At 38.2% G+C, this 143,585-nt stretch overlaps 12 protein-coding genes and 6 pseudogenes across 12 annotated transcripts in view; 6 read left to right on the top strand and 12 right to left on the bottom strand.

The window, feature by feature from the left end:
- The window catches only part of LOC148728337 (uncharacterized), a 6,373-nt gene extending 5,484 nt beyond the window's left edge, over positions 1-889 (bottom strand). Inside the window, exon 1 of the mRNA XM_088724942.1 lies at positions 1-889. This exon is cut by the window's left edge and continues 1,647 nt beyond it. Coding sequence (XP_088581068.1) covers positions 1-889 — 889 coding nt within the window.
- Positions 890-3,696: 2,807 nt separating this feature from the next.
- Positions 3,697-6,183, top strand: LOC148728336 (uncharacterized). Its single transcript, XM_088725549.1, has 2 exons — positions 3,697-4,018; positions 4,092-6,183. The coding sequence occupies exons 1-2, from the start codon at positions 3,768-3,770 to the stop codon at positions 5,158-5,160; spliced, it is 1,320 nt and encodes a 439-aa protein (XP_088581675.1). The 5' UTR covers positions 3,697-3,767; the 3' UTR covers positions 5,161-6,183.
- LOC148728335 (uncharacterized) lies at positions 6,028-8,146 on the bottom strand (annotated as a pseudogene).
- An 865-nt stretch (positions 8,147-9,011) lies between these two features.
- On the bottom strand, positions 9,012-22,659 carry LOC148728334 (uncharacterized; annotated as a pseudogene).
- A 13,487-nt stretch (positions 22,660-36,146) lies between these two features.
- On the bottom strand, positions 36,147-36,932 carry LOC148728333 (uncharacterized; annotated as a pseudogene).
- A 3,174-nt stretch (positions 36,933-40,106) lies between these two features.
- Positions 40,107-43,216, top strand: LOC111319032 (uncharacterized; annotated as a pseudogene).
- A 221-nt stretch (positions 43,217-43,437) lies between these two features.
- Positions 43,438-44,801, bottom strand: LOC148728332 (uncharacterized). Its single transcript, XM_088724589.1, has one exon. It carries the CDS (start codon positions 44,591-44,593, stop codon positions 43,691-43,693), a length of 903 nt encoding a protein of 300 aa, XP_088580715.1. The 5' UTR covers positions 44,594-44,801; the 3' UTR covers positions 43,438-43,690.
- A 4,160-nt stretch (positions 44,802-48,961) lies between these two features.
- Positions 48,962-59,384, bottom strand: LOC148728331 (uncharacterized; annotated as a pseudogene).
- A 2,464-nt stretch (positions 59,385-61,848) lies between these two features.
- On the bottom strand, positions 61,849-66,463 carry LOC148728330 (uncharacterized). The gene is made up of 5 exons (XM_088763220.1): positions 66,205-66,463; positions 64,617-64,690; positions 64,170-64,276; positions 63,749-63,858; positions 61,849-62,736 (listed from the first exon to the last, which is right to left on the bottom strand). Exons 1-5 carry the CDS (start codon positions 66,445-66,447, stop codon positions 62,350-62,352), a joined length of 921 nt encoding a protein of 306 aa, XP_088619346.1. The 5' UTR covers positions 66,448-66,463; the 3' UTR covers positions 61,849-62,349.
- A 339-nt stretch (positions 66,464-66,802) lies between these two features.
- On the bottom strand, positions 66,803-78,599 carry LOC148728327 (uncharacterized). The gene is made up of 2 exons (XM_088763219.1): positions 78,461-78,599; positions 66,803-68,274 (listed from the first exon to the last, which is right to left on the bottom strand). The coding sequence occupies exons 1-2, from the start codon at positions 78,493-78,495 to the stop codon at positions 67,248-67,250; spliced, it is 1,062 nt and encodes a 353-aa protein (XP_088619345.1). The 5' UTR covers positions 78,496-78,599; the 3' UTR covers positions 66,803-67,247.
- Positions 68,263-71,094, bottom strand: LOC148728329 (uncharacterized). The gene has a single exon (XM_088763218.1). It carries the CDS (start codon positions 70,676-70,678, stop codon positions 68,915-68,917), a length of 1,764 nt encoding a protein of 587 aa, XP_088619344.1. The 5' UTR covers positions 70,679-71,094; the 3' UTR covers positions 68,263-68,914.
- Positions 71,355-74,287, top strand: LOC148728328 (zinc finger protein 862-like). Its single transcript, XM_088763217.1, has one exon. It carries the CDS (start codon positions 71,928-71,930, stop codon positions 74,013-74,015), a length of 2,088 nt encoding a protein of 695 aa, XP_088619343.1. The 5' UTR covers positions 71,355-71,927; the 3' UTR covers positions 74,016-74,287.
- LOC148728326 (uncharacterized) lies at positions 74,169-80,134 on the bottom strand. Its single transcript, XM_088763216.1, has 2 exons — positions 79,708-80,134; positions 74,169-78,561 (listed from the first exon to the last, which is right to left on the bottom strand). The coding sequence occupies exons 1-2, from the start codon at positions 79,794-79,796 to the stop codon at positions 74,319-74,321; spliced, it is 4,332 nt and encodes a 1,443-aa protein (XP_088619342.1). The 5' UTR covers positions 79,797-80,134; the 3' UTR covers positions 74,169-74,318.
- Positions 80,135-80,390: 256 nt separating this feature from the next.
- LOC148728325 (uncharacterized) lies at positions 80,391-85,120 on the top strand (annotated as a pseudogene).
- A 5,001-nt stretch (positions 85,121-90,121) lies between these two features.
- On the top strand, positions 90,122-93,135 carry LOC148728324 (uncharacterized). The gene is made up of 2 exons (XM_088725807.1): positions 90,122-90,232; positions 91,957-93,135. The coding sequence occupies exon 2, from the start codon at positions 91,957-91,959 to the stop codon at positions 93,118-93,120; it is 1,164 nt and encodes a 387-aa protein (XP_088581933.1). The 5' UTR covers positions 90,122-90,232; the 3' UTR covers positions 93,121-93,135.
- A 3,445-nt stretch (positions 93,136-96,580) lies between these two features.
- LOC148728323 (uncharacterized) lies at positions 96,581-102,751 on the bottom strand. Its single transcript, XM_088725611.1, has 4 exons — positions 102,474-102,751; positions 101,621-101,757; positions 99,420-99,791; positions 96,581-98,640 (listed from the first exon to the last, which is right to left on the bottom strand). Exons 3-4 carry the CDS (start codon positions 99,768-99,770, stop codon positions 97,822-97,824), a joined length of 1,170 nt encoding a protein of 389 aa, XP_088581737.1. The 5' UTR covers positions 99,771-99,791; positions 101,621-101,757; positions 102,474-102,751; the 3' UTR covers positions 96,581-97,821.
- Positions 102,752-116,329: 13,578 nt separating this feature from the next.
- Positions 116,330-118,453, top strand: LOC148728322 (uncharacterized). The gene is made up of 2 exons (XM_088725848.1): positions 116,330-116,815; positions 117,616-118,453. The coding sequence occupies exons 1-2, from the start codon at positions 116,417-116,419 to the stop codon at positions 117,628-117,630; spliced, it is 414 nt and encodes a 137-aa protein (XP_088581974.1). The 5' UTR covers positions 116,330-116,416; the 3' UTR covers positions 117,631-118,453.
- A 17,800-nt stretch (positions 118,454-136,253) lies between these two features.
- On the bottom strand, positions 136,254-141,830 carry LOC148728321 (uncharacterized). The gene is made up of 5 exons (XM_088725610.1): positions 141,590-141,830; positions 141,229-141,368; positions 139,570-139,637; positions 138,468-138,825; positions 136,254-138,307 (listed from the first exon to the last, which is right to left on the bottom strand). The coding sequence occupies exons 4-5, from the start codon at positions 138,816-138,818 to the stop codon at positions 137,489-137,491; spliced, it is 1,170 nt and encodes a 389-aa protein (XP_088581736.1). The 5' UTR covers positions 138,819-138,825; positions 139,570-139,637; positions 141,229-141,368; positions 141,590-141,830; the 3' UTR covers positions 136,254-137,488.
- Between the last annotated feature and the right edge of the window lie 1,755 nt (positions 141,831-143,585).

Genomic DNA, 143,585 nt, shown 5'->3' with positions numbered 1-143,585 from the left:
TGACGAATACCAAGTCTAAGATATTTCCGTTGCGAGTTGGGTCTTTGACCAGCTGGAATAGAAAATTGTCGTGTATGATATCTGACAAAAAAGTAGCGTTAGGTGAATCCACAGAAGTGCAGTCGGTGTTCCAGTCGAATTCGGGAATATTAAAGTCGCCAACAAGGACCATCTCTGGGTTTTGTGATGAAGAAAGCACAGTATCAAGAGCCGTTTGTAGATCCAACAGGCAGTTAATGCTACTGTTAGGCGGCCTATAGAAGACACCTAGACTAATTTTTCTATTCGCCAGGAATAAAATATCGACAAATAATAATTCGGAATCGAAATTAACATCTTCTCTCACAGACGCACGCAACGTATCGCGTACAGCTATCAAAATACCGCCACCGCGTCGACCATTTTGAACACGATCACGCCTGAAAACCGTATAAATAGAAGGGAAGAGTTCACTATCCAAAATAGAGCTGTCCAAGTGAGTCTCTGTAAATACCATGAGATCATATTGATAGGTAGCAATCTCTAGTTCCAGCTGATTAATCTTGTTAACCAAACTCCTTGAGTTGGCGTAAAAGACAGATACATCTGACCTAGGATTTACATACGCCATGTTGTTTCCCTCACTGCTAACTCTCAAATTCCGATCACCAGTCTGTGGACCTGGATGGGGATGGATATTGCCGCGGCAGCAAATAAACTCGATGTTAAAGGTTGAAACATGGTTACTGTAATAAGGTAACCGGCTGTAGGTGTAACCTTTCTTCTTTCTTCGTATAAATCGATCGAAGTAACGAAGATGGCGGGCGATGCGGAGTTGTTCAGTACAAATTGTCTCCGTAAACAGCGAATGTCGCATTGAAAAGCTTCTAAAACCAGGCCTAACGTCCATACCACATTTGTGGCCGTAACAACTATGTTTCAGAGATAATACAGAGAAACCGCTAGCGCAAAAAAGGAAAAATATTACACAGGCGTGTCGTGAACGTCCGGTCGCATACATGAAGATCTAATTATATGCACATAAAATTAGGTTACATATAATTATACGTGAAATGACTGGTCTTCACACCTGTTGAATGCCACAACATGTTAACACTGTATGGTACTGTGTCTGCCTAGTTACAATACAGTTACTTACCAACCACAACCAAGAGAGAGAAAGAGTTAACGAGAGCATGAGAATGGATGTATGCTTGCATTTCACTGAAATGATTCATCTGCATGATACCGTATTAAAATAATCATAAAGTAAGTTTCTCCTGCATTTATTTATGATTGGGCTGTTTCAATATTATGGTAATTAAAATAGTATAGTTTCACTTCTCAATCCATAAATAGTCATTTTTTAGCTATGTTTTTAGCTATGTCTTTGGCTTTCCACTGGTACACGATACAGCCTTTGCACATTTTTCCCAAAAGACAGTGTCTTTCAAAGTGGGCTGACTAAATCACTGGTTCTCAGGTAAAGGAGTGAAAAGAGCAATGTATTCCACCAAGGCTCTTCTCTCCTCTGTTGACCAGGAATGGGGCTGAAGAGATTGATCATTCTGAAAGCAAGGAAAACCAAATTTCTGTTGTAGTTTTTCCAAATTCAGTGTAACATAAGATATGTAGTTTTATCTTATGACCCTTGTAGAATCAGACACTATTTATTGCATATGTAAATGCTATGTGGCTGCTCTATGTAAAAAGTAGGTACAGGGTATTAAAATTCTTTGTTTAAAGTGATAGAGAGGGTGTTATTCAAATTGTGTGTAATTGCTATGACTTTTGCTATATATTTTGATAAAAAATCCTATTTTTTTACTAGTCAAATGGAACCTTTACATAGTGTAGGTAAAAGCTATGTAATACACATTTGAGCAGGCTAGCATAGAAAATGAAAGACAGCATATAAATAGCATCTCCATAGATGGGAAATGCCAATTCACATAGTATTTAAATAGGAGCAAGTTACATATACATATATACGTTAGTTGACCACTCCCCATGGGGGCTTTTCAGGGCCATTTCCCACCCATCCCACCCCAAGGGAGGACATCCACAACACAGTATTCTCTTGCGTGGGAAATTAACGTCTCCTACCCCTAACCCTGCAGGAGACGGGGCCTACGGTTTATTCATCCTTATCCGAGAAGACTAGAATATCTATCCATTTCTTGATTATAGAAAGGTAGCAAATTCTCCTCACTTATTTTAAGACCATGAGTATCGGTCTGGCCGGGGCTCGAACCCTCGACCTCCCGCACAACACAATCCGGCGCTCTAACCAATTGAGCTAACCGGGATATCAAGTTGAGGCTTAGACAACTGAAAATAAACTTAATAGCCTTTTAATAGAATTAAAATAGAGTAAAAATAGGTTACCAATAGTCTTTTTAAGGTGAGTTAAATACAATTTATATAGCTTTTTACCTGTGTAAATGCTATGTGGCTGCTCTATGTAAAAGTAGGTACAGGGTATTAAAATTCTATGTTTAATGTGACAGAGGGGGTGTTATTCAAATGGTCTGTAATTGCTATGAGTTTTGCTATATATTTTGATAAAAAATCGTACTTTTTTACCAGTCAAACAAAACCGTTACATAGTGTAGGTAAAAGCTATGTAATACACTTTTGAGTAGGGTAGCGTAGAAAATTAAAGATAGCATATAAATTGCATCTGCATAGGTTTGAAATGCCAATTCACATAGTATTTAAATAGGAGCAAGTTGAAGCAGAGACAACTGAAAAATAAACTTAATAGCCTTTTAATAGAATTAAAATAGAGAAAACATAGGTAACCAATTGTCTTTTTAAGGTGAGTTAAATACAATTTATATAGCTTTTTAATAGCATCAGTGAACAAGGTAAGTACTAAATTGAACTAGTGATCACACACCTTTTAAATAGATTTTACATACCATATACATAGTGCTAATTAGGATTTGAAGGAGGGGTTTGTTGATTAAATTATGCACTTGAATGGAATGGACCATGCCACAAACCTATTTAGGCAGGAACATGCATGTATTTAGAGAATTGCATTCAAAGTAGCAATAATATAATCATTTGATGGTCAAAAATATGCTTATAATCCAACAAAATCAAAAGGTGCAATATTAAATTATAAAATTTATTACCTGTACATCTGTCTTTTTTGTAACAGGAATTACTTTAAATTATTTTACAGACACTTTTCAGATAAAAAATTATAATATTATGTATTAAAATGTCAAACATATCGACCCTTTAACTGCAGAGATCTGAAAACTAACTCACTCAAACAAAAAACTTTGTAGTCCACCATTGGTAGTGCTAAAAGTATGTGACAACGCTGTAGTCAAAAAGGTGACAATAATTAAACTCTAGTCTTTGGATGACTTCATTACAACTCTGATTTTACAGCTAGAGTACCTTAGTTTACAATAGTTGGGATTTACCCAGATACCTTTTTCTGCAAAAGGTTCTGCTTTGACTTTTCATAGTTACTGTAATATTCTCCCATCAATAACCTTTGTCTGTTGATTCTCATAACATTTGTGAGTCGAGCTTGTAATTTTCTTGTAAAAAGGAGTGAATTAAAGTATGTCATCCTGAACAGCCAATGTGAATTTGTCAAAAAAAAGAATGATTGAGGATTCTTTTCATTTTTCATTGTCATCTCATCTTGCATCCTTTAAAGAAAATAAGAGAAAAATTTCCTTTACAAACATTTTTCCATTTTATTATCAATGGCAGATATTAGATCTGAGCCCGCACTTCAGCTGTCTCTCCCATTGTAGTGCATGGAAACGAGACACTTGGGTCGAAAATGCAAGATGGACGAAGGAATTGAAGCTCAGAGTAGCGATACAAACAAAAATTTAGATCCTCCAAATGCTTTTTTCTCAAATGAGCAGACAGCACAAATGCTTGGTGGGGCTTGCCCTCGAGGACTAACGAAAAACTGCTTAAAACAATGGCTCAGTTATCGAAAAGGAACGTCGCGAGATGGGAGTGCTGCACCAAACGATAACAAAACAGAGTTGTTTCGGAGGTTTGTAGGTTGTTACAAAACTGTATTACTTTATTTTCAATAGCTCGATCATAGCTCAATCATTCTTTTACAGAGTTGTGTATTACATAAGAAACAAGTGGGACAACGATTTCGTGGAGAAATGGAGTCACCTTTTGCCTGCAGACGATGCGAACCAAACTGCTACCCCAGCAACAGCACAGCAAGGCAACAGAGTAGAGTTTCCAGCTGGTGCAGAATGGCAATTCTTAGTAGAAGCGAACGACAAATGCCCATCATTTACGATGCAGAACATGTTAGCGTATTTTGTGGAAAGAAAAACACTGGACGATCGAGAAAACAACGACTACAAGAACATTTGTTCGAAGGCTTATGGTTTATTTAAACACGGACATGTTCAGAACATTCAGCTTACCACTGAAGAAAATCACATCCATATTCGTGCTGATTGTCTCCCGGAAATGAAGAAGACGCTCAAGTATAAACTTAACCTTTCTCTTCAAACATCTGGCGATGTTGTCTATGCCAGTTGTACGCCTTGTCCTGCAGGAAAGGGCCCCTATGCTTCATGCAAACACATAGCTTCTTTATGTTATGCACTTGAAGAATTTAGCCGACTTAAAAATGTAAGAGATTTTCAAACTTGTACAGATCGTTTACAAACCTGGAATCAATCACGGAAAAGAAAACTAGATGCTTCAACAGTCTATGAAATAGACTTTTCAAGGAAGGTTTATGGTAGAGAGACCAAAGAAAATGACACACTACATGACCCAAGACTTCCCTTCTTCCAACAAGCAGATCCAACAGAAGCAAACAGACAACTCCTTGAAGCAGTCACAGCTCACAAACCGATCTGTGGATTTTTTTATCTACTCTCAAATGAAAAAAATGAAGACAGCAGTTCATTGTATGAAATTGCACCACCTATTTACCAACCACTATCAAAGAGAGAAATTATTGAGAGAGCATCTCAAATCAAAGAAAAGATATACATCGACAAGGATACTATAGAAAAAATCAGAAAAACAACAAAAAATCAAAGTGAGTCTGAAGAGTGGTTCCATCACAGAAAAGCAAGGATTACAGCTTCCAAATGTAAACGAGCATTGTTGAGGCCAAATACAAGTCCAGTCCAACAAAAGCTATTGGTGAAATACTAGGTGTCAACAATAGTTTCCAGAGTGATAAATGGCACAAGGACTGAAAGATGAGGATACAATCATTAGAGACTATGAATGCATATTAGGCTGCCATGTAGAAAAGGCTGGGTTTAGCATCTCTTTAACCCACCCATTTCTTGGTGCCTCACCCGATGGTGAGGTTGATGGGGGACTTGTTGAGGTTAAGAGAGTTTTTCCAAGTAGTTTGCAAAATTTACATGATGCAGTGTTTTCAAGGAATATTTGCAATGAGACTAATAATGGACTGGCTATTAACGTCAACCACAAGTTCTATTATCAAATGCAACAGCAAATGTTTTGTACTGGAACCAACTGGACTGACTTAGTAATCTCTGACTTGAAAGACATGATTATTATTCATGTAAAAAGAAACAACAAGTTTTCACGAAACATTGTTCCCAAGCTTAAGGATTTCTACAATAGACATATCTTACCAGAGCTTGCATATCTTAGGATTGCTTATGGTTTGAGCAGAGTTAGCAAGCACCTAGATGATGCCAGATAATTGTGAGGAAAGGTTTTCATAGTAACCAATTGTTATTGATTTTTTAACTTGATATATTATTTCATGATGCTTTTCACTAGTTTCACTGTGTTTGTAATTAGCACCCTATATAGGTATTGTTTGCACCATATTGTTGTGGTTCATAGAAGTTTGCAATGAAACAATAAATATAAGTATTAATTACAGTGCAGCTAACAGAAATGGGGCCAATTTGATCAATTACATATGCATAAATTGCAATGAATGAGCACTATTAGCTCTACAATCTGCATATGTTCTCTATGTTTTGATTGGTTTAACTTAACTGGGTCCATTTTGTTAGAAGCACTAAAACTAAAAAATATGATTCCCAAGGTGATTTACCAATGGTTGAGTTATTATTGATAACAAAACAATATGTCATTCAGTAAAATAAAGTACTACATTTACATAGTGAATCAGTTTTCATGAGTATTAGTTTAAAGTAAAACAATAAACACATCTTGTATGATGAACAATACATAGTAATGTGTTGGTCACTATTCTTGGGTTCATGTTATATAACAGCTGCCATTTTGGATGATGATAACCAAGCATTCCTTATTAGTTTCACTTGTCTGTTCAGCCAACATGGCAGCTACAACTGTTTTCTCAAATCTTTGTTCTTTTAAGGATTCTTGGTCATGCTGTGAAAATCCAACAATACTAACCATTAACGAGAGGAGTTTGGAAATTTGTTAACATTGCACATACAAAGAAAACCATGTCAATAATCCCATTCTTACACATACTTATTGGCACAAAGTCCAAGATATGGTAGTTTTTTATTCTTTCTATAGCTCTTTCAACATGGATTCGTAGGGTTGCTATCCTTCTAGTCTGAATCATTTCTGTTTTATTAAATTGTCCAGAGGCATTCATAAATGGGGGGGAGATTAACAGGAACCCCCTTTTCAGCTAAATCAGCTCCAATATTAAAACCTGTCAGCCATTACAGCATGTCCACGTTCCACTTTATCGATAAGACCTGAAAGCTGAGTGATTTCTCGATCTGAAATTGACCCACCATACAGACTTGATACAAATGATATAGGCCCTTTTGGAGTTATTCCAACCAATGCCTTTAGAGTGTTGGTGTTCTTGTAGGTTGAGAATGTTAGTTGCTGTGCAGACGGATTGCTTGGCTTCTCGATGTAGATATCTGTTGCATCAATGATTAATGTAGTGCTCCTATACTTGTGGTTAAAGCATTGTGGTCTGTGAGTATCGATAATTTCCTTACTAGGAAAAATGTCAAGTTCTTTAAATCTATAGAACATAAACTTAGTCCAAGTGCTGATGACCTGACTAACAAGGCCTTGGGATACAGAGAACCTGTGACATAAATCTTCTTCGAGTAAACCTACTTTATATCTGCAAAGCACCATAAAAAATTCATTTTCCACAGAGAAAGCCCTTGCACGTCCTGAATTTCTAGTTGAATTGCTATTTGATCTATCTTTGTTTTGATAGTTTAAGTTGGCAGCTGCGTCACAACCTAGAAAGTCAAGCACCATACAAAGTGTTTCATAGCTATCAAACCCAGTGTAGAAACGAATAAGTTTGTTGTTACTCTTAATGTTTTCTAATCTGAATACATTCTTCTCCAGAATTTCCTCCAGCTCTTGTCGAGCCTCCCTCTCTTCTTGAGCCTCCCTCTCTTCTTGAGCCTCCCTCTCTTCTTTGAGCTGGCTTTCAAGCGCCTCGACTTTCATTTTCATCTCTTGCTGTAGGTCTTTCAGTTGTTGTTGTAGATCACGTAAGTTCATATCGCCATCATGATCAGGCGCCATTTCGTTGCTGTTGTTTAACGGAATTTCATTTGCATCTTCTATCAAAATATCTCCTTCATTATTACTAGCTGAGGATTCCTGATGTTTAGTAATATTTTGACGTACTTCATCATCAATCGAGCGTCTTTCCTTCGGAGCCTTCCTTTTGGTTTTCTGTTCGGAGAAACTGAATATTGTCGGAATTGATTCTGACTTAAGACTTACGTTCCGGCCAGCAAATGACTTGCAAAAGCATTCCTTTTCAAAATGTTCACTGCGTAAAAATGAATTTTTACTTATGGGTGTGTTTTCCTGTTTGATCTTAACTAGCCAAGTCGCCAGAAGTTTCTTGTTGTTCAGTAGCAGTGAATGCCATGAAAGATGCTTGCAATGTGGTTTATCGCTCCGGTTGTTGAATCCGAATGCAACACAATGTCTAACCATTGCTATCTTTGCCCATAGAAAGAGTTATGCTTCGCCTTTTGGAATATACAGTAATACCTTTAAGAAAATTTACAAATCCATTGACCCGAGTGCCTCGATTCCGTGCGTCTTTAAACAAAACTGCTGAAGTGCGGGCTCAGATCTAATATCTGCCATTACCAAAACCTTTGACCTTCTAATCATGTTTATCTAGCAATCTTTCCTTCCTGACACTTTAAGGAAACAATTGCACTCCTGTTTGCAATTAAATTCACTAAATTTTCTTTGGCCATATTTATCATGGCACATGCTTTTTTATAACAATTTGTCATTTGATACCTTCTTTTTCTGCAAGGAAATAATGGTATTGCACTTCATTCACATTGCCTGCTTTATTCCACTGCGAGAGAGTGGAGACTGTGCAGGCTTCCTGTCGTCTCCATCTTTTGTTTGTCTTGGTTTCGGGTCTTTAGTAAGTTTAGCAACCATGGAAAAATCTGCAATTTTGTTTAAGTGGAAATGTTATTTTAAAAACAAACATGGTATTAGGTATTTAGTTTTAATTTGAATTCAACTATGTAGTATTTATGCTTCTGAAAAAAGAGCATTCCTTTTATACTTTGCAACACCACTGTTGAGCAGCTACCTGCCCAGTGACCACCTTTTCCTTCTCATGTTGCTAACTGGTGGGGTATTCAGACTGCTTAAACAGTCAATTGCACAATGAGAATTGCAAGAAGCATGCACATATTTGAAGCTGTTCACTGCGCAATCTCCTGTTTTTTATGGTAAGATTTGTGAAGGAAATGCTATGTTTGTTTTTATTGATTCTGCAAGTTGAATTGAGAGATTTCTTCTTAAGTTGGACCACAGGCAGCCCAAGCTCACTACAAGAAAAGCGGACGTGACTCTTACCGTGTTGCGTAACATTTTATATTTATAAAGGTTTGTATGGGATGTTATCGGTTTGCATTAAAAGAGAGAAAAAAATGTCTTGTTTTGAAATAAAATGGGCTTACCTTATTGCCTTGTTGTTTTCTTTGTTGATTCCAAGCGTCTCAGGCCATTTTGAAGCGTTTTCGGCGAGTTAGCGCTATGTTGGTGTTCAACTGCTAAAAGAAAGACAATTCTTCATCTCCTTTTAGCTCCATCATGGCCTTTTCGACCATTTCGTCACGGGCTCTTTTCAAAATATGTACATTCAGCAACTCAACTCGCCTCTGCTCTAAATGCAGAAAGATAAGGTATGCCTCATCGCAAATGTGAATGAGACCCCTTTCGCAAAATTGTCTTCCTTCAGTTACTTCGAGTGTTTCCTTAAACTTCGAACTTTCAGACAACTCAGAATAGGGTTGAATAATGTTCTCCTCCAGCAATTGGCAAAGAGTTTGTTGGTTTTCGACTGTTGCAAGGGTTGTGCTGCTCTTTGTATAGACTTCCTTCTGGATGTATTTCCTGGCACGAGTCAAAACTTTCCTCACCGCCCAACCACCAACATGAGGCACCTTAGATCTCCCTACTCCACTCATTTGCTCCACTTTAAACAAAACAGTCTCTTCTCGTCATTGTTGACCAACAACGGAAATCAACATTTCTACAACGTGCCAATACACCTCAGTTGAAAACTGAACGGCGATTGCCCTCTGGGGTGGTTTGGTTTTGCTAACGTTAAACAAAGTACAGACATAATTTGTAGAATCACTGCCGGTGAAAAATTCGTGCACACTGGAAGTAACTTCCGTAAAGACTTGACGGCTTACATTAACCACAATCTCTTCTGCATTCTCCACAATATCGTTTTCTAACATCAAGAAACAATGAAACCATATTAGCTGGACGAAAGTCTCAACTTTGTTGGATGACCTTTCATTCAGCAAGATGTCAATAGCGCTGTTCTTCTCTTCGAGAAACATGGATACTACATTGCTTTTTTTCTGCGATAACAAAAAGTCTCGAATCTTTCGAAAAAAATGGGCCGGTGGACTCACGGGTTTAGATTCATGCACCAAAAACTGTTGATAGATTTCCATCAGTTCCATTGCAATGGGCACTTCATCCTCAAGCGAAGCTCTCACTGGGCCTTCGAAAAACTGTAATGGAAATGAAAATGGTTCATCACACTCTTCGCACCCTTGAAATCGATCTTTCACTGGCATGAGTTGCTCCCTTTCTCAATTTTTGTTGCGGCAACAGGATAGGTCTGCAATGGGAGCATGTAAATGTTGGGAAGTGCAATGTTCGACAGCTCGAGTGTCAGGTTTTAACAGCTGCCGAGGACTGAAATCCAGAATTTGTATGTGTTCAGGAGACGTAACCCTGGATACGGCGACATAAATTAATCCAGAGACGTATTTGCGTGAACAGTGCACAATTGCAGAAGCAAGTGTTAGCCCTTGAGATTTATGACAAGTTACCGCGTAAGCCAAAACAAGAGGATACTGAGTGACACTTCCTGTGCGATTTCCTGTCCTGTTTCACCTGATCCAAGTTTCTTTTGAGATGTTCACCAAACCAGTGCTTTCAAAGAAGACCTGAAGATCATCGCCCTGCACTCCAGTAAAAACACCTTCGCTTCCATTCTTTAGGTCGTCTGATTTATTCCAGATAAGCATAACCTTGCAGCCTCACTTCAGCTGTAAGACTGGTACCCCCGGCCAGCTCATGCTTCTGGAATTCTCATTTTCATATGAGGCGTGATAAAGAAAAAGTTCTCCAGGAATTTTCTGAAGTTCTCTCCTATTCCTTATTGCTACGGGTATTTTGCGAAAAAATAAATGCGTAGCACTTTGTTCCAACACTTCAGGTAAGTTCCTTTTCAGGGAGTAAAGATATTCCTCGGATTCCATGCTACAAACACCCAACCTTATTTCTGTCAGCGCTTTCAAAAAACGCTGGTCTTCTTCGGACTGGCGCATCAGTTTAGTAAGAGCGAAGCGATGGCTTATCGCAATGTCAAATAAGGCAGACTCGAACATGTAACATCCTTCGTCAAACATGTTAGCTACAGTTTGAAGCTGTAAAAACTCCCCAACCAGCATGATCTGTTTTCCTGCAAATGGAAGGGTTTGATCTATTGGTCTGTCTGCCAACTCATGGTGCATTAAGTTCACAAGCTCGAACATTCTTCGACTGGACATACTGGGTTCGTCCCATATCGCATCTACGGCCTTGACACGGGCGTTTACTATGGAATTGCTGATCGATCTGTCGATCAGTTGACGCCATGGTAGATCAGCTGTCATAAAACCGTAGAACAAGTGAACAGTTGAAGCTAAACCTTTACCATATACTTGGCATGCTATACCACTGGAGCATACGATACCGACATTCCTTCCACGAGCATTTAAGGTTTTTATTATCTGCTTAACAACTTCTGATTTCCCCACTCCCGCTTGTCCTGTAATCAACAGATTGTGGCCTTCAGCAGCAAAATCAACAATTCTTTGTTGATCTTCATTTAGTTGAACCCTGAAAACCGGCGAGAAATCATTACAGTAAACCAGCAAAATAGCGTGAAATATTATTAACGAATGTCTGAACACAACTGTCCATTCCTGAAACTTCTGTGTACAGAGAGCCTCATAAAACAAATGGCAAGATAACGTACTTATGTTGTTAAGCAAGGGGAATTTCGCCTCAGGTTTCGTTCATTGCTTGACACTCAGGAACGTGCACATGGCGATCGATCTCGGGTTTCCACTGAGATATTTTAATTAGTAAACACATTTCCATTCGATGTTGATTGGTCGATCAAATCAATGCGGTCTTGACAAAACCTCTCGAGGGGACCAGGGGAGCTAACGGGTTTGTTTTTGGACTGCAGGCCGCTGGCTACCCTCGCCGGGCTTATTTTTGTTACCCAACATACTGTGCAATCAGCGAACAGGCCGCGAACGTTTCAAGCAGCCAAATTCGAAATTGGAAAGCCGATCGATCTGGAGATAAAAGTATCACTAGTGAAAGATCTGTGGGAGGAATTGTGAATCGAGTGAATGGAAAATGGAACTGCAACATCTCTGCTTTGATTTTCTGGAGGAATCGAGCCTGGTGGTAATTTTGTAGCGGAATGATTCACTTTGGGCGATGGACGCTTCTAAAAGAGGTTTCCGGCCTTGTCTTTCTTTTAGCAGTTGAACACCAACATAGCGCTAACTCGCCGAAAACGCTTCAAAATGGCCTGAGACGCTCGGAATCAACAAAGAAAACGAGGCAATAAGGTAAGCCCATTTTATTTCAAAACAAGACATTTTTTTCTCTCTCTTAAGGCAAACCGATAACATCCCATACAAACCTTTATAAATATAAAACGTTACGCAACACGGTAAGAGTCACGTCCACTATTCTAGTAGTGAGCTTGGGCTGCCTGTGGTTGGACTGAACACTCTTGGGAGTGAAAGGCTGTTAAATAATTGATTTTTTAAAATCAAATTCTTGTTGTAACTGTAATAATTAATTGCATTGAAGTTATCCCAAACTGCAGGCAAAGCATAAATTTAGCATAAAGTTATCCCAAACTGCAGACTTAAGCAGCTGTTTGTCTTTTGTCTGCTGGGCTCACAGCTTGCCAAACGCAACAAAAATAATCCTGAAACCTTTAGCCTACGGATAGATATATTTTATTGTAAAGTGTAAACTTAAGAAACTGTGGCATGCAAGTGACCGATTCGCTTCTCAGGTTTGATCAAGTACCTAATATCGTAATTTGTACCCACCACAAACTTTCAGAATCCGTTGCTTTATAAATGGCCGCTCAACTCTTGTACCTGCCAGTCGATAACTGTTGTTCTTTCTTTTAACTTCACGGCGCCGACGACTTGCTTTCCATTTACAACGCTCGTGCAATTCTCTTTTTTCCATTGAACAATGGTAAACCACATCTTTAGAGATGTTATGTTAAGCAAAACAGTCAAGAAAAGACTAGAAATAAATTAACGAGCGATCAACGGATGAAAAGTACATTCAAAGATGAGCGAGAAATGGAGTTTTCTTTGTTATTGGTATGATCACGTGGACATTTTGGGAATTGTCATTGGCTTGTAAAGAGAATCCACTGGCTTACCTGATTGCAGTGTTAAGAGGACGCGCAAAGGTTTGAGTGATGGACGGTGGATGTTGACAATGGTTTTGCCTTGGATCCATGTTCTGAAGATGATCTAAGTAATGATGTGAACTCACTCTACGTAGAAATAATCGAGAAGAATCAAACGTACTTCAAATGCAAGATCTGTGGCCGAAACCTGTGGAGGAAACAAAGACTCGAAACCCTGACTTGAGTTATGTTCATGGCAAAGGTGAGAAACAACAGAAGGCATGCAATCACAATTTTGAAAAGTGATTACAAACGTGTTTTACCCTCATTATTATGACAGATGGATACCATTTTAGGAGATATAAGAGCTTAGTAGCCTAGATGTTCACAGTGTACCAGTAACCAAATCAACGAAGTTGGACCATAACCGAGCTCCAAAACAGCCATCTCGACTCCTCAGTCTTTCGCTTCCTCTGCATGAGCTAGCAGTGGTGCCAAAAGCATCATTGGTGCATCTTATAACAAAGAAACATTTGTACAAGAGAAGAAAGCGATTAAAGTACGTTAGAATTCTTGCCTACAAATGAATGTGCACAGTCCGAAGCGTTGGCCCATCCTTATTATTATGTTTATGTATTATGATTTTGGCACATCTCCGGACATGAGACATTTTGCATCACAATATAAACTTTTATTACCGTGGAATCCAAGAGGCCATTGAGGTTAGAAAGCAAATCTGTGATATGACTACATTGGATTTAAATTGACAATTTGCACTTAATGTAACTGACTGCTGCTTTATGAAAAAATGTATATTAACGTTAAGATTTACTAAAACTTAGTTTAAATAATAAATCTCATGATAAACATGTACAGGTATATACATCTCCTGGTATATTTGTGTGAGACTTTTAAAGTATACTTGTACCCTACATCAACAACAAAGAAAATGATTTTCACTCGAGCAGTATACTTAAAGTATACTTGAATCCAACATCAACAACAAAGAAAATGATTTTCACTTGAGCAGTATACTTAAAGTGTACATCAGAAAGGGTACTGCAGATGTACTTAAGTAAGTGCAGTACTATTGAAGTATTGTTAAGTATGATTGCAGTATAACCACTACTGATGTAGTATACTTGTTATACAATTAAAGTATACTTCAAGGCCATCTTTTTCAGTAAGGGGTAGCATGAAATGATTTTACTATTGAATCCCAAGACTTTCAGGGTAACAACAAATTTGGTACAAATACACACCTATGCTAAGGTTGAAGAAAAATGTCAGCAAGCAATTTGTGCTTATCAAAAGTGCTGTTGCAATTTGGCCAGTAATTATTATGGCATTATTGAAGTTTTGGAGAGAGATTATGACCAGCTGCCTAAATACCGAGGGAGGACAGTGGTGAACCACACCACAAGAGTTAAAACATCCAAAAGGTACCCTCCTGTCATATTTTAAGACTAATATTATTGGTGTGTGATATTCTGTGGTGTTCTTATTTAAAAGAAAGAATATATTTCTCATGGCGTAAACAGGTGGAGCAAATTTTACAGCACATTAGCTTTTTTAATTGCACAAAATTATTATATTTCGAGTATACAGCTTTTGTTAACTCTCAGAGCCTGGCGAGGTTAAAGGCTTGAGTGAGTAAACCATGAAAATCATTAATATTAGTTAAGTTTGGCAAAGATAGTCAGTTGATTATTTTAATTACAACTAATCTTTCAAAGGGTATTTATCTATTCAGCCTTGCAATGTGGAAGAAAACAAAAAGAACACATTTACATGGTGATTTAAATTATTTTTCTCTCTTTCAGACTAATAGCTGTTCTTGTGGAGAATATATTGAGGAAATTTCTGATAGTGAATATCTCATCGGGATGTTTCTTGTGTATGCTACCAAATCCTTTTGTAAAAGACTGAGAGTAGCAATTTTTTTTTATGTATGAGTAACAGAAAAAATACGTGTTTTAACGCTGCATGTGCACTAGAAAAAATTACAAGGAGCTCTCAATAGCTCCATACTAAGAGATTCAGGGCACCCAGCACAACTCCTATATGAAAAAATTAGGTTTATGTGGTGACCCAGAGGCAAGTGTTAGTTGTCTGAGGTACCTGGGCTGCACCCTTATGGCACATGCAGCCCTGATGTTTAAACCACTTTCTTTGAAATTTTAAATAGCCACTCTTAAGCAATAGGGGAGTCACTTTATGCATTTTAGAGCTCTTGAAATTGAATATCTCCGTGATTTAGAAGGCACAGAAATCTTGTTCTTTTGCTAAGCCTAAATGTTCTTGTTAATTTTGGGCTGTTTTTGTACAGTTTTTTGCTAGGTGGAAAGTATATTTAACAATTATTCCATGAGCGCACATTGGATATGAGATGATAGATAGCTGACGAGGCGCGTAGCACCGAGTTAGCTATAATCATCTCATATCCAACAAGCGCGAGTGGAATAACTGTTAAAAAAAACGCCCCCATGAAATTATTATTTTGTAAGAAGAAAACGGATTTTTAGCTCCCTTTTGATTTTAAGCTGACGTGCATGCTTACCTTGTTTGTAGATTATAGTATATTGGCTCATATACCACAATGGCTAAGCCAATAAAAAGTCTTGAATTGCATTATCCAATGATCCAATTTTTAATAAAGTGCTATATAAATATTTGTTTTACCCAAAGTGATTGATATAAATTGTTACATAGTTAATAAATAAGATGTATTTACAATGTGTGTTAGGGCAATGAGTGACTTCTTCAAACTTAATCACCTGCAGTATAGCAAGTATACATAGCAGTATGTAAAAGCTGTCACCATTTTTCAAAGTTTTGTATTGTTACATAGTAAATAAATAGGATGTATTTACTATGTATGTTAGATCTAAAAGTTACACTTTACATTGTATAGGAAGTACATAGCAGTTTGTAAAAGCTATGTTACTATTTTTCAAAGTTTTGTATTGTTAACTAGTAAATAAATAGGTTGTATTTACTAATGTATGTTAGATCCAAAAGTTACACTCTACATTGCATAGGAAATACATAGCAGTATGTAAAAGCTATGTTACCATTTTTTCAAAGTTTTGTATTGTTACATAGTAAATAAATAGGATGTATTCACTATGTTTGTTAGATCCAAAAGTTACACTCTACATTGCATAGGAAATGCATAGCAGTATGTAAAAGCTATGTTACAATATTTCAGAGATTTTTATTGTTATATAGTAAATAAGTAGGATGTATTACTATGTATGTCAAGATAAAAAATCAGCCCATGTAACACATAGGTAATAAATAGCTATTAAAAAACTATGTGAAGTTCTAAAATAGATTTTACATAGATGTTTAAAACCTATCAATTTTTTCAATAGATTTTTCATAGTATCAACATAACCTTTACATACCCTACACTATGTGGTTTGCATGCACAATAGTATTTACATAGGCAGTCTCAAGCATTGCATAGGTAAAACATAGCTAAACATAGTAAAAACATACTATTAGCATAGGCTTTAAATATGTCTGATGATTGGGCTGTTTCAATACTATGGTAATTAAAATAGTATAGTTTCACTTCTCAATCCATAAATAGTCATTTTTTACCTATGTTTTTAGCTATGTCTATGGCTTTCCACTGGTACACGATACAGCCTTTGCACATTTTTCCCAAAAGACAGTGTCTTTAAAAGTGGGCTGACTAAATCACTGGTTCTCAGGTAAAGGAGTGAAAAGAGCAATGTATTCCACCAAGGCTCTTCTCTCCTCTGTTGACCAGGATGGGGGCTGAAGAGATTGATCATTCTGAAAGCAAGGAAAACCAAATTTCTGTTGTAGTATTTCCAAATTCATTGTAACATAAGATATGTAGTTTTATCTTATGATGGAATAAAGACTATTATTATTATATTATTATTTTTATTATTACTATTAAATTTAAACAAAACTAAAATGAAATAATTAGTATTTGCCACACGATATAGCACCAGCTTAGTGACTGTAGTAATATTTCAGTGCCAGTAGGTTTACCTTTGATGGAACATTTCTTGTCCAAAACACTGAACTGTTTTAATTTCAAAATCTTTATTAAAGGAGATCTGTGTTGACTAAATGGTTGCGTTAAATCTCACAACTTTAAATTTAGTTTATTAAGGTCATTGATCACCTGACTGCAGCAAAGGAATAACAGATACAAGTTCAGCAAGAAAAGCTTTGAGCTCTTTGTAAAATAAGCTCAGAATTGTATAAGTAAATAAAACTACTCAAATTCATTCTAAAACTTCATAGGTTTTCCCTCATTCAATTCCCATACAAGTCAACAATAGTCCTTTTTACAGTTGTGGGCTTGGTGGCCAAGCCTTTGAACAGGAGTGAGGCTAAGGATGACCCTGTTGTGATGGAGACCTGTATCTAGTTAACGTGATAACAAAGAAATTTGCATTTGAAAAGCAGCAACATCTCTATCATAACAAGGTCACCCTTAGCCTCACTCCTGTTCAAAGGCTTGGCCACCAAGCCCACAACTGTAAAAAGGACTATTGAAAGATAAGATTTTACAAAACGTTTGCTAAAATCACTTTAAACCTAGTTCCTTACCTTTTCGGGTTAAAAACTAAATTAGGACTTCCGTGATTTTGGATCATCTGGTGGACATCTATTAAGTTTCTCCTCAGGTTTCCTGGGAGTTGACCCGCTTGGTTTGGCCGACCTCTTCATCTATGATGGCTTCTGTTGCCAAAACTATCAGGGGTAGACCCGGATAGACCCCAGAAATTTAAAAGGTGAAGGGTTGAATTATTCTCTCATCCGTATCAAACCAGAATAACGATCGCCGAGCGAACAAAAAGGTGTGAAATTTAGAAATATGGCAACATGGCGGTCGATCCTACCACATCAACTTTGAGAGTTCGTATAACATTCGTGGAGCTCCAACGCAGTAGTTTAAAATAGCCAAAACAGCGTCTATGTAACTATCTTCGTTTTCCAATTGTTGATTTTCCCAAGAATCACAGCATGTTGCAGGAAAAGGACTTTTCACGAGAAGTCTTCCCTCTCAAGTAAACTGTTCTCTACCGCGAAAGATATTGTTCAAATGGAGCTTACCGATTGGCCGAGAATTGTGACGTACACCACCTGGTAGGGAGGAGTACGTTTTTTTTGGTTGATCCCAAAGATATACTCAAGAAACTTAAAACAATATTTAAGTTTCTGAGGGGTTTCCAAGTTGAACACTTTGAGTGAAGCAAAAAGAGAAAAAAGGCCAGTCATCTGGCAGGCTCTCTCAATTATAATTTCATTTTCTAGAACCACAAATAACTGTACGTTATCCGGATCAATAGTGGCCACTAGATGGCAATTACTACTTAATTTATTTAGGAAGCCTTCAATATTTGCATCATCCTAAAGAAAAAAGGGAATATTTGATCATTAGTCAAATGCAATTTAAGTTAAGTTTTCATTCATTCATGGGCCACTTTAACAATTTATCATGTTTTCAGTCACTGCAGTATTTCAGTAGCTAGTAGGGTGTCACAAAACTAAGACCTAAGATCTAAGACCCCTCTAAAACTGAGACTCATCAAAAAACTTTTGGTTATGGGATGTTTTAATAGAAAGAAGTCTAGGTGATCTTTACAACCTGGGCATAGTTATCAGAACAAACTATGACCTAGACTAAAGCTACAACTTGGGAGATCATGATGACCCAGAAAGCTCACTTTTTCTTTCTGAATCAGATATACAGTGTAAATCTAGCAGCCAAAAGTTTACTTATCCTATATTCAACGTTTAATTTTACTGCTTGGCATAGCCTGCATGTAAACACGACAAGTAAAATTCATGATCTCCCAAGCTGTAGCTCCTCCAGGTCATACTCCATGCTAATAACTATGTGCTTGTAAAAATCACCTTGACTTCTTTCTTTTAAAATCTCCCGTATCCAAATGTTTTTCAATAGGTCTCAGTTTTTGAGGTAGAGGGTCTGGATCAATGTTACTATAGGTAGTGTCAGCTGACATGGCAACCGACATGTTGGTCGACAGTCGGTAGACAGTCAGTGAATAGTCGCCTCCCTGTTAGCTCAATCGATACAGCGCTGGACTGTTGTGCAGAAGGTCGAGGGTTCGAGCCCTGGCCAAACCAACACTCAAGGCCTTAAAATAATTGAGAAGAATTTGCTACCTTTCTATAATATATAACCATAACCGTATCTTTCAAGATATGGTTAGATATTCTAGTCTTCTTGGATAGGGATGAATAAATGGAGGTCCCGTCTCCTGCAGGGCTGGGGTAGGAGACTTTAATTTCCCACACACGAGATTACTATGTGATGGATGTCCTCCCCTGGGGCAGGGGTGGCTGGGAAGGTGGGATCGATAGACTGAAGTGGCTGCCAGAGGCACCTGATATGCTGACGTCTGTTCTCAACCTTACACTGCACCCGTAATTCAGCCCCTGGGCTGCAAGTGGTCGGATATAAACTATATTACTATAGTTGGTCGATAGTAGGTCGTTATACAATGAATTTATGAGGTTCATATATTTTGAACTGCGGTATTAGATAGGTATGATGCACGATCCTCGCAGTAGATGGCGCTATTTATGCAATAGCAAAAATCAGACCTGAAAAAAATCAGGCTCGTACGGGACTCGAACCACTAACCTCTGCGATACTAGTGCAGCGCTCTACCAATTGAGCTAACAAGCCAACTGGGAGCGGGCTGTTAAGTTGATTCGTAATAAACCCGTGAAAGTGATAAATGAGATACGATGAATATATGAAGTTCATATATTTTGAACTGCGGTATTAGATACGTATGATGCACGATCCTCGCAGTAGATAGCGCTATTTATGCAATAGCGAAAATCAGACTTGACAAAAATCAGGCCTGTACACGACTCGAACCACTGACCTCTGTGATACTAGTGCAGCGCTCTACCAATTGAGCTAACAAGCCAACTGGGAGCGGGCTGTTAAGTTGATTCGTAATAAACCCGTGAAAGTGATAAATGAGATACAATGAGTATATGAAGTTCATATATTTTGAACTGCGGTATTAGATACGTATGATGCACAATCCTTTATCACTTTCACGGGTTTATTACGAATCAACTTAACAGCCCACTCCCAGTTAGCTTGTTAGCTCAATTGGTAGAGCACTTCACTAGTATCACAGAGGTCAGTGGTTCAAGTCCCGTACAGGCCTGATTTTTTCTGGTCTGATTTTTGCTATTGCATAAATAGCGCTATCTACTGCGAGGATCATGCATCATACATATCTAATACCACAGTTCAAAATATATGAACCTCATATATTCATTGTATCTCATTTATCACTTTCACAGGTTTATTATGAATCAACTTAACGGCCCCCTCCCAGTTGGCTTGTTAGCTCAATTGGTAGAGCGCTGCACTAGTATCGCAGAGGTCAGTGGTTCGAGTCCCGTACAGGCCTGATTTTTTTCAGGTCTGATTTTCGCTATTGCATAAATAGCGCTATCTACTGCGAGGATCGTGGATCATATGTAGTAGGTCGTTAGTTGGAAAATAGTCAGTCGACACCTCAGTAGACAGTTGGTCGACACTTGGCCGACACTCACTCGACACTCGGCCGACACTTGGCCAATGCTTAAGTGATGCTTCAGTGATGCTTCAATGGGTAAAGGCTAAGATTTTAAGATTCTAACTAAGATGTTAACATACCTCCTAGCAGAGGTATGTTAAAATCTAACATATCACTCGGGCCATGTTTACGTGGAGGTCGTGAAACCCTCCCAGGTAAGGTGATCAGGAAAAGGTTATCAGGAACAGCTCCTAGGAACAGCTTCTTTGTATTTCAATAAACAATAACTTTTACAATTGAAGCAATTTAATATTCATGTTAAAAAAATTCATTAAAAATCATTAACCGTTATTATCACAAATCTAATATTATCTTTACTCTTGCAGGGTAAAGCAACTGAAACATATTATAACAACGAAAATGAGGTCAAGAAGCTGAGGCTCTGTCGAAATCCTGCAGTTACATGTCTGATCTACTGTTTTTTATAATTACCCACTACATTTTGAAATAACCGATTGCTTTCTACGGAACAAAATCTTGAATCAGAATCAAAACTTGCAAAATCGATTTTAAGGTAATCCTTAGTCTGCAAAGTGTGGAAGATATTGTGGCCCCGACCAGTAGAGATTTTGACCAATTTATTTAAGAGCAAGTCAAATACCCAGGGGGAAAGTGTCATTGGATTCGACTCGCATATAAATCAGCCATGATCCACTAATTCTTCAGTCATGCGCACGAACTAACCTTTAGTCTTTTTTTGAGCACACTCTGCTCCTTGTTCATCGTCTTTTGTTTCCTTTTCCCAATGATCGTCCTTGATGAAATCGTCGTCCCCGATGTCAGTATGAGACGTTTGGTCTGTCCCATCGTCAGTGTCCACTTCAGTTGCAGCTAATTTTTGTTCACTCTTGCCCTTGCTAACCTACTCTACAAAAAATATTGCATTTTGAGTTGCAGATACGGTTTGAGGGTGGAATAAAATGGTTTCTCTAGCATTTGGCCAAACTATAAGTCCACGATAGAATTTGTAATTGTCAATTAAAAATTCCTGATATGCTTAACTTTGCCATGTTTTCAACACGTGTTTTTGTTTTCTACAAGAACAACCAACAACAGCAACTTTATTACCCCATAATTTAGAAATCAGTCATTTGTAAAAACTGACTTGATAAGCTTTTTAAGGGTTACCAGCTCCCTGAAATAACTAAGTAGCTAAAAACACCAGAGAGCTGGTTTAAATAGTGTAAATTGAATATTTACAGCGGAGGTAAGACCTAAACTATCACATACACACACACACACATACCCGTGCACACTTACAACATCACCATACAAAGATGATGATAATTACAGCAATAAAGACATTAAGCTATGTGTAAAGTAATCTAAGGAGGATGTATAATAATTAAAATAGCTATGTGTAGAAAGCAATATTTTAATTTAATGTCATCAATATACTATGAAATTCATGAGTAGTATAATATGCAAAATTACTGTTTAAAGGCATATGCTTATCAATGGCCAGATTTGTAACATGTGGAATGTTTGAGACTGGAGAGGTTATGCTTAGGTAAGGCAAGGTTCTCATCTCATTAGCCCTGTCTGAATTGATTTCCCTATTATTTTTTCCACAGGAGCAATGCGAATAACTCATTACCCTGATGAATCATAGTTACTTTACTTAACTTGGATACAGCTTTTTCAGATCGTCCTTGTTGTTGATAGGTATAACCTGACTATCTTGACTTTTCCTCAAGTAAATTCTACCATTTGAAATCCAAATGTATGAGATATTCAGATCCTCTTCGTCTTCACAGACTTGTTGAACAAACCTTTATTTCTTTCTGTCAAGCTCTCGTTTATGAAGATACGCCTCTCGAGTGAAAAGCCAAGGTCACAAGTTGAACGGTTCTTGAGTTGTTTATGGCCTTTGAAATATCTTTCTTTAACATTACGTCAGACAAACTTAGCAATAATAGGAGGTACGGACTTTTTACCTTTGTACTTGCTGCTTGTAGGCAGTCGATGAGAAAGCGAGATATCATCTTCTTTGATTTCAATAGCTATTAGGTCGCCCACTCGCACGACGATCTTGTTTGTGTCTTCATGCTTGAACACAGGAATTCCTTGAATCTCAACACATTCTCTTTGTGAGTACTGCTCCATATCATTGCACAAAATTTGTAACTTTTTTACATGAGAATCCAGTGCATTGACTGTTGACTTTAGGAATTCATTCTCCTTGGTAATTGTCTTGTTTAAGGTCTCTTGGTCTATTAACCTCTTCATACTTATTGCTTGCAAAATCTATAAACTGCCTCAGTTCCGCAATCTCCGTTTTCAAAGGAGCGAGTTTTTTATCGAGTATAGTTCGTAATGCCTCCACAGTAAGTGCATCAGTCTGCATGTTAACACGCAACAAATACACAAGGAAAAAGACAAAAAACCTGTACGTTAAAATGAGAAATATTTGTAAAACATCGGACAAAATAAATCTGCCACCATCTTGTTCCCACCGCTGACCTGACCACTAAAGAGTGCAGTGTGTTTAGCTTGAGGGAAACTAAACAGCAGGGTCGAATCAAGAGCAGCATGCATAACAGACGTAGCTAGCGATTTTGTAACTGTACTCCGAAGGGTACTATTTTGATTGGCAGAGGCTCCCCACTAGGGGGGTCTGGAAAATTTCAAATGTTGGCAGAAATGCCATTTCCTGCATCTTCCGTGGGATACTACAGGAAATAAATGCGTCAATGAAACACAGTAGTTAGTTGTTTATTTGAATTATCTATCAGCCAACTGAATTAAAAAAGAAACAATATACATGAAATAAATTCAAATCAGCCAATCTAAAGATAAGAATGCGTTCAGGCAATGGAAAATAATGTTTTTGTCAGATTGAAAAGAAATTTTCAGATTTCAGCTGGACACACGTGAGTATGTGGTATGTACGCCCCTGAGCGTCTCTGTTCTACACTGTATCTTCGCATTGTGCACAACGAAGTTCCAGCATGTGTACATCTCTACTACATACTCTGTCTTTTTAGTTCAGATAAGTGGCACTCCATTTTGGTGTGCAACCATTCTGCAGTGGACAGAAAATACAACATTTGAAGTTTTGAGGAGGGCCCGGGTATAAGGGTTTGCGTTGATGCAATTTTTGCGTAATTTTTAATGCAGTTTTGCGAAAATTTTCATTTTAACTTGCGGTTTTGTAGTTTTACAACACTATGCAGTTTGCGGTTTCCATACATTTTGATAAAAGTCGATGCGGTATTACTGTTTTAACGTATTTATGCCCGATTTTGCATCTCTTTTTCACGCAGTTTTGTGGTTTTCGGACCCCCCTTATGAACCCCCTTATGCCCTTATGACCCCCTCTTTGAGCGATGTTGCAAGGTATGTCCACCCTAGAATTGTTGCAGGAAACATTTGTGCGCAACTTTTCCTAAGTAGAAAGATAGATGTAATAAATTGAAAAGAGATATTTTCCTGTTAAACCACGCTGAATTTCAAAAGTTTTGATTTCCCAACAATGTTTACACTTTTTCCCCACGTCTGATTCCTACTGTTCTCCCTTCCCTTCCTCTAGTGCCTGTCAGCAGGTGAAAATATAGTCTAAGCATCGAAATAATAGTCAGACGCACCAAATAGTGCCAAATCATTACAAACATGCGTGGATAATTCAGAGAATACTCCCGGACAATAGGACCAATAGCATTGACAAGAAACCGTGCACAAAATTCTACATACCTTAAAGTTGTCAATGGGTCTTTCGAAGGTAGTGACCGTTTCCTGGTATTCCTCCTCCTTCTTCCTTTTGAGTTTTTCCAATTTTTTCAATTGCTTCATAGCAGCCTGCAGGTCATTCTTGGCTTCTTTGAATTTCTTTTCTGGCACTGTCGTTTTCTGGCCTCTTTTGTCCACTTTTTTGCTTGTCCTACACCTGTAAATGCAGTAAGAAAATACGAAAGTAAGAAATAAGGCCTATTCGTTAGGGAGTTAGTGGCAATCCATAATTTTGCTCCATTTATAGACTAGTGCGCCTGTTCATAATTCCACATACTGATAAGGATTAATTTGGATTTTAAATAATGCTGAATTTTGGGTTTGCTGTGATATGAGAGAATCATCATGGTGGCCATTAACACAAGAGCATTTTTTGCAGTATCAAAACATTGTTAAATGATATGGAAAGGCTCAGCGAGTGTTACAATCTTGATGTCATCGATGGAATAGTAAGTCACCTACATTGTGCCATCGATATCACAAATCAGTTAATGCATCTTTCCACCAGAGGCCATGCAGAGTTATCATCTTTGTACCAACACCTTTTGGCTTTCCTTGAGAGATGGCAGAATCATATTTCAAGAACAAATCACTGCAGGAGCATCTCATCAATAGTTCATAACCATCTTTCCCTGGATAATGAAAAAGGGAATGTAGGAAGACCGTAAATCCTCCTTAGTGGGGAGCAAATCAAGTGCCTTGGAAATATAGGATTTTCTTGGCATACCATTCCTGTTATGCTCTGTGTCTCAACGTTATGGTGAAGATGCCGAGAGTTGGGTCTTACTTGCAGCATAACCTATTCAGATATTACAGATGGCGAACTTGACGGTATCATGCGTGATCTTATAACAGCATAACCAAATTCAGGTTTGAGAATATTAAGGGGTCACCTCGAGAGGATAGGCATCCATGTTCAAAGAGAAAGAGCCCGCCTGTCGATGATAAGGGTAGATCCAGTAAATGTTTGCATGAGACGGATGAAGGTAATACAACGGCGTTCCTATAATGTTCCAGGACCAAATGCTCTTTAGCATACTGATGGGCACTACAGTCTTATCAGGTGGAGGCTAGTAATACATGGCAAAATAGATGGTTTCTCCAGATTTATCACTTACCTACATTGCAACACAAACAATTGCGCAAATACTGTATTTATTTCGTGAAGCTATTTCCAAATAAGGGGTGCCTTTAAGGGTTCACTCTGACTGTGGTGGAGAGAATGTAGACATTGCTAACTTCATGATTGAATACGGAGGAATTGATCGAGGTAATCACATAGCTGGAAAGAGTGTACACAATGAGGGGATTGAGAGACTAGGGAGAGATGTATTCTCCCATGTATTACAGCTATACTATTCTCTATTTTATTTCCTTGAAGATAATGAATTGATTGATTGCGAATTGGATACAGACTTCTATGCACTACACAATGTTTTTGTACCAATAATCAACAGAGCACTGAAACAGTTTCAAGGAGCTTATAATAATCACAGCCTTCATACAGAACGTAATTGGACACCTCTTATGATCTGGACCAATGGTATTCTATCATCAGAGCATGCCAGTGAAACTGGTGTTCAAGAATTCTATGACAGTGCCAATCAAGATATTGATACAGAATTCTATGGTATTGACCCAGATGGCCCTGAATCTAATGAATTTGATCTGTCAGATGTAACTGTTCCACCAACAGAGCTCAACTTGAGTCAGCGGTAAACAGATCTAATATCTCTTATAGATCCCCTTCAGCCAGTGAATAATTATGGCATAGAGTTGTATCAACGAGTACGAGAAATTAACCATGTACAGTAAAATGTTCATAAAAGTACTATACTATACATAAGTAGCAAGTTATGAAGTTCAGGGGCAGATCCAGAAATGTTAGAAGGGGAGAGCACTTTTAAGGGAAGGGGACACTTTCTGCCCAAAAGGCCTACCAATAAAATATTTTTATTTTATAAACATTAAGTACAAGTGTTTATAACCACATCAAAGATGCTAACTAATCATGCTAGAATTTTTTGGTTGATTTATTTGCTTCAACAGTAACAACTCCAAAAAGCAAAATTTACAAAGTTTGTTTTGACGCATATAAACATTTTATTTGAACAATGTACCTCAATAGTTTGCACTTCTATGGAATAAGTTCAACAATAACAATTCTGAATTTAAGGAAAATTTAAAAGTCTGCTTTGATGAGTATACAAACATTCTGTTTGAATGATGTATCTAAAAATTTCTGTAATTATCTATATATCTGGAATAACTTAAAAAATACGAACTTCAAAACACAAGTGTACAGTCAACTTCAACATTTTCCAAATCCATACCCCTCTTTCAGTGATTGACACAGCATACTTCTAAACTCCTCAAGGTCAGAGATTCCTCGTGGGAGGTAAAGGCTCAGAGAATGGGTAGAAGATGAGGGAAGTCTTCTCTCTTCTCCAGTTATATCATAGAATTCTACTGTTATCTGACAGATTCACATCAGCAATCTCACCTTCTTCCAGGTCTTTTTGGAAGAGATCAAAACAATAAATTGTTTCCAGCTCCTTGGCCCTTTGGTTGGATTCTAAAGCTGAGAAGTGGACAGTGTAAAGCTTTTTCAAGGACTCAGATGTCAGATGTTGAACTCTGTTACATAACACCTCTTGAAATACTTCATAGTTTTCAAACACAGTGTCCCCAAGTCCCCCAATAGTATTCATTCTATAGCGGAACTGAGACATTTCAGCATGTACTGAATAATTAAATGATTGGTGAAGAAGGGCTTCAATGATATGCTCCTTATCTCGATACATTGCAGTATAGATTTAAGAATAGCCATACTCTGCTAATTCGTCAGCATGCTTATCTTTAATTTCAAGAAAATTGTCTTCATCGGTGTCCCTGAGATCTTTCAGGATACCTTTGAGCTTTGGATCAGATATAACTTCAATCACTTGTGTTTGATCTACTTTTCTTTTGTGTACAGCACAGTAGGCTTCCTCTGCCAGACACTTCGGTCCAGTCCCCCCATGCAAGATACTCCAGGAAACTAGTTAACCTGTAATACAATTAAATGACTTAATTCAATGGATATTGTGGAACTTTAATCTTGAATTTTTTTCGTGTAAAGCAAAAATATGTCAATAGTAAAGATAAATATGTGGAAATTTAAAAATTCACCAAAAAATCATAGACCTTTTCCAGCACCCAGATTTTGAATCACATGTCTCCTCTGCTAAAAACTATGGATTGCTAGGAGTTTAATATTTTATTTAACCATCTTACAATGTTTATACGTTAAAAGAATCTTTGAAAGATGTTGGTGGTCAACTTTAAAATAGCAAACTATTTTTGGATTTCCTCTTAAACATTAGTCTGGACTAAACAAAATATGGAGGAAATGGTACTACAAATTATGGAATGTAAAAATTTAAAATGGCAGCTGTCCTTATAGAATGTGATCTAACAGTATACATTCTGGAATGAACTGTAAGTCAAGGTGTTTTCAAAAGTACTAAAGCTGTTTTACCTGCAAGTTCATACTTTCCTTCTTGTAGAAGATCAACATCATGCACAAACCAATTGCCATCACATATATCCCCATTCCTCTGCATGGTGCTTTGCATCAGTACCATGAAAAACTCTCTCTTTGGACCACCTGCATCAGTGGCATCCTCACCCGAGAAGTTTACAGAAAGTGGCTTGTAAAAACTGAAGCTTTTCCTTTGAATGGCACGCAAGCTTGAATGAAGAAGAGCCTTTCTTGAAATACATATGGTAACCATTTGGTCAGGTCTTTCTTCTAAGGTTTTGGACACAAAGGTTTGTAATATTTCAGCTGCAGATGTTTCACTAGGGCTATCATCTGTAAAATAATGCAGAAATTCATAAACAATTTTTTCATGACTATCCATGAAATGTTAAATAATGAAAATATGAAACTCTTATTTGATGATGAGAATTTACAAAATGATTTTGCTGAATCATATCAAAGTTGCATCTAAGAACAAGATTAATAAAAAAATTCTTGTGAAAATTAAAACGCTTTGAAATTTAATATACATAAATACTTTAATAAAAGGATATTGACAGAAGTTCTCTTACTTACTGTACAGCAATGGTGGTAACACCCTTCAGGGAAGAGGTCCTGAGTTCTTCCTCATTAAAGAGGTGAAACAATATCATTTTCAGGCCATCAAAAGATGAACTTGTATTTTCAACCATCTTAAGTAAGGTACCCTGTGAAGAAAAAGCACGCAAAGATTAACTATTGAATTTTCAAATTCAGTAAAAAGTTTACAGCACTGGAGTTAAATTTTTGCTGTGCACACATTGTAACATATTTCATTCTGACCCATTCTTAAAACACTGCATTTTACTTACCAGTGTGCCTCCCTCATTGCTTTCACTTTCCTCTGACACCTTGTTTGCCTTCACATCACATCAGAAAAGATAATTCAATTTTGTCTACGCATTAATTCTTTACTCCCTAAGAGTGACTTGTGGATTTTTCTCTGTTTAATGCCAGTGGATTTTACCGTCCAACGCGAGGCGATCTTACTCGGTCCAACGCCAGACGATCTTACTCGGTCCGACGCCAGACGATCTTACTCGGTCCGACACCAGACGATCTTACTCGGTCCAACGCCAGACGATCTTACTCGGTCCGACGCCAGACGGTCTTACTCGGTCCGACGCCAGACGGTCTTACTCGGTCCGACGCCGGACGATCTTACTCCGTCCAACGCCGGACGGTCTTACTCCGTCCAAGGCCAGACGGTCCTACTCCATCCAACGCCGGACGGTCTTACTCCATCCAAGGGAGAACCCCTAGGGGTTAATGGGCTAAGACAGAGTTTAAAAAGCTATCATATTTGGGGCTGTGATTTCAGCTTAAAGTTCAAAGCGACTTATTAAATGCCTTGGGCCAAGCCAGTGTTATTCATGTTTTACATTCAGCATTAACTTTTCTACTGCTAGAATGAAACAGGCAGTGGAACATAATGTATTGTTAATTTATTTAAAGTGTGGATGACTTAAAGTATCTCTCTGTGGGGCTTAATTTATGTAGTAAAATAATATCAAGTGTAGAGAATGTTGCTGAAGTGATCAGATGCTCAAAATCAATACTATAAGATTCTGCCCAATGGTAAGATATCTCCATTTTACTTGTGCAAAAGGAATTGGTCCAGTGTGGCATTCGACGTGAGATCATAACTTCTGGAAACAGTGCTGTCTTTCAATAACTAAAAATCCTTTGGAACAAGGATGGTAACACGAGAGTGGTTGTAACCTAACTACAGCAGAATATTTTTCTGCACAAGTATCCTTAGGCTATCTAAATACCGTAATTTCCCTGACTATTTTTCAAAGGGATTTCACTTCCGTGCAAAGGGTGTCAACCTCTGCCTTCAAACTTTCAAATTCCTGTGTGATGTGGGAGGCAAAGGACTCGCTATCCCAGTCACTTCCATGCCCATCACCCACACAGATTTCCTGACTTTTCAAAGGGGCTATGCTAAAAGTGTCATATGATGAACTGCCATATGGTGAACTGTCATCCTCCAGCATTGACATGTATGATGATGAAGGCCTCTATGATGGTGGAGGTTGTTTGTGGTTGTTTGTTGGAGTGCTTGTTGCTCTGAGTGGTATGAGCAATCTGGGCATTGAACTGTGTGCATGTGACTGTAGTTCTGTTGTTGTGGAGGGCAGCACGGTGACTGGAGGTAGAATTGAATTGGTCCTTGGTTGAATTGGTGTATGCGTTGATTTGGAATTGTATTGTATTGTATTGTATTGTATTGTAATCTTTATTTAGACACGATCAATTCATCAGCCTATAAAAATACATATCACATACGCTAAGATATTTAAAATTAAAACTACATACTATAACACTAAAGCTGTTTTCCGTGAATGCCGTGCGTTAGACTTAAAAAATGTCATTGATCTTACGTTTAAATAACCCCAGAGACTCTGTGTTCCTTATATCGCGTGGTAAACTGTTCCATAATGTGGCGCCATTGTAGCTAAAGCTTTTTCTGTAATAATTAGTGCGCGGTAGTGGAACATTAAGCTTATTTTCAGAGTCCCTGAGGTCATAAGCAGAGTCACGCCATGTAAACTTTGAATATAGATACCTTGGAGCTAGCCCGTGCAGACATCTAAACATCATGGTGGCTTTTTTCCTGCTGGCGTGCAAGATTTTTCCACCCTAAAAACTCGAGTAGCTCAGTTGCATCAGCATCATAGTTAGAGAATGTCAACACACGGGCTGCTCTATTCTGCAATTTCTGCAGTTTGTCTCGTAGCGTTTTCCCACAACTACCCCAAACAATGTCACAGTAATCAAAGTGAGGTTTTACTAAAGCTTGGTAGATGAGATGTAAGGTTGATGCTGGGATCAGGTGCCTAATTCGCTTTAGGGCCCCGATACCAGAGGCGATCTTTTTTGTTAGCTTTTCGATGTGACTATGCCAATTGAGTTTATCGTCTATTATTACACCAAGCGATTTTGTAGCTGAAACCTGGCTCACTTGAGTATTGTTCATTCTAATTGTTGGTGAAGCTGTGAGACCCTATTAGCATGAATTCGGTTTTAGTCATGTTCAACGTGAGTTTGTTCGTTTTCTAGGTCTTCATTTAGACAAAACTGAACGTTCTCAAGATTGCTTCCCGCATATGTGAGGTGCGTGTCATCGGCATACATTCTCGGTTTACAATTTGATAAGCAATTTGGAAGATCGCTGATATATAATAAGAACAATAATGGACCGAGAGTGGTCCCTTGAGGGACGCTGCAAGTCAAGGAGTAGCTACTGGATAATGCTGTGAGTATGGTGAGTATTGTTGTGTCTGTTGTGTGTTCCCAGGGTTTCCAAGCACACTTTGGGAGGGAGTTTGGTCCTGCTGAGGATTGAAGCTTGGAGGTATATTCTCCTCTTCTTCATCCCTTATCACTTCACTGACTTCCTTTGGCAACTGGCCCAGTGGGAGGGATCTTTTAGCAAGGATGACATTCACTCATTGGGATTGAACTTCCTGTTGCAGCTGCAAAGCAAAAGGGACAGACTTCCTTTTTTAAAAAAATTGTTGTACATTTAAACAGATTTGTCTCAACAATTTTTGCAGCAATTTGTATTTGTTCTTTTAGCTTGTCTGTTCACATAATGGTTAAACTTAAGGCAAACCTAAAAAAATCAACTTAACCTTAAGTTTTTACATTGGCAGGTACAATTTTGGCATCAGGCGTAATGTTCTATACTTAAGTAAGAATATACAAAGTTTATAAATTCAAAGGCCTGATTTCCCTCATTAGCTGGATTTTCAAGCCAATTATAAGTTTTTTACTTCCAAACGTAGAATCAAAGAATGTTGATGTTGGTATGTTCATTTAATTTAAGCACTAACTGCATGTTTAACTCAAGTTTGAGGTCTATAATAAAAAATGTTGCTGAAAACAAATTTACACATGATGATTGACAAATACTTTGGAGAAGAAAATTAGAATGACATTAGATTTTGTTAGACATTTAAGAATAAACACTAGCGAGAAAAACACAACGTTTCGATGACTCCATGTCATCATTCTCAAGTGAGAAGAGAATAAAAATGAATAGTTAATTTATACCGTACGAAGGTGGCAAACGTAAAAAGTTTAAAATATTTAAAATATTTAAATTAATAATTGTGCGTTTTGAGTTCATAAATGTAAAGTTATTGAGTTCATAAATGTTGAGTTCATAAATTATCAGATCTAAGCAACAAAATCGATCACACCCTTCATCCCGTGTTCAAGAGTCGCGAAATCTGTGAAGATCTCAGAGTACGTGAGCCTAAACCTCCTATAGTTAGCCAACAATGCGTTGTATATAATTATAAATGTGATCTGTGTGATGCAGAGTACGTCGGGTACACCAGCCGGCATTTACATCAACGTATTAATGAGCACCGTAATTCGGCCATCGGCAAGCATCTAAAGAACGACCACGGCCTACAAACCATCGGCGACCTGACCAAGCATTTCAACGTACTTAAAAAGTGCACCAGGAAACTGGACTGTTCAGTTCATGAAATGCTTTTCATAAAGAAGATGAAGCCCTCTTTGAACAAACAATCGGATTCCATACGCGCGAAACTATTTGTTTAATAGTTTACATTTATGAACTCAACACGCGCAATTATTTATTTAAATATTTTAAACTTTTTACGTTTGCCACCGTACGGTATAAATTAACTATTCATTTTTATTCTCTTCTCACTTGAGAAGAAAATTAGTTAAGTAAAGAACTTGCAGGTTACTAATTTTGTTATCTTGATTTGCAGTTTTGCATTTCTTTCCCATTTATTTCTTTTTCATTGATTCTTTCCCATTGATTCTTTCCCATTGATTTGAGTTTTCCTTCTTTTCTCATCATCTTTATTTCCAATCATCAAATTCTTGCTTTTTGTTGTTGGAACTAGAGTGCCTTCATCTTCACCATCATCTGCAAAGAGGCAATTTCATATGATTTAAGTTCCTCAATTAAGAGACACTGAGATTATTGTTGATAGCAACTATATGACTCAGGAGGTTCACCATCTGACGTTTAATTTTATTAAAAGCTTATTGATAGGTTTAAGTTCTAAAGGAGAATCATAATACTCAAACCTTGTTGAACATCATTAACCTTTCTTGATGGTTTCCTTTGTATTTTCAGTGTCTGCTGTTCATCTGTAGGAGTAACACAGGTCCATGCAAGGCTTAATTAATATGTGGAAAGTTAAGCTTGAATGCAGCCACCACTTTCTGTTATCATAAAGAATGTCATTAAAGAATTTCATCTAACCTGAGGAATCCAGTGGCTTAAGAAGGGTTTTTTCGTGGTGCAGTGCTTTGGATTTTGTTGCTGTGGAGAAGAATTGATAGCTATTTAGACATACAAATGTTTTCAGTCTTGGTTGAAGGATATTATGACATGGTCAACTTAAAGTCAATTTCACTGGCCCTTAATTTATGGGTTATAATTGGAAATCTTTCCCTATTAAGCCAATAAGCTAGCTCGCCAAATACTTTTTGCACAACTGCTTGATAGATTTGTGCTTTTCCTTTAGAGTTCTTTGAGACAGTGGCACCTTGCATGACCAAGTCTGATTCCTCGTTGATCTCCCTTTCACTTATAACACTGACACTGTTTTCTCCAATCCACTGAACTACTACCCAAACCATTGTAGGGGAATATGAGTTAATTCATTGAAGAAAAAAAGGATGAAAAGACCACCGTAGAACTGCAGGAATCAACCATGCTTCAAAATTGCGGCTCAGTCAGGTCTAACCGATTGTCAATCACTCCCTATCACGTGACAATAGATGAGCACCAGAATCTTTATTCCTCTGTTTGACCTTTGTTGTTTCTGCGTGCTCAGATCATGAAAACTCTCTGTTCAGCAATTGACCTTTGAAATGAACAACTCACTGTCATCAACCACTTTGCTGACCCTGCAAAGATTCATCAGCCAAAGGTTACGACGGGTGTGTAGAAAACGAAGACCTAAGACCTAAGACTCAAGACCCAAAAACGAAGACCCACCTCAAAATCACTCATAAACATCTAGAGACAAGTATCTTGGCCTCAGATGTGTAAAGAAGACAAGATCTTCAATTATAAAGAATTTTGACCAGGGTCTTCGTTTTCTACACATCCCTCCCATGTGTAGAAAACGAAGACCCCCCTCAAAATCACTTGGAAACAGCTGGAAACTGCTTTTAACGACTCCTAGACATCAAAGGAGTGTAAAAAAACAACACAGCCCCTGACGATTTTCAATTATAAAAAAAATTTCGACTAGGGTCTTTGTCTGAGGTTTCTTCGGAGTCATCTTTTGCTGTAAAGCATTCATGACATTAAATAACCATGTCACTGGGACATCCTAGAGCTGTCGAGTGGTTAAATGCCGAGCCTTGTTTCTATCAACATCAACATTTTTTATCTTTAAACAGCCACAACAACAGTGTGCTCAACAAGAATGTTAACAAAACATAAGCAATTGAGAATCCCTCATTCATGTATCTACCGTGGAACCTCGATGTAACCAACCTCTATATAAAAGACCATTTTCTTTAGCCCAGCAAAAAAGGTACAGTAAAATCTCGATTTAACCAACTGCCGTTTAACAAATTCCTCGTTATAATTCAGGGGCACCCAATGACTCTTTTCGGAGAAATGGTCTGAAATGCCTCTTTATGCTTACTTTATTATGTTTACTTTACTCAAAGTAAACATAAATGAATTATTCAAGTTGCATTGCTTAAAAAATTGGATCTGTGGTCTTCCTAGGAGTGGTTTGAGCCTCTCGAATTTTTTAGGGACGCCTTTCCCGAAAATAACAGTCGACAATACTTTATACTCCTTTGATGTCTAGGAGTCTTTAAAAGCATTTTCCAGCCGTTTCCGAGTGCTTTTCAGGGGGGTCTTTGTTTTCTACACACCGCGGGGATGTGTCGAAAACAAAGACCCTGGTCGAAATTCTTTATAATTGAAGATCTTGTCTTATTTACACATCTGAGGCCGAGATAACCGTCTCTAGATGTTTATGAGTTATTTTTAGGGGGGGCTCTTCGTTTTTGGATCTTAGGTCTTCGTTTTCCAGACACCCCTGTTGCGACCTTAACGTTGACGTCTGATTCAAAAAGTGATTCCCTTATTTTCAAAGAAGAAAGCCATCAGTTTATCGATGTGTGTAACTTCAAGTAGCCTGCCTTTTGATGCAAACCTTAATCCACAGACAGATAAACTCAACAGGAAAAGAGCAGATGGTAGAAAGTCTTTTTAGTTCTGCATTGACAACATCCTCTGTAATGTAAACATAATTAATATTGAAGTAACTGATTTGAGATACATAAACTAATAGCCTATATGGGTAGAGCAAACTGGCTTAACTTTAGCTGTTCAAATTCACTGACGGCTAAACTACAGAATAGAGGGTCACTTTTGAAGGCCTATTTCTCTCAAGTGGCTCATCGGCTCGTCAGTAGATTTCAAGTTATATTACTACCATGGCTTGTCTCTCTCAAGTGGCTCGTCATGGCTCGTCGGCTCGTCAGTCAATTTCAAGGTATATTATTCCTATGGCTCGTGGGCTCGTCAGTCGATTTCGAGGTATATTATTCAGATAGCTCCTCGGCTCGTCAGTTGATTTCAAGGTATATTACTCCAATGGCTCGTTGGCTCGTCAGTCCATTCTTACGTCTTACCATGAAGCGAAGTTTTCAGCCCACCAAAAGTCATAATAATCATGCCCAAGGGTCATGCAGCACTTTTAACGTCCATACTGAGCTTTTACATGTATACTTTTACTTTTAAAATATCTGCAGTTCCAAAAGCATTTTTGATGTTACGAAAAATTCTCAGCGGTACCAATAAAAGAAGACAATACTTTATATAATTGCAGAGTTATGTCTCATCCCTTTTTCAAAAGCTAAATTATCCTTGAACAAGCCTTTACATTATCCTTCATCAAGCACGGATGAAGTAAGATGCACAAAATTGTTTATAAACAGATAACCTTGATGTTTTTACATTTCACCGAGACTTTAATACCACCACTCTATACATTCATGTTATAATTGCCAAATGGTTATCTATTATGATAATCGTAACATACAGTTTTTCAGTTTTCTTCGAGGATCGTGCACCATATGTATACAGTTTTCTATCAAATACAATTATTGGTAATTTCTGTAGGGTGCCTTCCAAGTTAGGGTTAGGGTTAGGGTTAGTGTGATCTTATATGATCTCCCCGTTCTTCCATTACACAATTGAGAAACGATTATTCGAGCATAAACTGAAACAAATGTGCAAATTAAGGTTGGCTTTTTCTCTTACGACAACTTAATTTGAGTTATATAGAGTTTTTACATCAAATAAGAATGTCACGAATAAGTCTTTTTCTTTGTTTACATGCCCCCAAATAAACTCCCTAAGATAGGAAGAGTAGTTGTCCTTGTGAGTGCCAAATACAAGTAACTCACTTTTATGTGCCGCCAGTGTCCTTCCATTTTGCTCGTGTTATCTCCAGCTTCATTAACAAACTCCTTTGATTGGTTAACGGTTTGGTGTGAATATCCATGTTTATCTAAGTTGTGGTATGATTTCCAGCAGTCAGAGACAATTGACATTCCCCGTTCCATAGTCTTTTATGATAGGTAAAAGTGTAGCCTCACTCCGATCTTCCACTGTGACAAGAAAACATCTTCTCAAATCTTCTTCTATACCACCAAAAACCCATTGTCTTTCAACTCTGTGGCCTTGATGGTATTTCCGCTTTCCAACGTTACTTTTATCAACTTGGACCACTTTCCCTTTACCGCCTAACTTTTCACTGTTTCTCTGGATGGTAATTTCACATGTTTCCCGACAAAACGTATCCCAGTCGACAGCTGTGTTGGGATTAATGTTCAACTGTTTCTTAATTACTTCTTGCGTCAGACCTTCCGACCACCAGTAGGTGAACTTAATGATCTCCTCCAGGATAAGATTACTCTCTTTAAACAAACTTTCCTTCCGAATGCTTTCTGTACTTTTATGGCGCTTGTTATTCGCTTGCTTTCTACATTCCCACTTGTAACTGTCGGATCAGTCCATACATTCTACCAGCCCCATGTTTTCACCGCAGATGGGGCAGGCACATCTAGAGGCGATCAGTTCTTCATCCATTAACCATCAGAATAATGTTTCTCTGTTACAGAGAACGGTGTCCTTCAGTTCATTATACGTCCAAGGTAACACTTGTTTTTCGCTGATAGCTTCCGGTTCTGCTTGTGTACTGAGTTCCACAATCTTTTGTATTCAAGCTAGTGCCTGCCTGACAGCCAAAAGTTTTATAAACTTTTCCATCAACTCCTACCCTAAACATTTTCCTTTGTCAGAGATTGGAACACACAACTCAATTTTGACTGGCCACTTTTTGCTCTCGCTACTTTATGATTTGTGGTGCTGCAAAAGTCTCACCTTCAATTCCTTCATTTTCCAACTAAATTTAATACTTAGTAAATCACTCACATGCAACGAGAGGTTTTTCATTGGTTAATTGTTAATGAACTATCACCAGTTCAAAGAAGCTACTTCAATCACTCATGCAAAATGAAATGACTTACATATCTCTTATTTTCCTCCTAATTTTCTCTCTTAATCTCGGCGCGTTGCTCTTTTTAATCTCAGCGCATTGCTCTCTCTTTCCATTCCTGCGAAATTCTCTCCTTTTATTGTTTAATTGTTAATAAACTATCATCAGGTCAAAGAAGCTACTTCAATCACTCATGCAAAATGAAATGATTTACAAATTTCTTTTGTTTCCCCCCTAATTTTCTTTCTTAATCTCAGCATGTTGCTCTTTTTAACAGCTATACACGTATGGATGCTAACGGGACACAATGTCAAATCCAATCGTTTGCCTTTCGCGTCAAAATGAAAATACCTGGGCCTCATTTCATCCTAGACTTTCAGGCATCACTTTGAATTACGAGGATATGTTTTCTGACGCTGTGGTCAAGTTGTTGGAAGCTAAAGCCAAATCCATACGTAGCTCTGTTGGTTATCTGCTTCCATCACTCGTAACCACAACTTCATTTCTGTTAGCCAACACTTACGCGTACTTCCTAAACATTTACACCATGTCTGTCGGCCACCCAGGAACTAGAAAATCCGGCGAGCCCCCAAACTACCCTCTAATATATCTACCTCGTTTTTCAAGCACTAAAACCATTGCCGAGCCACTTTCTTATATATTTACCACATAGTTAAGGCACTATAACCACTGCTGAGCCGTCGAGCCACTCTCTTATATATTTACCACGTACTTAAGGCACTAGAACCACTGCTGATCCAGCAAGCTGCCAAGCCACTCTCTTGGATATTTATGAAGTACTTAAGGCACTAAAACCACTGCCGAGCCACCGAGCCACTGAGCCACTCTCTTATCTATTTACCATGTTCTTAAGGTACTAAAACCACTGCCGAGCCGGTGAGCCGCCGAGCCACTCTCTTATATATTTACTACGAATATAATTTGACAAAAAGACACATACTTCCCTCTAGGTTCAGATATGAAGTACTTACGTGAAGCCTCTCGACGTATCCCTCTTATTAAAGTGCTATCCCCCGTTGTTGTGGCTCCAAGCCGAGCCAGATCTTCGTCAGAGATTTCTCCCCTGCTAATCATGGCTAGTGTTACCTTTTCTTATGGCGTCCACTATAATTTTTGGAATTTACCTCACTTTTAAAATTTCACATCCCTTCAAAGAAAAATACAAAAAAAACCACATATGCTAAATGGAATTAGCTGCTGTTGAATTAAGGCAAAAAGATAACTGAGAAGTTCAAAACCTACCTCGTTCACCTGTGGATTCTCTGCCATCTTGAAAGAAACCATGTGAGTAGTACCCAGGCCCCAAGCTCGGCCCAATGTGAGATTTTTCCCCTCCGCTCTAAACAAATTTTAGCGACAACGAGTAATCTTTAGCCATTGCGTTTCAACCTATCAAGAGCAAATATTTTTAGCGACCATAATTTAAACTTTGAGAGAGCGATTTTAATTTAGCGACAGCGATTTCAACTTTGCAAAAATTAGAGCCTGAGTTTGCTGGCTGTTGCTTGGGAAAATTCCATCTTTCTTCAAATCGAAACGCAATTCTCTCCCATTCAGCTTCTGTTTTAGGGGTTGTTAAGTACTCCTGGCCTAGCGTTGAGTAAATTGCATCACATGTTTCCCTCACAATTGTCTATATCTGCTGGCGTGTTATGCGAAACGAGCACTCCAAGCTTTGGAATTTATCGCCAGTTGCCAGGAATCTGAGCATAACTGCTAAGCGTTCCTCGACTGATATATTGTTGTTGAGGCTGTGGTTTTCGCTGTATCACTGGTCTGATCTTGTTGGCAACAAACTGAAACGGATCTTGCGAGAGGCGAAAAAAACTTTGGTAGCCCTTCTTGTCTTCGAGCATTATCTCCTTTACAAGCTGGTGGAAAGCCTCTCTCTCTTCTCTCCTACGGATCCACTGCCTTGTTGGTTCCTTCTTTTTGCACTTTTGTTTATTTTCTGGTTTTTTGTTGAGCAAACCCAGCAAAATAATAACCGCAGTGGCGCGCTATTAGGGACTTTAATCAGTCAGGACGGCAATGCCATGGAAGACGTCGATTAAAAAATGATTTTCTACTTTTAGTTGGAATTTTGAAAATGGCTGCATGTGTTTACCATCTCATAGGGCGCCAGACCTCAAACTCAACATAACGCATAAAAGTAGTGTTGAGTTCCAAATGGAAATTAAAATAATTAGCCGCTGCGGTTTCGCTTCGCAGACAACGCAAATTATGGTGATTTCACGTTGTTGTTTTGCAAAGGACGGCTAAGAAATGTGCAAAGTTTTAAAACGCACGTGCTGGACTATTGTTCTGCCAATTAAATCTATTGCTTTTCCACGTTCTCGTTGCTGTAGCCGTCATGGTTTGTTTAAAGTCCCTATTGTTGTTCTGATGCCGCCATCTTAGATTCACAACAAGCAAATCAACCAATCAGCACGCTACATTTCTTCAACTCGCAACAAATGTTTTTGTTGCGAGACAAGTTGATCACGCAAGGTGAAAAACGAGAAACATAGACCAAAACTTACAACGAAACAATGTTGCGCGCCAAGTTGAGGGTTTTTGTATCTCGTATTTCGCCGCCTTTAGCGAGAGCGATTTCAACTTTGTGAGAACGATTTCAATTTAGTGAGAGTGATTGACATTAATTGCGACAATGAATTTGGTTTTAGCGAGTACGACTAGATTTTAGCGAGTTTTTAAACATTCAGATGACCATAGATATCTTGCAAGGTCATGGAGAAATTTATTTTAAAGGTAAGCTTAATCTTTAACTTATTATGATAAACCTCTAGCTTGGGGGATTTGTTTTCCCATTGTAGACCATGTGAAGAAACTCTTGAGAATTCTTGCTCTGAAATTTTTAAATAGTTGCATGTTTATGAATGAATAATTTTAGATGGATAAAGGAAAATTCATCACATGGTCAACAATTTTTTATTGGGAAAAAAAAACACCCAATTCAAGCGTAAGCGAGGTCTATTGATCTGGACTTTCTTCTTTTGTCATGGGAAAGAAATGCAATATCTAACAAATTAAAATCAATTGTATTCCAGGTAAAAAATGCACTCCCAACAAAATTAAAGCGCGGTTTTCTGAGATGATGACATATCGTTGAAATCATCTCAAAAACACAAAATTCTGGAAAAGGTCAGAAAAGTTGAGATAAAATTAGGAAAAAACACCGACTATAAAAGACTATTTTATTTTAATTAAATACTTTGGCTTAATTAAAGCCATTGTCCTTTTTGACCATTTTAGTTTAACTATTCGGTCTTTCTTACTCTTGCCTCACAAATCTTGAGTTATGTTGACTTGTTTTTATGTCTGTTGTCACTGATGCAACATATCCAGAGCCTACATTGATAAATAAATGAAAGCTCCCAATTCTTTTATAGTGATAACACCTTGAAGTCTTGTTTAGCAATATATACCAACGCACTTTTGCAATTTCCTAGCTTAAGAAATATGGAATGGCACGTGAGACCAGGCAAATGCCTATGACTGATAACGAAGAGTCTGGGGCTATCAGCACAGTGGAGATAATTCAGCATAAGTTGGACAAAGTGGAAGCTGTGAATTTCAGCAGGGGTAGGCTATCTATCAATAACTGTATTCGAATTTTTTTTATTATTATTTTAGATTGTAGTAAGTTTAAGGTAGACATTGTAGTTACCCAGAAAATGTTATAATGTATTTTATTTTCTCAGGGAAGAAGTTCTTGTCGTGTATGACAATGAGAAAGTGGCAAGAGCTGGTATTTTGATGATTATCTCAGCTCTTTCCACTGTTGTTTAATTAAATAATAATAATTAGTCTCAGTATTATGGATTTAAGCTCACAATTAATATTATTAGCTTAAATTACTAGGTGTATTCTTGCAGACAGCACGGTGATTACATTTTAGATGGCAAGGGCCCATCTTTTATGAATAAAAATATGGTTGCAAGATCTCACCCATCTTATTGCTTATTTTCAGAGTTCTTTTCTGGTCTATTAAAAGATTGAATTACACTTACAGCAAGAAATCATCAGTTAGTTAGCAAATGGCTTGCATGGGGTTAATTTTTTTAACCCATCCTAGAGCTAGAGCAAAGGAAAACTTAATTAGGGCTACGCGTGTAATCTTAACCAAAGTCCTTAATTCTTTTGTTGCAGAGACATATGTCAAACTGAAAATGATGGCAAATTATTGTCACTTAAATGGGCAGAAGAAAATAAAACTGGATGGGCCAAATGGAGAAAAGTTTCTTGAAGTTATCTAGGTATGGTTTTGCATTACATTTTTCAGTTCCATACACTTAATCATGCAGTTGACTTCTAATAAGCTACCACACCTTTGAGACTGAGAGAAAACAACTAAGGGATGTCAGTTAAAGGAGTATATATACAGAACATAGCCAACTACAATAATATTATTAATAATGACTCTCCTTTTAATTTGATCCTGTCTTCTACTCCAACTTGGCAATATTAAATCATATTACAACCTTCTTAATGACTAAGCACATGACATGTTACCAGTACTAGTGAATATCCTAAATGTCCCATATGTCTGACTTGATAATCCTTGAGGAAGCAATTCTGCCACTGTTCCCCATTTCAATGATCATAAAAATTAGTACAACTTTTAAGGGTTCAATAATTTTAGCAGGCCAAAAACTGTCTGAGAAGCTAACAGTTAAGGTAGTTCACAGGTCCTCATTAAAAATCCTGATGAGTAATATGATAATTTATATCCTCTTAGATGATGGCAATAATGCCTCTGTATCTGTATCACCATAAACACTGACAGAGAAGCTGCACCTTTACACGGGTAATTTTCATAACATTTCAGGGTGCAGCTTAACTGCTGATTTTTACAGTATATTGAAAAAGAATTTTAATGTGTGTTCATTTGTATTTACAGAAAAATAGGAAATTTTATGAGTGGAATCAAACAAAAGGGACCTTTTGTAAGGGCAGATCAGGTGGGAAAGGAAATGCCACTTCCTCAAAGGCACATAGTGCCTCACAGTCTCCACCTGTAACACTGGAACAAGAGGATTTAAACTCAACGGCATACCCTGCCTCCATTTTACCACCACCAACACCACTTACAGAAACCAGCACAGAGTTAGATCTAGAACTGCCAAAGGGAACACCACCACAACCCATACCTCCTCAAGCACTGCACAGAACACCACCACTGCCACAATTAACACCACCAACTTCTTGAACCTTAACTCCACAAGTTATTGACCACACTTATCCAACCTTGTCACAGTCAACTACCACATGCACCACTAAAGGAAGGAAAAAGAAAAAATCCCAACCATTGCCGACTTTCATATCGTGAGAGACTGGGGCGAATTTTGCCAATGCAGGCCAGGAAAGTTAAAAGTTATTCTGAACATATAAGAGTGGCAAGTTTCGTATCCTGAGAAAACCTTTGTTTGCAGACATGAATACCTCCAAGAAAGTAGATTCAAAGGGGCTAGATAGGGTAGCAGTGAAATTGAAGGATGCTAATTTAGCTGACTGGAGCATAGGAGATTTAAAATCTGTGTTGACAGAGATGAAACTGAAGGCTGCCGGAACGAAGAAGGAGCCTCTCGATCGGCTGCTTCCATTTGCCAGTGACAACAATCTGTTAGAAAAGAGACTTAAAGAGGTAAAAAAGATTTGTTTTTCAAACAAGTATGGATCCAACTGAAATACCTCCACCATCGTCTGTGTGGAGTACAGACCAATCGCTTTTTCCCCTAGTAGACGCGACAATCATAAGTCAATACACTGGATTCAAGAGACAAGGTCGCAAAGGACAATATCGCAAAGCCCTGAGAATCTTTAACTCGAGGAAGATAAAAACAGTTAAAGTTCATAAGAATAGAGAAGTTACTTTTGTAAACGCCATGATCATCAAAAGTTTCGGGTGAGAGATCACTCATCTGGCTGTACTGGCATTCAAAGATAATTATCCAGTGAAAGTATACTGCGAGTGTCCAATAGGTAAATGTGGAATATGCTGTCACACTGTTGCCCTCTTTTTGTTTTTAAAGCATTACTCCAAGCACAAAGTAATAATAATAATAATAATAATAATAATAATAATAATAATAATAATAATAATAATAACGGTTTATTCACAGTATATCCACATAAAAAGGTGTGGCTCTTCATCTGTGAAGGCCTACGATACTAAAATTTAATATTAAAACTAATTTATAATGACTAACTAAATTGTAACAGAAACTATACATCAAAGTAAATATGCAGAATATATTGGTTGGTGGTGGTGGTTGTTTCTATATCTTTACAAGGAAGACAATGCGCGCGCCTTCAAGAACGCCTTGCAGAGCCTGCAGTATTCTTTAAAATCTGTGCAGTTCCTTATATTTGCTGGCAATTCATTAAAAATCATGGCTGCTGAATGCTGAAAGGTGCCCTGTACAAATGGAACATAAAGCCTTGGAGCAACACTGGAACGGAGATGCCTAACGGGTTTAACGACTTGCAAATTTAAATGGGAGGGCCAGTTATCAGAATACAGTGCTTTAAAAATAGTCTTTAGTAGTGAGTAGTCCCTTAGCTCCAGGATAGGTAGCCAGCCAAGATCCAAAATGGTAGATATACTGTTTACATATTTACAAGTGATGAAACTAGCCATAGCGAACTGGAGCCTTTGTAGTCTAGCTGAGAGAAACTTTGGTAGCGGATAAAAAACAATGTCACAGTAGCTTATTTTAGACAGAATTAATGTTTCTACCAAATGTTTCCGTAGTTTAAAATTATTAAAGTTCCTTATTTTTCTTAAGGTTCTCAGAGTTGCATAACAAGATTTAAGAATAAAATTGGTATGAAATTCCCATTTAAGATTTGAGTCAATGTGTACTCCCAGGAGTTTTGTAACATTTATACGTTCCAGTGGTTTAGCGAAGATTTCTAATCCCAACTCCAGATTTCCGAGAGAGTGAACATGAGCCATCTGTGGAGTTGAGATAAGAATGGCCTTGGTTTTCTTAGAATTTAGGGCCAAGTTTGAGTCATTTGACCAGGCGCCGAGGCCTGCTAGGGTTGCATTCATGCTTTCCGCTTGAGATGTGATCTGCGGTGTAGAACAGCTAGTGTATAATGTTGTATCGTTGGCATATTGGAAACTTTTGACTGTAGGTGGAAGAATATCTTGAAGATCCGCGACGTAGAGATTGAACAACATCGGTCCAAGGATTGAGCCTTGGGGGATTCCAAATTCGGAGAGCACAGGTGACGATTTGCGATCATCAATTTGAACGTAATGTCTCCTGCCGCATAGGTAATTAGCCAGCCATTCGAGGACATACTTTGAAAAACCGAGGTGATGCAACTTGGTTATCGCCGTTTTAAAACAAACGGTATCAAATGCTTTCGAAAAAAAGTCTGCTAGTACCATAAGAGTTACCTCTTTCCTTTTCATGGCACTCACTAGGTCGTCCCTTATACCTAAGAGTACCGGAGAGGTCGAATGCCCCTTATGAAAGCTCGAGATGATGTCTCTAAGGAGAGATTCTCTAGTGCAGAAATCAGTCATTTGCGAAGCAACAAGCTTCTCAAATACCTTAGAAAGTACGGGAAGAATCGACACTGGACGCAAGTGATCTTCCGAGACAGGTGCGTCAACTTTTGGAATGGGGCTGATACGCACGAGTTTCCAGGCATGCGGGAAGTACAACTTTGAAATACAGTTATTGATGATAGTTGTGAGTGGGCCGGCCAAGCATCCAGCAGTCAGCTTTACAAACCGGGCAGGCAATTGGTCGGGTCCAGTCGAATAGTCACTGCGCAGTTGTTTAAGGGTTTGCAGGACTTCTCTTTGTGTAACACTTTCCAGGTGGAAGGCGCCCTCTTTATCCGTAAGACCGCGGATGAACTGGAAAAGTTCATCTTGGTTGGTCGATTCAACATCAAGCGTTCTCCTTGCGGTCGTAGCAAAATGAAGATTAAGCTTGTCTGGGTCGAACCTTAATGGCTGTCGACAGGGGTGGAGTACACGGTGAACCATGCGCCAGACTTCCTTAGATTTGTTGGACAGCAAAGCCTTTTCCATGAAAGCTTTACGAGCTTTACATATAGCGCTCTTTATTTTATTTCGTACCTCCCGGAAAGCAGACCAAGAAGATTCTGAATTTGACTGATGCGCTTCTCACCTCAGTTTGTCTCTTTGTGACTGGAGGTTAAGTATTGTTTCGTTATTCATCCACGGGGCAGGAGAACGTGTCACACAGCACCTTCTGAGGGGTGCGTGCCTTTCAAGGCAGTCGTTAAACAAGGTGTTGAGAGTCTCTAATTGATCGTCAGGGTCATCAGTTGATGTTATTAGCGAAAATGGTAGTGCGGAGAAGTCCTCTAAGAAAGCTGTCTCATTTAAGTTCTTCAGGTTTCTGATGTACTTATATCTTGGCTGATAACGAGCTATGCGGATGTTTACACACGCGAAGGTGCCATCGTGGTCACTCACAATACTGCACGGTATCACACCATGAGATGTTATTTTGGATGGATCATTGATAATAATGTGATCCAGTAAGGTTCGTGATGTTCTTGTTGTTCTTGTAGGTTTGTCAATGATTTGCTTGACATTAAGGGTGTCAAGTAGGGAAATATATTGCCGCGTTGGGGTGTCCGGTATGCCCAATAGATCGAAATTCACATCGCCTGTAAGAAGGAGAAGACCATCCCACTGCGCAGTAATGCAACCGATGAGATCTTCGAACTTGTCCAGCCATACCGGAGGTCTGTGCATGGCTTCTGACCGGTAAAAACTCCCCAGCAAAAGTTTACTGTGCTTGTTCTTTCCTTGAATTTCCAGCCAGAGGTGTTCCATGTCAGGTGGGTGTTCTCGATGTCCTTTCGATGTCCTTTTGTTTGTTTTCCCTAACTTGCACCCAGAATTTGCAAAACTGGCATAAAAAAGGTAGAAAGTCAAATATGGCAACACGCACTCCCCACATACCTCTCAAAGCATATAGAAATGCTTCTTCTTGTAGGAAACCTTTTAAAATCCAGACAGGACAGGAAAACAACGGGTAAAATTGACTGCAGCAGTTAACGGTTGAAAAGGGATGTAGAAGATATCTCAGGTCTGATAATGAAGGATCTTAATAGCCATAGAGTGCAGCAGCATTTCTATAAAACTTTAAGGAAGTATGGAATCAACTCTGGACTTGCAATGCAACTTCATTATAACAATTCTTATTATGCGAGAACTGTGTTCAGTGACCATGATTATTGTAAAGATGTTGAAGAACTTTATGACAAAAAAGTTTTAAGAACAAGGTTTCAAAACTTGGAAAGCCATACATGATGTATGGCACTCAAACCTGAATTATGTGAGCACCTGTGAGGTCACAGATCTAGGTGATGTCAGACTTGTAAAGGAAACAGTTGACCAAAAAGATCAGACTCAAATATTAATGCATGAACACCAACATGAATTAATGCAATGCCAAAAACTGTCAAACAAGTTCTTTTTCACAGAGAGTAACACATAACAATGTTCAGGGATTGAATTGATCATTTAAACATCTAGACTGCATTTTACAAAAGCATGGCCATTTTTAGAATCAAATTGTCGACCAGAACAGTAGCAATATCAATAATGCCATTGTTGTAAACAAAAGCCATGTTTAATGGACTTAAAAATGATACACTACTTTACATTTAACTGCTAAATACAAGTATGTTTCATTCAAGTCAGATCATCTCAGTTCTATGTATTAATTACATACAGATTTCTGAACAATCCCTTTTGGGCCAACAGGACTTTTCAAGGTGTTTACAACATGCGCAAAGATTTTAAAGCAGTAACCTAGCATGTCAATTCGATTCATGGGCCAACAGGTATTCAAGATGGTCCAGTCTCTCATTTGTCCAATGAAATTCTCGTTGTTTATCCTCAGTGTTGCAATGTCAAACAATTTGGTCATGTCAGTTTGTTCATACTGGGAATCAAACTTTAAGGGAGGGCGACTATGTAGTAGTCCCTTATGGTGGCACAGGTCTGCAATGTCAAATCCTTTGTCAGTTAGAATGATTTTTCCTTTGTTCACTTTGTCCAGCACTTCACATTGTTCAGTGATGTCATTATCAGATATTGTTCCAGGGTAAGTGTCACTGCAATGGAGAAGACCACCATGAGGATAAATCCAAACAGATGTCTTCCCAGTCGTGTGGTTTTATATTAGGTGAAGGTGATATTATTTATATCATAATTCTCTGACTGAGTTATCCAAGTTTCTGTCGCATCTCCTAGAGCCTCTGTTTCCACATAACCGCATCATAAAATTCCTGTGGAAGGTATGCTTGGACAAACCCAGGTAAAGGTTTGAGGTCAAGACATTCAAGTACTGTTGATAAGAATATAGCCCATCCAATAAAAGCTCTAGAAATTGTTGGCACACTTGTTTGCACCATCCTAGCCATAATACAGAGGTGTAGTGAGTGTCTACAAACTGTAAAAAAAGCCATGAGTTCAGTTTTTGTGTCTAACTTCCAGCTCTTTATCTCAAGACCTCCACCTTTGCAATCAGGGTGTCACAGTGATATGTGTACCCCTGGTAGGGATACACAAAACACTGAAGCTTTGCACCCAGGCCTCTTAGAGGTTCAAAGAAAACATGGTGGCTACGAGGAACAAATTTTGTGGTTTTATATTTTAAAGTTTCCGATCCAAAATATAAACGGAAGAAGATCACAATGCAACTGAATAACAAGGTAAGAGGTGTTTTTATATTTCCAAAACCTTTAAAATAGTTACATGGATCTCAGTCATCTCGCCAGCATTTAATTTAAGTAGCAACGATTAGTTCGCTCGAGCCACTGCTCGAAACTAGCGTTTGTCCTGTCGTTTGCGACAACTTAAAAGTGTGTTTGCGCAATAAGTTGTTTTTGTGGATTAAAGGTCTGGAACTTTACTGCGTGTGGAAACTATTTCGTGTTCACGTTCCGTAGTTCACATCAATCACTCACTATACATCAAAACCATTTGAATTCATTTTTAAACGGGGCTTCTATGTTGTTGATATTGTTTTTTTTTTGTTTGTTTTTGTTTTGAAATCTGTAGGGCCCTGGACAACCAAGTCCTTATCATGGTAACCGAAGTCTTGGTTTTCCAGTATTTGCCAGTATGGACAGCCTGGATATTTTTCTGCACTGTTTTTGTTGTGTCTAATAAGTGCTCATAAAAACAACAGGCCAACTAATTTGAACTACATGCGAAAGATCCGGTAATTTTATTGATAAGTCAACATGGTTGTATAGATTATGAAAATGATTGTTAACTGATAATATTAATCTACTAGTAAAGTGATATCCACTGCATGGTAAGCGATATCTACTTGCAATGTTTCAGTGTTCCTCAAATGTATATGTACTATCCAAAATAAATATTTCAGAACAAACTTTTGTTCTACTTGATAAATGTCACATATTCTTGTAAAATAGCAGTAAAACTCCAAAAAAAGTTAACATTGTTTCAAAGCCTAATAATGCTGATTAATTTGTGAACAAGCCACCTGTAAATCAGTGGGCAAACTGTAAAACTGGGTTTGTTACAGAAGTGAAACCTATCAGACAATGCAAAAAAATATCAACAAACTCCAAGAAGGGACTTACTCTCTGGAAAAAGGCATTTATGGATAGGCTTGTTAACAATGACTAACAAATGGTGATTTTTTTTTCTTTTTGAAACTGATACTTTTTAATGATTTATTCCATGGTATTGATTTAGCACAATGGCTTCATTGAATTACCATTGCCAAAATCATTTACTTTTCCTTTTTCTTGTGCTAGTATTTTATCCCGAGTTGACATTGAAGTGTTTTGGCCTGACATTTTGTTGAGTGGTGAGACTTTTTCAGTTTTATGAGGTAGGGGGTTTAATAGTTTTCAGAGGGGTCATGTCAGAACAGTTGGTTTGAAAGTGGAGCCAACCAAATAAAAATGGTCAGTTTGGAGAGGAAGGGGTTTAACCCAAATAACTACTCTTAAGTGTCACACAATTATGGTAACAGGGGGTGGGGGCAGGGAAAAATTTTGATGAAAAGGGAAAGTCATCACATATTATAGTGACTATCTACCACCCCACCACATAAAAATTGACAGTCCCTAATATTTTCATTAACCATTTGCCTTAAAAAATAGATGTCTGTATCTAAGCAATTTGGCAGTTATTGCACTTCCATTGAAACCTTTTATACTTGAAAACTTTGTCAGGAATTTTTTGGCAAGCTTGATGGAACCACTTCTTGCAATTGGTGCATTCTGCCATCTGGTCTTTGGTTGGATTGTATGGGAGGCGGCAGTCACAGTACACTAGCATGGCAACAGTCTCTTCATAACCAACGCTTGATTTTTCCTCAAAGGGGAATATACCAATGTATCCATTTTTAAGGGAATCTAAGAGATGTGCCCTTATTGCCCGCCTGTTGAACTTAAGTGATGTGGGGTCCATATTATGGCAGAGTGCTGTGGCAAACATAATCACAAAAACTCCACAGTCTGTCCCATTTGTTTGCTGGTCAACAGGAGGGACACAAATTTCAATAACATTGCTGTCTTGGTTGAAAAGAAGGGCACCAATCTGCTCTCTGGTGAATGGCGCAATTCCACTATAAAGACTGTCATAGAGTTTCACTTGGTTGTTGTGGCTGCATCCAATATTACTGACACAAACCCAGTGATTACCACCAGTGTGTAGCACTTGAATGAAGCTGTTCCGCATCACTGGAAACTGTTCTGCCTTCCCAATTGTTGGAGACAGCAGCCCCTCGATATAAGGAAATTGGCGATGCAACAGTTCTTGGGCCATTTGAATTTGATGGTCTGTAAGCATTGCATTTTTGCCAATTATGTCTACATCTTCTTGATTCAGTTTAAATGTAGGCCTTTGCATTTTAGCAATAGATGCTTGGTCCATCCTAGCCTGTTTCAAGAACTTAACTTCGTCTTCAGCTTCTTTGGCTCCTTGCAGTTTTCTTTTCAAAGCCTTTTTCTTTTTCAAGAACTTTCCTTTACTTCTTTGTTGTATTTTTTGCAGGAATGCATCTGCCTCATGCTTTCCACCACTTTTTAGGAGATCCTCAGCCTGGTTGTGTGTAATTTGTAATTGCTGACAACATAGGGTAATTAGAGCCTCTGGTAAAAGTACCTCCATTAAGTACTTTTGACCGACCTTTGGGAAGTGCTTTGCTATTAGAGTTACCATGTGATATGTTTGATTTTCCTCAAAGTCCCCAAATGGCACATTGAACTTGAGATCTACTCTTTCGATCATCTCTTTATCCCTGTCTGTTAATATTCTTCCATGGAAAATTTCATGTTGCCAGCTTTCCTTGGTGCCACTGAGTACTTCTGAAAGGTGATCTTTGATTACTTTGTCAAAGCAGGAAGCAATGTCCTTCTTTGAAATGTTCTGTATTTTTTTGTTTGGTTCAAAGGGCTGGTATTTTGCCGGCTGCTGAGCCCCTGGCTGATCAGGTGGTTTTGGCTGCCTGGAAGGTGCTTGCTGATTAAGTGATGTTTGCTGTTTGGAAGGTGCTTGCTGATTAAGTGATGTTTGTTGTTTGGTAGGTGCTGGCTGATTCAGTGATGTTTGCTGTTTGGAAGGTGCTGGCTGATTAAGTGATGTTGGCTGGCTGGAAGGTGTAGCTGATAAGGTGATTTTTGCTGGTTTAAAGGTGCTGGCTGATGAGGTGATGTTTGCTGTTTGGAAGGTGCTAGCTGATTAAGTGATTTTTGCTGGTTTAAAGGTGCTTGCTGATGAGGTGATGTTTGCTGTTTAGTAGTAGTAGTAGTCTTTATTTCCACAAGATAAAAAATACATATCTTATGTTACAATATTTGAGTAAAAAGTATGTTTAAAATATCTAAATATATCTAAAATATAAACTCACACAGCTAAATTGTATTTAAAAATTAAGCGATTAATGAAAGAGTTCTTGAATCTATCTGTATTAACTTTCGGATACTGACTTGTTCGATACCTTAAATTGTAAGTCGATACTTTCCTCTCGGGTAATAATCCCCTTAGAGTGTGTCAGTCTATGCCAGATACCTTACAAAATACTTTTCTATCCTGCTTTTCCAGAAGGTGTTTAATAGAAAATGATTTAGATGTATATTTATGTTTGTGACATCTATCCAGAAAACACTGCATTGCTGTCAGCTCCGCCTCAGAAGCACCATATACCGACAACCCATAACTGATGCTAGGAAGCACAATACTTGAAAATAAGTGATCTAACTCCGCCTGAGAATAACCTTCCTTACGTAAGGATCTTAATATAAACAAGCACTTATTCGCCTTAATCAACTTTACACCTAGCTGATTAGGTGATTTTTGCTGGTTTCAAGGTGCTGGCTGATGAGGTGATGTTTGCTGTTTGGAAGGTGCTAGCTGATTAAGTGATTTTTGCTGGTTTAAAGGTGCTTGCTGATGAGGTGATGTTTGCTGTTTGGAAGGTGCTAGCTGATTAGGTGATTTTTGCTGGTTTAAAGGTGCTGGCTGATGAGGTGATGTTTGCTGTTTGGAAGGTGCTGGCTGATTAGGTGATGTCTGCTGTTTGGAAGGTGCTAGCTGATTAGGTGATGTCTGCTGTTTGGAAGGTGCTAGCTGATTGGGTGATGTTGGCTGGCTGGAAGGTGCTAGCTGATTAGGTGATGTTGGCTGGCTGGAAGGTGCTAGCTGATTAGGTGATGTTGGCTGGCTGGAAGGTGTAGGTTGATTAGGTTGTGTTGGCTGGCTGGAAGGTGCTGGCTGGTGATGTTCTTTTGGCTGCTTGGAAGGTGCTTGAAGTTTGGAGCACTTTGACCGCGGCATTGGTGTTGGCTTATTGGGTGGTCCTTTTGGTTGGGGAACCTTTGTCCGTGGCATTGGTGTTGGCCGGTGGTGTGGTGCTGGCTGTTGGTGTGGTGTAGGCTGCTTGGATGGTGCTTGTTGGGATGACATTAACTGCTGTATTGTGGCAGTTTTGGTTGGCGATAGCTGCTGGGATTGTTTTGGCTGCTGCAATGGTGTTGCAGGCTGCATAGATGGTACTGGCTGCTGCGATGGCACCTGTTCTTGATGTTGGGGTGCTGTCGCTGAATGCTGAGAAGAACAGTGAGGATGCTGCAATGGTGGTTGTGCTGTCTGCTGAGCTGTGGATTGAACCCTGTACGCTTTGAGGTCTTTCATGTTCACTATCCTTCTTAGTTTCTCGCCACGTTTTCCATGTAACCTGCAGGTTCCCTTTTGTAAGTCAACCTCTTCTATGGTGTATGGGCCAGTCCACTGGTCTTCCATTTTGTGCCCCTTTTTTGTCTTTTGGAGCTTATTGCGGCGTATAACAGCATCACCCTTCTTCAATGTTCAGTCGAGGCCTCCTTTTCTTTTTAAGAACTGCTTCTTTTGCTTTTCTTGTGCAGCTTCTATGTTTCCCTGCTTTTTTGGGAAAAGTACATCTCTTGTGGCTGTCATTTTTTGCACATGCTCCTGGAGGACATCCTCTGAGTTTAATTCCCTTGCCAGTTTTTCAATTTCGCTGGGGTCGTTATCGACGTGCTTTACACACTTTTGGACTTCAAGAGGCAAACAGGGATGCCTACCATACATTAAATAGAATGGGCTGAACTTGGTGGTGTTTGATCTGTTGGTGTTAATTGCAAAAAGAGCACCATCCGTGTACTCGTCCCAATCCTCATCGTGGTCATCCGCAATCTTCCTAAGGGTACTAATCAAAAGTCACAAGTGCAGTAAATGGCTTGAACCCAGGGGTAACCATTTGTAATAAGGATAGTCGGTACCTGTTCCAATTCCCTTTCCCCTTTTCAGTAGCAAACTCAAAGTTTTTACTGAAACTTTTATACACGAAGGTCTGTCTTTCAGCCAAGGAAAACGATTGTATCATTGTCCATACAAAGCCTGGCTCAGACTTCAAGTCACAGTAGACAGAAAAGGGTTCATTGTTTGAGTCAAAGATCTCGTACTTTCCTGAAGTCGAAGCACCGTATTTTGCGATGTCCTTACAACTATTCGGTTTAATCTTTTCACATCGTTGACCAGTATATTTATTAGGACAGCCACAGGAAAACCGGACGCTGTGAGTGACACAAATCTCCTGACATACTCCTCCGTTGAGACAAGGATTGGGGTTGCAGCATCTGTTGATGCAGCGGTGCTTTTCCGGGATGTATTTGTCTCCACCCTAACGCAATATTTAATATTTCATCAGTTTATGTTTTTTTTTTAATGCTTTTAACAGCACTGATCTTTACCCCATGTCTAGTTTGAAGCGTAACCTCTAAACTCTTTTTTTCAGTCAAGGTTTAAGTCTGTTTCTTATAGGAATGTAGCGTTTTTTACCCTCTTAAGAGAATCATTAGGTTTTATTAGTATTTATTTATTTGTAACTTTATAGCAATTTTAGTTAGCTTTCATCATTAACGTCAAGTTTCATTATTCGTTAAGGGCATTTGATTTTACACTTACGCATTTTGCGCTATATAAAATAGGTGTAATCATTATTATTTATCATTAGTATAATTTCAGAGCTGAGCAAAGAGTCTCCAGCAATCTGATCGGTCGGGCGGTTCCTTATATGAAGCTATATAAACCGCTCCACGCGGTTTATATAAAATGTTAAAATAAAAATGTTAACAAATGTTACTAAAATGTTATGATTTTAGAAATTTCTATGTTGTTCAGCTCTGAAATTATACTAAAACAATTATATGCCTCAGGTTCGGTGGATATTGTCGAATAATCCCCTCGACTTCGTCTCGGGGATTATTGGACGATGTTCACGTCGCCTTCGGCGAATAATTGTTAATTAGCATAAGGCTTACTGAATTTAGTCAACGCACACACCTATGAAAAAATTGAGTGAAGGAGGAACAAGTCAACGGGTAAATTATATAAATGTCTTAGCTGTTACTCGGCAATCAACGCACCGAAATGTGTATAGATAAACAGCTTTTTTCTCACCTTCACTGAGTAGCTTCTCACCAAATTATAATAATTTCCTTCATCTCTCCATTTCATTGCCGCTGGCTCCATGTATTTGTTAGCATCGTTAAGCTCACAATTACTTTCTTTGGACTGGGGTAAATAGTTCATGGATACACACAGGCAGTCATCTTTGCACTTCACGTGACACTGGGTGGGCCTAGAAACTGTCTATCTTTGAAACACGTGACCCTCAAGAATGTGGTTTTTAACGATATCATCATCGATGACAAAGTTAAAATATTGCCGATTTACATCTATCTTTGCCATAGTGAAGAGAGTCAGGTGTGATGCAAACAGCGCCACATGCAGATAGAGGACGATGCCCATCGGGAGACCGTGTGGAGTGATCTGAAACCGAAAGAAAAAAAACGATAATTAGTAAAGACCTATGTCAGTGGACATCTTTGATAAAAATAATTGATTAGTCAACCCGCTAAAAGTGACTCCATGACACTAAATTGGACTTAAATAGAAGCTACAATTTGAATCTGAATACGGTACCTACCGTGATAATTCGACATAGGCAAGAGAGCTTTTCATCTTAATCAAAGATGTCTCCATCGCAAATATCATGCCAGAATTTGGTTCATATAAACACTTTTGTTACATTCTACATTCTAAAATAGGATATTCCAGGTTCTAGTATTTTGTTGCCAGAGATATTGCTTCTCTGTTATATAAGATGCAGACTGGATAAACAAAGCGCACCTTTTTACGAAACAAAAGGATTAAAACAAAACAAAAAAAGCGAGAAACCTTCCAGAGTGGTTTATTGCTGAATGAATTCTAAACAAAGAGAATGTTTGCGCATAATAGTCATCAGCAATTTCCTGGCCGATTGAAAGGTTCTGAAAAAAGTTCTGATGAATTTATGGCTCAGAGCTGCGAGTAGAGAGGCTCCCGACGCTTAGCTGACTAAATGCTCTCCATTCAACGCTCTAGAAAATCTTCATTTGTCTCAGTCACAGCAAGCAAATGTTTAAACTTCTTCCGAATTAGAAGAGGATATTAGGGTCGGTAGCCGCACGCAGTAAGATTTTACAAGTATGTTAATACTTTAATATCTGCATGAAAAACACTGGCTTTTTTTTCTTTCTTAATAAATGTGAATTGTACATCTAAGCCGCTGTAGTAGACAGCCAATTTTTGGCAAAAAATTTATCAAGGGCGGTCCCTAGTAAGATCTTAAAATTGAAATGCTTAATTATTGTGAGATATTTCAATATTCTATTTTAGACCTGAAAACTTCCAAATCATCAAACCCCCGTGGAAACCTATCTCTAGGACGGATCTTCGGATAAACTCACCTAAAGATGTGACGCCGAAGTAAACTGGAGAAACCAATAGATTGTGAATAGAATATAGAGAAAAACTGAGAGCACGTTCATAGTCATCCCCTACATTTTAGTAAAACAAAGTTTTTACCCTGTAATTAATCTATCAGTTTGCTCAGACGGAGAATATTGAATATTAGACCCGTCCGGTTTTCAATTTATTTACTGCACTAGCCTTACGCTGATAATCAAATGACAGTTTGATCTAAAAAAACGTTACGAAACCTTGTTGTTGAAGTCCTAGAGAAAACGAACATTTTTCTTTACCATTTATTTGGCTTGCATAGAACGCTGACACGCCAACTTTAGAATGCTTTTATTTAAATTACTAATACATCCATACTTATAGATATGGCTGTCCAAAAGGAATTATCTCAGCTTACCTTTTCTCTCCTCTTTTGACTTTCCGATGTTTATTCCGCTTTTGAACAGCAGTGTCTCTATAGCTGAGATAGTGAGTTGCAACCTCCTTTTAATTGCCGCGTGAAGAGATGTGTCGAGTCATAGACGTCTTTCAAAAGTCTTGGTAATGAGCAAAGGATTATGGGATGGAGATTTCTAGCTTTTGTTTAAATTGAAATTAGCCTTTCTGGCCTCGTTCTCCAGTACAAAATTCAAGCGAGGCCAGAAAGGCTAATTGAAATTTAAACAAAAGAATATTAATCCGGCAGCCAGTTATGAAAGTGGTCAATGTCTTTTCAATATCTCTAGACACAAACAAAACTATTAAAAATCTTACAATAAGAATCGTTGCAGACCAGAAGCAAACTAAATAAATAAATAATAAATAAATAATAAATTTTAATTAGTTGTATAGCCCTATTTACATGTACAGATCAATAGTGCTTTACACTGAATAAAAATTAAAAACCTTATATATCTAAATAAAAATTTACAATAGTAATGGTAGCTAAAAATACATAAGAATAAATTATTTTAATGTAATATATCTAAGTTAATGATTACAAAAAGCTTCATTAAACAGAAATGTTTTAATAGCTTTTTTAAATTTATCCAAACACTTAATCATTCTAATTTCATGAGGAAGTCTGTTCCATAAGTATGGTGCTGCTTCCTGAAAAGATCGATCACCAAATGTCTTCAGCATCTTACCCTTAGGGGGCTCTAAGTAAAGACCGTCATTAGATCGAAGACAATAAGAAGATTTTGATTTAATAGATATGAGGCTGTTAATATATGACGGAAGTAAATTATGAAGCGCTTTAAAAGTAAGTAGAAGAATTTTAAATTTAATGCGAGCCTGGATTGGAAGCCAGTGTAACTCATATAGAATAGGAGTAATATGCGAGTACCTTCCAACGTTCAATAGCAGTCTTGCGGCTGCATTCTGTACACGTTGTACTTTAGCTATCAGTTCCTTTGAGGCACCATACAAAAGACTGTTACAATAATCTAGTCTATTCGTTATAAACGCATGAACTAAAGTATGGAGACTGTCTTCGTGTAAATATTTCTTAATGCTTCTAATGTTATGAAGATAAAAGAATGCAGATTTGCAAATATTTGTAATGTGCTTAGACATGCTTAGGTTAGCATCCAACCAACAGCCTAGATTTTTTACCTCGGAGCTATTATTAATTACCGAGTTGCCAACGGAGATACTGATTGGCTGTAGTTTAGATAATTGTTGTTTTGAGCCTATTAAAATCAGTTCAGTCTTGCTATCATTAATTAACAGTCTATCATGAATCATCCACTTCCTGATCTTTCCAATACAGTTCTCCATTGTTTGCAAGGCTTGGTCTTGAGATGTAGTATTAGGTTTAAAACTCAGATATAACTGGGTGTCATCAGCATAACAATGAGCACAAGGGAGCTCGTGTTCAATGATCTTAAAGAGCTTAGATGCATATATAATAAATAGAATCGGTCCAAGACACGACCCTTGAGGAACACCGCAGCCTAAATCGAATGGGTTAGATATCGATCCCTCGATGTCAACTTTTTGCATCCTGTTATGGAGATATGACTCAAACCAGCTCAGGGCAGAATCAGCAATACCTAATTCTTCGTGGAGACGTTTGATCAGTATATCATGATTAACAGTGTCGAAGGCGGCACTAAGATCCAACATGACAAGAAGAGTGACCTCTTGTGAATTCATCTTCATTAAGATATCGTTAACAACCCGAAGAAGCGCTGTTTCGGTACTATGTCCTTTTCTGTAAGATGATTGCATTTCTGGATAAACAGAATTGTCTATCATGTGTAAATGAAGTTGATTATACACTGCCTTTTCGGTGAGCTTCGATATGTATGGCAAATTACTAACAGGTCTGTAGTTACTAAGAAGTGGATCAAGACCAGCTTTTTTGAGCAACGGCTTAACAAGTGCACATTTCCAGACATCAGCAAACACACCATCCACGAGGGATAGATTTATCATTTTTGTGATCACGGGAAGCAGGACATCAATGCAGCTAAAAACCAGTGAGGTAGGCATCGGATCAAAAGAACAGCTTTTCTTTGCGCTACCTTCGATAAGTTTCCGTACTTCGAGTTCAGAAAGTGCTGTAAATTTACTAAATTTGGGGGTTGGTGACAATGTACAGTTTAAAAGCAGGCCAGTGGAAAGATCTTGAGCCATAACGTCGAGTCTTGTACCAATATCAGTGATTTTTTGAACAAAGTACGAGCCCATCCTATCAGCTAATTCAAGCTTATCATCGCAAGGTGGTAGCACAGTGTTCTTTTTCTTTTGATTCAAAAGAGTATTCGCAGCTGCAAAGAGCTTTTTTTGGTTTGAACTGTTATCATTAATGAAGTCATGATAGTATTGGCTTCGAGCTTCGTTCATTAATCGATTTGTCGTATTCTTGATCTTTTTGTATGACAACATATCGTCGTGTTTGCCAGAGCAACTAAGGAGGTCGTTAATATCCTCCTGTTGTATTAAAGTTGTCTTACATTGAGAAATTAGATATACTGGTAGTTTGATTTCAAATTTTGTTGTCTCACAAGTTGGCCATAGTATCTTCATACGTTTGCAAAGAGGAATTTAGCTTGCCGCAGTTAAATTACCTTTCCAATGTTTGTTCTACCTATCAAGAGAAGTGACTCAAAAGCTGAGATAAAAAGTTTCACCTTTTCTTAATAGTCGTAGGAGGAGATATGTCGCACTTCGTCTTTTAAATATCCCTGAGTAGTGACGACAAACAAAACAATTTTACAGTTTTCTCTGGAGTAACGATCACAGACAAAACAATTAATATCATAGCAAAAATCCGTAGGGACTAGAAACAAAGAAAGGAGATCGCTGAACAGCTGGGTGTCGAAACTCGTTGTCTCTTAATAAAATGCAAAGAATTGACCACAGTTTCGTACGTTTTCAGAGAGGAATTGCGTTGAGCACATTTGAATTGCCTTGAAAGAAGCAGGTGAAAAATCAACATGAATTATGAAAGATGGTCGCTCCGGCTCGATCTCTTTATTTTTAGGTGAGTTCTGATAAAGTAGCCCACGATCATTATAAGCTCGAAAACATTGAAAAGACCAATTTTGAAATTGCTTCCCATCTTACCTCTGTAGCCGCCACCACTGATTGTATTCCAAATAGGTTTCTTTTTAGTCGTGTGTTCGTTTTTGCATGACTGGCGGTGTGCGTTTTGAATGCCGCAATTAAACAGCATTATTGCCCGAAAAGGAAAGAAAAAAAGAATAGAGAATTTCAAGAAATTTGTAGAGACCGTAAATTGAATTTTCATTGCAGCTAAGGTATTAAAGGTAAACATTTTTTATTTCTTTCAATTTTAGTATTCAAATTTCTTTTTTCCAGTTGTAGAGACCAAGAAAAGCAAATCTCTAGTTATCGGAATACATGTACCCAAAGTTTATTGCCGTAAATTAACCTAAAAAGATGATACACAGATACCTCTCAACTGTTTTATAAACATGACTTGGAATGAATTATTTGAATAAATGATAATTTTGAATAAATGAGACCGCGATGTCGGCGCTTTTTAACAAATAATGTCAGATGGAGATTGAACGATCGGCTTATATCACCGGAGTGGCGGTGTATCGAAGTTGAATAATTTATCACTTTACTCAAACAAAGCGAAAATGAACATATTTTAATCCGTATTAGAAATTACCCACGCCCTCGATGAGGAAGTTAATTGAGGCGTGAAGGATGCCCAAGAAATAAAAAGAAGATAAACCAGCGAAAATGAGAAGCACCAGTTGAGAATGATTGCCAACAACGTTTCACGACGAGTATGATTATATAAAAACCGATCACCTACTGAAAAGCAAAAAATTGTTTGAGTTTGTGAGGTTAGGGAGGATGATGTTAATTTTCAATAATTAATAAGGAATCTTCTTTGTTTTCAATATTGCACATTCAACAGTCATTTTCGTACATTTATTATGATGTATTAGAGTTTTTAGGAAGGGTAAAAGTGCGTGGAGCGAACTTAAGAAGCTCGTAACTTTTTGACAGTGTCGGCGAAGAAGTCGCAAAAAGCGACAGAAGAAAGTCAGAACAAAGGAAAAATTAAATACCCCGTCAAACGATCCTCTTGGGCTTATTGTACTACAAACACAGTTAGCTTTCTTTCCCGGCTCTCGAAATAAACGAGTCATTGTCGATTCGTATAATAAGTAAATATTTTTTCTTTATATCAAATCCTTTAATATTAACCTCTAACTCGGCCAATATCAGCCGTCTTGACCTCACGCTTGGTCAATCAATCCTGAATAAGGTCTATAGTACACCAGCGCTCCTCTTCACAAACACCTGCAACTGTTATAATTACTTTATTTCGTATATATGCGACATTTCAGAAATGTTTTGAAAACAACCGTGATGTTATAAAGTAAGCTGTGATCGTAATAAAGTACGTAAGAGCTGCCGTCCGTAAATAACGCCCGGAAGTGTGCGATATAAAAAAATCGAAAATCACCAAACTTTTCCAGAATATAGGTCTGCATGAAATATTTCTAGAAAAAATACTCTGAGTTCAACTGCATTTATATTTTTCGCAAACGGTGGCAAAATCGGTTTTGTGGCTCTCACGTCAGCTTCACGAGGTTTAGACAAGCATTATTTGAATGAATGAATGAAAGCCTTTATTTAAAGAGGGTAGCACTTAATAGCCAGCACAGCATGAAATTTTGAATTTACGGTTCCGTAAAGACGTCGTAAAGAAAGCGTTAAGATCCTCTTTACTTATCTTTAGGAGCTTCTTTAGACTTTTGTAAAGAAAGTCTTTACGCGATGTAAACGGTTTAATATAAAGATCACGTAATGAGACTATAAACGTTTTCTTTACGCGTATTGTAAAAAATCGTAAAGCAAATGTTTACGATATTTTACGGTGATTGTAAAGTGTTTCGAAAGGCGATCTTTACGCCTATTGTAAAAATTCGTAAAAAGGATGTTTGCTAATTTTTACAGCGACTGTAAAGCTTTTGTAGTTTTCCGTTTTCTTCAGTTTTAATCCGACCATTGCAAATGTAGATTTGAGTTAATTTAACGACATACTCTTATCAAACGCGCATCGTTCAGGGTCTATTCAGAATTTTACGATATTTTACGCTTCAATAAAACGGTCAAACCTCTCAGAATGCACCCAGTCCCAGGAAGAACTACAACACATTTCGCACTTTCCAATTTATTTTATTGTCTTACTGTAACGAAACGTTCATGAATACAAGAAAAGAATTGAAAATTTTATAAATATTCTATTATAGACATTACTGAAATATATATTATCTGTTATAAAAATACATTGTCTCATTGGTGTCACACACCCAGCATACCCTTTGCACGCATGCTTTTCTTTCTTTTCAAATTATGGTACAATGCAGCAAAAAATAACCAGAAAATATACACATGTGGAAGAGATTTCTAAAAGAAAATAATGGTTTCTCCCATTCGAAAATTGGCACTGGTCTGTCTTCTAAATTTACCTGGGAAAAACAATGGAACTGGAACAATAAAAATGTAAAAAATGGTTAAAATACCTATAAATTCTCCTTTCGGATTTGTTGATGGTTGGAAACAACCACTTAAATTGACTTTATTCTAAAAATCATATTTTTTGAAGATTGAAAAATCCTGTGCAATGCCATGTATGTGGATGAAAGTACAGTAGTTATATTACATTATCAGTTTAGCCACAGCTGTTCGTTAAAAAAAAAATACAAAAATAGTAAAAGTGACATTAAATATTTAAGTTATTAGAAACAACAAGAACAGGGATTTTTCTACACCCCATTTGAGAAAATTATTTCTTGAACCTTTTTTTTCTGTTACTTAAAAAAAAAAAAAACACTTTATTGTGGCTGAAGACACTAAACAAGAAAATCGGGTATGAAAGGGCTAGCCATCCTCATTCAGTTATTAATCGCAAAAGCATGAATAAATGACTGACATGTGCCTTCCTTCAGTGATTATTGACTGATTTTTTTCATTTTTAAAAGAAACTTTGGCTTAAAGCAAGAGAAACCTACAATTTACATGCAATTTCACCAATGCGATTTTTTGGCTTCATGAAATTTTTTTAAGACAGTAGCTATAGTTCAAAGTATATACCAAAAATCGAAGGTGTTAATCAAGGTTGCTAGCCCTTTCAAAGCAACACTCCCTGATTAATGTCTTCCCCGTGCGGGAGTGCTAGTAGCCACTGGAGTGGAACCACTGGTACTCTTTAATGCCCATTTTGGGGCAAATGGAGGTGGACCTCTTGCAGACACTCTTTCGGAGACGACTCTTTCAGTTTGGAAGTTCCGAACATGGGGCTTCAGGGACTTCTTATATTTGAGATCAAGCATGTCTTTGAATTCTCTAAGACTTGAACTTTCCCATGCCAACCTTTTCGTCAGGAATCTCTTTCTTTCCGGTCCATTTTCATCATCTGAAACTTCACTTTCATCTGAGCTGGTGTATTCTATAGTTAAAAATTTTTTACCACGCTCCTTTTTTTCATCGTTCCAGTCTGTCATCTGGTCAATTGCTGCAATTCGACGAGCAACTTTCTGAAAAGGAAAGAAAAATTTCTTTATTTAATATTATAAACAAAATAGTGTTTCTTTTGGAAGTTGCTCACACATACTAACAGGCTGCTTATCAAAAGTAAACATGAATAGCCTGTGACTTGCCTTATAATTACACAGGCTTATAAAAAATCAGGTTCTATTCAATACTATTTAGGCAATGGAGAACTTTTTCCGTGTTTACATCGCCTCATCTTAACACGAGGGGTACTGGGAGAATTTGAGGCAGTTATACAAACCCGAGACGGAAAAAGTCCTCTATTGCTTATATAAAATGAGAAAAAGGCAGCGTGATGTCACAACCATGTTTACATACTCTCATCTAAACATACCTATCGACCAATGATAGCATACTTACTTTCTTTAATGTTTTATAAAATATTATAAAATCATCGAGGAACTGCGCGCGCTGTGATTGCCCAGTTCGAGTTCATTATAGCGCCATAAAGCACGCAGCTTACGTCACGCGCGTGCTTTATGGAGTTATAATGCACGCTGCTTACGTCGCAAGTTTAAGCGCGCGCAATTTCTTAACATTTTATAAAAGAAATAAAGAACTTGTCCTTGTGTATTGTTGAGTTATATAAGCACTTGGGAATTCTTAAGAACACTTGACAAGTGCGAGAAGCACCCAGCTACGCCTCGTGCTTCTCTATGCACTTCTCTCATCTTCTTAAAAATTCCCGCGTGCTTGTATAACTCAACAATGCACTCGGGCGCATTTTTTATTTCTTTAATATATTTAGTTCCCAGCAATCATGACCTACAGCTTGTTCATGTAAAAAAAAAATAAAACGATTAAACAAAAAACAGAATCAATACACACTTCCATTGAAACTTAACACACAATAAACTAGCTACCCGAACACACCATCTAAATCTACATGTAAAACTTGATCTCTATCAAAAAATCCATCAAAATTTACAGTTGCAACATTGTTTTACAAAGTGACATACACAACTACATATGTATATACTGTACTTGGTTCCTTACCTCTCTTAATCTCCCCTGCCTTCGACATACAGTCTTGTGGTCAATCTTTCCCGGCACCCTTCTTCTCCTCTGAGTATCCTTCAAAGTTCTCAAGTAAGTTGAAAAGGCACCTGCACAGATTAAATAACTAGTTTAAACCAGATAATGGTTTAATGGTTACACTAGTATCTGTGTACTATGAATAATTTCCTCCTCTGAAGCCTTTTTTTAAACTTTAAATATTGAGGAGTGTATTTTAATCTTCCCAGGCTGTGTGCGCAGTCCCACACAAAATTAACAAATTTTAAAAATGCAAGCAAGAAAATGTTACTTCACAACACAAACATGTTATGTCCCAACCATAAAAGCCAGACAACAAGAAGCTTTTAACACTTGGAGTACAGTGTGCAACAAGCTTTCAATAAGAAAAATGAGCACTAACCTCGGAGCTGGGCAGGGGACCAAGGACATCTTTCCACTCCTCCATAATCATTACTGATAGCATCTGACACTATTGCAAATGCTTCTTTATTCCGTGCAGAGGAAGCACTAAAAACAAAAAGAAGTTGCTTATTTACTACAAAAACATAACTTCAAAATTGGTTAACTGTTTTAAAAGTAAACAAATGAACATCATCTAACAGCAAGGGAAGGTACAAATAAAAGTTACAATTCTATGCAGATCAAAACCTTTGAACTCATATACTCAGCTGGGCATAGAGGCCCATTTGAACCACTCATTATGGAAACAATGTCAAAAGTTCTGACTTATTCTTCAGCAAATTATGTTTATAACTCATTTTTATTCGTGCACTGTAAGCATGTTTTTTTTTTAGTTTTCTCTAGAGGAAGTTGTTAGACACCATAAAGGCTTGCAGCTGTATGTTACCTTTCTTCCAGATAAAACCCTTGGAAGCTAGCATCATCGTCCATGAGGCATCTGTACATTCTCCTAAATTCAGTCTGAAAGGAGATGAAATAATATAATGTGAACATGTTCATTATGTAAGTCAGTTATGTTTGGCCCGAAATCTTATCTTTGATGGAGCAATCTGACTGGAGGATTTAAATCACAGTGGTAAGATACATGTACAATGTAGGGGAGAGGACAGGCAGGTATTGGAAATTCAAATGTTACCACATTCATTTTTCAAATGACCTCAAATTGTTAAGCACATTGTCCCACATTTTTGGTTACCAGAATGATTTTCAAAACATAATGCGACCATCAGTCATGTTTCCTGGTCGATTGAGTGATTGAGTGATTAACTGTCAAATGATATGTTCTACATATAACACTAAAATCAGCTACACCGGCGTATCCAGTTGAACACAGGGCTGTGCTCTAAGGGCGCCCGGTGGCCTCAGGCGACTAACTTTTGCCTCTGGGCGACCAGATAAACTTACTTTTTCCATATAAGCTTTATACTGGGCGACCTGGATTTCATAGTTTGAAACCTTTGGGCTCCTTGTAATTTTTCTTAGAGCACAGCCTTGGAACAGTTCGGCAATCAAACCCAATCACAGACCAATCGTAACCCGACGTAACTAATCGAATATTTGATTAATCAAACTCAATTGAATTCAATCGAACTTAATCACACGATTCGGTTCGATTAAGTTCCATAATCGAACAAAATCGAACTGTCACAAAAGTTCTGAGAATTGGAACTAATCAAACTGTTCGATTAAGTTCGAGTAGTTCGATTGAGTTCGAATAGATTCGATTTTGATAGAAACAAACAGCGGTCAGATAGTATTCTAATTGAAATGGGGCAATACAAGTGGCATAAACGCGGGATTCCCCAAATAGAGAATAAAAAAAAAGAAAATTGCTCTCTTTATTATTATTATAATTCCTGTTCCGTCGGGGGTATGTGAATCCCTGACGACTCTCTCATTTTCCCAGCGTCTAAAAACAAAAAGGCTCTCTTGCTCAGTTGTCCATTTCTTCGATTTCTTTCACCATGTTCTGTACACTGAAAATTTCCAGTCGCGTAGGCTTTACTTAGGCTATTTTAAAAAGGCCCTGCAGGGTCAGGAGTAAAACATAAATTATAGAATCGTTAAGGTGAAGTTAGATTAATTTTCCCAGGTAATTTTCTATTGCCAGTTGAACTGTTGTTCAGTTTTAAAGTCAGTGTATTCTCTCGTTTGCAAAATGGTGAAATCAATGTAATTTCCACTCTAGTGATATTTGTGGTGAAGTTAAGACTATTTCAATGGTGTTCGATTGAGTTCGATTGGGTTCGATTGTGTTTGAAAATCGAACGTAATCGAACTGTCACAGAAGTTTTTCAGTTCGATTTTTTTCGACTATTGAACTAATCCAACCGAATCGTTCGATTAAGTTCGATTGGGTTCGATAAAGTTCGATTACCGAACAGTTCGATTAGTTACGTCGGGTACATATGCAAACAAGCTGGGAATCAATGCATCTGCAACAAATGTATTATAATTTATTACAGCTTACTTACCCGACACCTTGAAGGCACATGGATCTTGGATTGGCCTTTTGATTTTGATTCCTTGTTTACCGATCGTGAGTTGTTCTCGGAGATAAGTTTACACAAAGAGTCGACTTTGTTTGTCAGGTCTTGGAACCTTTCAGCATTTTCTTCATCGCGCTGTCTAAACTGCTCCCGTAATATTTGAGTTTCTTTGAGAGAATCGTCAAGAAGAACAACATAACTATCGCTCAGGCTGATACTGTTTGACATTCTTGATTTCTCGATAGAAAAATAGGTACCCAACGGGTACTTGTGCCTGCTGCAATAGGATGGCGTTTTCACAAAGAACAGTGGCATATGTTACTCCAGTGATTTTTTTAAAAAAAGGTCCGCTATGCTAACATTTGGTAGTGCAAGGTGTTTCCTGGGAGCGGATAGTTTTATTTTATGCAATCAAGTGTAGTACTTCTGTTTCTTTTATACTAGGGTGTTTTTTTTTTTTTGCCTTGTGTTCACTATGTTGTATGTCCATTAGCATTAATATTTTTCAAAATGAACTGCATGTAACATATAAAGGTATGGAAATAAGTGTACCGGAAAAAATCGTAACACAGTGGCAAAGACAATGTGGTAATTCAATTGCTTTTATTAACACAACTTATTTTGTTAAACATTAGTAATTCCACATGGTATATTTATGTTGTAATGAACTGTAACGAAACTTAAGGGTACTTCAAGAACTGTTTAAGGGGCAATAACTGTAACGGAACTACTCAAAGTTAACGAAATTGCCAAAAAATTGCAATAAAGTGTAATCTAATTAATAGCAACTGAACCACTCATTCAATGTTGTATATTGTTACTTTTTGATCGAAATCATTTACACAATGATTTTAATAGGAATAAACTATAACAGCATTTCTGCCTGTGTATACTGTCTTACAGGTTGTATGTGAGCGTAAATCTGGCATTAATAAAAGAACTTTGTAATTTTGTTTGTACAGGTTTGCACTTCCCACGTTTTTGTTTTCAACCTTTGCCAATGATGAGGGAAGTACATGAACAGCTATTCAAATGATATAGGGAGATACCTCGTTTATGATCTTTGATTTATTGTCATATTTTATTTTTAAGATTGGAGCATCTAAGAGTGCTTCTGTTATCTTTTCTTCATCCAGTGTTTGTGGACGTTGTAAGATATTAAAAACTTTTTTAATTTGTTCTTGGAAGAATGTTACAGTGAACTGGTTGTCATCTTGTGAAACTTTAACTTGTGCAAAACAGTTGGTAATACATTTATCTCTTTTTTGCGTCAGATTACAGTTACCACATTTTATAATCTTGGCAGTAAAAGATCCATCTGCTACCTTTTTGTGGCACTGTAAACATGAAAGGTACTTTCCGAATGTTAGCAGACCAATGACTTCAACCTTGGCCTCTGTGGTTGTAAAAGAATCAGGCAGTTCAACAGACTGGGGTAAGGATTCAATGAAGTCCTCTGCTTCCGACACTGTACAGTCATGCATCGTTGTGCCCAAGGCTAGTTTGTCAGACTTGTATTCTTTTATAACTCTAACGTTATGGAATGTATAAGTTTTTCCTTCACTGACTTCATTTATTTTGTCTTCCCAGAGAGTTAATGTTATTGTTCCGGATGGATCGCTGAGGAAGCATTCAGCTTTACATTTTTCTCCATTCGCTGTAGTTACTTTTTTTGTACCACTGATCTTTGTAACTTTCGCTTTAATTGTTATCAGCTGTTGGAAGTGGACACCAGAGAGTGACGCTATGTTATTTGTTTGTGGTATTTCTTTTGGTGTGAATGATACCTTGGTTGCGTCAATTCGGACTTTGTTGTCCATAAGTACTGTATTTGATTTAAGATCCATTTGGAAGTTGCTGAGCTTCACAGGGCTCTTTTTTGAACTTCTGGCTTTCAGGTCATCGTGTTTTTTTGTGGCAAAGCATATTGCTCTAACGGTACTATCAGAGCCAGTTTGAAGTAACATTTCAAAGTAGCTTGATTTTGAGCTTTTCTTCACTGGCGATACAGCATGGAGATATCCTGTTAGTTCATGATTTTTGTCCATGTTAAAGCTGTTGAGAGAAAGAGATTTAAAATGAATACTTTGTAGCAAGATAATAAATTTTAATATATTTTAATTAAAGAAATTGTATTTTTGCGTTGTACATGTAAAGTTGTAATGTAATGTTTAAAGCAAAGTAATACTTGCCTTTGTAAGTTTTAATCAAATGGCGGGGAAAAGAGAGCGTTCAGGGTTACTATCCAAAATTAGACAGCAACCTCAAACAACACAAGAAAATTTAAACTACATGTAGCAGTTCTCAATGAGAAATGAGTGCTGCTGTTAGTTGCATGTTTTAATACTACGTACAATATGTGCTATTATTTGTTTATAAAATACAAGGCGAATATCTAATCCTACTGGAGTTATGACGATTGCAGCTCATTTACAGATGTCAACTCATGCTTTTATTTGTTTATAAAATACAAAGCAAATAACTAATCCTACCCGGCCAAGTTACGACGCTTGGAGCTCATTTACAGATGTGGTATTAAAGCTTCCTTTTGAAACATTTAAGCAACAGAATCCTCTTTTAAGCTCAGTTACACCACACAAAAGAGTTTTATTTTCGATATTTCTAGTTTCTTTGACACTTTTACGGTTAATTTATCGATGGCTTCAAGAATATTGACGGCTGTCTACAGCAGCAATTATGTTCGAATTAATGCACAGATTGCTTTATGATCTGAAAAATATGTTTCTAAAATGTGCAAATTCACCTGTGATTCAGGTAAATTAGTATAAATGTGGTCTATGGTGGTTCTGTTGTCAGTTGTATAACATGATATTAATTGCCTGTAGCTGTTTTCTCTAATGAAGAAATTATAAAGAGGAAGTTTCTCTTTTTCATTTAACCAGTTCACATTAAAATCACCCATAAATAGTTTAAATTGGGAACAGTTCATAGTCAGAAGTTCTGTTAATGCTAAACACATCTGTCGTACAGGCACTCTGGGTGACCGATACACACCTATTATGGTAATTTGTGGTATTTTTTCAAGTTTTACAATAGTTATTTCTACGCCATTTGTGTTCATGCAAACTGGATACCCAGGGATAAAACTTATTTTACTATACACAGCTGTTCCACCATAAGGTCTGGTATTACATGTTGTGCATTGACTGTCATTTCTAAATAAACTGTAGCCACTAATTGTGTATGCAGTATTGCTGTCTAAAGTATATAACCTTGTTTCTGAGAATATACTGACATCAGTATGTGAATAGTTCAAATCTTTGCGTATGTCTTCTATATGTTTATGCAATGATCTTGAATTAAGGAAGCATAACTTAACAGTAGGTTCATGTATTTCATAAATAGGAGTTAAAGAAAAGTGGAGATGCTTTTCTGTCCGTAAGCGTTGCATTTCTGCTTTAACATCATGATTTACAGCTATTTTGTTCTCACAAAGGTCAGTTATGTAAAGCCCTTCTATAGTTGTTACTCTACTTAATCCTACATAATGAATGTGAGGTATTGCTCTCCTGGTGTTAAAGTTAACTACTATTCTTGTCTCAGTGTCACCTTGTGATCTGTGAATGGTTTTAGCAGCTGCAGGTCTCAATGGAAATTGCTTTCTCACAACCTGAGCTGTTCTGTTTCTTCCAACTGCAAATTGTGCAGTGATAGGTTTGATAGGAGTCCATTTGCGTTCAATACCTTCTACAAATAAGTGCCTATAATCATGTCTAGTTTTTCCTCCTACATGTGCTTGGTCAAATTCTACCCATATTATTCCAGAAGGTCTGTTTTTGTCATGTAATTGTATCTTCCTTACAATATTAGCAGCACCATTTGTCATGCCATCATCAGTCCTTAGATTCACTGCGATTTCTGTTCTTTCACCTTCAGCAAGTTGAAGGTTTAAAGGTAATTGCTTAGTTTTTCTAGGATCAAGTGGTACTTGCTTTAAGATCTTATCCCTTAGTTCTGCAGAGTTAGCACCCACAACACTATCTAAGGCTTTAATTGTATACTTTTCACCAGTTGCAGCCATGTGAACTCTCCTATTAAACTCATCAACTTTAGAATTCTGTATGAACAAATGGGGGACATTGATAGGGTAATTTGTACAATTTTCTGAAATGCATCTCTCTTTAAGTTTTGCAATGTCTTCTGGAGTGTGATTACCTTCTCGTAACCTGTTAAGAAGTTGAGCAAATTCTTTGCTTTCTCTTTGTCTCATAATTTCTTCTAATTCAAACATTGTATATAGTTCTTGCCACAAGTTGGAAGCAAGAGCTCGATATTCTGAGTTGTTCATATCTTTAAACACATAACCATCCATAACAGGTTCTAACTGAAATAAATCACCAAGTGCTATCATGCTTACACCTCCAAATGGTTCTTTGCTGCCCATAATATCTTTTAATCTGTTATTTATTTGTACATTAAACATAGTATTGCCAACCATTGAAATTTCATCCAAAAATATTAGTTTCACTGCATGAAGTTTACATCTCAGAGTGTTAAGTCTACTTGAGTCAAGAGGTTTATAAATCTTTAGTGACTGGCTTGCTGGAATTGCCAAGGTACTGTGTATTGTATTACCTTGTATGCCAAAAGCAGCTTTTCCAGTTGGTGCTAATAACAGTATTTTAACATCATTGAAGTCTTCACCAGCTCTGGAGTTGTAATATTTTAGTGCTGCTTGATATAGACATTTGACCAGATGGGACTTGCCCACTCCAGCTCCTCCAGAGAGGAAATAGTAGAATGGTTTGTCTGATGTTTTAACAATATGCAAGATATGATAAAAAAATTCCTTTTGCTTTTGATTTAGTGTTTGCACCAATTGTCTGTACTCTTGGTCTTGTAATTCATTTAGTATCAGTGCAGGGCTCGAACTTGGCGGTGGTCTACTAGCCAAATACCAGTAGATTTTGAGTTTTGGCTAGTGGATTTTCTCATCTGCTAGCCATCTTGGCTAGTTAATTTTCGCCTCTATAAATAACTTAAGTCTTCAAACATTTTCAAAATTCTTTCATTTCAACAACTGCAGGGCTAAAAATTGACGGTCGCACGGTCGCCAGTGGCGAGTTAAAACTGACTAGGGCGACCAAAAGTTTAAGTTTGATCGCCGGATGGGCGACTACATGTACAATCTCGAAAAGCTGTAATGCAATGTAAATTATGAGAAGTACAAAGTTAAAAATAAAACCCAATATGTAGTTTAATCGGACTACCTTTCTCTTCGTTTTTTGCCTGGACTCTAACATCGTCCATTTTAGTAAATTTTTAGTTTTGAAGTGGAAATTCCGAGCCGTTTTCACCCGGGTGTTTTCACGAGCGATCCACATTCAAGGCGCCATTTTGGAATTGCCACGTGACTCTCCCCCAGACTTCCGTGCGGGATGGTTTCGAAACACATGCTACTTCTTTTTGGGATGGGCGACTAAGAATTCAAGTTAACTGGCCCAACTGGCCACCAAGCACTGGAGTTAATTTTTAGCCCTGCAACTGGCATGAAATAAAAAAAAGAAAAATAACTCTATATTCGAAAAATAATTCTTTGTTTCGTTACAAGTCCGTGTTCGTTCGCCGCCATATTGACTTGCTTGATCGAGGAAACATGGGATCAAGTCACATACCCATGATGCAATGCTATCAAAAAACGCTTGTCCGCCATTTTGAAATGCCACGCGTGATTGCTCTCGTTAAGTATGGATATCAGAGCATTTCTGTCGTCATCAAAATCCTCTGAATCATCTCAAACATCTACAACTTCCACTTCAAAGAGAGCAATTGATGATTCTTCGACATCTCAATCTTCATCGAAACGAAAGTTCGTACGGTCGTGGTTGAAAGACTTCACATGGCTAACGTACGACTCAGAAGGAAACCGGATGTTTTGCAAATTTTGTAGAGACAATCCAACTTGCAGTGACTCATCCTCTACCTTCGTGTCTGGCAGTCAGAATTTTAAAATAGAATCTGTGAGAAGCCACGAAACTTCAACTGGTCATACACGTTGTGTTGCGGCTGCTAAAGTTTCTGAGAATCCACAGCTAGCTCCTTTACCACGCGCTCTGTTGTCAATGTCAAAAGAAGTCTCTCAGAAGATGGAAAGATTGTTTGATATAGCTTATTTTGTTGCAAAGAGGGAAATGCCATTTACAAGCTTTCCCCACCTGTGCAAACTTGGAATGAAACACGGAGTTGAGCTTGGAAACACCTACATTAATGACAAAGCATGCAAAACGTTTGTAACGGCTATTGCAGGACAATTAAAGCATGAACTTTCAAGCAAGCTTCAGTCATCAAAGTTCATAAGTGTAATGGCAGACAGTGCATGTGATGTTGGAGTACGTGAGGTAGAAGATGTTTATGTATGTCATTTGGTTAAAGGTGAGATAGAAAATGCATTTGTGGGGCTGAAGGCTTGTGAAAACAGCAAAGCAGCTGGAATCAAAGCAGCTGTGGAAACTGCTATGACAGAGGTGTGTAGGGATTGGAAAGAGAAGACAGTGGCCCTGGGAGCAGATGGAGCAAATGTTATGCTTGGAGAAATAAGTGGTGTTTATGGCTTGCTTAAACAAGAAATTCCTCACATTATTAAGGTACACTGCGTTGCACATAGGTTGGAACTTTCATTTGCAGACACCTTGTCAGATGTTCCAGTTCTTAAAGATGTCAAAGAAATGCTTCAAGGTATTTGGAAGCACTATCATTATTCTGCAAAGGCAGTCCGTGAGCTTAAAGAACTAGCTGAGAGTATGGAAGTGCGAGCATATAAGGCAATCAAAGCAGACGGTACAAGGTGGGTACCACACATGCAAAGAGCACTGAATATTCTCTTGTCAAAGAACTTTCAAGTTGTAGTTTTGCACTTCCAACATACCTCACAAGCAAGGAATGCCAGTAACCAGATGCAAGGAAGGGCTGTGAATTACAGCAAAAAATTCACAAGCTACAAATTTGTTGCCATCATGCATCTGTTACTTGACATCGTAGATGCACTTTCCAAAGTGAGTCTTAACTTCCAGGAGGATGGAATAACAATCTCAAGAGTTCAAGATAACTTAACTGCCCTTTTAGCAAAACTTGAATCTTTCAAGGAAAGACCTGGTCAGCAACTAAACTCTTTCCTTACGGAAGTAGGGGATGGCAACACATTTAAGGGCATAGAGCTTCAAAGGGATGCAGACAGGCAGGCTATTAATGCTATCCAGGCATCTGCGGTGAATGCTGCCATGACATTCATCCAAGAGAGGTTTGAAGGGATGGAAACAGATCCAGTATTCTCAGCAGCAGCTGTCTTGACAAAGCACCGAGGTTGGCCAGTTACAGACAGGCATCGGCTGCTCTTACATGGCGAAAATGAAATCCAGACACTACATGGTCATTTTCAGGTACCTCTAGAGCAGCACAACTTCAGTCTGCATGACTGTCTTGATGAATGGATGAGTCTGAAATTCCATGTACAGCGAGTTAGAGCAGAACTTGAACTCAGGCAAAGCGAATTCTGGAAGAACAAATTTATGTTTTGCAAAGATGATTATCCAAACCTGCTAATTTTAGTGGAACTATGTCTTGTAATTCCTTGCCAGACTGCTTGCTGCGAGCGGGGAAACTCTTGCATGAACAGAATCATGACTGACTGGAGGTCAACCTTGAATGTTTCTACTATTGATGAGTTGATGAGAATAGCTGTCAGTGGACCTTCTCATGAGGACTATACTGCAGTTCTAGCAGTTGGGCGCTGGCTGGAGGAGTCAGAACGGAGCAGACGGCCTACATTGATGGACTGATCATTGCCTTCAATGATCATTCCTACCACTTGGGAACACCTAATTAACTGTTTTATAATACAGAACACTACTAGGGTACTAGGCATTTTGAATGAGCAGCTGCTGTTTGCAGCTAGAAGCTTAAGTCACACAAAGAAGTAATGTCTGCAGCAGTACATGCACAGTTGGGTTTTATTGTTGTCGAGGTAATTGGAATAACGAACAAGCATGAACACATACAATGAATTTTATGTACAGTTGTATAATAAATTGATTACAGTTTGATAGCAACAGCAGTTTTACATTTTTTTGTGTTTGTTTAATCTATAAAAATGATAGTATTGTGCTGTACACTTGCCTAGTAGAAATGCATTTTTGGCTAGTGAATCCTGACCATGTACTAGCCATTCGACTATTAACTTCAAAAGTTAAGTTCGAGCCCTGCAGTGGTTCACTAGTTTCTATTGCTGAAGGAATTCCAACATCTTCTGATAAATCATAGTTTTCATTGAGATCAGGATGCAAATCTTGAAGACCCTCAGCCTCATCCTGGTATTCTCTGTTTTGTGTAAATGGTGCTATTGAGTCAAAATGATCATTGTCTTCATCAAGATGAATCAAGTGTTCATGGATTTTGTCTAAGTCTTCACTGCAAACAGCATATAGTTTCATTTGCTTATTTATACTATCTTTTACATTTATGAAACGTTCTTGGTAGGAGGAACAGTTAGCTAACAAATCAGTGTCCTCATTTCTCCATGACGTAAACAGCATTATTAATTCACGATAATGTTTTTCTGGATCTTTTTCACAGTTATACCAAACACTTCTTATAATTCTAGCCTTTGATCTTTTTTTGTTACTTTTGGGATTGATGAGATTATCCTCAAAAAGGTCATCGTCATTTTGTTCATCATCAGCTGTTTCTAATGGAAGGTTATCAGAATCTCTTTCGAATGATTTTTTTGCATATGGTTTTCCACATGAGTCATACCATGCAGTCCAATCTGCCAATGTTAAGTATTCAAGACTTAAAGGGCGTTTTGCGTATCTTTGCAAAAGACCATTGGTATATACATCTTCACAATCATCATCCATTTCTTCAATGTCATTTATTGATTTTAAAAGCTGAACTCTTTCATTAGGAGGAGTGGTATTTATGAATATTACTTGACGAGAAGACTTCTTCATAGGAAGCTGTAAAACAATGTAAACAGCTTCTTGTGCACTTATCTCGACACTGTTTAAAAATTTGTTTCCAATGTCTCGGACTTGTTGCTTTATGCTAGAATTTCCTTTTCTGGCTTCAGCACATGCTTGTCGTAAAAGTTCACTCATTCCTTTTTGTGCTTTAGAAATATACGAAACTATGTACATGGCACATGCATACACATCAAGTACAAACTGGATATCCATGTTTGCTCTCCACGCCTCGAGGGAAGCAGGATTATAGTTGTTTATTCTTAACTCATTCGGTTTTCTTTTTAAAAACACAGTTGGTGAATTTAACGATGACCTCACAGCTAGTCGATATTCATTTTCAGTAACTTTTAATTTGACAAGTAGTTGTTCAAATGTTATAGGTTCGCCTTCTTTCATATCATTTAATTGCTTGTTGATTATTTTCCAAGTGTCTTTGTGCTGTTTTATTTTATTTTGTGGCATGTCTGCTTCTAAAGGGTAAAGAATTTCAGTTGCTCTCATAGGAGGTTGTGGATAGTTAAATCGACATTCATTCTTTGACTTTTTTCTACAAGTGTGACAATGCCTGTGAATTTGCCTGTTCACTAGTTTATGTAATTCTGTATTATCAACTGGCCACTGACAACTAATTATTTTATCAATAAAGTCTGTAACGGCAGCATCGTCGTCGACTCCAAATACTGGTGCATCTTCAAGCCATATAAGCATGTGTATGTGGGGTGAGCCCCGCTGCTGGTATTCTACTCGGTAAAACCAGTCAGAAATTTTGCCTAATGGTTGAGCTTTACCAAAAAGAAAGTTCGTGAGAAATTGACTAATTTGATAATCAAAATGTCTAGCACATGTCACTGGGTCACTTTGAATAAGCCTGCATTTCTCATCCCAGGTCATATTTTCAAGCTCACTGGTAGTGTAGTCTTTGTGATCAACTACCTGGCCAAGTATTTGAAGGAAATGTATCCATTGTGTTTCTGCTGAAGAAAAACTACAGAATATAGAAGATGGTCCTAATTGTCTAATCATTGCAAACAAATCTTTCTTAGCCTTTTCAAAATATGGTGGTGAACCTCTTAATGCTCTCAAGAATTGGAATCCTTCATCAAGATGAATCAAGCGCTCTATTGCTCCTTCACATTTCAACTGTCCTGCATTTAAAGATCTATTATTTCCTTTGCACTTCCTAAGAGCAACTTGTGATTTCCCTAACATAATTTTCATTTGAAGTTTTTTTGTTATAAAGAATATATTTTCAACACACATAGCAGCTCTCCTATCTGAGCGTCTTAGTTCAGATTTACAGATGTCGCTATAATGAACGTTAACTAGTCTATCTTTATTTTCCGGCCGACCTCGACCAAGGAATATACCAGGATACGCTAATTCTTCAGAATATTGATCTCTGAATATACTTAGGGGTTTGGTTCCTTCTCCTGGTGCAACATTTAATATATGTTGAGGCTCACTGTCTTCAACAAATTCTGTGTTCGTCAACATGGTGTCAGTAACACCAGCAGGTATTTCTGCCTCATCTTCAGTCCACTGATCATCACTATCAGTGACATCACTTCCACTAATATTACTTTGCTTATTGCAGCTACTGGTGTTTTGTATTTCTTCTGATTGTTCATTTTGATTTTCAGGATTAGTTTCACCTAATAAACTGTTTACTCCCCAGTCTTGATTTACAGTTATTCCTTCCTGTTTGTAGAGAGTGCTGTTATTAACTAGCCAATTGGCTGCTTGAACAACTTTATGTGGCCTTATATTGAGAGACAATGCTGAGCTTTTGTATTGCAATTTTCTCTTTAAATTGACTTTAATTGTACCAGCATCATTGGGTAACCTTGGTAAGATATTGACAGTATCAGTTACTTCTGCTGGGACATTTACAACATTTCCATGTATTTTGAATTGCCTTCCTCTTGGAGCTTGCATTAATTTTTGAAATGCAAGTCTTGGAGCTACAAGCCTACATTCCAGTTCATTGAGGTAAAAAAATTCAGGTTTTATTGGAAAACTCATTCCATTCAATATGGCAAGGGGTGGAACTTTATTCTTTGCTAAGTAATTATGACAAGTTCTACATAGCCACTCTTTATTGTTGACACTTTTTGTTTTTATAAGATATTTTTCAGCAGCAGGGTTTGATTTTCTTATTTTAGTAGCTGGGTAAACACTGTGTTTATACCACAGCTGATCACAACAACTACAAATATATAAGGGGCCCTGTGACACAATGTCATGAAACCTCATTATTAAGGCAGCCATGTTTTGTATTTTTTCGTTTTTTTCTTTTTGACTTTCAGCATTATTATTTTCTTTAGTGGTTGAGGTTTGCTTCTTGTTGTTACACTTATACTTTTGATTCATTTTAGTAGCCCTTTTGTTATTTCTGTAATGTTTCATGTAAGAAGTCCAGTTTTTTTTCTGCTCCTGTGTCTTGGATTTGCATTTATCATTTCCACTACTGTTACTGCTTATTCTTAAATTGTTTACATCAGAATTGTGTTTTCTTTTTCGACTTCCATTATTTATTAGTACAGCATTTGTATTTTCTTTAGTGGGTGAACTTTGTTTATCACTGTTACATTCATAGCTTTGATTCATTTTACCAGCCCTTCTGTTATTTCTGTAATAATTCATGTAAGAATTCCATTTATTTTTTTGCTCATGAGTTTTGGATCTGCATTCATGGTTTTCACTGTTCTTAGTACTTATCCTAACATCGTTCAGATGGGAATAATTGTGTTTTCTTTTTTGACTACCATTATTTACAAATACAGCATTTGTATTCTCTTTAGTGGGTGAACTTTGTTTATCACTGTTACGTTCACAGCTTTGATTCTTTTTACCAGCCCTTCTGTTATTTCTGTAATAATTCATGTAAGAATTCCATTTGCTTTTTTTTTCATTGCTCTTAGTGGTTATTCTAACATCATTCAGATTGGAATAATTATTGTGTTTTCTTTTTCCAGTACTATTGTGTACTTGTTCAGGAAGAACATTTTGTTCTGTAAAATTGAAATCACTATTGTGACTTCTGTAAGGGTGCTCATTTCCTGAGTAAGAGCTATTTGGTATTGTTGATACATAATGCACTTCGTTTACATGACCTATATATATTGTTCTTGGTTGCTGTGATGATGAATGGCGTGGCTCTATTAAAGTTGCCTGTCCAAAATTTATGTGAGATTCTACAATATAAATTTGTATATTAAGTGATTCTGCAACTGCTTGTACAATTAATGCATCACACCATGTACCTTGCATTGACATATTTGTCAAGTAACCATTCCATGAGTTCTGAGTGTTGCTTTCAATGAAACGTTCAGGGTTATCCCTGAGGTATTGGACAGCAGCTTGTCTGATGTGAAAGTGATGACTGGGATTACCATACAATTGATGTGATACGGCTTTAAAAAAGCAGTCACCTGCACCACCCACATCTAAAGCTATCAATCCCAACTGTCCTAATCGAAAGTTAAGCAATGTTGAGGAATCCACTGACAAATTGGTCTGATTGTTCACATTCTGTTCGGGACCTGGATTTAATTCAACGTCACCTGATCTCAAAAGATTCATCCTTGATACGCAATATGTTTTAGCCGGGCAAGTTGATTTTTTAATTTTACCTGAACAACAGCTACTAGTTTGCTTTCTTTTTTTGACTTTTTTGTTGCCAGTCTTTTAAAATTGACTAAGGAAGTAATAAAAGCGTTGCATTTTTGTAAATACCGTATATACCACAATTTATAGTGAGTAACCAAGTCATACAATCTTGAAGATTTAGGGGTACATTTCTTAAAAATAAACTTTAGCTTGCTTCTAGCTTTTCTTTTTCATATAATTTAGGACCTTTTTCACAGGTATTCTAGATGGCTCTCGGTCTCTATGTCGTTTTACTTGTTTAACGAACTTGGAATTTTTCCGAGGGGAATGTTTGTGGAATTCTTTCGATGGCGGTACATCAACAATGGAAGCTCCCACAACAAATCTTACATCTGTTTTTAAAGATCTGTTAGAAACTATCCTTAGATAACAAATATCATGAATTGTACTTCTACACTTCCCTTGTAGGTTAAAAATTGCAACAGCTTTCGCAAATGTCTGGCCAGTGAAAGGTATTTTCACTTTAGGGGCGATTTCATTTCCCAAACAGCGGGTTAAACAGGGCATATTTCCCTCAGTGGGCTTTATAATCCCCAAAAGGGGCTCAATAATTCCCGTAATGGGCCTTTCTCTCCCCAAATGGGGCTCATTTATTCCCCGAAGGGACTTTCTTTTCCCCAAATGGGGCTCATAAAGCTTATTTTGTGTCCAAGGCACTCGCAATATCGCCGAGTGGTGATGCTGTTGGCGCCAAGAAAGCTTCCATCGATCTACAACTTCAAAGCATCTTTCAAAACCTTTCACACGGCCAGACAAACAAGTAGTGCGAATGCTGTGGCAAATGGACAAAATACCCTTTAAGAAATCCATCACAAAGATGAAAAACGAAAAGATCACTTACCTAGCAAGCAACAAACACTGCAATAAGCTCACGTGAAATATACCACAAGATGGCGGACCTCTTCCTTCGAAAGCTGAACGGAAGCACATGGTTGTTGACGAAGTTGACGTTTCTTTTTCTCGTATTTGATTGCTTCCGAGTCTTTCCGGAAATTAGTTGTGTGCCACGAGCTGTTGGCGTTGTCCATTTCTCAAATCCGATTGGTTCCAATATTCCCCAGAGGAACGAATTTAACCCGAAAGTATTACACCCGAAAGTATTACAGGCTACCGAAAGTATTACACTTTGAGAATACTTCATGTAACATGTCACGAAATGGAATCCACGGTGAAACGTCATGAGAAAATCCGCGATTTTATCTTATATGAAGTAATGGTCGCGCGTTTTACAGCTTATCATTGTGTCTGCATGCAAATGCAGCAGACACAAAAACGGCTCACAAATCACTTCTCACAGCGAAAGTAACTCAGAATTGATAGCAAACGAGGTGAGGAGACGCTAAAACTCGTGCGATAAAATGTCTCACCTTTTGATAGGCCCATTTAAGTCTCGTGATCACGATCTTTTACCGAACATTACCGATTTTGTCGGAAGCAGGTCGGAAGAAAAGGCCGAACTAGCGACGAACCGGCGGAAATCTCGTTTCCATAGTTATTGGTCGTTCCCAGGACTCTTCCGTGAATGTCTATAGCTGCATCAGCGAAGGAGAACATGTCTGAAGACACGAAATCCCAGTTTTTTTGTGGCCACTGCAAAGAATATCTTACAAAGTCAACATTTTATAGACACAGAAGGAGTTACTACAATACCGCGGAGAAAACGTGGCGACTTGCTGAGGACACTAGCCCAAAGGCGAACACGTCTCGAACTTCGCACTCGTCCGAGTACTTTCAAGACGATGGGCCGCTCTTTGACGATGACTTTTTGGAACCAAGCTTACATGAACATCAAGGTAACAGCACTTACTAAATAAAAAGGTGCACTCCTTTCTAAATGGCTTTAATCTTTGCAGCAACTAGGTGAATTGCCCGGTTGATTGTTTGCATGTCGAACCGCAATAATTATGGCGGGAAGTCAATCATGCATGCTGTGATTTTACACACACTTTTAAAACTGACCTAAACTATACGATTGCAGATAGTTGCATTTTTTTAAATTAAATCTCATCTCTCATTTGACATTCAGAACTTGATGACAGAATAGTCCACCAAAGCGATGGCCCAGATTGCCGTGATAATTCAGATCATGATGGTGACAACAATTCTATTGAGGATTTAGATGAGGTATAAAAATGTATATTAATGAACTTAAACCACAATCCGACAAAGAAAATATGTTGATACACTGTTTTAAAAAAAGTATTGTCAAGGTGTATCAAGCAAATTACACCGTAGCACCATACAGTGGCAGGAGGTTTATGGGGTACCGTATTTATTTGATTAAGTGCCCAACCTGGAATAAGCGCCCACCTCAAATAAGCGCCCACCCATTTGGTAAAATTCTGCTTTGGAACAACTTCACCTTGTGCTATTTTTTGTAATTTTTGGGTGCGAAATAGAATTGCTACTGGATGAAAATTGTGAAGATTTTATTAGCACCCAGCCTCGAATAAGCGCCCATCTCGAATAAGCGCCCACTCTCAAGGTCAAAAAATTTAATAAGTACCCAGGGCACTTGATCGAATAAATACAATAGTTAGATCATTTACATGTACATGGTGAGTTTTAACCTGGGGTTCAGTCCCGGGGGGGAGGGGAGGGGGTACTCCCATACATTACCTATACGGGTATGCAATCCCGGGTATACAATCTGCATGTCCTTTATAGGAACCTGAGCAAGAAAATGAAACAGACGATGAAAGTGAAGAAGAACAAGAAGCTGAAATTTGGGAAGATGTCTGTTTAGAAGATCTCCTTGGTGATGTAGGAAGTAGTGAACCTTGCCCAGAACCTACTCCTAAGCAGACCAGAATGCAGAAGTTAACTGCATTAGTACAGTGGCTTGTATACTTCATTTTAATGTGGCAGTCTCTATGCAAACTTAGCGATAATGGTTTGGAATGGCTATTACAGTTTTTTTTTAGGTTCTTTAAGGTGCTTTCTGATTTATCTGGTTGTGAATACCTTGAAGATCTGGTGGCTATCATTCCTTCATCAGTGTACCTTCTTCGCAAGTTTGTATGTTTTGATCGTGATAACTTTGTCAAGTATGCTGTTTGCTCCAAGTGCAGTAAGCTTTATGACATGAAGGACTGCACCGAAATTGACCATCGAGGACAAAGGACTGTCAAGCACTGTCAATATAAGCGATACCCAAGGAGTGCCACTTGTGGAGCACCTTTAGCGAAAAAGGTTTTTCTTACCAATGGAACTGAACAATTCTATCCTCTTAAGGTATTACTGCTACAACAGTGTTAAAGAGAAGCTTCAAGAAACGGTTATGAGAGAAAATTTTCCACAACAATGCGAGTCCTGGCGTGACCATCAAAGTGAAGAAGGCTACCTTGCTGACATTGTTGATGGACAGGTGTGGAAGGACTTTCAAACTGTTGATGGTGAACCATTCCTCAGTGCTCCCAGAAACTACATGTTCATGTTGAACTTTGATTTTTTCCAGCCAATCAAGCACAGGAATGATTATTCTGTAGGAGTTCTCTACCTGGCAAATCTTAACCTACCAAGAAGTATGCGCTTTAAATGGGAGAATATCATTGTTGTTGGCATTGTTCCTGGGCTGGATAAGGAACCAGCAAGTCTCAATGAGTTTTTAGCACCACTTGTAAAGGAAATGAAAGTCCTTTGGAATGGAGTATATCTAAAGTCAAGTTTGTGTCGTTTACCATGGCGTTTCAGAGCTGCACTTGCCTGCATTTCTTGTGATGTCCCTGCTGCGCGGAAACTTTGTGGCTTTAAGAGCCACAATTCTCATCGTGGTTGCTCTAAGTGCTTTAAGCTCTTTCCTGGAAATGTTAAAGACTCATTTGACTTCTCAGATTTTAAAAGAGAGGAATGGCCAAAGCGAGAAATCCATTCTCACAAACAACATGCAAGAAAGTTGTCAAAGGCTAAAACTAAAAAAGAACATGATCTATTAGCCAAACAGTATGGACTATATTACAGTGTCCTTCTTGAGTTAAGTTACTTTGACTGCATTCGGTTCACTGTTATCGATCCAATGCATAACTTATTCTTAGGCACAGCAAAATCAATGTTTAAGCTGTGGATGGAATTATGCCTTCTTAGTAAGCAAGACATCCAGACAATGGAGAAACGAATCAAAATGTTTGATGTTGGAACAGGGCTTGGGAGACTGCCACACAAAATTAGCAAATTATGGATGTTACACGGCATCACAGTGGAAAAACTGGACACTTGTCTACTCTTTGATTGTTTTGGATGGTCTTTTACCTAAAGAACATATGCGATGCTGGCAGGCGTTTGTGTTGGCTTGCAAGTTCCTGACAAGACCGGTTATAACTGCTCTGGAATTGCAAAAGGCAGATTTAATGCTTCTACAGTTTTGTGAAAAATTTGAGCAGCTCTATGGCAAACTAAAGGTGAAACCAAACATGCACCTTCATGGGCATTTAAAACAGTGTGTATTAGACTATGGCCCAATTTATAATTTTTGGTGCTTCAGCTTTGAACGATTCAATGGCATCCTTAGTAGTTTCAAGACCAATAACAGGTGCATTGAAACTCAGCTGATGAGAAAGTTACTGTCTGATCACTTTATTTCAACTACTTCATTGCCTAATGAGTTTGAAGAACACTTCCTTCCAGTTTTCTCTCACCATCTTACAAACACTGCTGAGAAGATCATTGACATTGTGAAGCTAGGGCCTAAACTGATTAATGCTGCACTTTCAAACAACTTGTTGGAAATTGATTGGAGAATGCTGGAAAGAGAAGTTTATCTACCTCGTTTCCACAAAGTTAGGGCTTTGGATGAAGATGAGCTCTCTTCCCTCCTTTTTGTTTACAAGGCTATGTATGGAAATGTCATCACAAACCTTGACTGCCTTGCAAAGACTGTGCGACGATTTGGCAGTGTTGTTATTGGCCCAGAAAAATTTGGCTCCAAACTTGAATGCCGGTCACTCAAGTCTGCAAGAATAGTTGCATCATGGACTGATGACCATGGCTTAATCAGACCTGATGCTGGACTGCGACCAGGCAAAGTGGATTGCTTCGTTCAGCATACGTTAAAAATTGGATCTGAGAGTCAACATGAATTTGCCCTTGTAGACTGGTATACTGAGGATGAGAACAAGGACAAGTATGGAAAACCTGTTGAATTTTGGAGAAAAACATTTCTACCTGGAGGCCCATCACGGTATCTTCCAGTGGCCAGAATTCTTTCCAAATTCGTTGTTGCATCTACATTTGAAGACAAAGTTGTCATAGTTCCTTTAAATCGCACCTTTTCCTAGAGCTGTTTAGATTCCCCAAGAAACTGATTTTTATTTTTGGCGTGTATACAACAATAACATTATACGTTCCTATTAACATTATACATTCCTAGCTTAGATTTATACCTGTATGCAGTAAAATAAGGCAGTAAATTATATTTCTATAAAGTACATGTACTTATCGAGTGCACAATTTTATTCAAAGAAATAACAGTAATACCTTGCGAACTCGTGGTACCACTTCACCATGGCAACAGATCAATGGTTCAATTTTTTTAATATTTTTTTATTTTCATCGATTGTTTTACATAGTATTATAGAAATGATGCTAAAACGTTCCTCGCAATGGGTGTTTTTATTTTTCCTTTCTCTGACATGCCTTTTTCCATTAACATTTAAATTTTTGAAATCTACTGAGGTAGTTTTTTTTTCCAATAAATAATAAATAAATTCCTGGACACGTAGACAATGTGGTTTTCCAAATTTGTTGGTAAACATCTTTAATCTTCATTAAAGACTTAAATAAAACGCAACTTGAGGGGGTGGGCAGAAAATGCTGAGTATTCTTTGTTTTCACGTGACGTCATCGATATTCTAAAATGATAAATCGCAGGGCCCCTGAGTTTTCAGCTTTCTTTGGTTATTGAACATCCTAAATGCATCTCCTTTTGAAGGTTTTCAGCTCTTACAGCTCTTATACTCTTACAGCGATTTTTAGCAATCTAAACAGTCGAGGTATCGTGAAAAGTGTTTATGTAAATATCTGCTAGTTCTAAAGGGCGAGCGGATCGATTTTTACAGCAGAAGTGAATTCCAGATGTTTTCAGCGATTTCCAGCCGCCATTACTGTGTCCCAGACTGGGACACAGTAATGGCGTAATGGAATAGAAAACACGCAGGCCAAGGCAATCAGCTGATCTTATGGCTCGAAAAGCTTCCTGTAATAGGCATTATGTAGCTTGTACGCATTTTTGTTCGTCCAATCATACATGTTTCAAAAAGAAAAAAAAAACTAATCTCTCGAGCTCGAAATGGGGAGCGCCTATTTTAAGTTATTAAATATATTGACGCGGACAGCAGGTTTATGCCTGTGTATGAAACAACGTAAAAGAAGAGATTCTGATAAACACGAACATAAAATTAAAGACGTGTAAACTTATTGTGCGTAAAGAATGATAAAGGTCCGTAAAGAACAGTGCGTAAATAATCGTAAAGGATGTTAAAGACGCGTAAAGTGTCACCAGCGAAATTGCTCAAAATACATAAAGTTTTACCTAAGACAGACGAAACACGATTATGTCAATTTTTGGGGGCTAACTAATTAGAAAGCAGTGAGTTGTATCCATCTTTGACCCATATTCTTTACGAATATGTAACATTGTTTACGTATTCTTTACGCGTTCCTTGCATTTACGCGTCTTCACGGAATGCGTTACTTTTCCGTAAAGAAAACGCCATATATTTACGGATCTTTACGCAAATGCTAAAGATACGTAAATTCATCATTTCATGCTGTGCATGACTCGGGCACAAATTGCCCTAAGATACACAGGTGAACATGAGTTTTTAAAAAGCTCACAGAAAGGAAAGAGGATTAAAACCTTTTCAAATGGAAACGATGGCGCTTAATTTTTCCTAGTTTACTGTTGGACGGTCTCATTCTTGTTCTCTTGCATTTAGCGGCTACTTTCCGCTTTCTGATCAATGCTGTTCCGCCAACTTGTACCTCAGCCGCGTACTTCAAACCTAATTTGTAATCGATACGAGGAAAATGCAACCTAAATCATATAGGGAAAGAAAATTAGACTAAATTTTGGGTAGCCCTTGCAAATCTATCTACCAGAGGGCATGGATTCGCCTGGATATATCTAAAAGGTTTTATTGCAATTGGTTCGTTTCTGCTGATAAACTTCACAACAGAACTGCGATGAAATATAAGTTAATTGGTAATTAGCCTCCTCAACCCTCGCCGCTTAAGAAAACTCTTAATAAATTATGTGGACCTAGCTGGTCACGTTTGACTCCGAACCCCGTAGAGTAGGGAGCATACGACAGCGGTTATGAGGATTCATTCCGCCCGAAATATATCTTTTGAAATTATTTTCGTTTTATAGTGCGCCTGTTTCGCCTCGAAAATCGCAGACGTCGACTTACTTTTAATGACAAAAGTCGTATATGAGCACGATCCTTCGCAGTAAAGCACTATTTGAGCAATAGTGAAAATCAGACCTGAAAAAAATTTCAGGCCTGTACGGGATTCGAACCACTGACCTCTGCGATACTAGTGCAACGCTCTACCAATTGAGCTAACAAGCCAACTGGAAGCAGGCCATCAAATTAATTCGACATAAACCCGTAGATGATAAATCAAACAACAACAAACATATGAAACATATGTGTGAACTGCGGTTATGAGACGTATCGTGCTCATATACGTCTCATAAACGCAGTTCACACATATGTTTCATATGTTTGTTTTTGTTTGATTTATCATCTACGGGTTTATGTCGAATTAATTTGATGGCCTGCTCCCAGTTGGCTTGTTAGCTCAATTGGTAGAGCGCTGCACTAGTATCGCAGAGGTCAGTGGTTCGAATTCCGTACAGGCCTGAAATTTTTTTTTTTTTTTTTTTTTTTTCAGGTCTGATTTTCACTATTGCTCAAATAGTGCTTTACTGCGAAGGATCGTACTCATATACGTCTCATAACCGCAGTTCACACATATGTTTCATATGTTTGTTGTTGTTTGATTTATCATCTACAGGTTTATGTCGAATTAATTTGATGGCCTGCTCCCAGTTGGCTTGTTAGCTCAATTGGTAGAGCGCTGCACTAGTATCGCAGAGGTCAGTGGTTCGAATCCCGTACAGGCCTGAAATTTTTTTCAGGTCTGATTTTCACTATTGCTCAAATAGTGCTTTACTGCGAAGGATCGTGCTCATATACGTCTCATAACCGCAGTTCACACATATGTTTCATATGTTTGTTGTTGAATGACAAAAGTCTTAACATTTTCTTGTTAAACGTGTCCTTTCATTCACAACACTGAGAAAATATCGAGACCCAAACGATCCATTAAGATCACCGATCACTTTACGTGCACCTTCGCCAATGTAATCTATTGCATAACTTGCACTTACTGCAAAAAGATTTACATCGGCGAAACAGGCAGAAGACTAGGTGACAGTTTCCGAGAACACCTTCGCGACGTGGAGAGGAATGACAAGGACACATCGAAACCAGTCGCTAGACATTTTAATTTACCTAACCATTCTAAGCAGCACATGGCAATCTGTGGTCTTTCCTTACACTTAGCGGGTAGCACGGAAAGCCAGAAAACTCTTGAACAAAAGCTCATCTTTCAAACCGGCAGTCTAAATCCCACAGGTATCAACCAACGCTTTTCATTCCACTAATTTATTGATGTTTTTCTCGTTGCCATGTTCCCACCAATCACCTATCTCCTTTTCCGCCTTTAAAAGCACACACAACCCACAATTCCTCTAGTCGCTCCGACGAAGGGCTAACGCTCGAAACGTCAGCTTTTATAATCGTAACGGTGGCCAATTTACCATTTCAACTTTGTTGATATATTCAAATTATTTCGTTACCCCCACCGACGCAGCCCCAAACAGTTTCTTTAGAAACTATCAGCCCTTATTTTCTTGTTTCGTCAGGAAGGTGAAACCAACCAGCCATATGCCCGGATGTTAACAGACTCATGGTGATTGCATCTTGAACCCTACCAACCAAATAATTCTTGTTTTCAGTAATGTCTTTACGTCACGACAATACCTGAAGTATCAAAAGCATCACCTTTTTCTAGACTTAGCTGTTTCATCCTAACTAAAAAACTCTCAATTTGGGAAGAACTTTCCCACCTCAGCTATAGTTCTTTGTTTTTATCAGCGATTACAAATGCACACTCCTCGCTCAGTTCTAGTTCACTTTATCTATCTCATTCTCTTTCCAGCAATACACTTGGTGTTCGTGTTCTATTTCACTTATTTTGTACTTTGCATCTGTTGTATTAAAGTTGTCTTACATTGAGAAATTAGATACTTACAGCTACTTTGGTGTCGAATTTTGTCTCACAAGTTGACCATTTGCAAAGAGGAATTCAGCTTGCCACAGTCAAATTACCTTTACAATTTTTGTTCTAACCATCAGCAAGTGTCTCAATAGCTGAGATAAAAAGTTTCACTTTGTTTTTCTGAAAATTGTTTTGTTTGTGGGCGCTACTCAGAGATATTTAAAAGACGTAGTGCGACATATCCCTCCTACGACTAACAAAAATAAATACTAACAGTTGGATGTCGAAACTCGTTGTCTCCCAATAAAATGCATAGAAATGACCACAGTTTCATACGTTTTCAAAGAGGAATTGCGTTTGGCACAGTTAAATTGCCTTGAAAGAAGCAGGTGAAAAATCGACATGAATTATGAAAGATGATCGGTCTGGCTCCAGCTCTTTGTTTTTGGGTGAGCACCGATATAGGTAAATTAAAAGCTCGAAAACAGCGAAAAGACCAATTTTGAAATTCCTTCCCATCTCACCCAACCTTAGGTAATTCTATATCCGCTACCTTTGATGGTATTTCAAATAGGTTTCTTTTTATTCACGATCATGTATTTGTTTTTACATCACTGGTGGTGCACGTTTTGAATGCGGCAATTCTTCTACGTCACCACATTTAAGGATCATGTGAGATTGCAACGCGCATGCGCAAGATCAGTGCACGTTTGCTTGTCAGCAAGATTGGTCACGAACGATCAAATGAGGCGTGAAAAAATGTCAAATATTGAACCCACTGAGGATTCCGCCTCGAAAAGTTCTTCTAAAAAGAAGGCAAAGAAGCTCCCTCAAGGCGGGAACGAGGTTCCCAGGTCAGAGGGCACTAGTGGTGTAGAAAACACTACTTCAAACGGTTTGTCGGGAAACGCGCCCGAAAATGACACAACACAACAGAGTGAGCTATCAACATTTGGCAGTATGCTAACGAATTCTATGCTTACTCTCCAAACAACTTTGACTCGGCAGTTTGAAAAACTGCAAAATACTATTGAAAGATCTTGGTCCACAGAGGAAAATAATCTGTTGGAGAGCTCCGAAGGAGAGTACAGGAGTGAGAGTGACAATGAAAATGGCGCCAAAACCAACGATCGCGCTCTGTGCGACAAACCTCGGTCAAAACGCCAAAGAGATGCCTCCCCATCACAAATATCTGTCTTGTCAGAAGATGTGACAGAAACCGTTGCAAAACGGTCGAAAAACTTAGATAAAAAATGTGATGTACTCGACGCAATTGCTCAACGCCTCACAAAGACAGAACCGACAGACGTTGCTGTCAACGAACAACTTGCTACACTCGTGAACGGACTCATGTTCAAATTGAAAAAACCTGAAGAATCAAAGCTCAAAGAAGAAGGGGAAAAAATCCTCCGACCACAAAACTGCGAAAGTTTGGTCGTCACAAAAGTGGACGAGCTTATTTGGAACAGGCTGAGGCCGAACACGAGGTCCTTTGACTCGAGGGTACAAACAGCCCAAGGCATGTTGATCAAAGGTGTCATTGAGGTCACCAAAATGCTCAATGAAATGCTGGACCTGAAGTCCAAAGCAAATGACGAGTCAGTGAATGACAGTACAAATTATGAGAGCAAACTTAACCAGCTGATCGACAAAGGAATGTCAGCTATAGAAATGCTTAGCTACGCAAATTTCGAGATCAACATGAGACGACGAGAGTGCATAAAACCCGACCTCAATGAAGACTACCAAACCTCGCTATTCTCCTCGTCAGTCCCTGTGAACAACTTCCTATTCGGGGGAGATACCTCCAAAAGGTTGGAAGACATTGACAAGACCAACCGCGCTGTAAAGAAAGCCATGGTGAAACCCCATGGTCAATCGAGCAGGAAGAGATTTCCCAGTAAACAATATGGCCGCTCGCGAGGATACCGCGGCAACGATTATAAATATTCCAGGAGTTCCAACAGCGCAAACGTATCCAGCTCACGAAAGCCTTTTTTAGGCAAACGATTGTACAACCAACAGGAGAAAAAAGGGAGATACGAAAACCAGAAGCAGTAAGCTCTGTTACACCGGAAACAGTGAGTGAATCTCCTACCTGCATTCATTTTAAGAAGGAAACAATTAACCTGGTGCCTATTGACGAATTCAGAGCTGGCAGACTTAATGATTTTCTCCCAGAGTGGAAAAAACTAACTTCAGATAAGACTATTTTGGACACAGTCGCCCACAGTCATCTCGACTTGATCAGTAGCGAATTGAATTGTCAACAGGGCACTAGGTTAACTTGTCATGTTAATTCTATCGAGAAAGTAGCAATTGATAAGGAGATTACGAAACTCCTTGATAAGGGAATTATTGAAGAATGTTTGCCTTGTATTGGACAATTTGTGTCCCCAATCTTTGCCAGGCCCAAGAAAGATGGCACCTTCAGACTGATCTTAAATTTGAAAGAGTTTAATGAGAATATTGAGTACCATCATTTTAAGATGGAAAGCATTCATACAGTCACTACCTTAATAAGGCCTAACTGTTACATGGCATCAATAGACTTTAAGGATGCTTATTACTCAGTGCCAGTGGCAGTGGAGCACAGAAAATTTTTGAGATTTCATTGGAATAATCAATTATTTCAATACACTTGCTTCCCTAATGGGCTGGCCTGCTGCCCAAGAAAATTCACTAAATTGCTGAAACCTATGTATGCTGAGCTTCGTAAAAAAGGACATCTCCTGGTCCCCTACCTAGATGACTCTTATTTACAAGGGGAATCAGAGCTCGAATGCTGGGAAAATGTTAGAGAAACTGTGACATTATTCCAAAAGCTTGGCTTTATAATACATCCAGTCAAATCTGCCTTTCACCCTACTCAAGAATTGGAATTTCTTGGCTTCATAGTAAATTCGGTGACAATGACAATAAGGATTACGCCAGAGAAAGCCCTGAATATTCAATCACAGTGCACTAAATTCTTGCACAAATCAATAGTCAAGATTAGAGATCTTGCACACATTATAGGACTCCTAGTTTCCAGTTTACCTGGAGTCCAAATGGGCATGTTGTTTTACCGACATCTCGAAAATGAGAAAATAGACATACTTAAAGCTAATAATGGGAACTTTGATGCACTGTGTACTATAAGTGAGACATGTACATCAGACTTACAATGGTGGCGTGACAATATCACCCATGCAAAAAAGAAAATATTGCAAACTGACCCAGACATTACAATAAGGTCTGATGCATCAAAAGAAGGTTGGGGGGCAGAACTAAATAATAAGCGCACAGGGGGGCGCTGGCTGCCAGATGAAACCATCCTTCATATTAATGAGCTAGAACTTTTAGCAATTTTGTTTGCATTGAAGTCATTGTGCAATGATGTAAAAAAGACTCACATCCGAGTAGAAAGTGACAACACAACAGCAGTGTGCTATGTTAACAACATGGGGGGGAGTAAGTCCAGACCATGCAATAATATTGCCAGACAAATTTGGATGTGGGCACTAGAGCATGATAATTGGATTACAACAGCTCATTTACCAGGGAAAGACAACACTGTTGCTGACCGTGAATCCCGTCTGTTTAATGACAGGACAGAGTGGCAATTGAACACTGCAATATTTTCTAAAATAAATAATCTTTGGGGCCCATTAGAACTTGATTTATTTGCATCTAGATTGAATAGGCAATTAGATAAATATGTGGCTTGGCGACCAGACCCTGAAGCAACCTATATAGATGCTTTCTCACTGTCGTGGACTGATAAAAGCATTTATGTTTTTCCCCCATTCTCTCTTATAAATAGATGCCTTCAGAAGATCTCAAAAGACAAAGCGAAAGCAGTGATAGTTGTCCCAATCTGGCCAACTCAGACGTTTTTTGCAGTAATCTTGACTATGCTCATAGACAATCCTCGACTACTTCCAAAGAAGGACAACCTCCTGACTCTACCTCATTCATCAGCACTGCATCCTCTGAGAGACAAGGTCCAGTTGATGGCCTGTCATGTATCAGGGAAGCAATGGCAGCAAAAGGAATTCCTGATGAAGCAAAACCCATCATTCTTAAATCCTGGCGAGACGGAACACAAAAGCAATACAACGTCTATCTTAAAAAGTGGATACAATTTTGTGGTGAAAGGAAGATCAGTAAAACTGAAGTCACTGTGAACAGTGCCTTGATGTTTTTGACAAATCTTTATGTATCGGGACTGAAGTATAGTGCTATTAATACTGCACGCTGCGCGTTATCCAGCCTGAACTTTGACAGTAGAATCACAATTGGCAATCACCCCATTATAGTAAGATTTATGAAAGGTGTATATGAGTCAAGACCGATACAAAGTAAATACTCTTCAGTGTGGGATGTAAAGAAAGTGTTGAGCATGTTTCGAGAATGGAAAACTAACAAGGAACTGTCTTTAAAAGACTTAACTCTAAAAACTGTTATGTTAATTTCACTAGTTAGTGCTCAACGAGTTCAATCGATACACATGTTGGACACCGCTAATATGATAGAATTGGAGGATACTATAACTTTCCAGATGGGTCTCTTGAAGCAGAGCAGGCCTACAGCCAAGTCAATGTTCCTTGAATTCCATAAGTATCCAGAGGATGAAAACCTTTGTGTGGTGAGAACTTTGACATGCTATCTTAGAAGAACCTCATGTTTGCGTGGTCAAGACACCAAGGTATTTATCACTTACTCAAAACCACACCATGCAGCTAGTAAGGACACAATACGACGGTGGATAAAAACATGTCTAACAAAAGCCAAAATTGATACAGCTGTTTTCACGGCCCACAGTACACGGGCAGCATCAACATCTGCGGCACAAAAAGGGGGTTTGCCACTTCAACTAATATTGGAAAAGGCTGGATGGTCTAATGAGATCACATTTGCTAGACATTATAATGTTCCTGTTGAAGGCACCAAAGCATTGCAATTTACCAAGACAGTTTTCTCATGAGTAGATACCATACTATTCATATAGTGTTTTTTTTGAACTGTTGTTAATTTTTTTGAAAAGACATTTTTATTCATGTCATTACCTTAACAACATACCTTTAAAGAGTAAGCTATGTTTTCATGTAGCTTATGTTACTTGAGTTACCATTGCTCAATATATATTAAAGTTGTTTTTGCCACTTTGGAACATGCTAGTGTGATTAAGGTTTTTCCACACATTCACTTGTAACCCATTTTAGAGGTTATTTCAAAGTGTTAGATTGTAGTCATCTTGGCTACGAAGTCTCACATGATCCTTAAATGTGGTGACGTAGAAGAATTTGAAAATTAAACGAAACTTACCTGGAAGTTGAAGTTTGATTGAGATTCTTCTAGTCACCATAACATTTAGGGATCAGGTGCCCGCCCTTGCACGGTGGCGCTACCCTGCCCTGTGAGGACTGTAGTGTGCTTGCACCTTCCTAGGTCACACAATATTTTAATATTGTCACATGATTGTGGTCTGTTATTAATCAAGAAGACTACAATCTACTTTTAAGACTGATCTTGCGCATGCGCGTTGCAATCTCACCTGATCCCTAAATGTTATGGTGACTAGAAGAATCTCAATCAAACTTCAACTTCCAGGTAAGTTTCGTTTAATTTTCAAATTAAACAGCATTTTTGTCCGAAAAGAGAAAAAAACAAAAATAAATTTTTCAAGAAACTCAGTCTTAGAAACACTGAAATAGAATTTTCAATGCATACAAATGTAATAAGATACATTACAGCTAAAATATAAAACTAAAGGTGCTTAGGAGAAATATTCTTCCTTTCTTTCCTTTAAGTATTCAAATTTCTTTTTTCCAATCGGTAGAGACAAAGAAAAGCAAATCTCTAGTTATCAGTTATCAGAAAACATGTACCAAAAGCTTATTGCCGTAAATTAACAACCTAAAAGGGTAATATACAGACACCTCTCAGCTCTTTTGTAAACACGACTTGAAATAAATTATTTGGCCTTAAATTGTCCATCCTTTCATTGAGACCGCGAGGGTAGCGCTTTTCAACAAGTAATGTCAGGTGGAGAGTAAACGGACTTGGTCGGCCTTTAATCAACAGTGTGGCGGCGTATCGAAGTTGAATAATTTTCCACTTTACCCAAATAAAGAGAAGATGAACATGTTTTAATCCTTATTAGGAATTACCTAACGCCCTCTATGAGGAAGTTAACTGAGGCATAGCAAAAAAGCTAGCAAAAATGAGAAGCACTAGTTAAGAACGATTGCCAAGAAAGTTTCACGACGAGCATGATTATATAAAACCGATCACCTACTGAAAGAATTGAAGAAAAAATAATAGAACCCTGCCAACGCAAAATCCCAAGAAAAGCGAAAAATTGTTCGAGTTTACGAGGGTTCGGGTTAGAGAGGATGATGTTGATTTTCTCCTTTGTTTTTATTATTGCACAGTAAACAGTCATTTTCTTGAATTTAGTTTGTTGTATTACAGCTTTTTGTAAAGGAAAAACTGCGTGGAGTGAACTTACAAAGCTCATACCTTTTTGACAATGTTGGCGAAGAAGTCGCAAAAAGCGACACAAAAGACAGTCAGAACAAAGAAAACATCCTCGTCAAACGATCCTCCTGGGTTTATTGTGCTACAAACACAGCTGGCTTTCTTTCCTTGCTCTCGAAATAAACGAGTCATTCTCGATTCTTATCATGAGTCAAGTGAAATACTTTTACATTATATGAATTCCTTTAACGTTGGCCTCTAACTCGGCCAATATCCAATCATCTGGACGTCACGCTTCGTCAATCAATCCTGAATAAGGTTTATAGTACATTAGCGCTTCTCTTGACAAACACCTGAAACGGTTATAATTACTTTATTTCCTATATTCGTGACGTTTCAGAAACGTTTTGAAAACAACCGCAATGTTATAAAGTAACCAGTGATCCTAAAGGAGTACTTAAATATGGTTAGTCCACAGACACTATTGCCTGGAAACTGTGGAGCTTTCAATATCATGACGGAGAAATTTGAATCCGTCGTCTTTGCTCTGAAAAGGGATGTGTTTAGCTTTAGCAGGAGCGCATCCAGGAATTTTTTATAGGGGGGGGGTCCAAACTTTGGTTCAGAAAGGACTGTTGGACTCTTTTGAGGCAAATTACTTCTCTCCCACATTCCCCACACCCCCTCCCACCAGTCACGGTTGCACGTTATAATTCCTTGGCCGCTTACCGTTTACTTGGATTCATTAATTTAAAAAATCAGCCAGTTAAAAAGTGATATACGATCCTGCGGATGTAAGAAAATCAGTCTCAAAGTTGTAAGCGTCAGGTCTGATAGGGGGGTCCGGAGCCCCGGACCCCCGGACCCCCGGACCCTCGCCCTGGATCCGCCACTGATTAGTATCCGGTTTACGAGGACTAAGGGTAGAAACCCTCGACAGCCTAGCTGCGATGAATATGTGTAATTGGAGGGTGTCAATGGGGTTAACCGTAAGTCTTAATATAATACGGCAAAGAAAGCCGTTAGCTATTAAAATTTACAAAATTTCAACCGTTAGTCGCAATATTTTTTCTTGTAACCATAACGGAAAGAAACTAACCATGATTAGTCGTAATATGGCCAGAATCTTAACCATTAGCTGTAAAATCCATAAACTCATTGAGACCCTCCCAATTATCCCACTGGATATTTAACCCTTCAGCCTCTAAGAGTGACTAGCATCTAATTTGTCCCTACAGTTTCATTGCTAAATCAAACAAAAATTCACAAGAATGAAGCAAGTGATCATCACTGACCTAAGATTCCTTGGATTTGAAACAAATTCTCTTTGTCAGTGCCATTGTAAAAATAAAGAGAACAGTATGGAGAAGACAGATATTGATCATTAACAAATAAAGAAACCTTCGGCTGTGCTCTATTCTGTAGTAAAGCACGCAGGAAGCGGCTAGAGCACGAAAGAAGTGTAGAGACAAACACGAGACGAAGTTTTCTCTTTCGAGACGAAGTTTCTCTTTCGTGTTCTAGGTCCTAGAGGACTTCTGGGTCGAATAAAAACCCGAGAGAAAAACTCGGGATTTGGTCCGCCATGTTACAAATTGGCAGATGGCGTGACAGCGTCAACTCCATGTTCTATAATCTGATAGAGCACGCCCTTTCAACCAATGACAGCGCGCGTCATATCCGAACTTTCTTGTAAAAAGGGTTGAAGGATATACAATAAATAGAGACGTCAGCGTTTTCGAAAAAGCTCCGTTTTTGTAATGTCTTAATTTCTGTCTAAACTCAAGCTAGTATTTTTTTCTGATATATTGAGTCTCAAGACGATGTAATATTTTTTCCAAAATCTTAGTTTAAAGCATCCAAATGATAAATTATTCTTAAGCCCCCAAACTGAATATAAAATGATTCACGTAAAAGCTTAAGCTATACTATAGCATGGGACAGACAAAAGATTAAATCAGCTCAACAGTAAAAGTGCATTTTTATTTCGGTTTGTATTGTTGAAATTAGTGTTAGTGTAAACATGATCGATAAAACTTCGATATTAAAAATGAACACCTTTCCGCACACCACATTACACCTTACTGATTCTGATGACCGCACCATGACCACACTACGCCTTACTTATCAAAATATTGTGATAATAACCGATGTTCATTGCGGCAATGCTTGCTATTGACTACAGAAATCAAGTAACTAGTCGTGATATTTAAGAATGTTCTTTGAAAGTCCAGCGCAAAAGGGTAAGCAATGACTCTACCAAAGCAATTAAATACGTTAGTCCACTGGAAACAAACGCTGCTGAGGTCTTCTTGCGGTTATAAATCTATTCCGTCACGCATAGATAATAAACAAAACTTTATTTTATACATATTTACCACTTGGGAGAGATCTCAAGATCTTGCTGCCACTTAGTAAACGTAATTACGACGATCACGTTTTGAAAATAAAGAGAGATCTCAAAACTTTTTGCGTCACTGAGCTGATTAAATTACAGGGAAACCAATAAAACAAAACTTGATTTATTAATAATCAAACTGAATAAGACGAAATTAATTTTCAATTATCAGCAAAGAGAAAATGGTTGAATGACTTGGACTGCGTAGTTAAGTAAGGGCAAGGATGCCGTTTTCAAGATGTCTTTAAACTTCTGACGGTTTCACTTTTCAGGAAAGATTCTAGTAAACCTGTGAGTGTCACAAATCTCCTGACACACCCATCACACATTGAGCGACCTCACATCCATTTTCTTTTTTTTCCTTTTTTGTTTAGAAGGGGGGACGGGGAGGGTAGATTAATTGGGTTGTTTGTAATCACAAGAATACCTGAGACGAGAACATCTTTCCTGCTTACATTTTAAAACTTTAAAATTTATGGTACACAGCTTTGCCCCCTGATATCGGCTAAAAATTAAAGTGCTCACAGAGAGACCGCCTTAAAACACAAAATTCAACGTTGATAACATAGAAAAAACATATCGCAAGTTCCATATAACGTTTCTCTCGTGTACGTTTACATTCCTCAGCGATAAAGAGTTAGTGTTAATATCTGAAAGATTTAAACAATCAGTTTAAGTTCAACGCCAAAAGTGCAACTCACTTGAAGTTCCATGACGTCAGAGTTGGTTCATAGCCTTGCTCCAATGATTTCTTACATGGGTTGTCCGGCTTGCCTTTTCTGAAGAAGGAACTAAATCTATAGAAATTTATACATCATATTTAGCTCCAAACCAATGCTGCGTTGTAGAAGTATCTGATGACGAGCAGCGGTGATTTGGATTCGTTCTTTGATCATAATACTGTCCGAAATTGTTTTCGTTTTTGATTCCACCTGGTTTTCCACAAAATGCACATCGTTCTTCTTTGCTTTGGTAACTCTTTATGTGCCAATGTGCATTTACGCTCTGTCTTGTCAGGGCGGTACAATTAGAACAATTGTTTCCTCGTATGTTAACATATTCATACATCTGACATCTGGTCCAGTTACCAAAAATGTCGTGACCTGCCAGCTTTGCACGTGCGTAGTCTACATAGTGCAGACCATCTGTAGGAAAGTTACAAGTGGCTCTCAGATGTGTAGAATGATCAGCAAGAGACTGCATTTGTATTAAGGATAGTCGGTACCTGTTCCAATTCCCTCTCCCCTTTTCAATAGCAAACTCAAAGTTTTTACTGAAACTTTTATTCCCGAAGGTGTCTCTTTCAGCCAAGGAAAACGATTGTATCATTGTCCATACAAAGCCTGGTTCAGACTTCAAGTCACAGTAGACAGAAAAGGGTTCATTGTTTGAATCAAAGATCTCGTACTTTCCTGAAGTCGAAGCACCGTATTTTGCGATGTCCTTACAACTATTCGGTTTAATCTTTTCACATCGCTGACCAGTATATTTGTCAGGACAGCCACAGGAAAACCGGAAGCTATGAGTGACACAAATCTCCTGACATACTCCTCCGTTGAGACAAGGATTGGGGCTGCAGCATCTGTTGATGCAGCGGTGCTTTCCCGGGATGTATTTGTCTCCACCCTAAAGCAATGTTTAATATTTCATCAGGTTATGTGTTTTTGTTTATGCTTTTAACAGCACTGATCTTTACCCCATGTCTAGTTTGAAGCGTAACCTCAAAACCTATTTTTTCAGTCAAGCTTTACTGAAGTTTGTGTCTTATAGCAATGTAGCATTTTTTACCCTCTTAAGAGAATCATTAGGTTTTATTAATATTTATTTATTTGTAACTTTATGGCAATTTTAGTTAGCTGTCATCATTAACGTCAAGTTTCATTATTCGTGAAGGGCATTTGATTTTACACTTATGCATTTTGCGCTATATAAAATAGTTCTAATCATTAATATTTATCATTAGTATAATTTCAGAGCTGAGCAAAGAGTTTCCAGCAATCTGAGTGGTCGAGCGGTTCCTTATTTGACACTATATAAACCGCTCCACGCGGTTTATATAAAATGTTAAAATAAAATGTTGATAAATGTTACTAAAATGTTATGATTTTAGAAATTTCGCTGTTCAGCTCTGAAATTATACTAAAACAATTATTTGCCTCAGGTTCGGTGTATATTGTCGAATAATCCCCTCGACTTCGTCTCGGGGATTATTGGACGATATTCACCTCGCCTTCGGCGAATAATAGTTAATTATCATAAGGCTTACTGAATTTAGTCAACGGACACTCCTAAAAAAAAATTGGGTGAAGGAGGAACAAGTCAAAGGGTAAATTATATAAATGTCTGAGCTGTTACTCGGCAATCAACGCACCGAAATGTGTATAGATAAACAGATTTTTTCTTACCTTCACTGAGTAGCTTCTCGCCAAATCATAATAATTTCCTTCATCTATCCATTTCATTGCCGCTGGCTCCATATATTTGTTAGCATCGTTAAGCTCACAATTACTTTCTTTGGACTGGGGGAAATAGTTCATGGATACACACAGGCAGTCATCTTTGCACTTCACGTGACACTGGATGGGCCTAGAAACTGTCAATCTTTGAAACACGTGACCCTCAAGAATGTGGTTATAAACGACATCTTCATCGATAACAAAGTTAAAACATTGCCGATTTACATCTATCTTTGCCATAATGAAGAGAGTCAGGTGTGATGCAAACAGCACCACTTGAAGATAGAGGACGATGCCCATATGGAGACTGGGCGGAGTCAACTGAAACCGAAAGAAAAAAAATGATAATAAGTGGAGACCTATGTCAGTGGACATCTTTGATAAAAATAATTGATTAGTCAACCCGTTAAAAGTGACTCCACGACACTAAATTGGACTTAAATAGAAGCTACAATTTGAATCTGAATACGGAAACTACCGTGATCATTCGCCATAGGTAAGACAGCTTTTCATCATAATCAAAGATGTCTCCATCGCAAATATCATGCCAGAATTTGGTTCATATAAACGCTTTTTTTACATTCTACATTCTAAAATAGGGTATTCCAGGTTCTAGTATTTTGTTGCCAGAGATATTGCTTCTCTGTTTTATAAGATGCAGACTGGATAAACAACGCGCACCTTTTTACAAAACAAAAGGATTAAAAAAAAAAGCGAGAAACCTTCCAGAGTGGTTTATCGCTGAATGAATTCTAAACAAAGAGAATGTTTGCGCATAATAGTCATCAGCAATTTCATGGCCGATTGAAAGGAATGTAAAAGTTCTGATGAATTTATGGCTCAGAGCTGCGAGTAGATAGACTCCCAACGCTTAGATGACTAAATGCTTTCCATTCAACGCTCTAGAAAATCTTCATTTATCTCAGCCACAGCAAGCAAATGTTTTAACTTCTTCCCAATTAGAAGAGGATATTAGGGTCGTTAGCCGCGCATAGTAAGATTTTACAAGTATGTCAATATTTTAATATCTGCATGAAAAACACTGGCATTTTTTCCTTCTTAATAAATTTGTATTGTACATCGAAGCCGCTGTAGTAGACAGCCAATCTTTGGGAAAAAATTTATCGAGGGCGTTCCCTGGTAAGATCTTAAAATCGAAACGCTTAATTATTGTCAGATATTTCAATATTCTATTTTGGACTCGAAAACTTCCAAATCATCAAACCCCCGTGGAAACCTATCTCTAGGAAAGATCTTCGGATAAACTCACCTAAAGATGTGACGCCAAAGTAAACTGGAGAAACCAATAGATTGTGAATAGAATATAGAGAAAAACCGAGAGTACGTATATAGTGATCTCCTACATTTCAGTAAAACAAAGTTTTTACCCTGTAATGAATCTATCAGTTTGTTCAGACGGAGGATATTGAATATTAGACCCGTCCGGTTTTTCATTGATTTACTGCACTAGCCTTACGCTGATAATCAAATGACAGTTTGATCTAAAAACACGTTACGAAACCTTGCTTTAGATTTCACTGCAAAGTCCCACACGCAAAGACTTTAACTTTTTCTGTCAACTTTTTTTCCACCTATTTTGTCGTAGAAAGTTGCCTAAACAACATGGATATCTCTGATACGAAGTCATGTTACGTAGAAGATTTTGAAACGAGCAAATGGGGCACGAACAAACGTCCGGTGTTTTTCAAATTTAGACTTAGATGTAAAACGAATCGGTGATGTACTATTTCTTCCAAAACAATTCAATTTGTACATGATTTCTTCAGTGTAGAAACCAGCCATCGAAGGAAAATTCATAATACTTTAGGAATAAGTGTGCCTTTTGTGAAAGACTGGAGTCAATTCAGCTCAAGCGTACACTTGGCGTTTCAGTAAAATCACTTTACTTGTTCTTAGGCAAACTGCGAAATGAACTTTCAAATAAATAGTTCTTCGTTTGATTTTTTGGTTTGGTGAGCTGAAGCTTTCTGCTTGTTTTTGAAGTCCCAGAGAAAACGAACATTTTTCTTTACCATTTATTTGGGTTGCATTGAACGCTAACACGCCAACTTTAGAATGCTTTTATTTAAATTACTAATACATCCATACTTATAGATATGGCCGTCCTAAAAGGAATTATCTCAGCTTACCTTTTCTTTCCTCTTTTGACTTTCCGATGTTTACTACGCTTTTCAACAGCAGTGTCTCTATAGCTGAGATAGTGAGTTGCACCCTCCTTTTAATTGCCGCGTGAAGAGATGTGTCGAGTCATGTCTTTTCGATATCTCTAGACACAAACAAAACTATTAAAAATCTTACAATAAGAATCGTTGCAGACCAGAAGCAAAAGAAGGAGGTCGCTAATATCCTCCTGTTGTATTAAAGTTGTCTTACATTGAGAAATTAGATATACAGGTAGTTTGATTTCAAATTTTGTTGTCTCACAAGTTGACCATAGTATCTTCATACGTTTGCAAAGAGGAATTTAGCTTGCCACAGTTAAATTACCTTTCCAATGTTTGTTCTAGCTGTCAAGAAAAGTGTCTCAAAAGCTGAGATTAAAGTTTCACCTTTTTTTAATAGTGGTAGGAGATATGCCGCACTGCGTCTTTTAAATATCTCTGAGTAGTGACAACCAAAAAAACAGTTTTAGAATTGTCTCTGGAGTAGCGATCACAGACAAAACTATGAATTTCATAGAAATAATCCGTAGGGAACAGAAACAAAGAAAAGAGATCGCCGAACAGCTGGGTGTCAAAACTCGTTGCCTCTTAATAAAATGAATAGAATTGACCACAGTTTCGTACGTTTTGAAAGAGGAATTGCTTTGAGCACATTTGAATTGCCTTCAAAGAAGCAGGTGAAAAATCAACATGAATTATGAAAGGTGGTCGCTCCGGCTTCATCTCTTTATTTTTGGCTGAGTTCTGATAAAGGAGCCCACGATCATTAAAAGCTCGAAAACATCGAAAAGACCAATTTTGAAATTGCTTCCCATCTTACCTCCATAGCCGCCACCTCTGATGGTATTTCAAATAGGTTTCTTTTTAGTCGTGTATTCGTTTTTGCATCACTGGCGGTGAGCCGCAATTAAACAGCATTATTGCCCGAAAAGGAAAAAAAAAGAAAAGAGAAATTTCAAGAAATTTGTAGAAACCGTAAATTGAATATTTACTGCAGCTAAGTTATTAAAGGTAAACATTTTTTCTTTCTTTCAACTTTAGTATTTAATTTCCTTTTTTCAATTGTAGAGACCAAGAAAAGCAAATCTCTAGTTATCGGAATACATGTACCCAAACGTTTATTGCCGTAAATTAACCTAAAAAGACGATATAGAGATACCTCTCGACTGTTTTGTTGACATGACTTGGAATGAATTATTTAGTTATAAATGAGACCGCGATGTCGGCGCTTTTTAATTTTTAATGTCAGATGGAGATTGAACGATCGGCCTTATATCACAGGAGTGGCGGCGCATCGAAGTTGAATAATTTTTCACTTTACTCAAACAAAGAGAAGATGAACATATTTTAATCCTTATTAGAAATTACCTACGCCCTCGATGAGGAAGTTAATTGAGGCATGAAGGATGCCCAAGAAATAAAAACAAGATAAACCAGCGAAAATGAGAAGCACCAGTTGAGAACAATTGCCAACAACGTTTCACGGCGAGTATGATTATATAAAAACCGATCTCCTACTGAAAAGCGAAAGATTGTTCAAGTTTGCGAGGTTAGGGAGGATGATGTTTATTTTCAATAATTAATAAGGAATCTTCTTTGTTTTTATTCTTGCACATTCAACAGTCATTTTCGTACATTTAGTTTGATGTATTATAGCTTTTTTGGAAAGCGGTAAAAGTGCGTGGAGCCAACTTAAAAAGCTCGTAACTTTTTGATAGTGTCGGCGAAGACGTCGCAAAAAGGGAGAGACTGAAGAAAGTCAGAACAAAGGAAAAATTAAATACCCCCTTAAAACGATCCTCTTGGGCTTATTGTAGTACAAACACAGTTGGCTTTCTTTCCCGGCTCTCGAAATAAACGAGTCATTCTCGATTCTTCTAATAAGTAAATATTTTTTCTTTATATTAAATCCTTTAATGTTAGCCTCTAACTCGGCCAATATCAGCCATCTTGACCTCACGCTTGGTCAATCAATCCTGAATAAGGTCTATAGTACACCAGCGCTCCTCTTCACAAACACCTGCAACTGTTATAATTACTTTATTTCGTATATATGCGACATTTCAGAAATGTTTTGAAAACAACCGTGATTTATAAAGTAAGCTGTGATCGTAATAAAGTACTTAACAGCTCCCGTGTGTAAATATCGCCCGGAGGTGTGCGATATAAAAAAATCGAAAATCCCCAAACTTTGCCAGAATATAGGTCTGCATGAAATATTTCTAGAAAAAAATACTCTGAGTTCAACTGCATTTTTATTTTTCGCAAACGGTGGCAAAATCGGTTTTGTGGCTCTTACGTCAGCTTCACGAGGTTTAGACAACCATTATTTGAATGAACGAATGAATGAATGAAAGCCTTTATTTAAAGAGGGTAGCACTTAATAGCCAGAGGCTAATAAACTTGTGGCCCTCACAACGGTGTGGCCTTGAACGTCGCTTGAAAATAAACGAAACAGTAAATGTGACCAAATAGTTTCCTAATGAAAAGAACACGTATTTACAAACAGTCTGAATTATTCTTTGTTTGATATATTCCGTTGCAACCTAAATTTTTGGGGAGGTTTTGGTTTTTTCCAATATTTCACTGATTTTGTCGGACAGAAAAATGGCAAGATTGAGATGGTAAAATCGTACCTAGGTGCATGGCATGGGGTTATATCAAGTCGATCCAACAAAAGAGCAAGGTTTCTTCAAATAACTCCAATAAAATTTTTGGGCTGCTCAAACTACGAAATTTTAGGACTCCAAACAAAAGTGACTCGAAGGTCAAAGGACGCCATTCTTTGTCACGCAATTGGAGGTGAAAAATCAACAATGCGCACGTGGAAAAGATAACAGACCGCTTTGGGTGCGAAATATCGTTACCAATTTGAATGAAAAGTTAACTTTGATCAAAATTTGTCGTTTCTGCTGCTGCGGTTAACCGAGAATTAAGATTTTAGCGGTTATTTTTGAAACAAAACAAGCCAAGATGCAACATCGTCCACTTCGAAGTAGCCGAGGACGGATACAAACCGTAAAATAAATATGTTTGCCATATTTACACTTTGATTTGAGTATTGTTTATAAATTTGTATCATTCTATCTCTGTATATCGTAAGTGTCCAAGTGATAGTATCAGTTGTTGCGTGCTGAGCGCTTTATGTTTGGTCGTGATTCCCAGACACTTGCACATATGACAGTACCTATCTGCGTAAATATTATTGTAATGATGGCCTGTTAATATCCAGATAAGTGCAGATGAACTCAACAGATTTCTTTAAAGACCCATTGTGACTTACCGTGATGCAACGCGGTCGTTTCGCAGTTTCTGGGACCCAGAAAGTCGCCATTAGGGTTTCGAATTTTAGTGGCGGAAAAATCCGTTTCCATCTCAACAGTGTTTTAATATTTTGATCAAAAAATAGGTTCAATAGGTAGATATGGTATCGTGAAATCTTTTTTGGTGATTTTTGTCTCATAATTCGATCTGTGGTGGAATGATTCCGCATTCGAGTCATGCCACCAAAAAGAAAGACGGGACGGCCGCCACAAAATGAAAAGCGTGTAAAGTTATGGTTGAGACAGTCAGTATACATTTCGTGACATGAAAGGAAGAATTAGTTGGGGTATGGAAGCAGGACTAATAGCGAGTTTTCTGAGATCCTAGTATATCGAGTTTCAATATCGTCGCCGCAATCCACTTCAAATGGTAAGAGGCGAAGGATCGACACAGACGACGAACAGAATCACCAGTCACCAGTTGCAAGTAAGTTCATCTTTGCTCGCCTCTTTGCTCTATTCGCATGAAATGTATTTTAATGTCGGAGATCCTCGCAGTGACCCTAAGTTTATATATTACTTTCAGGTCGAAGGCCTCTCTTTGCATCGACCCCAATTATGGAAGGGACTCGCCATGTTGATCGTCACGCAAACAAGTAAGATATTATATTCACGGGTATATTTTCCTGTAATTTTCTCTAGTTCGTTTTTTCTACAGTTTAGCTATAGTTGTCTTGTCTACAGTTTATTTGATACAGAATTACAAATTTGTTTTCGCGGTAGTGATGTCGATGCCACCGGTGTGTCATTCCCAGATGAATTTGACATGTCTGCCATCTTGGCTGGGTCATCATCATTCGCTTGTCGCAGTGTCAATAAGCATTTTGCTACATTACGTGGAGATCCGTTTAAAAATTCCCCTCTCGTAGAGGCTTCCGAATTCCACCATCTGTAACACACCGATGCCTTCCAACCTTTTAAGTTCCTCTGCAATCTTCTCTTTCAAGGGAAAGGGAACCGGTCTGGGTTTAAAGAACTGCGGGGTGGCATTTTCCTTGAGCTTGAGATGAGCGGTCACTCCCTTGATAGTGCCCAGACCCCCGTCAAACAGTGAAGCGTACCTAGAAACCAAACTTTCTACTCTGTCGCACGGCTCAAGGGAAATCTGCTTGATCTGCTTCCAGTCAAGTCGAAGAACGGACAACCAATTTCGTCCCATAAGTGCTGGACCATCACCGGCCGTGACAATAACTGGAAGGCAGGCTTGTTGATCGCCATACGACACCTGGACTTTCGCCTCCTTAAGAACTGGAATTTCATGCCCTGAATAACTCTTCAGTCTCACGTCAGTTTCCCGCAAGGACAGTTTCCCGCTGCCAATACACCCGACCAAACATGGTTCGGAATGATCGTCACAGAAGCACCAGAATCCAGCTCCAAGTCCACTGACTTTCCGTCAATCAGTACTGGCACGATCAATTCGTTACATCTTTTCTGGGAATCGACTACGGTGAACATAGGCCAGGCGGACTTGTCCACTGGTTTCGGCCATCGTCACCGTTTCTTCAACGCTATGGACTCTACCGGGTTTCTTTTTCCTCTTCTTCCTACTTTTCTTACTTTCTCCACCCTTGCCTTTAGGTGCACGCTTCTCCGGACACTTAAGTATAATGTGGCCAAACTTCTGGCATCCATGGCACTGTGCTTTACGATGAAAACATTTTTCCGGAGAATGGTTAGTTTTACCACACCTGAAGCACTCGGGAAAAGTTCCCTCGACTTTCTTGACATCGTGGGCGAAACCATGAAATCCTGAGGCTTCCTTTTCCGTTAACTCACTAGTACAGGCTTTCTCCGCTGCCGTTTGTAATGTCAGCGTCGCTTCAGCAAGTAACTTGCGTTAAATTGACTATGAACGTAAACCACAAACAAACCGGTCTCGAATGGCTTCCTCGCGATAAAGGCCAAATTTGCAGGTCTTCGCTAACTTTTGTAGCTTGGCGAGGTACTGCCTAATCGTTTCGGACTCTTCCTGTTCGGCTTTGAGGAACTTGTATCTTTCCGCGATAATTATCGGTTTTGGATCCACATGCTGTGTCAGAATCTCCACAATTTCCGCGAAATTGAATTCCTTCGGTCTCCTCGGCGCTGAAATGTACCTCAACAAAGCATACATCTTACTACCCATTAATGTAAGTATGCTCGGTATACGCTTATCTGTCGGTATACTGTTAACTTCAAAGAACATTTCGAGTCGCTTCACATAATGTTTCCAATCGCTTCCCGGCGTAAACTCTTCCATACGCCCTAAACACGATGGATCTACCACGATGCTAGGCTGCACTGGTTCTCTCGGTGTATCCGCCATCCTCGTCGCCAACCGTTGTGTCTTCACTCGAAAAGCGACTCTAAACTTTTAAGATACGACCTTTAATACACAACGATTAAACTAAAACTGACCAGCAACTTACAACACATGCGGTTAAAAACAAAAATGCTAATAAGTTCATAACAGTTCTGGGTTACGAAACTCCCGCGAGATTTTAAGCAAATTAACATAACAGAAAACTGCTAATTTTGTTCATTTGAAATATCGGATGAGCTGTATTTACAGGTAGATCCACAGGGTCAGCAAACATTATTCTAATTCACCCCCCCCCCCTTTCCCATCGTAACCTCCCTTATCGTAGGAAGCTCCATCGTGAACAGTAAACTGGGATGTAGGCCATTGAGGGTAGTAAGAAACTTAGTGGCAGCATCAGTATTTGACATTCTTGCAAGAGTATCATCAACGTATCTTCTGTACAAATGAGGCATCAAGCCATCGCTTGTGAGTTTCTCTTCGAGGTGGCACATGAAGACCTTCGCCATTAGAGGGCCAAGGGGGGAGCCCATAGCTACTCCATCCGTTTGCTCATAGCTAATCTTGTAGGTTTAGTCGGACACCAATTTTTCAGCCAATACAACGGCTCCAAACCTGACCTCTACGGTCGCTACATCGACGACTGTATCGGCGCCACCTCCTCTACCTGAGAGGAGCTGACTCAATTCATAACCGCAGTCAATTCTTTTCCCCCGGCTCTGAAATATACCGGGGAAATTTCTGACAATTCTTTATCCTTTTTAGACATCAAAGTTTCAATTGAAGCCAACGGCTTATGCACTAGTGTGTATTACAAACCTACAGACTCGCATAATTACTTGTTGTATTCGTCTTCGCATCCATCTCACGTTAAGAATTCCTTTCCTTTTTCTCAGTTTCTAAGACTTCGCCGTTTATGTAGTGATGACTCTGATTTCCACAAATCAGAGTCAATGTGCCATTTTTTCGATAGACGTGGTTACCCTGATTCTGTCGTTCAAGCGGTTTACCCCCGCCCCCAACTTATTGATCGACATTCAGCTCTGAAAACGTCACAAAAGGAAGATTCCGACCGCATTCCATTCACTCTCACGTTTCACCCTCATAACCACTCAGTTAAATCCATCATTCTTAAAAACTTTAAATTACTTCAAAACGATCCAGAGACAAGCACTATCTTTTCGCAGCCTCCGCTCATTTCATTGAAACGCGACAAAAATATAGGCAATTTTTTGGTCAGAAGTTCTTTTCAGACTAATTACCAATCAGGCACTTTTAAATGCGCTCGTGCACGATGCAAAACGTGTCCTTTCATTCACAACACTGAGAAAATATCGGGACCGAAACGATCCATTAAGATCACTGATCACTTCACGTGCACTTCTGCCAATGTAATCTATATCAAAGCTTGCACTTATTGCAAAAATATTTACATCGGTGAAACAGGTAGAAGACTAGGTTACCGATTCCGAGAACACCTTCGCGACGTGGAGAGGAATGACAAGGACACATCGAAACCAGTCGCTAGACATTTTAATTGACCTAACCATTCTAAGCAACACATGGCAATCTGCGGTCTTTCCTTACACTTAAGTAGCACGGAAAGCCGGAAAACTCTTGAACAAAAGCTCATCTTTCAAACCGGCAGTCTAAATCCCACAGGTACCAACGAACGCTTTTCATTCCACTAATTTATTCGTCTTTTTCTCGTTGTCATGTTCCCACCAATCACGTAGCCCCTTTTTCTGCCTTTAAAAACACACACAACCCACAATTCCCCTTTTCGCTCCGACGAAGGGCTAACGTTCGAAACGTCAGCTTTCATAATCGTAACGATGGCCAATTTACCATTTCAACTTTGTTGATATATTCAAATTGTTTCGTTAACCCCACCGACGCAGCCCCAAACAGTTTCTTTAGAAACTATCAGCCTTTATCATAAGGACAGCTTTTTCTAGCGCAGTAATTTTGATAAGGCAGTAAAGTGAATCATGATTAATTTCAACCCTGTTTGCACGTGTTTGGGATCGCCAAATTGTGCCTAAGTTGAAAACGGCTTCCATCGTTTTTCTCAGGAATTAACAGATATTTAAAGGAAAAAGCTACATGGCATTCATATACTTACTAAAGGCTATCTATATGCAAAAGACGAGTGAATTTGATTTTCTTCAGCTTTGTTGAAGATTTGCGATTTTGTTTGATTCTTGCAGGGATCTGCTCTTAAAATATAAAATGCTTAATTATTTTCAGATATTTCTATATTCTATTTCAGACCCGAAAACTTCCAAATCATCCAACCCTTATGCAAGGACAGATCTTCGGTTAAACTCACGTAAAGGTGTGACGCCGAAGTAAATTGGAGAAACCAATAGATTGTAAATAAAAACAAAGAAAAAGCTGTAGTTCAATGAAAATCGTCATTCCGAGAGTATGTTTAAAGTCAACCCCTACATTTTAGCAAAACAAAGTTTTTACCCTTTAATGAATCTATCAATCTGCTCAGACGGAGGATATTGAATATTAGACCCGTCCGGTTTTCAATTTACTTACTGCACCAGCCTCGCGTTGGTAATCAAACGACAGTTTTATTTAAACTGAAGGCACGTTACAAAATCTTGATTTAGATGTCAGCGTGAAGTCCCACATACAAAAACATAAACTTTTTCAGTTAACTCTTTTTTCACCTGTTTTGTCGTAGAAAGTTGCCTAAACAACATGGATATGTATGATACGAAGTCATGGGAAGTAAAACATTTTCAAACGAGGCAAATGTGGCATAAACAAACGTCTGAGTTTTTCAAATTTAGAGTTAGATGTAAAAACGAATAGGTGCTGCACTATTTCTTCCTAAACAATTCATTTCGTGCATGATTTCTTCAGTGTAAAATCCAGCCATCGAAGGAAAATTCACAATACTTTAGGAATAAGTGTGACTTCTGTGAAAGACTGGAGTCAATTCAGCTCAATATCCTCTTTGGAAGTTTTGACAAAGAGAGTCTCACTGTAGAGAAATAATGCGTGCACTTGGCGGCGTTTCAGTAAAATCACTTTACTTGTTCTCCGAAATGAGACTCACCCCTTGCATTTTATGCTCCCTGGTCCTACTTGTAGGACTAAGCGCACGCAAGAGTTTGTCACGCATAAGTACACCTAGTGGCTTGTATAATTATGCGTTTTAATATTATTGGATTTATTGTTTTATATTTTAGTATTATATGTTTTGTAAATGGCTCTGTAATTCAGCCGTTTTGTATATTGCTGCAATGAGTCTTAATAAACAGTCTTTAAAAGTCTTTAGGCAGACTGAGAAATGAACTTTCAAAGAAATATTTCTTCATTTGATTTGTTGGTTTGGTGAGCTGAAGCTTTCTGCTTATTGTTGAAGTCGCACAGAAAACGAACATTTTTCTTTACCGTTTATTAGGTTTGCCTTGACTGAACGCTAACACGCCAACTTTAGAATGCTTTTATTTAAATTACTAAGAGATCTACACTTATAGATAAGGCCATCCAAAAGGGAATTATCTCAGCTTACCTTTTCTTTCCTCTTTTGACTTTCCGATGTTTATTCCGCTCTTCAACAGCAGTGTCTCTAAAGCTGAGATAGTGAGTTGCACCCTCCTTTTAGCTGCCGCGTGTAGAGATGCGTCAGTCATGTCATTTACATATCTCAGGACATAAACAAACCAATCAAAAAATTTCGTGATTTAAATCGTTGGAGACCACAAGCAAACAAAGGGGGTCGCTAACATCCTCTTGTTCTATTAAAGTTGTCTTACATAGAGAAATTAGATACTTACAGGTACATTTTGTCTCACAAGTTGACCATTTGCAAAGAGGAATTCAGCTTGCCACAGTTAAATTACCTTTACAATTTTTGCTCTAACCATCAACAAAAGTGTCTCAATAGCTGAGACAAAAAGTTTCACCCTATTTTTGTTAGTCGTAAGAGGGATATGTCGCACTACGTCTTTTAAGTATCTCTGAGTAGTGCCCACAAACAAAACAATTTTCACAAAAACAAATCGGATGTCGAAACTCGTTGTCTCTCAATAAAATATAAAGAATTAACAACAGTTTCGTACGTTCTCAAAGAGGAATTGCGTTTGGCACAGTTAAATTGCCTTGAAAGAAGCAGGTGAAATATCCACATGAATTATGAAAGATGGTCGGTCCGGCTCCAGCTCTTTTTTTTTTTGGCTGAGCTCCGATATATGTAAATTAAAAGCTCGAAAACAGCGAAAAGGCCAATTTTGAAATTCCTTTCCAACTTACCCAACCTTAGGTAATTCTATATCCGCCACCTTTGATGGTATTTCAAATAAGTTTCTTTTTATTCACGATCATGTATTTGTTTTTGCATCACTGGTGGTGCGCGTTTTGAATGCGGCAGTTAAACAGCATTATTGTCCGAAAAGAGGAAAAAAAGAAAATAAAAATTTCAAGAAACTCAGTCTTAAAAACAGTGAAATAGAATTTTCACTTCACCCAAAATTAATAAGATACATTGCGGCTAAAGTATAAAACTAAAGGTGTTTAGGGGAAATATTCTTCCTTTCTTTCACTTTAAGTAATCAAATTTCTTTTTTCCCATTGCAGAGACCAAGAAAAGCAAATCTCTATTTATCGGAATACATGTACCCAAAAGCTTATTGCCGTAAATTAACAACCTAAAAAGGTAATATTCAGATGCCTCTCCACTGTTTTGTTAACACGACTTTGAATAAATTATTTGGTCTTAAACTGTCCATCCTTCAATGAAACCGCGAGGCTTGTGCTGTCAACTTATAATGTCAGGTGGAGAGTGAACGGACTAAGTCGGCCTTTAATCACCGGAGTGGCGGCGTATCGAAGTTGAATAATTTTTTTACTTTACTCAAATAAAGAGAAGATGATCATGTATTAATCCTTATTAGAAATTACCTACGTCCTCGATGAGGAAGCTAATTGAGGCATGAAGGATACCCAAAAAATAAAAGCAAGAAAAAGCTCGCGAAAATGAGAAGCACCAGTTGATAATGATTGCCAACAACGTTTCACGACGAATATGAATATATAAAACCGATCGCCTACTGAAAGGATTGAAGAGAAAATAATATATCCCTGCTGACGCAAAATCTCAAGAAAAGCTAAACATTGTCAGTTCGAGTTTGCGAGGGTTCGGGTTAGGGAGGATGATATTTACTTTCAATAATTAATGAGGAATCTCATTTGTTTTTATTATTGCACATTCAACAGTCACTTTCGTACATTTAGTTTATTGTATTAGAGCTTTTTGGAAAAGAAAATGTGCGTTGCGCGAACTTACAAAGCTCGTTACTTTTTGACCCTGTCGGCGAAGAAGTCGCAAAAGGTGACAGAAGGCAATCAGAACAAAGAAAAAAGTAAAGACCCCCCGTGAAACTATCCTCTTAGGTTTATTGCGATACGAACACAGCTGGCTTTCTTTCGCGGCTCTCGAAATAAACGAGTCATTCTCGATTCTTATAATAAGAAAATATTTTTTCTTTATGTCAAATCCTTTAATGTCAGCCCCTAACTCGGCCAATATCCAGCCATCTTGACCTCACGCTTGGTCAATCAATCGTGAATAAGGTTTATAGTACATTAGCGCTTCTCTTTCCAAACACCTGCAACCGATACAGTTACTTAATTCTTATAGTCGTGACGTTTCAGAAATGTTTTGGAAACAACCGCAATGTTATAAAGTAAGCAATGATCCTAAAGAAGTACTTAATTACGTTAGTCCACAGAAACTATTGCCTTGAAACTGTGGAGGTTTCCACATTAAGACGGAGAAATTTGAATTCGTCGTCTTTGCTCTGAAAAAGGATCTGTTTAGCATTAGCATCCGGATTACGAGGACTTATGGCAGAAACCCTCGACAGCATAGCTGCGATAAATATGCGCACTATGAGGGTGCCAATGGGATTAACCGTTAGTCGTAATACGGCCAAAAAAATACCGTTAGCCATAAAAATTTACAAATTTCAACCGTTTAGTCTCAATGTTTTTCCTTCTAAGCATAACAGAAAGAAATAAACCATCAGCCGTAATATGGCCAGAATCTTAACCGTTAGCTGTAAATACCATAAACTCATTGAGACCCTTCCAATTATCCCACTAGATATTAAACCCTTCAACCTCTTAAGAGTGACTAGCATCTAATTTCTCCCAACAGTTTCATTGATAAATCAAACATGAAATTCACGAGAATGAAGCAAGTGATCATCACCGACTCAAAGGAAGCAAATTCTCCTTGTCAGTGACGTTGGAATTATAAAGAGAACAGTATGGAGAAGATACATATTGATCTTAAGGGTTAAATGATATACAACAAGTAGAGACGTCAGCGTTTTCGAAAAGCTCCGTTTTGTTAATGTCTTAATTTCTGTCTAAACTCAAACGCAAAGCTAGTTTTTTTCCCCTAATATAGTGAGTCTTAACACATTGGCATGTTTTTTTTTTCAAAATCTTAGTTTAAAGCATCCCTATGATAAGTTATCCTTAAGCTCCAAAACTGAATATAATATATATCACTTAAAAAACCATAGTTTGGGACGGACGAAACATTAAACCAGCTCGACAGTAAAAGTGCATTTTTATTTCGGTTTATATCATTCAGTCAATGTTAGAAAAAACATGATCTTACGGTGCCTTACTGATCCTGACGAGACCTATCAAAAAATATTGTGATAACAGCCGATTTTCGTAGCAGCATTGCTTACCATTGACTACAAAAATCAAGTATCTAGTCATGACCTTTTACTGAATGTTCTTTGTAATAAGTCCAGTGCAATGAAGTGAGCAATTACTCTAACAAAGCAATTAAGTAGGTTAGTCCACTGGAAACAACAGCTTTTGAGGTCTTCTTACGGTTATAAATCGAGGCCCTAACATATATGTAACGAACAAAGCTCTTATGTGAAGGTGTAGTCTGATCGCCCGGGTGAGTGTAGTCCTGAGAAGGACTGTTGTCGGTGGTAGTGACTGACGTTTCGACAACCTGTGCGGAAGTCATCATCAGAGTCAAGTGAATGATTGTTGTCAGTAGAATGTTCTTATTCCAGTTCGTGTGAAATGATCGGTTGGTTTTGCCGTGATGTTATTGGCTGTAAGACTCAAGTGACGTAAGTCGGTCGTGATTGGTCTGTTTCGATCTGTCGGTAAAGTTAGGTCGTTCTTTTTCGGTCGTTTGTGATGTTTATGTCGTGAATGAGTCGTTTGTATGGAGCGGGTAGTTGTTGACATCTGTTTAGGGGAGTCTGTTCTAAGTTAGTAAACCAGCTTTCCAGAGTCAGTCGTTGAAAATAGTCAGTGCTGTAGGTTAGGCATTGTGCAGAGTCCCAGTCAATGTTGTGGTTGGTAAGTCGATGGTGTTCAGCAATGTGATTGCTGACATCACCTTTTCTCGTCGCCCGTCTGTGTTCAGTCAGTCTTGTTGTGAGGTTTCTGCCAGTCTCACCGATGTAGGAGGCTTGGCAGTCGGAACAATTGATCTTATAAATCGTTCCCTGTCTGTTCCTCGGTTCGTCTTTGTCTTTAACGTTGGTTAGTAACTGACGTAGTGTGGTGATGGGTTTGTGGGCGACGCAGATATTGAAGGGTAGTAAGATGCGCGAGATGTTTTCAGACATGCCTTTTATGTACGGTATGGTTGCTGTAGTCAAAGGGGTTGCGGTGTCATTTGTTTCGGTAGTGGTAGTGGGTCGGTGAGTGTTTCGTCGGATGAAGTCTTTGTTGTAGTTGTTCTTCGTAAAAACACGGTGATGGTATTTGTTCTCGTCGGATAAGCTGTCTGTCGAGTTGCATACTAGTTATGCGCGTCGTGTTAGAGTTCTGATAGTTGTGGCTTTGTGTGATGTAGGGTTGTAGGATGACTCGTCTAGTAATCTGTCGGTGTGTGTCGGTTTCCTGTAAACTGTCGTCCGTAATGAGTTGTCGTTGTGGCTTACCAGGCAGTCTAGAAAAGGAAGTTTGCCATTTTCTTCGACTTCTCTGGTAAACTGTATGTCAGTGTTTTGTTCGTTAAGGTGGCGGTGGAATGCGTCAATTTCGTCGTGTCGAACGGCGGTGAAGGTGTCGTCAACGTAACGTAACCAAAACGGTATCGTTTGTCGGCAAGTCGAAAGGGCGTGTTCCTCGATGTTCTGCATCACAATTTCTGCTATAACAACAGAAACTGGAGACCCCATGGCAGTGCCGTGTAACTGTTTGTAGTGTTTACCGTTGTACTGAAAGTAAGTAGACGTTAGGCAAATGTTTAGCAAGTCCATAATGTCGTGGGTCGGTAGATTGTCGGATTGCAGTCTCAGTGCATTGTAATGCCAATTGAAGTGGAATACTTGTGAACAGTGATTTCACATCAAATGACACTAGTTTGTAGTCGTCAGGTATCTGAACAGTCTTGGTAGCGTTAATGAAGTCTTCAGTGGATTGTAGTTTATGTCTGGATTTGTCGATTAGCGGTTGTAGTATTGTCGTTAGGTACTTGGATAGTTGGTATGTGGGAGAGCCACAGAAAGAAACAATAGGTCGCATCTGGAAACCAGGTTTGTGTAGTTTCGGCAAACCGTAGAGTTTCGGTGGCTGTGGTACCGAGCACCTCAGTCGATAGTACCGTTTGGTGTCAAAGGCGTTCGTTTTCTTGAGTGTCAGTAGTTTACTGTTGAGTTTACGTTGAAGTGCAGGAGTTGGGTCACGTTTGAGTTCTTCGTAGGTTCGTTTGTCGTTAACTAGTGCGTCCATTTCAGTTTGTTTTTAACGGTGGATATCAGTTTGTTTTTAACGGTGGATATGTACTTTATTGTACACGGGGCACGCTTTTTTCACGCGCTTTCCTATGATTGACACGTATTGTATCCCAGTATTATTTCCACCATTCGGGTTTCTTTATTTTTAACGTGTGCATTTTTTTTATTGTATCACGTACGAACTAGGTTTACAATATGGGTTGTGACTCGATTCCCAACGATTCATTTCGATCGATCCTTCTAATCGTGGCGCATTAAACAGTAGACAGAGTTCGCTCTAACTTTTCAAAAAGAAACCCTACAGGAAACTGTGAGTATTTTTAAAAAACTCTTCCTAAATAGTTTTCCATTCGATCATTCATTCATTTATGATTTCTTTATGTAGATGGAAAACACACGCCGTTCTAAACGCTTAATGAGTGAAGAACCTTCACAGGATGGTGATCCCGTGTCATGTTTTATTTGCTTTCTCAACATTTGTATCAATATGGTGCGTGCTACAGCTACACCCTGCTGTAAAAATCGTATCCACAAGACCTGCCTGCGAAATCACGTGTGGAGCTCTTCCACAGGCGGTCTTTGTGGAGAACCATTTCCCGCCTCCCTATTATCCCGCTACCGTCAGCTTCCCACAGTACCCGCTCCAGAAGATGATGATGAAAATGATGGTCCCTCTATCTTTGACAACGCGAACCCCAACGACAGAGAAAGCATGCGATTAAGAGCGATAGAGGATTTGGAACGATTACTACAACCCGGTGTATTGGAACGACGAATTCGCGATGTAAGTCATTCACATTCTCTTCTCGCATCTTTATACTTTCTTAAGACTAAGACGCTTTTCACTTTTTTTTGTAAACCTCAGACGACACTCTTTCAGATGCCGCAAATTTTACTTTGGAACATAGATTCATTCAATCCTATATACTTAGACTATTCATCGATATGAAAAATACACTTATTAACCGCCCACCCATTATTTATCAAAGAATCAAGAAAGAAATGTATTTTCCAGCCGATGTAAATTCGTATTTTATAGATTATAGAAACTATTATGTTCCCTCACATCTACGTCGATGGTACACCAATGATACTTTTCGATTCGCTGAATATTTATCCTATTTGCTTTTTTCATATCAAAGACATTTGTCACCTTTTTTCTCGTTTTTTGTTCGTTACCCCATTTATGTACACACCACTTCTCAATTCCAACATCAATTCTTTTTAATTACTTACACCTAGCTTTTCTCTTTTTCTAGATTGGTTGTAATCCTCGTTGTCCTTCTTTCCTTTTTGAAGGTTATTTTGAATTACACAATCTCTTATGGCTGACCTGCGGCAGTCTACAAGCCGTTCTTTCCACGCATACTTATTCTAGACGACTCAAAATTCTTTCACATACTACGTACCCTGATTTAGAACGCGAATTGAATAAATTTCTTTGTTTATTTTTCCCACTCCTGTTAAATATTGTATTTACATTTGGCCTTTTTTTATGTGACCTCATTTTTTCATCTACAATTTTGAATTTGTCTCTGTAGAAAGGTGTGTTATTTATTTTTGTTCATAATAATAACTTTTCAGATTCCTTGTGGGTAGAACTCTGAATAGGAATGTTCGATGCTTTTACCAATTACCTTAAAGTGATCAAAACCTCTGCCAAACCACTAGCTGCGACCAAAGACATGAAAGAGCATCCCGATTGTGCATGTGTGGCTTTAGGTGAAATATTGGCTGGTGTAGATGAAAATGCCTTTGCTGATGATCAGGAAAAAATCAAATCCCGCATCAATCACTCCGTCTTGGATACACCCAACGATGCCTCTGAGGACCAGAAACAATTCAGTAAAGTGTAAAGTCTACAACGGTGTGATGTTGGCTTTCCGAGATTTTGTCGTCTATAGCGAAGGTAAACCTCCAACAAGAGATTACGATTCCCCTGTATACAGCAGAGGTGATGAGGATGAGCCAGAACGATGATTGACATGCACTTTGTTTCAAAAAATCTATATGAACAGACTGCTAGACCGACACTTGACTCATTTCAAACATGAACAGAGACTTAGAAGAAAACCCTAAATGGGCTGGAGTAATTTTGGATGATTTACTCGAGATTGTATACGAAAAGGCAGACTGCGTTGATTTTTGTAGAATCGAACGCGATGTCACTTCATACATCAAAACAGTGGAGTCCTACAAAAAGAATACCATTCATGGCCTGTACTTAGATGTTCTGAGAGCTTTCTTAGTCTCCACGCAACATTGTTATCAACAATACAGACAAAGATTATCAGACGAGGAAGACGACTGTGACCACTTGGATGTTAAGACAGAAGAAACCAAAAAAGACATTGAACCACCTGAACCTTTTCCAGAACATTTATTTTGCGTTATGAAACCTTATGTAACAGACTAAATGAATATTGTGTGATAAATAAACATCTTTTCTCCTAAATACGTCTTGTTTTCTTACGTGTCGACTTAATCCTTTCGCCATCTTGAATTTCTTTGTTCTACTGTTACGACGCCATCTTGAATTTACAACCGTTATTTTTTAAAAATACATTACATTCATGTACAAGAACCCTAGAAAAAAACCCTATACCTACACCCTAACCCTAAAATACTACTCATACACCTACACCTTATGAATATTAATTATACCCTAACCCTAAAAACCCACGTACATCTACATGGTATGAATTAATTAACCTCGGCCGATGAAACTCGGAGCCAAGCCGTTCGGTTTTCCCATACAGACGCCATATACTACTCAAGTTAATCAGAATTTTCTATAATATTTTATATTGAATAGATTCTTATTGTTTTGTGTGTATTTATAGATTATTGTACCATTGTACATATATAGATTTTTGCAGTATTGTACGATATTTAGATAACATGTATTTTACTCTTGCCGCCTTTATTGTTATTCGCAGTATTATTTATATTTATTTTTGTATTGTGCATTGTATTTATTTTAGGATCCTATTCACCAGGGCTCCTATTGATAGCAGAGATTTACGTTCTGATGGGACTACCCTGGTGTTGGGACTGTTATTTATTTTTAAATAAAGGTGTCATCATATGGCAGACCTGTTCATAGGCCATTGAAGTCGACCTTTATTTTATCTTCGCGAAAGAGACGCGAAGTACTTTATTTGAACTGGTCACTATCCAGACTTAAACACGAAGGCGCGCTATTTAAGGAAGTCTTCCCTGGGAAGGCCTAGGCTCATTTGTCACTCACCGTTGACGTGTGCGGGTCAAATTTAAATGCTGGTAGACGAACAAAAGGAGCTAATGAGGTATCTATTGCTTACTTCCACAAGCATGGTGGCAATGAGGTAACGTGCGAACCACCTACTTCGACCTCAAATTTACCGCCACAAATAAAGACAGTTTCCATTGGAGAAAGAAAATACAAATCTCAAAAATTCTTGTATTGTGATGAATACATAAAACAATTTTGAGGAATGCGCCCGTTGTTCACTGCTTTAGAGTAGCTGTAGCTCAAGCTGACTTGACTCTAAGAGTTCTACATCAAACGACGGTTGATTGACAAATGGTCCAGTGGGACCTAAGGCTCCTTTTATAGCGCCTTCGTGTTTAAATGTAACAACATAACAAGAAATTAATATTTTCCAAGAGATGAAAGGACCATCTGCTAGCACACAAAATTTAAAAGCCGGATTGCACCGCGTTATAGGGTACGAAGTTGCCGAAGGTGCATAATTTCTCATTGCTTTAAGGGGGGCACAACGCCCATTTAGGCGTAATTTGAACTTTTAGAATTTTCGGAGAAAAAAAAGCGCGATAGAGCTTTTTGATATAATTTTCGAAGAAGATTTATTAAAGGGTCCTTTAGAAAAAATAAAACGAATTATGAAATTTTGCCGACTGTCGGCGGATTGTCGATATTTACGGTCAGTGGTTCTTATAAAAATAAGTTTGTTTCCCATAGTAATATAGAGTTTTCACCCTCTTTTAAGAGAATTATTTGGTTTTATTAATATTTATTTTTTCTCAGTTCGTGAGCGGGCGGTATTCTACGAATCCTGCAGTCTGATTGGTTCCGAGAGCGGGCACTATTCTCCCCATCCGGTCCGCTCACGGCGGGTGGTATTCGTTTCGCTTGAGTCATTTTGCAGAAAATCTGAAGCTTCGTTGCAATTTTTCACAAATATATCTCATTTTGCCAGCTGGGCAGAAATTTTGAGCAAAGACTTCGATCACGACCTTTTGGCGATAAATAATATTGATTTTTTCTTCTCTCTCGCTCTCAAATCACGTTGGTTTTTAGGCAAAAATTGATTTCGAAATAAATTTTGTGGTACTAAATTTGTTTCTAAAAAGATTGAAACGCGGCCTAGAAACGATTTGTTATTTAATAATCCTTCACAAAAAGTAACTCAGAAAGTTAAAACGAGAGGTAGTTGCAGTTAACGATTACTTTAATCAATGTGACTCTCAATCGTTAATATCTGAATTCTTCAACACAATTTGTTCGTTTGTGAAACGTTGAGCGAAGTTTTGAGTTCTTCTATAAAACACATTCGCCTATTCTTCGCAGGTCCCACAAATTTGGACATTTCTATCGTAAATTTCACAACAGTAATCGGAGGAATTCGATGAATAAAAGTTGCATTAAATCTCCTAGTGTCTAGCTGGAAAGAGTCTCACTGACTCCAGCTCTTCGGTGAAAGAAAAACCGATCTACACCCACCATTACAGAAAACAAACAAGCAGACTGACAACTCCAAAGCACACATTTGCATTCACTTACAATTTGACTTTCCGTGAAATTTTAAAATGGAACAAAGGTAAATCTTCGAAGATTAATCGTCGTTGGAAGTAAACGATACTTTTCGTAAGATCACCGAGTGTTTTTTTTTTTACGAGAAGATCGTCGCATAGTCATTTAACTCGTGTGTGTTAGTCATACCGGTACCGTTGTTTATTCAAACGCATACGCTTTTTCCTCTTAGATTGACAGGTGTCACATCATGACAGTTACTTATCAATAAATGTTTCAAAGTTTTCTCGGAAGCCTTTTAAGTTACCTTTACAACTAAAAATGTTTCGGTGAAAGCGTTCTCTTTAATTTGGATAACGTCTGTTTTCTTTATCATCCACTCGTTAACAAATTGTTAAGTTAATGGAGGATTTTCCCGTAATTAAACTCGTAATTGTAGCCCTAGATTATTCGGGTCCTTATGGCACTCATTTTTTTATGTGTTAGAAAAAAATAAGAATGTTATTGACCAGCATAGGTCGGTCCGTATTGGGAAAAACTGTGCCCTCTGTCTTGAGTACCGCCCGAGGCCGTAGGTCATAGGCCTCGGGCGGTATCCAAGACCTTGGGCACAGTTTTTCCCAATACGGACCGACCTATGCTGGTCAATAACATTTATCTATTTCTAACTTTATAGCAATTTTAGTTAGCTGACATTATTAAGGTCAAGTTTCATTATTCGTGCGGGGCATTTGATTATACATTTCTGCAATTTGCGCTATATAAAATAATTTCAATCATTATCATTTATCACTATGATAAAGCTCATTAAATTGAGTTAAAGCGCACACCTAAGTAGAAATCGAGTACAGGAGAAACAAGTGAAAGGCTACATTAAAGTCGTGGCTGTAACTCGGCCAATCAACCCACCGAAGTATGTATAGATAAACAAATTTTTCCCACCTTTACCGTGTAGCTTCTCACCAAATCATAATAATTTCCTCCTTCCCTCCATTTTATTGCCGCTGGCTCCATGTATTTGTTGGCGTCGTTCAGCTCACAGTTATTTAGTTCGGACTGAGGGAAATAATTCATGGATACACACAGGTAGTCATCTTTGCACTTCACGTGGCACTGAGGGGCGCTTGGGACTGTCAATCCATGAAACACGTGGCCCTCGTGGATCTGGTTATAGACGACATCCCAGTCATCGATGGCAAACTTGAAGTTTTGACAATTGACTGCTGTCTGCGCCACAGTGGAGATGGTCAGGTCGAATACAAACAGCACCAGTTGAAGATGTTGCACGTGACCATAGCAATGCTACAAAAAATGCAAAGAAAAAGAGATAAACTATTATTTCAACTACCGAGCATGGCGTAGTCTGAGACAAAATAAATTCATATTTGAATCTCTTACCCAAAAGCAACCTCCACTGATTAAGTTTCATAGGTGGAAACGCACTAATTAGTATTTTATCACGAAACCCGCGTATCTCTACTAAAACGGAACCGAAGCTCTGCGTGTCGTCGCGGTAGTTTGCTGACGAGATTGACGGGAGATACAAATAATAACTGCTAATGTGGGATAAATTGGCCACAATAGTGACGCTTTTATTTCACCCCACATCAAGAACATTGATATAATAAACATCACGCAATCTCTTAAGCAAAGGTGGGGTTAAATATCGGCAAAGACCCAAATACGTATAAAAAGGCAACAAAAGCCTGAAGAGGGGGCCGGAGCATGGGGAGGGGGCGGGAAAATTCTCCTACAGCACCGAAAATCTGTGTTCGGATGTTAACAAGATGGAAATGAAGGCGAGAAGGACCAGGAGAGAAACTGACCTTGCCTATGATCTTGGTGCTATTTGATCGGACCTCATTTGATTGGCTTAAGATCTGTGATTGACAATGCTCCTTGCCCCATGCAAAGGCACACCTAAATACTTAACTCTATATGACGGGCCTCGAGATAAAATCACATTACGCTTTTGTCATAATGTTGGCCTTTTTTATTGACGAGTTAATTTTTTTCCGCCCTCTAATAAGGAGACGGCGTGGCCGAGTAGTTAGGGTGATGGACTTGTAATCCGGTGTCCCGGATTCCACTCTTTAACCCTGCCACTCACTGGATTTGTACTCGGTTTCCCCCTAGTTTAACTCCTCGGCTGCGCTCTGTAAATAGCCCACTGTCTGCCCCCTGCCAATGGGGATTTTTAAGCACTTAGTTTACATTGTGGCTGAAAAGCCCCTGACGGGGAGCTTCAATTTACGTATTTATTTATTTATTCTTTCAGTCGGTAAGTGTTTTGAAACCATTAGAAGAGGGTATTGGTCCCTTCGTGAAGTCGATCTTCTAATAGTTGCTCAAATGTTAAACTGATTTCTCTTCATTGCCAAAGTTGTGACGCGAGCGCGATATTCTTGCCGAGCTCTCGCTTTTATTTTAAAATTGGTATAGATGGAGAAATGGAAAAATCAGCGAATCAGTTTCAACTTATCTACGGCAGTAATTTTTGACTGAAAAGATATCGACTACAGGAAGTTGGATACCGGAGGACAGTTAAAAGCTAAATATCGAAGAATACCAAATCTAGATGGAACAACGACCAAATTTATCAAAAATGACATTTAGCCAAAGGGAATAAATTAATTTATGCACCTGCGCCGCGTTTTATCATTACCCCGGATGGGTTACATCCGGGACTTAAAATGACAGATACTTAAACATTCGAACTTGCGATTTCGGGCCTCTTTTAGTTTAGCTTCGGTGCAGGGCAAACATTTGACCGAAGACTGAAGGGCTTTTAGAAGGAATCCTCCTTATCTTCTTTCAGAAGGACTTCAAGAGAGTTGTCCATTTCACCGTCCAGTTAAGTAGGCTATGTTTACTTGAATTTAGCGCAGTCAATCGCTATAACAATCACACAGGCTAATCACATGGCGGCGGGCGATCACCACGGGTACGCGTTTAAGATTAGTCTTTCGCCAGTATTTAGATTGCAGGAATAGGGATCCAAGCATCACTTGGAAGGCTTCACTTAGACTGGTGTGCCTGTTTTTTCCTTGTGTTTTAGTAGTACTCTTCACGGACGGGGCGGCATAGAGTGGATAAAACAATCTAGTGCGATCCTGAAAAGATTCGCAACACCGCCTCCATTTTAATTGCCCTAGCTGAGATCGGGAGATTTGATTTAGGATAATAAAAGCTATCAACGAGTTATCGGGCCCTCTGCTCTCGCTTCACCCTAGCTCGGACGTTAACTTTACTTTACTTTACTTTAATCATTTTCTCAACAAGCTTAACATATATACAAAGCTGAGGGGAAGGCCAAGAAACAGGAAAGGGTTCCCTTACAAAAAGCCACCCAAAAAACAAAAACACTACACACACCTATATATGTTTGTAATAATATAATAATAATAATAACAATAATAATAATAATAATAAGTAAGGTTAATTGAGTGTCTAACTGGTATAAATAAGCCTTACAAAGCCTCTTAAAATCAGAAAGAGACTCAGACTTTCTGACATGCACAGGTAAACAATTCCAGGCTTAAGACTTAAATCGTATTTTTAAGCTGTACGAAGTCGTGTACGGAGTCCTGTCCTAAGACACCTCACCTTAGCTCGGACGTTAACTTTACTTTACTTTACTTTAATCATTTTCTCAACAAGCTTAACATATATACAAAGCTGAGGGGAAGGCCAAGAAACAGGAAAGGGTTCCCTTACAAAAGGCCACCCAAAAAAGAGAAACACTACACATACCTATATATATTTGTAATAATATAATAATAACAATAACAATAATAATAATAATAATAATATTAAGTATGGTTAATTGAGTGTCTAACTGGTATAAATAAGCCTTACAAAGCCTCTTAAAATCAGAAAGAGACTCAGACTTTCTGACATGCACAGGTAAACAATTCCAGGCTTAAGACTCAAATCGTATTTTTAAGCTGTACGGAGTCGTGTACGGAGTCCTGTCCTAAGACGCCTCACCTTAGCTCGGACGTTAACTTTATTTTACTTTACTTTAATCATTTTCTCAACAAGCTTAACATATATACAAAGCTGAGGGGAAGACCAAGAAACAGGAAAGGGTTCTCTTACAAAAGGCCACCCAAAAAAGAGAAACACTACACATACCTATGTATATTTGTAATAATATAATAATAATAATAATAATAATAATAAGTAAGGTTAATTCAGTGTCTAACTGGTATAAATAAGCCTTACAAAGACTCTTAAAATCAGAAAGATACTCAGACTTTCTGACATGCACAGGTAAACAATTCCAGGCTTAAGACTCAAATCGTATTTTTAAGCTGTTCGGAGTCGTGTACGGAGTCCTGTCCTAAGACGCTTCACCTTAGCTCGGACGTTAACTTTATTTTACTTTACTTTAATCATTTTCTCAACAAGCTTAACATATATACAAAGCTGAGGGAAAGGCCAAGAAACAGGAAAGGGTTCCCTTACAAAAGGCCACCCAGAAAAGAAAAACACTACACATACCTATATATATTTGTAATAATATAATAATAATAATAATAATGACAATAATAATAACAATAAAAATAATAATAATAATAAGTATGGTTAATTCAGTGTCTAACTGGTATAAATAAGTCTTACAAAGCCTCTTAAAATCAGAAAGAGACTCAGACTTTCTGACATGCACAGGTAAACAATTCCAGGCTTAAGACTCAAATCGTATTTTTAAGCTGTACGGAGTCCTGTCCTAAGACGTATAAAAGAAAATATTCGGCATAACCAACAAGGCTGAACTCAATAGTCCCCTGAGGGAAACATTCCACCGTGCGGCTCTTGGCAAAATTACAGTTGTTGCCAACGACTAGCTACACGCTCGTTGTGATACTTTCAAATCGGCATGACCTAATATCAGTCAGCTAGTTGTGTTGCTCACTGAGACAGTAACAGTGCAATCGTTACTATTTGATTTCCCCAGGTGTTGTTACTTTTGTGCGGCCAGGTTGTCACCTCTCTGGTTGTGCATGGAAGGGATGTACAGTTCTGGCTTTGTCAGCATGGGTCATGATACTTACTCGGCGGGAGTGTTTTACTCTGTGCCATTCATGTACCATTTGTGGTTTTGCATCTTTTGTATGCCTATAACTATCTTGTGGTGCAATAGATAACTTATTTGCGCCAGATTGTTGTATACTGTCATCTCTCTTCCCTTTTTTTATGTAATAATTCATCTTATGTATGTAAGGGATGTACAGTTCTGGCTTTGTCAGCATGGGTCATGATACTTACTCGGCGGGAGTGTTTTACTCTGTGCCATTCAAGTACCATTTGTGGTTTTGCATCTTTTGTATGCCCATAACTACCTTGTGGTGTTATAGATAACTTATTTGTGCCAGATTGTCTTATACTGTCATCTCCCTTCCTTTTATATTATTTAAGGATTTATTTAATAATTGTTTTCTTTTGGCCTTTGTTATGGGTCTTGCTAGTATATAGACTCTGTCAGACATGGCTTCATCCGGCCTTTTATTTTATTAGTCGGGTGTCCATTATTTCAAAGCCTGTTTTCCCTTTTTACTTTGTTTGAAAGGATTGTATCTGCAGGATCCTCCTCTTTTTCCATTTGTTTGCAGATAATGCCACCTCAGAGGTCAAGAACCACCAAAAAGGTCAGTGCTGTCCCCCCCACCTTCTCAGCTTTCCCACCGTACTCTCGCTCAGGATACATCCACTAGAGAACCAGTGCAGTCCGGTGGTCTTCCTATTACCCCTGGCCTTACTTGCTGGGCAGGTCACCAAGATTTCAGACGAGATCACAAGATGACTTGTGCTAACCTCCTCGTCTTCTCCTATGGCCACATCCTCCAAGGTGGATGACGTCACAGAAGCGCCAGGCCTTGGTGCCTCTCCTCAAGGTGTAAACCTGTCGACACCTGTCATCCAGACCGCTGTGAGTCAAGTCCAGGAACATCTATCAGGTTACTCTGTTAGTCCAACTTTTTCAAATACCTTCTTCGTCTCTTCAAGTTTACCTACTGATACTCCGGTTTCTTCGAAACTCAGAGCAAAGATTCTCAACAATGAATTTAAGGACTGGGGTGCTTTGATCACCAACCCAATTTTAGATAACAAGTATCAAGTCAATTTACAGAATGACAGTGGCTCTTCTCCATCACTGGCATTAGAGCCTTTTGCTAAATCCAAAAAGCTCCTAAATATTTCTTCGTGGACAAGCAGTTTTCTTATCTATGTTGGGGTGTTTACTAGCCAGTTTCCTTCAGAGGCCGTTTCGCCTTATTCATCACTTGTCCTTTCCCAAGGGTTCAACTGTGAATGATGGTATTTCTCATGACTATATCACAGTTAAATACGCATCTATCAGGGATGCCATCCGTTGTATCAAATTGGCTGGTCGCGGTTGTTTTTTTATCCAAAACTGATATTCAAAATGCTTTCGTATCATACCAATCCGACCAGATGATTATGGACTCTTGGGTTTGCAGTGGCGTGATCCCCCCCTTTTACTTTGACCGCTGTATGTCTATGGGTTGTGCAAGCTCTTGTAGGACATTTGAAATTATTAGCACAGCAGTTGAATGGGTCGCCCATCATAGGCTAAAAATAGATCATATCATTCATCTGTTGGATGATTTTCTAATTATTGCCCCAGAAAAGCAACTTTGTCTGACTCAGGTAGATCTGTTTATTGATCTTGGTTCATATGTTGGCATTCCCTTAGCACCTGAGAAAACCTGCGGCCCTCTTACTACGTTATCTTTTGAAGGCATTAAACTAGATTCGGTGTTGCAGGAAGCTCGTTTGCCTCCTTAAAAAGTACGTACACGTTCCTCTTTGATTTTAGAATTTTGCTTAGGAGGATGGTCGCCCTGCGGGAGAGATGATCTTTAACAGGCCTTTTAAATTTTGCTTGTTCCCATCGTTTAGCTTCTCTGCCTGACCCCACTAAATCTGAAATGATCAAACTCGCATTGCGGGTTACATGAACCCTTCGAGAGACACTCAGTTACCCATTACTTTACCCATACTAGAAAATATCATCTTGGCCTGCGAACAAACTAAATCATCAAAAAAAAGAAAAAAAAAGCAAAACAGAAATTAGCTCAGGCCATGTCTGCTGTTGCGTTCTTTGCGGCCCTTAGACCCACACATCAAGGATTTTGGACGTGGAAACTCTAATGCATTTCCGCGATATATATGAACCTTCACAATGGGGTCTCTGTCAGCCTTCCAGGCGTAGTTCAGTACCATTTGCCCATGCGTGCAGGGGGATACCGTATAGACATAGTGGACTTTCCCAAACATGGCACAGATCTGGTGTGCAGGGGCGACTGGTATCTGTGCTATGTTTGTCTGAACATTACAGTGAATATGGAATATCAGAGTATGAACCACCTATTAGATTCAGATATATTAAATCTCCTGAATATAGTACACTCTTATATTGCTTCATTAAACCATGTGTGCGGGGGCCACTTGGTAAATGGGTTACCCAAATGTAGTTCATTACCTTGTGGAGCTTCACAGTGTATTATCAGTGTTACCCTGAAGGGATTAGGTAGGGCCTACTTAGGAGCATTTGTGCAGGGGCCAACTGTTTCCTAAAATGGCAAATGTCCCGAGCATAAATTGACTGTGCAATCATAAGTCGCTGTAATTTAGAAATGGCTGCAGAGCAAGGGCCAGCAGTGTGACCTTTTACGATAGGTGTATTTGGTAGTGCTATTTTCGGGGACATTGGGGTAAGGGCCCAATGTTTCCCCTCTGGGCCACTTTCTCTAGCCTGTAACTAGGTGGAGTTCTTAAAGTAATTTATTTAACGGTTTGTCGTCTCCTTCCAGGATGACCTGCTTAAGGGGCTGTTGTGCAAGGGCCAACTGTTTCACAAGCATGATAATAATTTCATTAGTATTAACATGACATTAGATACTAGCTTTCAGTCTATCATTCTCGCCATTGGGCACTAGGCTGGTTTCCTTGCCAGTGTAAGCCGCGTTGTTTTCTTACAATAGTTTTTGTTTAGGCACTGTGCATTGCTTGGACTTCAGGTGGGGCGGCCCTGTCTCTCGGGTCGATCAGGGCTTTGGCGTGTTTGCCCTCACCTTTGCTGGGATTAGGTTTTATTTCCGGTTTTGCTGTAATTTGATTTGGTATTAAAAATAAACGGCCCCTCAACTGAGTGGCCCAATTACGGCAAATAAAGGTTGTCCGTTTAATTCTCCCAGCAAACCGAGCTCACCCCTAGCAATGCACAGTGTACAGCACTAGGTTATTGGCAAGCGAGCAAGAGGCATAAAGAGTTTACCACTGCACGTTTCTGTCTGGTGGATATGTACCACAGAAAACAATCATTGAGGAGTGCTTCTTGAAAAGTAAAGTTTTTAAGACTTCCTTCTTTGTTCTTAATACTCTCAACCGTTCATATTCGGTGTGGCGTTAAAATACACGTTTTAAAAATAAAGAGAGGTCTCGGAACCTTTTGTGTCACAAAACAACAAAAAGAGAAACTCTACCCACCATTAATTGTTGAAAGATCCTCTTTCAGCGATGCACTTGATGAGTTTCTATCCCGGCCGAATTATTCTCTAAGAATGACATGGAATGAATTTTTTACATTTTAATAATTAAGCTTTATTTAGGGGATGACAATTCATTCTTTACCCCAGGAGTATTGAATATAAATATTGATGAAAGCTTTTACAATACTCTTTTCAAGTTTCTGTCCAACGATGAACGGAAATGTTTCAAGTTTTTGGAAAACCTAAAATCTGCTCAGATTTACCGCTTGTTTCTTTTCCAGCTCTAAGAAAAAGTATAAAGTACAAACAAGTCAGCTACGAATCAAATATAAATACCTAACTCCCATAGTATCAGTGGATAGCAACATCATGAACTTGATTTCATTAGGAAGATAACCTCCTGTGATTAAAAATTAAAGTTCTTTCTGTCGGGGAGGTTAACAGCAACCAATCAATATCTGTCTAATGACCAACAACTATTCAGCGAAGAGGAGGTGAGAGAGGAAAATAGCCACCACTTTCACCAACACTGAGTTGAGGAATTGTTTTACAAGAGACTGTAACTTGTTGTTTTAGCATGTGCCACACACTTAGAAACCATAAATCTAGTTTAATTCTGTCGATGTACCGAAAAATGGTCGCAAAATAAACTCTGGATGTGTGATTTTGTCTCTTCGGCTGCTCGGAGGTCAAAATATTTCTTGCATGCTAATCACGTCCGAGCTAGCCATACTGCAAGCGCGAAAAGCACTATTTACCTGTGTGGTTTATACTAAAATAAATTATCTACGTTCATGAGTGTAACTATATAAAATATCTTTAATGAGGATCGTGATGTGGACAAAGTCACTGAACTCTCGTCGTATTCCACTGTTGAGCATTTAGCAGCTCTTTGTCTCGATGACCATGAACGTAAAGTACCAAAATTTTAATGATATTAAAAGCAGATTATGAGAGGCGTCTATTTAAACTCCATTAATAGATAGAATGAACCTACTGCGGAAATTTGAGGGCAAATTTGTCTCTCTTTTTTTTTTGTTTTTGAGTTACAAAGAAAATCTACCTATATAAATGTTGTTGAAAGTAGGGGTCAGGGATTTGTTATAACCTGTTTTCTTTAGTTTCCATCTTTGAATGAATAGTTCACTTCAGGGTATTACTCGAACATCTCAACTTGTTAATGTTAGATTTTGGTATGGATAGTAAATTGTATGAAAAAAATAAACAAACTAAGGTTATTGTGACAAAACATGTTTTTCGAAAAGATCTTGCCATGCGCGCCACCTTCCCACAGACCCAGCAAAACTTTTGCATAAACGCAAAGCTACATATCCATATAATTTGAAAAGAAGTTAATTTTTTAAGAATCTTTGATTTTTAAGGCACGGGTGACTCTTCAAACGCAAACTAAGCTGTTCCTGTTTATATTGCTGAAATACCAGCTGTCGTGTCACCAAGTAAGAGTTTACATAGGCACAAAGCTAGGTATGCATATGATTTGAAAATAATTTAATCTTTTACCAGGTTTGCTTTGTATTCTTTAAATGCAAACTGAGCTGTTCTTGTTTAAAGGCTGATAGTTTCTAAAGAAACTGTTTGGGGCTGCGTCGGTGGGGGTAACGAAATAATTTGGATATATCAACAAAGTTGAAATGGTGTTCTTGTTTACATAACTGAATTACAGCTGTCATGTTAACACAGAAATAAAAACAAACTACGCCATCTAAGTCAGCAGAAATTGGCGCGATGTTAACATGACTCGTGCACAAATTGCCCTAAGATACACAGGTGAACATGAGTTTTTAAAAAGCTCACAGAAAGGAAAGAGGATTGAAACCTTTTCAAATGGAAACGATGGCGCTTAATTCTTCCTAGTTTACTGTTGGACGGTCTCATTCTTGTTCTCTTGCATTTAGCGGCTACTTTCCACTTTCTGATCAATGCTGTTCCGCCAACTTGTACCTCAGCCACGTACTTCAAACCTAATTTGCAATCGATACGAGGCAAATGCAACCTAAATCATATAGGGAAGGAAAATTTAGATTAAATTTTGGGTAGCCCTGGCAAATCTATCTACCAGAGGGCATGGATTCGCCTGGATATATATAAAAGGTTATATTGCAGCTCGTTCGTTTATGCTGATAAACTTCACAACAGAACTGCGATGAAAAATAAGTTAATTGGTAATTAGGCTCCTCAACCCTCGCCGCTTAAGAGAATTCTTAATAAATTAGATGTGGACTTAACTGGTCACGTTTGACTCCGAGCCCCGTAGACTAGGGAGCATACGACAACGGTTATGAGGATTCATTCCGCCCGAAATATATCTTTTGAAATTATTTTCGTTTTATAGTACGCCTCTTTCGCCTCGAAAATCGCAGACGTCGACTTACTTTTAATGACAAAAGTCTTAACATTTTCTTGTTAAACGTGTCCTTTCATTCACAACACTGAGAAAATATCGGGACCCAAACGATCCATTAAGATCACCGATCACTTCACGTGCACCTCCGCCAATGTAATCTATTGCATAACTTGCACTTATTACAAAAAGATTTACATCGGCGAAACTGGCAGAAGGCTAGGTGACCGTTTCCGTGAACACCTTCGCGACGTGGAGAGGAATGACAAGGACACATCGAAACCAGTCGCTAGACATTTTAATTTACCTAACCATTCTAAGCAACACATGGCAATCTGTGGTCTTTCCTTACACTTAGCGGGTAGCACGGAAAGCCGGAAAACTCTTGAAGAAAAGCTCATCTTTCAAACCGGCACTCTAAATCCCACAGATATCAACCAACGCTTTTCATTCCACTAATTTATTCGTGTTTTTCTTGTTGCCATGTTCCCACCAATCACCTATCTCCTTTTCCGCCTTTAAAAGCACACACAACCCACAATTCCTCTATTCGCCCCGACGAAGGGCTAACGCTCGAAACGTCAGCTTTTATAATCGTAACGGTGGCCAATTTACCATTTCAACTTTGCTGATATATTCAAATTATTTCGTGAACCCCACCGACCCAGCCCCAAACAGTTTCTTTAGAAACTATCAGCCTTTACTTTCTTGTTTCGTCAGGAAGGTGAAACCAATCAGCCATATGCCTGCATGTTAACATACTTATGCTGATTGCATCTTGAACCCTATCAACCAAATAATTCCTGTTTCCAGTAATGTCTTTACGGCACGACAATAGCTGAAGTATCAAAAGCATCACCTTTTTCTAGCACTACGTCTTTTAAATATCTTTGAGTAGTGCCCACAAACTAAACAATTTTCAGAAAAACAAATACTAACAGTTGGATGTCGAAACTCGTTGTCTCCCTATAAAATGCATAGAAATGACCACAGTTTCATACGTTTTCAAAGAGGAATTGCGTTTGGCACAGTTAAATTTGGATATATCAACAAAGTTGAAATTGGCCACCGTAATGATTACAAAAGCTGACGTTTCGAGCGTTAGCCCTTCGTCATTCGCTCCGACGAAGGGCTAACGCTCGAAACGTCGGCTTTTGTAATCATTACGGTTGCCAATTTACCATTTCAACTTTGTTGATATATCCAAATTATTTCGTTACTCCCACCGACGCAGCCCCAAACAGTTTCTTTCGAAACTATCAGCCTTTATTGCACAGTTAAATTGCCTTGAAAGAAGCAGGTGAAAAATCCACATGAATTATGAAAGATGATCGGTCCGGCTCCAGCTCTTTATTTTTGGCTGAGCACCGATATAGGTAAATTAAAAGCTCGAAAACAGCGAAAAGGCCAATTTTGAAATTCCTTCCCATCTTACCCAACCTTAGGTAATTCTATATCCGCCACCCTTGATGGTATTTCAAATAGGTTCCTTTTTGTTTCTTTTTTTTTCACGATCATGTATTTGTTTTTGCATCACTGGTGGCGCGCGTTTTGAATGCGGCAATTACACAGCATTATTGTCCGAAAAGAGAAAAAAAAGAAAATAAAAATTTCAAGATACTCAGTGTTAGAAACACTGAAATAGAATTTTCAATGCATACAAAATTAATAAGATACATTGCAGCTAAAATATAAAACTAAAGGTGCTTAGGGGAAATATTCTTCCTTTCTTTCCCTTTAAGTATTCAAATTTCTGTTTTCCAATTGTAGAGACCAAGAAAAGCAAATCTCTAGTTATCAGTTATCGGAATACATGGACCCAAAAGCTTTTTGCCGTAAATTAACAACCTAAAAGGGTAATATACAGACACCTCACAGCTGTTTCGTAAACACGACTTTAAATAAATTATTTGACCTTAAATTGTCCATCCTTTCATTGAGACCGCGAGGGTAGCGCTTTTCAACAAATAATGTCAGGTGGAGAGTAAACGGACTTGGTCGGCCTTTAATCACCAGAGTGGCGGCGTATCGAAGTTGAATAATTTTTCACTTACCCAAATAAAGAGAAGATGAACATGTTTTAATCCTTATTAGAAATTACCTACGCCCTCTATGAGGAAGTTAATTGAGGCATGAAGGATGCCCAAGAAATAAAAACAAGAAAAAGCTAGCAAAAATGAGAAGCACCAGTTGAGAACGATTGCCAAGAACGTTTCACGACGAACATGATTATATAAAACCGATCACCTACTGAAAGAATTGAAGAAAAAATAATAGAACCCTGCCAACGCAAAATCCCAAGAAAAGCGAAAAATTGTTCGAGTTTACGAGGGCTCGGGTTAGAGAGGATGATGTTGATTTTCAATAATTAACGAGGAATCTCCTTTGTTTTTATTATTACACATTAAACAGTCATTTTCGTGAATTTAGTTTGTTGTATTAGAGCTTTTTGTAAAGGAAAAACTTCTTGGAGTGAACCTACAAAGCTCATAACTTTTTGACAATGTTGGCGAAGAAGTCGCAAAAAGCGACACAAAAGACAGTCAAACGATCCTCTTGGGTTTATTGTGCTACAAACACAGCTGGCTTTCTTTCCCGGCTCTCGAAATAAACGAGTCATTCTCGATTCTTATAATGAGTCAAGTGAAATACTTTTACATTATATGAATTCCTTTAACGTTAGCCTCTAACTCGGGCAATATCCAATCATCTTGACCTCAAGCTTGGTCAATCAATCCTGAATAAGGTTTATAGTACATTAGCGCTTCTCTTGACAAACACCTGCAACTGTTATAATTACTTTATTTCCTATATTTTGACGTTTCAGAAACGTTCTGAAAACAACCGCAATGTTATAAAGTAACCAGTTACAATGAATATGTGAAGTTCATATATTTTGAACTGCGGTATTAGATACGTATGATGCTCCCAGTTGGCTTGTTAGCTCAATTGGTAGAGCGCTGCACTAGTATCGCAGAGGTCAGTGGTTCGAATCCCGTACAGGCCTGATTTTAAATAGGTCTGATTTTCGCTATTGCATAAATAGGATCGTGCATCATATCTAAAGTAACCAGTGATCCTAAAGAAGTACTTAAATACGGTTAGTCCACAAAAACTATTGCCTGAAAACTGTGGAGCTTTCAATATCATGACGGAGAAATTTGAATCCGTCGTCTTTGCTCTCAAAAGGGATGTGTTTAGCATTAGCAGGAGCGGATCCAGCAATTTTTGATAGGGGGGGGGTCCAAACTTTGGTTCAGAAAGGACTATTGGACTCTTTTGAGGCAAATTACTTCTCCCCCACATCCCCCACACCCCTTCTCACCAGTCGCGGTTGCACGTTATAATTCCTTGGCCCCTTACTGTTTACTTGGATTCATTAATTTAAAAAATCAGCCAGATAAAAAGTGATATACGATCCTGCGGATGTAAGAATTTTAGTCTCAAAGTTGTAAGCGTCAGGCTCCATAGCGGGGGTCCGGACCCCCCGGACCCTCCCCCTGGATCCGCCACTGATTAGTATCCGGTTTACGAGGACTAATGGTTGAAACCGTCAACAGCATAGCTGCGATGAATATGTGCAATTGGAGGGTGTCAATGGGGTTAACCGTTAGTCTTAATATAATACGGCCAAAAGAAAGCCGTTAGCTATTAAAATTTACAAGTTTCAACCGTTAGTCGCAATATTTTTTCTTGTTTTCATAACGGAAAGAAACTAACCATGATTAGTCGTAATATGGCCAGCATCTTAACCATTAGCTGTAAAATCCATAAACTCATTGAGACCCTCCCATTTATCCCACAAGATATTTAACCCTTCATCCTCTAGGAGTAACTAGCATCCTCTTTCTCCCAACAGTTTCATTGCGAAATCAAACATAAAATTCACGAGAATGAAGCTTGTGATCATCACTGACTCAAGATTCCTTGGATTTGAAACAAATTCTCTTTGTCAGTGCCATTGTAAAAATAAAGAGAACAGTATGGAGAAGAAAGATATTGATCATTAACAAATAGAGAAGCCTTCACTGTGCTCTATTCTGTTGTAAAGCACGCAGGAAGCGGCTAGAGCACGAAAGAAGTGTAGGGAGAAACACGAGACGAAGTTTTCTCTTTCGAGACGAAGTTTTCTCTTTCGTGTTCTAGGTCATAAAGGACTTCTGGGTCGAATAAAAACCCGAGAGAAAAATTCGGGATTTGGTCCGCCATGTTACAAATTGGCAGATGGCGTGATAGCTTCAACTCCATGTTCTATACTCTGATAGAGCACGCCCTTTCAACCAATGACAGCGCGCGTCATATCCGAACTTTATTGTAAAAAGGGTTAAAAGATATACAATAAATAGAGGCGTCAGCGTTTTCGAAAAGCTCCGTTTTTGTAATTTCTTCAGGCTCTCTAAACTCAAGCTAGTATTTTTTTCTGATATATTGAGTCTCAAGACACTGTGATATTTCTTTCCAAAATCTTAGTTTAAAGCATCCAAATGATAAATTATTCTTAAGCCCCAAAACTGAATATAACATGATTCACTTAAAAGCTTAAGCTATACTATAGCATGGGACAGACAAAAGATTAAACCAGCTCAACAGTTAAAGTGCATTTTAATTTCGGTTTGTATTGTTAAAATCAGTGTTACTGTAAACATGATCGATAAAACTTCGATATTAAAAATGAACATCTTTCCGCACACCACATTACACCTTACTGATTCTGATGACCGCACCATGACCACACTATGCCTTACTTATCAAAATATTGTGATAATAGTCGATGTTCACTGCGGCAATGCTTGCTATTGACTACAGAAATCAAGTAACTAGTCAAGATATTTAAGAATTTTCTCTGAAAGTCCAGCGCAAAAGGGCAAGCAATGACTCTACCAAAGCAATTAAATACGTTAGTTCACTGGAAACAAACGCTGCTGAGGTCTTCTTGCGGTTATAAATCGATTCCCTAACGCATAGACAATAAACAAAGCTTTATTTTATACATATTTACCACTTAGGAGAGATCTCAAGATCTTGCTGCCACTTAGTAAATGTAATTACGACGATCACATTTTGAAAATAAAGAGAGATCTCAAAACTTTTTGCGTCACTAAGCTGATTAAATTACAGGGAAACCAATAAAACAAAACTTGATTTATTAATAATCAAACTGAATAAGACGAAATTAAATTTCAATTATCAGCAAAGAGAAAATGGTTGAATGACTTGGACTGTGTAGTTAAGCAAAGGCAAAGATGACGTTTTTAAGATGTCTTTAAACTTCTGACGATTTCACTTTTCAAGAAAGGTTCTGGTAAACCTGTGAGTGTCACAAATCTCCTGACACACCCATCACACATTGAGCGACCTCACATCCATTTTCTTTCTTTTCCTTTTTTTTTTTAGAAGGGGGAAGGGGAGGGTAGATTAATTGGGTTGTTTGTAATCACAACAGTACCTGAGAAGAGAACATCTTTCACGCTTACATTTTAAAACTTTAAAATTTATGGTACGTAGCTTTGCCCCCTGATATCGGCTAAAAATTAAAATGCTCACAGAGCCTTAAAACACAAAATTCAACGTTGATAACATAGAAAAAACATATCGCAAGTTTCATATAACGTAGCTCTCGTGTACGTTTACATTCCTCAGCGATAAAGAGTCAGTGTTAATATCTGAAAGATTTAAACAACCAGTTCAAGTTCAACACCAAAGGTGCAACTCACTTGAAGTTCCATGACGTCACAGTTGGTTCATAGCCTTGCTCCAATGGTTTCTTACATGGGCTGACCGGCTTGCCTTTTCTGAAGAAGGAAATAAATCCATAGAATTTTATACATCATATTTAGCTCCAAACCAATGCTGCGTTGTAGAAGTATCTGATGACGAGCAGCGGTGATTTGGATTGGTTTTATGATCAGGATACCGTCCGAAATTGCTTTCGTCCTTGATTCCACCTGGTTTTCCATCAAATTCACATTCTTCTTCTTTGCTTTTGTAACTCTTAATGTGCCAATGTACATTTACGTACTGTTTTGTCAGGGCGGTACAATAAGAACAATTGTTTCCTCGGATGTTAACATATTCATACATCTGACATCTGGTCCAGTTACCAAAAATGTCGTGACCTGCCAGCTTTGCACGTGCGTAGTCTACATATTGCAGACCATCTGTAGGAAAGTTACAAGTTGCTCTCAGATGTGTAGAATGATCAGCAAGAGACTGCATTTGTAATAAGGATAGTCGGTACCTCTTCCAATTCTCTCTCCCCTTTTCAATAGGAAACTCAAAGTTTTCACTGAAACTTTTCTCCATGAAGGTGTTTCTTTCAGCCAAGGAAAACGATTGTATCATTGTCCATACAAAGCCTGGTTCAGACTTCAAGTCACAGTAGACAGAAAAGGGTTCATTGTTTGAATCAAAGATCTCGTACTTTCCTGAAGTCGAAGCACCGTATTTTGCGATGTCCTTACAACTATTCGGTTTAATCTTTTCACATCGCTGACCAGTATATTTTTTAGGACAGCCACAGGAAAACCGGACGCTGTGAGTGACACAAATCTCCTGACATACTCCTCCGTTGAGACAAGGATTCGAGCTGCAGCATCTGTTGATGCAGCGGTGCTTTCCCGGGATGTATTTTTCTGCACCCTAGAGAAATATTTCATATTTCATCAGTTTGTTTTTTTTTACAGGACTGGTGTTTACCCCATATCTAGTTTGAAGCGTAACCTAAAAACTTATTAAATGTCTGAGCTGTTATTCGACCAATTAACGCACTGAAATATGTATAGATAAAAGTTTTTCTCACCTTCATTGTGTAGCTTCTCATCAATTCATAATAATTTCCTCCTTCCCTCCATTTCATTGCCGCTGGCTCCATGTATTTGTTGACGTCGTTAAGCTCACAGTTATTTTCTTTGGACTGAGGGAAATAATTCATAGATACACATAGGCAGTCATCTTTGCACTTCACGTGGCACTGAGGGGCGCTCGGGACTGTCAATCTATGAAACGCGTGGCCCTCGAGAATGTGGTTATAGACGACATCTTCATCGATAACAAACTTGAAGTTTTGACAATTGACTGCCTTTTGCGCTACAGTGGAGAGGGTCAGGTCAAATACAAACAGCACCAGTTGAAGATGTTGCACGAGACCCATAGCAATGCTACAAAAAGTGCGAAGAAAAAGAGATAAATTATTATTTCAGCTACCAAGCACGGCGCAGTCTGAAATAAATAAATAAATCAGATATTTGAGTCTCTTACCTAAAATCAATCTCCACTGATTTAATTTGAATGGTGGAAATGCATTAATTAGTTTTTTCATTGACGAGTAAATTGCGTTCCTCTAATTCTTTGAGTCTGCGGTAAATTTTCTAGAACACTTTCAAGTGGGTATTGGTCCCTTCGTGAAGTCGATCTTCTAATATTTGCTCAAATATTAAACTGATTTCTCTCCATTTCCCAAGTTGTGATGCGAGCGCGATATTCTTGCAGAGCTCTCGATTTCATTTTAGAATTGGTATAGACGGAGAAATGGTAAAATCAGCGAATTAGTTTCTATTTATCTACGACAGTAAATTTTTTTTGAAAAGATATCGACTATAGGAAGTTGGATACCGGAGGACAGTTAAAAGCTAAATGTCGAAGAATACCAAATCTAGTTGGAACAAAGACCAAATTTATCAAAAAGAGGTCACCATAGCGTGTTTCTGTCTGGTTTATATGTACTACAGAAAACAATCATTGACGAGTGCTTCTTGAAACGTAAAGCTTTCAAGACTTCTTCTTTGTTCTTGATATTCTCAACCATTTATATTCGGTGTTGCGTTAAAAACACGTTTTGAAAATAAAGAGAGATCCCAGAACCTTTTGTGTCACAAAACTACAAAAAGAGAAACTCTACCCACCATTAATTGTTGAAAGATCCCCTTTCAGCGATGCACTTGATGAGTTACTACCCCGGCCAAAATCTTCCCTAAGAATAATATGGAATGAATTTTTCACATTTTAATAATTTAAGCTTCATTCAGGGGATCACAATTCATTCATTACCCCAGGAGTATAGAATATAAATATTGATGAAAGCTATTACAATTGCAATGCCCTTTACAAGTTCCTGTCCAATGATGAATGGAAATGTTTCAAGTTTTGGAAAACCCAAAAACTGGTCAAATTTACATCTGGTGTCTTTTCCAAAGTTTTAGGATTTTAATAACAGATTATGAAAGGCGTCGATTTCAACTCCATTAAAAGATACAATGAACCTACTGCGGAAATATAAGTGCATATTTTTCTTTTTTTTCTTTTTACGAGTGACAAAGAAAATCAACCCACATAAATATAGTTGAAAGTAGGCGTCTGGGATTTTTTGTAACCTGTTTTCTTTAGTTTTCATGAAAGGCATTTCATTATGTGAATGAATAGTTCACTTCAGAATATTACTCGAACATTTGAACGTGTTTATGATAGATTTTGTTCTGCATAGTAAATTGTACACAAAAAAAGGTTATTGCGACAAAACATGATGGTCTTTGAAAATATCTTTCCATGCGCACCACCTTCCCACAAACCCAGCAAAAAGTTTACATATCGCAAAGCTACTTATTCATACAATTTGAAAAGAAGTTAATATCGAACTATTTTTGCTTTTTAAGGCACGGGTGACTCTTCAAACGTAAACTAAGCTGTTCTTGTTTATATTAGATACAATGAATATATGAAGTTCATATATTTTGAACTGCGGTATTAGATACGTATGATGCACGATCCTCGCAGTAAATAGCGCTATTTATGCAATAGCGAAAATCAGACCTGAAAAAACCAGGCCTGTACGGGATTCGAACCACTGACCTCTGCGATACTAGTGCAGCCCTCTACCAATTGAGCTAACAAGCCAACTGGCAGCAGGCCGTTAAGTTGATACGTATCTAATACCGCAGTTCAAAATATATGAACTTCATATATTCATTGTATCTCATTTATGACTTTCACGGGTTTATTACAAATCAACTTAACGGCCTGCTCCCAGTTGGCTTGTTAGCTCAATTGGTAGAGCGCTGCACTAGTATCGCAGAGGTCAGTGGTTCGAATCCCGTACAGGCCTGATTTTTTTCAGATCTGATTTTCGATATTGCATAAATAGCGCTATCTACTGCGAAGGATCGTGCATCATACGTAAAACAATTCAATTTGCACATGATTTCTTTAGTGTAGAAACCAGCCATCGAAGGAAAATTCATAATAGTTTAGGAATAAGTGTGCCTTTTGTGAAAGACTGGAGTCAGCTCAAGCGTACACTTGGCGTTTCAGTAAAATCACTTCACTTGTTCTTAGGCAAACTGCGAAATGAACTTTCAAATAAATATTTCTTCGTTTGATTTGTTGGTTTGGTGAGCTGAAGCTTTCTGCTTGTTGTTGAAGTCCCAGAGAAAACGAACATTTTTCTTTACCATTTATTTGGCTTGCATAGAACGCTAACACGCCAACTTTAGAATGCTTTTATTTAAATTACTAATACATCCATACTTATAGATATGGCCGTCGAAAAAGGAATTATCTCAGCTTACCTTTTCTTTCCTCTTTTGACTTTCCGATGTTTTTCCGCTTTTCAACAGCAGTGTCTCTATAGCTGAGATAGTGAGTTGCACCCTCCTTAATTTTAATTGCCGCGTGAAGAGATGTGTCGAGTCATATCTTTTCAATATCTCTAGACACAAACAAAACTATCAAAAATCTTATAATAAGAATCGTTGCAGACCAGAAGCAAACGAAGGAGGTCGCTAATATCCTCCTGTTGTATTAAAGTTGTCTTACATGGAGAAATTAGATATACAGGTAGTTTGATTTCAAATTTTGTTGTCTCACAAGTTGACCATAGTATCTTTATACTATTGCAAAGAGGAATTAAGCTTGCCACAGTTAAATTACCTTTCCAATGTTTGTTCTAGCTATCAAGAGAAGTGTCTCAAAAGCTGAGATAAAAAGTTTCCCCTTTTTTTAATGGTCGTAGGAGGAGATATGTCGCACTGCGTCTTTAAAATATCTCTGAGTAGTGACGACAAACAAAACAATTTTATAATTGTCTCTGTAGTAGCGATCACAGACAAAAGAATTAATTTCATAAAAATAATCCGTAGGGACCAGAAACAAAGAAAGGAGATCGCCGAACAGCTGGGTGTCGAAACTCGTTGTCTCTTAATAAAATGCATAGAATTCGCCACAGTTTCGTACGTTTTGAAAGAGGAATTGCTTTGAGCACATTTGAATTGCCTTCAAAGAAGCAGGTGAAAAATCAACATGATTTATGAAAGATGGTCGCTCCGGCTCCATCTCTTTATTTTTGGCTGAGTTCTGATAAAGGAGCCCACGATCATTAAAAGGTCGAAAACATCGAAAAGACCAATTTCGAAATTGCTTCCCATCTTACCTCTATAGCCGCCACCTCTGATGGTATTCCAAATAGGTTTCTTTTTAGTCGTGTATTCGTTTTTGCATCACTGGCGGTGTGCGTTTTGAATGCCGCAATTAAACAGCATTATTGCCCGAAAAGGAAAAATAAAAAAAGAGAAATTTCAAGAAATTTGTAGAAACCGTAAATTGAATTTTTACTGCAGCTAAGGTATTAAAGGTAAACGTTTTTTCTTTCTTTCCATTTTAGTATTTAAATTTCCTTTTTCCAACTGTAGAGACCAAGAAAAGCAAATCTCTAGTCATCGGAATACATGCACCCAAAAGTTTATTGCCGTAAATTAACCTAAAAAGACGATATACAGATACCTCTCGACTGTTTTGTAGACGTGACTTAGAATGAATTATTTGGTTATAAGTGAGACAGCAATGTCGGCGCCTTTTAACACATAATGTCAGATGGAGATTGAACGATCCGCCTTATATCACCGGAGTGGCGGCGTATCGAAGTTGAATACTTTTTCACTTTACTCAAACAAAGAGAAGATGAACATATTTTAATCCTTATTAGAAATTACCTACGCCCTCGATGAGAAAGTTAATTGAGGCATGAAGGATGCCCAAGAAATAAAAACAAGATAAACCAGCGAAAATGAGAAGCACCAGTTGAGAACAATTTGCCAACAACGTTTCACGACGAGTATATATATATATATATTATTTGACGTTTTGTTGTGTAGTATCGCTGATTATTTTTACGAGTTGTGCCGTATTTTGACGAGCCCGTAGGGAGAGTCAAAATACAAATAACGAGTAAAAATACTCAGCGATACTACACAAAAAAACATCTAATAAGTTATTTATCATCCAACACGCCAAACTGTTATTTCAGTGCGGGCGAATTTCGCGGATGTTTATTTACGGGGAGTGCGTGAAAGAAGTATGCGAAGCGGAACGGAAATGGCGCGTTGTTGTGCTGTTTCTATTTTCTTCATTAAATGAAGACATTTTCTGCTCGTCAAGCTGTTTTTCTTCGTTCGATTTATCTAATGAACTTGGATCTATATTTGCCAGCCATTCTGACTCTTCGTCGTCGGAAATATGATTCAAATTGTCCGCCATTTGTTTTTTTTTTTTTTTCGTAACTACAATCCAATTCTTCGCTTGCGTGATGCGAGAAAACCTGTTTAACCTGTACTACAATAGACGAGTACAAATACCGCGTGATACTTGTACTCGTCTATGGCGTTATTTGTACTCGTCTAGGTGTAGTTGGATAATAAGATTATATAAAAACCGATCTCCTACTGAAAAGCGAAAAACTGTTGAAGTTTGCGAGGTTAGGGAGGATGATATTGATTTTCAATAATTAATAAGGAATCTTCTTTGTTTTTATTCTTGCACATTCAACAGTCATTTTCGTACATTTAGTTAGATATATGATAGCTTTTTGGAAAGCGGTAAAAGTGCGTGGAGCCAACTTAAAAAGCTCGTAACTTTTTGATAGTGTCGGCGA

The sequence above is a fragment of the Stylophora pistillata genome, chromosome 6 (genome assembly GCF_964205215.1).
Source record: "Stylophora pistillata chromosome 6, jaStyPist1.2, whole genome shotgun sequence".
NCBI classification, from domain to species: Eukaryota; Metazoa; Cnidaria; class Anthozoa; order Scleractinia; family Pocilloporidae; genus Stylophora; species Stylophora pistillata.
Note: the sequence above shows the minus strand (reverse complement) of the source record. Positions and strands in the feature narration are given on the sequence as shown.

What these genes read in the sequence shown, in the direction of transcription:
- LOC148728336 (XM_088725549.1), top strand. Translation starts at nt 3,768, where the DNA reads ATGGAAACGAGACACTTGGGTCGAAAATGCAAGATGGACGAAGGAATT. An exon ending in AAAACAGAGTTGTTTCGGAG is followed by an intron (nt 4,019 to 4,091) that starts GTTTGTAGGTTG and finishes ATTCTTTTACAG; the next exon opens with AGTTGTGTATTACATAAGAA.
- LOC148728332 (XM_088724589.1), bottom strand. Translation starts at nt 44,593, where the DNA reads ATGTTGTTCAATCTCTACGTCGCGGATCTTCAAGATATTCTTCCACCT.
- LOC148728330 (XM_088763220.1), bottom strand. Translation starts at nt 66,447, where the DNA reads ATGTCAAACAGTATCAGCCTGAGCGATAGTTATGTTGTTCTTCTTGAC. An exon ending in ATGTGCCTTCAAGGTGTCGG is followed by an intron (nt 64,691 to 66,204) that starts GTAAGTAAGCTG and finishes ATCTCCTTTCAG; the next exon opens with ACTGAATTTAGGAGAATGTA. An exon ending in GGGTTTTATCTGGAAGAAAG is followed by an intron (nt 64,277 to 64,616) that starts GTAACATACAGC and finishes TTTTGTTTTTAG; the next exon opens with TGCTTCCTCTGCACGGAATA.
- LOC148728329 (XM_088763218.1), bottom strand. Translation starts at nt 70,678, where the DNA reads ATGGTTGGCAATACTATGTTTAATGTACAAATAAATAACAGATTAAAA.
- LOC148728328 (XM_088763217.1), top strand. Translation starts at nt 71,928, where the DNA reads ATGGATATCAGAGCATTTCTGTCGTCATCAAAATCCTCTGAATCATCT.
- LOC148728327 (XM_088763219.1), bottom strand. Translation starts at nt 78,495, where the DNA reads ATGGAATGGTTACTTGACAAATATGTCAATGCAAG. An exon ending in GACAAATATGTCAATGCAAG is followed by an intron (nt 68,275 to 78,460) that starts GTACATGGTGTG and finishes TTCTCTCAACAG; the next exon opens with CTTTAACATGGACAAAAATC.
- LOC148728326 (XM_088763216.1), bottom strand. Translation starts at nt 79,796, where the DNA reads ATGTGCTTCCGTTCAGCTTTCGAAGGAAGAGGTCCGCCATCTTGTGGT. An exon ending in CAGTGTTTGTTGCTTGCTAG is followed by an intron (nt 78,562 to 79,707) that starts GTAAGTGATCTT and finishes CTTTCACATCAG; the next exon opens with ACAAGCTGCTGTCCAATACC.
- LOC148728324 (XM_088725807.1), top strand. Translation starts at nt 91,957, where the DNA reads ATGCCTTCAGAAGATCTCAAAAGACAAAGCGAAAGCAGTGATAGTTGT.
- LOC148728323 (XM_088725611.1), bottom strand. Translation starts at nt 99,770, where the DNA reads ATGGGCATCGTCCTCTATCTTCAAGTGGTGCTGTTTGCATCACACCTG. An exon ending in CGAGAAGCTACTCAGTGAAG is followed by an intron (nt 98,641 to 99,419) that starts GTAAGAAAAAAT and finishes ACATTGCTTTAG; the next exon opens with GGTGGAGACAAATACATCCC.
- LOC148728322 (XM_088725848.1), top strand. Translation starts at nt 116,417, where the DNA reads ATGGAAAACACACGCCGTTCTAAACGCTTAATGAGTGAAGAACCTTCA.
- LOC148728321 (XM_088725610.1), bottom strand. Translation starts at nt 138,818, where the DNA reads ATGGGTCTCGTGCAACATCTTCAACTGGTGCTGTTTGTATTTGACCTG. An exon ending in TGAGAAGCTACACAATGAAG is followed by an intron (nt 138,308 to 138,467) that starts GTGAGAAAAACT and finishes ATATTTCTCTAG; the next exon opens with GGTGCAGAAAAATACATCCC.